Consider the following 115,516-nt stretch of genomic DNA (forward strand, 5'->3'; position numbering starts at 1 on the left):
CCTTACTCTTTTTCTCAGCTGTTTCCTGAGAGAATAATAAACATGATAAACAGCACACTTTGATTTTATTTGGACCAATATGCCCAAGATAAGAGTTCTGGAAAACTTGAAGTACATGGCACAAGCTGGAGGCCTAAGACAAGCTGCTACCTCCCCAATTCAGCATGAATAAACATGCTATCCCCATTTCATTACCTGAAGGGCACAGAAACCTTAGGTGAAGAGCAACAACTTTGATGATCCTGGCAGAATACTTACTAGGAACAGCCAAGAACAAGGCCATGCCCCATGCTTGGTCTTTAGTCTAAGGGTCTTTAGTCTCTAGTGAGAACCCATTTCTCACCTCACCAGTAAATGTAATCCAGGCCACGTCTTTTCATCTGACCTGCTCATCATTCCATCCTGTTTAGAAAGAGGGAATAAAAGAATAGAATAGGAAATGGTATATAAACCATCTGTTAGAGACTTTTCTCCTGTCAGTAGAGGAACCAAGAACACTTCTTCTCTCTTAAATTTTCAGGTTCAACAACAAAGATGATGGTCAGTTAGGATGATAATCACCCCACCTATGGGAGAAGAGCCATTAGAATATCATGGAAATTCTGTTCCTCCTTTTGTGATACCATCTCTCTGAAACCCATCATTCTTTTATATACCCTCCCAGAACCACAGCTGCATAGCAAACCAAAAATTTACCCACTATTCTATTTCCTATCTCAAATAATGCTTATCTACAATTGTCCAACCTTGTTCAATAAGTGCCATTTGATAGCACAGTCTAGATAGTGCAACATTAGATCACCAATATGTCTCACATTTGAACAAGATAAAAACTCTCAAAGATCAAGTTTCTGCAAAGATAGAGTCCCATACAGAAACCTGCTTCTTTTGTAGAAATTAAATCCAAACATGATCTTCTCCTCAATATCTGATGTTTCTTTATCTTGGCCAGAGGAGCTATCATCCAGATGCTGGGGTGAAGTATGGTCTCCTTCAGCAGCTACAGAGTTAGCTCCATTGCACTTGGATTGTAACTCTTCTAACACTTTTGAAGTTAGAATCATACAACTTCAAGTCTCCCTTGGGTCTTACTTTTCTCAAGTTACAGTCCCACACTCATCCAATGTAGAACCAAGTGCTTATGACAATCCGAGGTGAAAATAATGTGCCCATGTTACTGTTACCACCCCTGTTGCCTGGGGACCAAGGATAGATGGCAAACAGAAGAAAGACCTGAAATCTTATTTTTAACTTTATCTGTATGCCTGTCAATTTGGACTGAATGGTGCAATGTCTATAGTCTGTTAAATAAAATTTAACTGTGAAATTGTCAAGGGATCAAGTGAGCTTCCATATCTATTTTCTAAAAGCCTTGTGGAATCTCAAATATTTGTTAGCTCTGTGCTGATACTATTGGTACTTACCAAACATAGATTCATGGCAGTATTGTTTTCGATCAGCTTTTGAATTTCCCAGGCTTTGGTTATAAATAGAAACAAATTTTTTTCTACCATTTAAAATGTCCTGCCACAGTAGGATGTGACCTGTCATGGAGAAATATACCGTAATTCAGCTCCAAGTGAGGGACAAGGTGTGTTGAGGGGTGTGAGAGAGTAAGATACTGTCCTGCCAATCAATGCTTAAAAGCACGTGTACCACATTTTTTTCTATCTATAGAGTCTTTTACTGGCTGGCCAGAAGGAGAAATTTCCTTTCTCCATGTGGGACTCTGGCTTCAGTATAAGTGAGCTATCTCTTCAGTCTAGAGTCACCAAACTATCTCCTACTTCAGGACAGGCTCTCTTTTCCTCCTAATACCAGCTGCAACTGTGATTACTAAATATGAAGTGGGGTGGTATTTCACAAAATATTTCATGGTGTAGAGTGATGGGAAAAATGGCTTGTGATGTGGTTCACTTAACAACTAAGTTCCCTAGTAGCACTTCTTTTCCCAATGTAAAGCCAAAATGTTACTGTTCTTTGACTAGCCACAAGGCACAGGAATCTGAATTATGCCAGTATTCATAGGGAGATGAGAGAGAGGACGGAGGGAGAGGAGGGTTGAGAGATAGAGAGAGACATAGATAGATAGATAGATAGATAGATAGATAGATAGATAAAGATAGATAGAGATAGAGAAGCACGACATAGCAAATTGCTAAGGAAGGTTCTGGCTCTCTCACAATATCCACAACAGAGATAGAGAAGGCACAGGAATGGCCATGCATGGACATAGAACTTTTTCGCAGACAATGGCCCCACCTGCTATTAAGTAGGACCCAATCCCAGTCATGTCGTCTGACCTATGTCAACTGATGGTCTGTTGGCACCACTTCAATGCCAACAGGAATCTCTAATTTGGGGTGTAGTGAAAAAGGAAATTGTATTCACTGGAGACACATTGGCTGTGAAAACAGCCCATCAGCTCTGCTCTGCTCTGCTCTGCCATAGTCCACTTTGATCTACTCCACTCTAGGACAGTCTTCTTCCCTCTGCTCCGGGGAAACATGTTTATGGCTCTAGCAGGGGAAATTCAGTCTTCAGTGATCCTGGATCCAGAAGGAAGCTAGCTTATACAGACAGAAGTCCCAGCCCTGGTTCCCGATTAATCTATCCACATGCAAATGAAGATGCTAAATCTTCATAGTTTGATTGGTCCAAAAGGCACTGTCCTGATTGGTCAGAGTAAAGTCTCTGTAACTGGTTGGAGCCACACTCTGATTGGATGGGGAAAGCCTCAGGCCTATTGGTTGAAATAGGATTCCAGGAAACTTTTATAAGGGCTGGCTCAGCTCGGAGAAAGTACAGGCAGGCAGTTCAGCTCAGTATAGAAGCTTCTCCATGTTGCCAAGATGGCTGCTAGGCTCTGTTTTTAAAAATTTGAGCCTAATTAACCACCAAGAACCCTTCATAGTAGGTGTCTTTTTTTCCCCCTCAGGATTCACACCTATAATATCAATATTACCACTTTTTTTTTTTGCAAAGAAATAAGATTAGGGCAAAGCAGAAAGGCAGGTACTTTCCTGATACAGGTAGAAAGCTTGAGTTCTGCCTTCTCTTCTAAAATAGAAATTATTCAGGCAAAATGGTTGTGGGGTGAGCCATAGTTTTCCAGTTAATGGAGAATAGAAAAGACACAGGAATGTTAAAAAAGCATGATATGGAAGAACAATGTATTTTTGGAAAAAAAAGAGAAATTCAACTTAAAGTACCCTGTGCAACAAAAGAAATTTAGCATGAGGATAGAGTATCTTATAAAACACAAGAACAATAAAGCAGGTGGGCTTAAGGAACTAAGATGAGGCTAGGGACTCAACTGCTATCTGGAGTCTCTCTCATCTCTGTGTCTCTTCTATGTGTCTGCTTCATCTTTCATAGCAGACCAGCTTTTTCTCTTTCCCAGACCATATGGCATAAAAATGGCTGCTGCCAACAGTTCTGAAGTGTACACTACTCAGCATAAGAAAGCAGCCAGAGACGTCTGAAATCTCTTAGTGTAGATTCCAAATTTCTAAGGAAGGACTGTTTCAAGTGATATATGAAGTGTTTTTATCCCCCCCCAATCCTTTTTCTCTGTTTCCCATGGGTAGAAATCTGGGTGAAATTCAGTTATAATTTCCTTTTGCCTCATTTGAGGTAAAAAAAGAATATATTCCTCCCTAATCTATGAATATGAATATAAATATATATGTATATATTCTGCTACGATCTAGCAGAATTTCTAAACAAAGGCTCTTTAAGCAGAGGATCAGGGGATATACATATTAATTCATTTATTGAAGCCTTACTCTGTGCATGGTACTATTCTAAGCATTAGAGATACATCAGTGAATAAAATAGACAAAATTCCTGTCCTCATGGAGCTTCCACTCAAGCAATTCCTCCTTGGTGTATATATGCAACCTATTCTTCAGGAAATGGCACAGTAGCCTTGACATAACTCACATTATATGGTCATAATCTGGTCATTTTATTAATTTCTGTGAGAAGATTAAATTATTGTGTGATGATAACAGCGTCTCTCTTCGGTGAGGTGGTTTTTTTTTTTTAAATCTTCTTTAACAAGAAAGAAAAACACATTAGCATGGGAAGATGATGAGCGCCATTTTGGACAAAAATTGCTTTCAGGGCATCTGGGTGAGGATGTCTAGTGGTTGCTCTACTGACCTAAATATAGTGAAGGAGATCTACACTAGCAATGTATGTTTGTAAGTCATCCAGGTATAGGTAATAGGGTGTGGGGTGTAGAACAAAAATAGTCTATGAGTAGAACCATGGGATAACAGAAACATTTAAGAGGTAGGCAGAAGAGGAATCCATTAAAGTTTCATAATTTAAAAAGCGAAAGTGGAAGGAATGGAAAGAGGAGAATGAGTCTGGAAGTCAAGTGAGTAAAGAATTTTAAGCATACCAAAGTAACCAACACTATCATATGTGGCAGGCAGTAAGGTCCAATAAGACAGGGGCTTAAAAGTGCCTGTTGCATAGAGGAATTTGTCAGTAATTGGTGCTCTTAACAAAAGACTTTTCAGTGCAGAGGTGCAGGTGAAAATTTTAATACAATGGTTGAAAGGTAACTGAGAAATGAAGAAATAGAAGCAGTGAATGCAGATATCCATTTTTGAGACCTCTGGGTGATAAGGTAAGGCAAGAGGGTAACAGGAAATACTTAAAGAACATGGGAGGATGTTCCAGGACAAAAGGAAAGTGTTTTTTAAGGATGAAAGAGTTTTGAGTACGTCTATAGGCTGAGGAGAATGAGTCAATAGAGAGGGAGAGGTGTAAGGTATTGAAGACAGAAAGAAAAAGTGATAGAGCAAGATCTCTGAGGGGCTGGGTGAGACAAGAATCAGGAGCTCAGATGAAAGATTTAGTTTTGCACAGCTTTTTTTGAGGCTGAAGGGATTAAAGTATAATATGAGAGCAGATGCAGGTTGTAGGTGAGGAAAATGCCGATTAGCTTCAATTTCTAAAGTAAGGTAGGTGATGAAGTAATCAGTTGGGTAGTGAGTTTGAAGAGTAGGTGGTGAAGTCATTAGTCAGAATGGAGAGTAGATAAGATTTGGAATAATGGCTAAGAACTGGAGAGGAACTGACCAAGAAAAAGTGAAAGGATTGCCAAGTGATGCGATGAGAAACTAAATGTGTGGTGACATCAATTTGCATTAAAGGTCAGAATGATTTTCTTCAGAACTGTGGAAACAGGAAACAGTGGGAAAGAACAGCATATGGACGCAAAGGTTCCAAGTGTTTTGGAATTGTAGGAAGTACTCCAATTATCAAGAACCTTTACGTTATAGGTCAGGATGAAATCATCCAAGGAACTTTCTCAGAAACTTTATCCAAAGTCTATCTCCAATCCTATTTCCTCCCCCTCACATACCTTTGTCAACTTTTGTGTTTTATTTATCATGTCTTCTTGCATCCATCAGATTATAAGCTCTGTGGGGTTAGGGTACTGTCTAATATTTGTCCCTGACCCCCAAACAAGTATTAGTACATTGCCTTATTTTAACCATTAAATTTAGTTAGACCTTTTCCACAAGCTTAGGGATGACATTGAGAGCATTTCACAATCTTTCCAATCTACTTCTCTGTACTCAATTTCATTCCGCTCTTATGCTGCTCAGCCCCTAAATACAAATGTAGTATAAGTCAAATGTTTCTCCCTCACTGAATATACAATGAACTTTCACATTTTCTGGACCTTCGAACATACTTTTTCTTTTGCATGGAATATTCTTATCCCATTCTGGAATACTCTCACTCATCTGTCAATACTCAGAGCCATGCCAAAGTGTCCTATGACTTTCTTATTTATTTAAGAAAGACTTTGTCACTATCTACAAGGTGCCATCTACTAGTACTGTGCTTCCACAGGGTTCTGTTTTTTAAGAACTCGTTGAATTGTAAAGGTAAATAAAGGTGAGTAAAGAAGAAAGAGACCATTTTCCTCCCTTTCGTTTCTTAGGGTGTCTTTTGGGAGAATATAGTGGGCCCAAATCCCTTCTTTAAATTTTGGAATGTAGATAAATTTCTCCAGGGTCTAGAAGGGCTCAGTGCCCAGTTTTATAATATTGACCTGTTTCCAAGGTCATGGGCCATATTCTTTTCTGAAATGTAAAGATATATCTACAGAGTTAATGTGGGAGCTCATCTCCAGGTATAACTGTTTCAGGAAGATTCTAGGTGTATTTTGGGGAGAAAAACTTTTATTCTTTTTTTTTTAAATTTAGGCAAAGAACTTTATTAACCTTTGTTTCAAACTTTATCCCCAGGCTTCTTAAGCTTAAGCTGTGAAGAATGATATGAGTAGAAGCAAAAACTGAAGAAAGCTGTCGTGTCCAAGGGCCTTGGGCTTAAAAATATTAGAGATCAAGATTCTATCAGATCCATAAACAAAATTTGAAAAAGCAGCCATAATATAAAATAGCAGCTGCCAATAACTTCTTCAAGTTTATCTTTTTCAGAAGTCTCAAGCTGAGTTGATTCAATTCAGTTTGCTTCTTTCTTGGAAACCCCATCAAAACTGCCCGCAACATCCAGAACTTCATCATCATCCTCTTCTCTGGTAGCAAGTGGTGCTTCTCCATCCACAGATTGTTTGGGCAGAGCTTCAGCCAGTCCCCTTCAACGAGTCAGACTGTCTGCACCAAGCTGGTTTAAGATGCTGGGCAGCATTTCCATCAGCCACTCTGTGTCAGCATGGCAGTAATGGTGAAACTGTTCACTGCCAGAGGTCTGAACTTTAGGGCTGTTAAAGCGGGTGACTCTTCCTTCGTTTGCAACATATTTATGTCTTCAATACCAGAGATAATACTTATCCCTAATTTCTTTAAGAAGAACTGGAGTTTTTTTTTTTATCATGCGCTGCAGCCCTTCTGTGAACCACCTTCTTTTTTCTACAATACGAGCAGCCCCTTCCCCGCCAGTACGCACTCGTGTCTGCACTTTGGCAAGTTTCTGCTGGTTCAGGATAGTTTCTTTCATCTTGTTGGAGAGGAAGCAGGGCTCCGAAGGGGACTATGGTTGGCATTCAGGGGGTCTTGGGTAGACCAGATGACAATAAGCACGCACACACTTGGGGACTCAGGATGGCAGCTAAAGAGGGGTGGTTTATTCTTTTGGAGAAAGTCAATTAACTAAACAAATAGCCACCTCAATTCCCAAGTACACTTTAATTTTGCTTTACTATATAAGTTGCATGGAATTTTATCCTGACTTTGCAGTCTGAGGACTACCTATATGCATGTACTGTGTTGCTCTTACTCCATAATAAATGTTTTATTTCATTCCATATTGATATGGATAGGTCTCTCTTTGCTGATAGGAGTTTTTGCTTTACCAACACGGAGGCAGATAGGCTGATGTGTGCAAAAAAGGTCAGATGTTATATTAAAACCCCACAAAAAATATTGAGGGAGTTTAAGTGCAACAGTGAGTAACAAAATTTAAATATTTATTCCTTTGTTTCACTGTAGACATAATAAATATCCACTGTAGAATGTAATAAGTTCAATCAATGTAGAGTGTAAGTTTTATATAACTAAATACAGATTTTAGAAGACCTAAGAAAATTCTGCTAGAGGTCTGTCCCTGTAGTCCTTGATGATCCTTGAAAAAGGTTGAACACTAAGAAATTTTCTTCCTTTGAACCTGAAAGGCATGTCTGAATCATACGGAAGAAAAGGTATAATGTGTGAGAACTCTATTCAAGCTCACTGCCATGTTCACAGTTGTAATACATATTCCCTATGTTATGATCCTCTCTGTTGATTACAGTTTGTTGATTATTTCCATCTGGTACTTCTATTTAATTAGTCTTAGAGTGATTCATTCTTTTTCACCCTCTCAATTGTTCTTCACTTTTTTCAATATTTTCTGGCTGTCTAGTCTTCATAAAATTTTATTTTAGCCTTATATTTCATTTGAGATCACCACAAATTTTTCATTAGCAATTCTTCTTTGGCCTCTCAGACTTCTTACACATGGTACAGTTACTTTTACACTTCCTAAAATGTTTCAATCTTTTATTAACTAAACATCTAGCAGGGCACATGATGTTTGTAAATATGTTTATGCATTGTGTTAAGTTCAGAATTGTTGTCATATTTTTATCATTACACATTACAGAAACTGTAGGCATAATTTCAAAAAAGATCAAGTAAATAAGCCCCAGAAAATCACACAATTTTTAAATTTATTCATTTATTTATTTTTAGGGAGAGAGGAAGGGAAGGTGAAAGAAATGAAGAGAAACATCCAATGTATGAGAGATACATCGACCAGTGGCCTCTCGCATGCTCCCAACTGGATACCCGACCCACAACCCAGGCATGTGCCCTGATTGGGAACCGGCAACCTTCAGTGGATTGAGTGCAAAACCACAGAATTTTTATAAACCGTCACTACCTACATGTCATTTCTCAGTGTCAATATTTTAAAATTAAAATGTGTGGTTTGGGAAGGATCATTGGATACTTACATGTTCATTTGTTGGAGAGTTTACATTGATCTCCTCCCCAGATGGACCTTGGGGAAATACATCTAAGTACTTTATAGATACAGGTGTATTTCAAAAACTGAAAGGACTGGTCTGTAGCTGGGTGCCCAAGGGGGAGTTGAAAGGAGTGAGGGCTAATTAAACAGAGGCAATATAGTAGAGATTCTCTAAGCTAGGGAGTTTGTACTTTATCCTTTAATATAAGCAATAGATCTATTGAAAAACAGCTATAATTTTTACTGAGTGATTACTTTGTGCCAGAGTAAGTTATGTATGTTAAGTGCACTCTCGTATTTAATCCTAATAACTATTCTATAGGTACTATGATTATTCCCATTTTACGGATGACACAGATTAATAGAGGTTAAGCATCCTAGCTCAAGGAAGCATCCTAGCTCAAGGAAATCGTCCCTTGGTGGGTGGGGCAGACATTCAAAATTGGCTGTAATTCAAAAGCCCAGTCTCTAAACCAGAGGGAGATGAGTTAGGAGATTTATGTTGGACAAAGATCACTCTGGTAGAGTATGAAAACAGATTGTAGCGAGACAACTCTAAAAGGCAGGAAGGCTATTGAGGATGCTGTTGTAGTAGTCAAGAACTGTTAGACCCTATTCAGTGGGTCTGTCCCTTGGCCATAGGACTCATGCAAATGAATAACATGGTCAGAGAAGTTATTTAGAACAGTTTTCTGCAAGTCCTTCTAAATGATGAATTGTAGTGGAGTAGGAGAAACTAAACAATACGTTGAGATTGTTGGGACTGTCACTCTCCACCACTGAGGTGCTGGTCGAGGGGTCAGGAGAAGGTCCCTAAGCCCTACTTTCTCTTCCGATGTACAAAGCATAGTGTAGCTCTCCCCATGTCACCCTTAACTTGAGGATGTTTCATCCAGGGTGTAGGAAGGGGGCTTTTATGCACTTTCATAGGTACAGGACTGAGCTCCCACAGCGGCGCCAGCGGTGGCGGCGGTCGCCAGCGGGGGTGGGGCGCATGCGCGCGGTTGCTAGGCGACGGCAGTCAGGGCGCCGCGGCTCTTTTGGCTCTAAAGGCGCCGGGGCTGTGTGTGTAGGCAGCGGCGCCAGAGGAGGAGGAGCACGAGGATGCAGCTGCGACCGCGGCCCAAGAGGGAGCCGCCGCTGCTCTGTGGCTGTGGGGGGCTGAGGGACGGGAATCAGGCCTGGGGGTCGCGTCGCTGAGGGGGCCGGGGGCGGCAGTCCCGCTGGAGCTCTGGCCTAGTATACCGGGAGGGTCCGTGCCGCTGGGCGAGGGCCTCCCCTCCATTACCTCCCCTCGCCCTTCCACGTCGATGGTGGTGAAGTTGGCGGCGCCAGGGAGCGCAGGGCACCAGATTGCCTCCCTTGCACCCAGCTCCTCTTGGGGCGCTTCACTGGCCCGCGCTCACGGACACCTGCGCCGCCGCCTCCTCTCGCCCGCTGAGACCACCCCTGGCGGCGGGCGGGGGAGGGGCTGCCCCTGCAGGGGCTGAGTCGAGGAGGGCCACGACGGGGACCATAGGAGAGTAGGGGTGAGTAGTGGCACCGCACTTGCCCGGTGCTGGAGCACGTTTCCGACCTCTGGGGCCCTGGGAGGCGACCGAAGCGCTGCTTTTTCCTGCAGAAGCTTCTGACGCCTCTCCTACATCTATCTGTTCGCTGCTCCCCATTCCAATTTGAGATAGTGTTCCTTCTCAAAACCACTGCTCTCTGGTCTCAACCCTGGCGTCCAGCAATACGGGGTCCGTGCTTAAGGCCTGGCTCTGTTTGTTAGATGCCGTAGATGCTGATTATTCTACGTACAATCTTGTACCTAGTTCCTCTCTCAGTGCCGAGCTCGCCCCTTCTCCCTCCTCTTGCTCTCAGGAGGCTCAGTCTCACTACAGGCTTCTCAAGAGTAGATTCTCAGGCTGCTGTTGCTCCATGCCTCAAGGCTTGAACCAGCAGCTGGAGAGGCCCCTTACTTTCAGTTTTCATGCTACTTGTGTGCTCAGAGCTTCTGAAAGCCATGTGCCTGGCTTCTGACTCCTGACATGGGAGTTAGGAAGACTACTTACATTAAATAATAACAATAATAACAAAACAATAATAATAAAACAAACTAGCAAATACTCCACCTGACTTCCAATGTGACATCAGACTTGAAGTAGACAGAGTTGGCTGATTGGTTACAAGGGAAACAGATTTTACCAACTAATTACTCTTCACCCAGAATGACACCTCTTTTTAAATAAATATGATGAAACCTAAAATGTTACCAATAAAAGCGAGGATGTGTTATGATCTAACTGTTCTTCCTGGGGTAGCCTGCAGTTGACAGCAGTTGCTTGCACAAAAACATTGGCACGAGGGACCTGAAGTTATATTATGGACCAGGTGATTAGATGCAGATCTAAAGTTGTAAGGCACTTTTTGAAAATTAGCAACATTATCTTTGAGGAGTGAAGTTATTTCATTAAAATCAAATGCTTGAAAAACTGACAGTTCATAGTTGAGCCCTTTCAAAATTGGACTGAATTTAGATTAATTAGTAATTTGGTTTGCAAGGTTCTTCTGTGCACTGACCATGCAAGATGGGTTCCTTTTATTTGACTTTCTTTGCTTCATACTGATTTTTAAGCCATTTCAGTTTTTTTTTGTAATGAAAGAAGTGGAAAAGAAGTGCAATAATGGAAAACCTAAATTTAGTTTTGGATAAATGCTTTTAAGCTAAAGGTTTTTTAAAAGGATATAGGTGTTATTTGTGGTTAGATAACTTTATCTAGTGAGTAAGTCAAGACTGACAACTCCCTGATTGTTTTGGATAAAATGCTTTGCTCTGGCAGTTTTCATGATGTTTGATGTACTCTTCAGTATGGTTTAAAGCTCAATGTAATTCTGGTATCACATGCAAAATAATTTTGCATGTCAGCAAGTATTGTTTTGTGAACTGGCAAACTTACATGCTTCTAGTTGGATTCCAAAGTTAAAGATTGTTTTGTTTTGTTTTGGAAAAGCTCTTGATGAATTCAAGTCTAAGTTATTTGAAATAATAATGCACTATGTGGTACTTGCTGTTCATCTTCACATACTTTTAGAAGCAGGAAGTAATTTGGATCCAATTTATAATTCTGTTGTAATGACTATGTCTATTAAGGTGCCACATACTTAAGAGCATTTACCTAAATTGTCATAACCACACTAGAAGATAGTTAATTTTGCAAGTGAAATCAAGGCACTTGACCAGTAAACTCTGGGATGAATTAGTTGTTTTTAAAATTGATTTCAACATGCTTTTATTTTCTATCTTCACCAAGTGCCCATTACTATGCTAGGTAGGTACTGTGGCGAATAAAACAGAGCAGGTCCCAGGAGTTAAATTACTTTCCCACTGGAGTAAGAAAATGCATATATGCGACATCATGGTCAACAATTGGAACAAGAGTAGTAAAGACTTAGAGCTAAAATAATTAAAAGATCTTTGAAGGCTGGTGCTTGTTTGAAAAGTCTTTATAGAGAAAGTCAGAGATTTGGTTTAGTTTTTGATATAAATATAGACCTTGCTGGAAGCGGGGAGTTTAACTAAAGCACTTGATTTTCTGATTTTTGTGAGTATTACTATCCTGGACAAACCTAAGGCGGGAGGGGACTGTCAGTGGCAAGGAACTCCTTTGCAGTGGGCATAGTTTTTTTTTTTAATGATAAATTACATATTAAACTAATAAATTCAATGGAAATTACTTTCCAAATGTACCTATTATGGAAGTCAGCTTAAAATAATCATCTTGTTTCCTGAGGCAAGTGAGAATATTTTCTAAGCAGATATAAAGTATTAAGTTCACATATTTTTATAACCTGTTCATTTTTCACTGTTTCCTGAGACAGTTATAATCTAAATGTTTTGTATAAGACTGATCTGTTTAGTACGACTTTAAACTATTAATATACTTTAAAGATTATTTCTTGACAAAGTACATTAGGGAAATGCTATGAGCAACATGAATTTTGGTCCATTAATGTATATAACTTAGTTTAGTACTACTAATTAGTACTACTATTTTTATTATTTTCTAAAAACAAAGGGGGTTAGTATATCAGAGTCCTGTAATTGATGTCTATCAAAATTTTAATAATGTTAGTAATAATGAATGTATTATTAATTGACAACTAACATTAGTGTTGAATCTATAATTACAAACTTCTGGAGAACTTATTTTTCTGCTCTTCTAATAGCTTTTTGCTGTCTTGACAATTAGTTATATGACCAATAAGTCTTCTGGGTTTTAGTCAACCATTGTAAGTTGACGTTTGTGCACAGAAAAAGAACAATAAGAAAATATAATTATTACATCAAAAGAGGGGTGTGTCCCCCAATAGAAATTTGCATGTGGGAATTATAAATACTATATAAGGAAATCTTGATTTAATTATTAGGCTTACTCTGAGGAACAATATGCCCAAATTTGAAAAATTTTGAGTGTTTTACATACCATCTTATACCTCTCGTTTGATATCTTTTGCTGCAAGCAATACTCTTTCTTGATTATAGTTATTACTAATACACTTTAATTAACATTAGCTAATAGTTTCAACAAATATAATTGTTGTTTTGAACATACTGTATGTAAGATATAAGCTGTGATTTAAATAAAGAAGTTATTAGTTAGAGAACAGAATGGTCCACACAGATACAGTCAATGAATATATGATCATTGCTGGACATTAACCAGCTAACTGAAAGCAAAATATATTCCGAAGGCATTGTGGTTAGTCTCCTTTAGTAAGCAACTATTGCCCATTTCTGTTCTTAGCTGCTTATGCCGTTATCAGAAGGGAAGATTTTTGGGAAAAGCACTGGTGAATTCAAATAATGGGCAAACTGCTGAGAAAATTAAAATTACCTTATGTCAACTTCTAAATACTGTGGTTGTTTAAGGCAAGTACAGATCTTAGGTAAATTGATAAATTTCAGTGGTGGCAGCTTGTAAAATAGGGTAAGGGATTGCTAGTTTTCGTTACTATATAACAGATAAGTCTAAGTATTTTTACCATATTACTGATTCTGGAGTGAGAACAGCGTTACACTGAATACCAACGATGTATCTATAAGTTACAATTTTCCTGTATTTTAATTTTTATTGAATTTATTGGTTGACATTGGTTCGCAAAACCATATGGGTTTCAAGTGTACGCTCAGTTATACATCATCTGCACACTGCATCATGTGCCCATTGCTCCAAGCAAAGTCTCTTTCTGTCCCTATCTTCTATGTTTTGCTTACCTTCACCTACCCCTGATCTCCCTTTCCCTCTGGTTAGACTCTCTTGTCTATCTTTGTGATTATATATACATATACTTTGCGGGGGGACATAATACCTTCTCCTTCTTTCATCCAGTCCCCCAATCCCTCTCCCCAACACATTTAAAATGACATAAACTTTAAATAGTAATTTCCTTAAAATAGTAATTTTAAAACTGTTATCATATTCTTAAGTGTCATCTTTATTATGTCAGTGGATTGAAAAATTTCCCAGCTGAGCACATCTCTAAATTTTATTATGGAAGCTTACAGGAAAAATGGCTTTGATCCAACAGTTCTTTTTGGAGCGTGTTTTCCTGGAACATAACTTTTCATTAAGTATAAAATACCCACAGCCAGTTCCATGTAGAAACAAAAGTGGAGAGGAGAAATCCTTAAAGTTTAGTACCTACAAACTAAAGCAAAAACAAAACCTTCATATATAAGGTGTAAACTAATATTCATTAGAACAATCTGACACATAGTTATCATTGTCTTAATATCATCTTAGAGTATTAATTGTTAATTGTCTTTGGACTCTTAGACCCTAGCAGTTTCCCTGTGATTTGATTCCTTCCTATTTTCCTAATGACATATGCATATGGATTTGGTGGTGAGATACTGTTACTGAAATAGAAGCTTTTGGTAGCAATTTTTTAAATGCAATAAATATTAAGTGAAAACTTGTGGTTGAATTTTGACATGATTAATAATGAGAAAAAAATGGTTATTTTCTGACAATCTTCATCGAAACCATTGTACATTAAGTGGTACTATCTATAACCTTTCAGAGCCCTGAATTACGTACCTCCTCATTATTATGTTCACTTTCTGTACCTCGTTTCCACTTTTCCTAAGTACTGTGGATATTGGTTTGTTCTTACTGTCACTTCTGAGCTACTTTTTGTGGCCTGTAAATGAGTTTGACAAAATAGATCTATATTTTTTAAAAGTTGCCCAGGAAATATTTTCTGTCCTAGTCCAACAAGCTGAATCCATATCAAATAAGCTGCATTTGAAACTGGGCGATTCGACTGGAAGTAGCAAGATGAGGAAGACTAACCCAGGTTCTCTAACTCAGGCAATTTTTGAATCATTACATTTTTTTACTTCAAAAATAATTATTTTCTTTATTGTAGGAAATATAATGTCAAAACTTAGGTACTTTTTGAATAAAAGTAAGGATCCTTTCATTCAGAGCAATTCAGAGTTCTTTGTTACTTTCTACCATATAAATTTTAAATATTTATACTCAGTTTTAAAACTTTGGTTGTAATTTTGGTGTGCTTGTGCAAGGAGGCTAGCCATTTTTAACTACACCTCCATGTTGACCTGAAGTCCTCTTAAATTTTAGGGTAAAAAAGGTGTATCTTCTCTATTTTTCCATTCTGCCTTATTGCTACATTTTATGTTTATACAACATCTTTCAACTGAGGAATTCAAAGCATTCTTTTTACCTTCTGTGATATTTCCTATCATCTCCCTGGAAGTATGTTTATCTTTCAAATTGAAAACTAGTTGACATATGAGATGTGACGTAAATAATAAATTTAATTCCACTGGTCATGCATAAGCTGGTCTATTACTTATTAGTTGTTCCTTGCTCTTTGTAGGGCCAGTCATATATTATATACTAATTCATTTCATTGTTCTTGCTGAGTTTTAGTTTAATCTCTCAATGTGCACACAGATGCTTATCTTGTTTCTTGTCCTGTGTACTTTCAAGGCTATCATTAACTGGGTTACTTTTGCTCATCATCAGTAGATTTAATGTATTTGTATTACTGCCAAATTGGTATGCATCCTTGTGATTCCATAGGAGAGAAAAAGTAGGGGTATAAGGAAAATAGGTGTTAGATTTTATATGTTTCTGTTTTTTTTTAAAAATATTTTGTTAATTATGCTATTACAGTTGTCCTGATTTTTTCCCTTTGTCCCCCTCCACCCCCTACTTCCTCAGGCAATCCCCCCAGCCTTGTTCATGTCCATGGGCCATGAGTAGGTTCTTTGGCTACTCCCTTTCCTACACTGTACTTTACATCCCCATGGTTATTTCGTAACTACCTATATTGACTTCTTTTTTTTAAAGATTTTATTTATTTATTTTTAGAGAGAGGGGAAGGGAGGGAGAAAGAGAGGCAGGGAAACATCAATGTGTGGTTGCCACTCAAGCACCTGCCACTGGGGATCCTGCCTGCAACCCAGGCATGTGCCCTGACTGGGGATTGAACCAGTGACCCTTTGGTTTGCAGGCCTGTGCTCAATCCACTGAGTGACACCAGCCACAGCTCCTATATTTACTTCTTAATCCCCTCACCTTTCACCCATTCTTCCACACCTCCCTCCTATCTCTTTATATTTAACCTTTGGCATTTTAATATGTTTTGAGGTGGGCCTCTTGACCCCATCTTGTTTGGGACTCTCTGGGCTCCCTGGACTTGCATGTCTATTTCCTACATCAAATTAGGGAAGTTTTCTTTCATGATTTTCTTCAAGTAGATTTCCAATTTCTTGCTCTTTCTCTTCTCCTTTTGGCACCCCTATGAAGCAAATGTTGAATTGCTTAAAGTTATCCCAGAGGCTGCTTACACTCTCCTCATTTTTTCGGGTTCTCTTTTCTTTTTGTTCTCCTGATTGGTTATATTTTGCTTCCTTATGTTCCAAATCATTGATTCAATTCTTGGTTTCATCCACTCTGTTGTTTCCCTATAAATTCTTCCTGTATTTCAATTAGTGTATCCTTTGTTTCTGAATGGATCTTTTTTATGCTGCTGAGGTCCTCACTGAGTTCCTTGAGCATCCTTATAACCAGTGTTTTGAACTCTGCATCTGATGGATGGTTTATCTCCATTTTGTTTAATTCTTTTTCTGGATTTTTTTAATCTGTTCTTCCAATATGTTTCTTTCTCTCCTTGTTTTGGCAGGCTCCCTGGGTTTGTTTCTATGCATAGGTAGAGCTGTTTTGACTATGTGTCTTGATAGTGTGCCCTAATGTTGTAGGTGTCCTATAGGGCCCAGTGGCACAGCCTCCCGTATTACCCAAGCTAGTACTTGAGGTATGTATGCTCTTTGTGTGGACTGAGTACACCCCCCCTGTAGTTGAGCTTTGGTTGCTGTTGGCAGATCAATGGGAGGGATTTACCCAGGCCAGTCAGCTGTAAGGATTGGCTGTGACCACTGACCATTAACCTCCACCCTCCGTGGAGGATCAGCTGTGCAGGGGCAGAGTGGTGGTGCTCCAATGTGGTCTGTAGTTGTCCACTGGGTGCACTGACACTGGGGTTTTCCGGGTGGTGCAGGGCAAGCTCAGCCCCCACCTGTGTTTTGCCCAGGGCCACCCAGCCTAAGCTATACAGCAATCTGAGGCAGCTGCTACTTGTGCTAGGCTTGGAGATTCTCAGGTGAAGCCAAGCTGTGAATCTAGCCTGGCTGGTGCTAGTGCTGGGCCTGTGACCCCTTAGCAAGATGCATGGGGTCTGGGGGTTCACTGAGGCTGGCTGTTACTTGTTTGAGAGGATGTAGGAAGTTGTGAAACATGAGCCAGGACCATTCACTCATACGGAAAAGCAGCTTTGTTGGGCCAGTTAAGTTGGATGGGACTGAGTCTCTGGGGATCTCCATGGCAAGGAAAATAATTAGTGTTAGCTAGGTTGATGGAGTCTCAGATATGGCACCAGTCTGCTGACTCTGTGGCAGAAAGGTCCAGAAAATGGACAGTGGCCTCTGCTTGCCTTGATGACAGACACCTCAACCCTCTGCATGCCACTGGTGCCCCTCAAGCCACCTCCCCTGCACTGGAACTGAGAGGTAGTGAGTCTGAGTAGGTGAGTCCATGTGTGGGTTCTTGAAGGGGAACTGCTTGGGACTCTAGAAGTTTGTTTTCACCAACTCAATCCCTACTGGTTTTTGCAGTCAGAAGTTGTGGGGACTTACTTTCTGGCACTGGAGCCCTGGGCTGGGGGTCTGGTGTGGGGCTGGGACTCCTTGCTCCCCAGATATCTCTCCTGAATTTTTATCCATGACACATGGATGTGGGACCAGCCTGTTCCATGCCTGTGCCCCTCCTACCAGTCTGAATGGATGTGGTTTCTTTAATTCCATAGTTGTCTGACTTCCATTCAACCCAATTTCTGTCGGTTCTGAGTGATGGTTGTTTTATAATGTAGTCGTAATTTTTGTTGTGGTTGTGCAAAGAGGCAAGCCATGTCTGCCTATGCTGCCTTCTTGTCCAGAAGTGAGGTTTTTCTTAAATTACAATAACTTTGGTAGAATAATTCTAAAATGGTTGAAGTTTTCAATTTTAGAATAGTTTTTTATGAACTGCAGTTTTCATGGCTTCCTTGTACATGTAGTAACTACATCTACGATAACAAAATATTTCCCTTTGGGATCTTGGTTTAATAGATGAAAATGATGTGTGGTTAGTATATCAAAAATTTGTTTTAGCCTGGATGTAGTATTTATGCTAAAAATACCTTCAGTAGGATGTCTAACCCATGCTGTTGATAGATCACACTCTGAAAGGAGCAACCAGGGTCCTGCCAGAGGTTAGGAATATCAGAGCTTCTTTACTGGCTAAAAGCACTGATATTCAATTAAAATAAGTGCTAGGAGGGAAGAAAATAGGAACCATCTAAGGTGTTTAAAATGTCTTCTAAGTGCTTTATTGAGTATATGAGATTAGGATATTAAGTGCATTGGGCTGTTTACAAGAAAAGAGATTTAAACATCAGTTAAGAGTTTAAGCAAAATTGGGGCAATAGTTATGGTGTACTGCTTTCAGATGTTTTAAAAACTGCAGTAGTGCCCTGGCTGGTGTAGCTCAGTGGATTGAGTGCAGGCCTGCGAATCAAAGGATCACGGTTTGATTCCCAGTCAGGGCACATGCCTGGGTTACAGGCCAGTTCCCAGCAGGGGGCACATGAGAGGCAACCATACATTGATATTTCTCTCTCTCTCTCCTTCCCTTCCCTTCCTCTCCAAAGATAAATAAATAAAATCCTAAAAAAAAACTGCAGTAGTAATATTATTTGCATGTAAATTCTGTACACTTACAAATTATTCTTATCAATTCATCAGAGTAAGAAAGTAAAATGTTCGTTAAAAGTTTTATACCTAGTACTCTTAATATGTTGATGATGTTGCAACAACTCTGAAGCTAGTAGAAGTTCAGGATGTCTGTCTGTCTTCTCCAGTTCTGAATTAATAATCATATAATGCATGCATGCATATTGATAGATTTATTCTATTTATATGATGCAGTAAGCTGTGAAAACCAGCATTTCTGGTGTTTTGGAATGAAATTCTTCTAACAAGAAACTGGAATGAATGTCAAAGTAAACCAGGATAGTGTACAACTACACCAAATAATAGTGTTGCTATAAGCTTCTTATTTACCTTTTTGGAGGGGAGAAGAGCTAGTTCTTTGTTTCATGCCTTTTACAGTAAAGATAATTTCCCTCTACTGTGTTAACTCACTGCTCTTTACTTATAGAACTTAGATTTTAAGAGTAAGAGCAGAGATCATTGGATCAACTAGTATAAAATTTTAGCCTTCTGGAATTTTTGAACTAATTAGAACTCTCCATCTCCTACCCCTTTACCATTATGGGTGAGAGGAATAGAAACTATGAATTTTTGTAACACTTTTTTTACAGCTAAACATCCAGTGTAGCTTAGGAATTAGTGAAATCTATCTAATTTTTAGTAGTCTTTTCTAACAGAGGGGGGCAGAAACTTAGGAAAAAAGGTTTAATCACTTGATTTGGGAAGGGAATTTTTGTATTTTTATTTGAAAATGAATGTTTCTAATCTTAGTCTCAGACTTAGTTAACTAAAGGCTATCGAATAAAATATCTTGGTGAATGAATTTTCTACTTAACTAAGGATCAATCCATGTATGTAGTGAAACTGGGGTGAGGGTGCTTTGCATAAGATGTCTAGGCAGGGGTTTCCAACCTGAAGCCCACGGGCCACATGCATCCCAGGATGGCTGTGAATGTGGCCCAACACAAAATCATAAATTTACCTAAAACATGATGAGATTTTTTTTGTGATTATGTGTTGCCGTGTAGTTAATGTGTGGCCCAAGACAACTGTTCTTCCAATGTGACTCAGAGACACCAAAAGGTTGGACACCCCTGGCTGTAAAGAATTAATTTGTGCATAATTTTGTTTGTTGACCACTGACCCATTTGTGTCTTTCTTGATTAAGAATTTTTTATTGCAAATAATAAAGTCTTACTTCGAACTAAATGGAAAAGAAAAGAATTTGTGTTAAGGGTACAAGCAGTTCCTGTGGATCTCAAGGGTGGAAAGTATAGTGTTATAGTAAACTTTTTATTCAAAGCTATAGTGAGAAACTATAACTTCGAACAAAAAGCTGTCAATGGCTAAAGGAGGTTTTCTCCTCCTTTATCTTCCTCTACCCCCAATCCCCAGGGTCAGAGAGTCTCTTGTTTATCTCTGTTCCTTTCAACTTGTGTGCTTTGTTCTTCTCATTCCCTTAGCACATAGCCAAACATGGCTTATCTTAGAGCTCCCAAGTTTACATATTGTAAATTTAGGCAATCAGGAGATAAACTAGCATTTCTGAATCCCAATTCCCAATTCTAATTGACTCAGTTTGGACAGATATCAATTCAGTATCTGAGTATCAATGGCTGGGAAAGCAAGATCATTTGGTATAAAAATGGCTAATAGGCCCCAGCCCTACGTGTGGGGACATACAGTTCCTACAGAAAGGGAGGTGTGGGGCGAACGGGATCTGAAATGGTACCTACCATGGAGTATAATCAGAAATAGATCATATTTGCTTATTTTCATTCATAGAACAAGAATGAACATTAGATATCATATTGTGTAGTCTCCTTGTATAAAGGAGAAATCTGAAGCCTAGAGATGATTAAAAAAATTATCTAAGGTCATATGGAAAGCTATAACTGCAATCCTGACTTCTGGCCAAGATGGAGGTGTAGGTAGACACAATGTGTCTCTTTGTACAACCAAAAGAAGGACAACAACAATTTACAAACAAACAATGAGAACTGACAGAAAATCGAACTGTATGGAAGTCCAACAACCAAGGAATTAAAGAAGAAACACTTACCCATACGGGTAAGAGGAGCAGAGACAGGCAGCCGGGCAGAGAGGACTGGTGGCAAAGTGACGGCTGGAGGACCCAATAAGGTGGCAGATTGTGGAGCAGAGCACACAAGGCTCCAGCTGGCCATCAAGACTGCAGCAGTGGCTGGTGGAGTGGCCAGTCCCACATTTGCACACAAATAAACTGGGAAGAACTGGGGATCTGGACAGACTGTGCAATCCCGGGCCCCAATGCAGAGAAATAAACTCTCAAACCACAGATTAAAAACAACTGTGGGGGTTGAGGCAGCAGGAGAAACTCCCAGCTTCACAGAGAGTTTGTTGGAGAGACCCACAGGGTCCTAGAATGTACACAAACCCACCCACCTGGGAATCAGCACCAAAAGGGCCCAGTTTGTTTGTGGGAAGTGGGGGAAGTGACTGAAAGCTGGCAGAGAGTGGAGCAAGTACCATTGTTCCCTCTTGGACCCCTCCCCCACATACAGTATCACAACAAAGCCACGTGGGTTACCCTGCCCTGGTGAACACCTAAGGCTCTGCCCCTCACTACGTAACAGGTGCATCAAGACAAGAAAAATGGCCCAGATGGAAGAAAAGATCAAAGCTCCAGAAAAAATACAACTAACTGATGAAGTGATATCCAACCTATCAGATGCACAGTTCAAAACACTGGTAATCAGGATGCCTGCAGAATTGGTTGAATTTGGTCACAAATTAGGTGAAAAAAATGAAGGTTACGCTAAGTGAAGTAAAGGAAAATGTACAGGGAACCAATAGTGATGGGAAGGAAACTGGTACTCAAATCAATGGTGTGGACCGGAAAGAAGAAAGAAACATCCAACCAGAAAAGAATGAAGGAACAAGAATTCAAAAAAAATGAAGAGAGGCTTAGGAACCTACAGGACATCGTTAAATGTTCCACCTGTTGAATTATAGGGGTACCAGAAGGAGAAGAGGAAGAGCAACAAATGGAAAAGTTATTTGAACAAATAATAAAGGAGATCTTCCCCAATCTGGCAAAGAAAATAGAATTCTAGGAAGTCTAGGAAGCTCAGAGAGTCCTAAAGAAGTTTGACCCAAGGAGGAATACACCAAGGCACATCATCATTACATTAGCCAAGATTAAAATGAAGGAGAGAATCGTAGAAGCAGCAAGAGATAAGGGGACAGTTACCTTCAAAGGAGTTCCTATCAGACTGTCAGCTGATTTCTCAAAAGAGACCTTACAGGCAAGAAGGGACTGGAAAGAATTATTCGAAGTCATGAAATCCAAAAACCTACATCCAAGATTGCTCTATCGAGCAAAGCTTTCATTTAGAATGGAAGGGCAGGCAAAATGTTTCTCAGATAAGGTCAAGTTCAAGGAGTTCATCATCACTCAGCCCTTATTATATGAAATGTTAAAGGGACTTATTTAAGAAAAAGAAGATAAGTAATATGAATGGTAAAATGACAGCAAACTCACAATCATTAACAACCACACCTAAAACAAAAACAAAAACAAACTAAGCAAACAACTAGAACAGGAACAGAACCACAGAAATGGAGATCACATGGAAGATTAGCAAAAGGGGAGTAGGAGGGGAGAGAGGGGGAAAAGGTAAAGAGAATAAGTAGTGTAGATGGTAGGTAGAAAATGGAAAGGGGAGGGTAAGAATAGTATAGGAAATGTAGAAGCCAAAGAACTTATATGTACAACCCATGGACATGAACTAAAGAGGGGGTTATGGGTGGGAGTGGGTGTGCAGGGCAGAGGGGAGTGAAGGGGGGAAAATGGGACAACTGTAATAGCATAATCAATAAAATATATTTTTAAAAAAGAAAACCTATAACTGCAATCCTAACCTTGTGGTTTCTAGTTTTTCCTAAATGCTGGCAGCCAAGTAACCAAAGTATCTATTAAAATGTTAACACACTTTTTAAAAAGATTTTTAAATTCATTTTTAGAGAGAGAGGAAGTGAGGGAGAGAAGCATCAATGTGTGGTTGCCTCTTGTGCACCCCCTACTGGGTACCTGGCCCACAACCCAGGCATGTGCCCTGACTGGGAATTGAACTGATGTCCCTTTGGTTTGCAGGCTGGCACTCAGTCCACTGAGACACACCAGCCAGGTCTGTTAACACACTTTAAAAGAGATCTTTAAAATATAAATTAATTTTTAAGGAATATTTTTGTCTAAGCAAAGTAAATATAGAAGAAAAGCAAAATTGCTCTCCCATATTAATACAATGAAGCAGAAAACATCTGAAGTTCATGTTTTCAAAAGTAACTTTAAAAAAGAAATATGAAAACAGGGTGATTTTGAAGAGCAGACAAATAATTGCACTATATGATTTAATGTTGTTACACTTACAAAAGCAATCCTATAAATATGACATTTTGGCTACTGAGAAACCTAGATTATAAATTAAATCTGTTTTCTACCTTTTAAAAAAAGATTTTATTTCTTTTTAGACAGAGAGGAAGGGAAGGAAAAAGAAAGGGAAAGAAACATCAGTGTGTGGCTTCCTCCCAAGCACCCTGCACTGGGGAACCTGGCCTGCAACTCAGGCACATGCCCTGACTGGGAACCAAACCAGAGACCCTTTGGTTTGCTGGCTGGTGCTCAATCCACTGAGCCACACCAGCCAGGGCTGTTTGCTACCTTTTGTTCTATGCTTTCATTTACCAATAACATTTATTCATTGAGTGCTGTGCACCCAGCCCTGCTTTAGGCACTGGGTATACAGTGGTGAACAGAACACAGTTCCTGTACTCATGGAGTTTGCATCAGAGGATTATTCAGGCTGGGAATAAGTAAATAATGTATGGTATATAGATATAGATATACATAGATATAGATATAGATATAGATGTAGATATAGATATAGATAGATAAAGGATATGAGACTGATAAACCAAGGCGAGAGGATAAAGAATAACGAGTAGTGCTATTTTCTATTACAGTGGTCAAGGAAGGTGTCTCTGATGAGAGAACACTGAGCAGAGACCCGAATGAAGCACAAGAGCAGGATATATAAATATCTAGAAAAAGAGCATTTCAGGTTGAGAGAAGAGAATAAATATACAAAGGCCCCGAGGTGTGAACCTGCTTGGTGTGTTCAAAAACAGCAAGGAAAAAGGGGGAGGGATTTTGAGGAACAAGTATGAAAGACACAGAGTTGAGGACTGGGGGTGGGGGGGGAATGGGAGGGAGGGGGGAGACCGGGCGGGGGGGGGAAGGGAAAAAAAATGTACTTGAAAAGTAACTAAATAAAAAAAAAAAAAACAGCAAGGAGGCCAGTGTAACTATAGACTGTAGAGAGGGAGAAAGACAGAAAGTGTCAAGAATGTATTCAGAGGCCAAATCATTTAGGCCTTCTAGGACAAAACAGGAGTTTGGGGTTTTAATCTATGTGATGAAAAGACACTGGGAGGTTGGGAGGAACTTGACTTGATTTACATGTAAAGAGAATATGCTGGTTGGTGTGTGGAGAATAACTTCAAGAGGAAAAGAGAAGAAGCAGGGAGACCAATTAGGAGGATTTTACAGTACTCTAGGTGAGAGAAAATGGATGGATTAGAGTCATAGTAGTGGCAGGAGTGAAAAGTAGATTCTGAATAGATAGATAGATGGATAGGTAGATGGATAGATCTGAAGTATATTCATATACATAAATATATATATACCTTATTCATATATATAAACTTTTTTATTCATAGGAAGTTGTCATATATACATAGGGAGATCACATGTACCTTTCATCTGGTCTTCCCCAATATTATGGTGCATTAATGAAGTACGATATCAAAATCTGGAAAATTGATATGGGTCTTATTCAGATTTCCCCACTTATGTAAGCACTTGTGTGTGTAGCTTCATGTAATCACCACATCAAGGTACTTAACTATCAATCACTAAGGCTGTCTCATTCTAACCCTTTATTGTGCTATACTTACCTTCTTTGTCTCCTTCCTGAGCCCTTGAACTCTAATCTTTTCTCTATCTTTATAATATGTAATTTCATGAATGTTGTATAGCAGACCTCTTTATCCCTAGTCATTTTTTTGCTCTGAAGTGTACTTTATGTGACAGTGGTTTTTTAAAAAATTATTTTTCAATGGTAAATCTTTTTTCCCCATACATTTCTTTACTGGTACTTTCAATCTACACATTGTTATGTTTGAAGTAAATTTTTCTTAGACAGCGTGTACTACACTATGTTTTTAAAAAATTTTAAGAGAGCGGTAAGATTTATTAGAGTGAAAAGAGGTGGTACACCCTCAGAAAGGCAGAGAGTGGACCTGCTATAGTAGTGGCTGCGTGGACTCAGGAAAGGAAGTTAACATAGGCAAAAGGGAGAGTCCCCTGCTGCTGTTCGCTGCTCCCATTTTAAGTCTTGTGGGGACCCTAAGTGTTTGGGAGAAAAGAAGGCAAAAAAGAACATGCCAGAGAAATCAGGTGTGTGCTCCAAGGAGAGTGTGCCTAGACCTTGTTCTTTTAATCCACTCTGTCAAAGTCTGTATTTTAATTGGTGCATTTAGACTATTTATATATTAAAACGATTATTAATAGGTCAGGACTACATCTTCCATTTTTTAACTGTGGTAAAAAAAAAAACCGTATAACATAAGATCTAACCCCTTAAATTTTTAAGTGTTCTGTTCAGTAAAGCATTGTACAGTAAATCTCTAGAACTTTTTCAACTTGCATGACTGAAACTCTATACTCATTGAACAGCAACTCCCCATTTCCCCTTGCCCCAGCCCTTGGTAACCACCATTATGCTTTATGCTTCTATGAGTTTGACTATTTTTTACATTTTTATTCATTATAATTTTTTTAAACAGAGGGGAAGGGAGAGAGAATGGGAGGGAGACAAACATTGACCCGAGAGAGAAACATCAATCAGTTGCCTCTTGTACATTGCCACAACCTAGACATGTGCCATGACCAGGAATCAAAACAGCGACTGTATGCTTTGCAGGATGACGCTCCAACCAACTGACCCACACCAGTCAAGGCAATTTTGACTACTTTAGATACCTCATTTAAGTGGAATCATACAGTATCTGTTGTTCTGTAGCTCATTTCACTTAGCACAATGTCCTCAAAGTTTATTCACATTGCAGCATGTAACAGGATTTTCTTCTTTTTTTTAAGGCTGAATACTATTCTGTTGTATGTATTTGCCACATTTTCTTTACCTACTCATCTTTCAGTGTACATTTAAGTTGTTCCCACCTCTTAGCTACTTTAAATAATGCTGCAATATATACATGAGTGCAAATATCTCTTAGAGATTTATTTTCAGTACTTTTGGATAAACACCTGGAAGTGGTATTGATGGTACGTTTTTAAAAATGGTAATTTAAATTTTTTTGAGGAACCTCCATTCTGTTTTTCATAGCGGCTGCACCGTTTTACATTCACCAAACATGGCACAAGGTTTGTATTCTCACCAACACTCTTATTTTCTGTTTGTTTTTTTCTTTTTGTAATGGCCATCCTAACAGATATGAGGTAATATCTTTTTGTGGTTTTGATTTACATTTCCCTGATAATTAGCGTTGTTGAACATCTTTTCATATACTTGTTGGCCATTTGTATGTCTTATTTGGAAAACTGTTTATTCAAGTCATTTCCTTGTTGTTTTTTTAATCCAAACCTGAGGAAATGCTTATTGATTTCAGAGAGAGGGGAAGGGAGAGATGGAGACAGAGGGAGAGAAATATCGATTAGTTGCCTCTCATATGCACCCTACTAGGGGTTGAACCCACAACCTAGGCATGTGTCCTCACTGGGAATTGAACCCTCAACCTTTTGGTTTACAGGACAACACTCCTACCAACTGAGCCACAACATCCAGCGACATTTTCTTTTTTTAATTGGGTTATTATTATTACAGTATTATTATTTTTAAGTATTGAGTTGTAGGGATTCCTTAAATATTTTGGAAATCAATCCCTTGTCAGAAACATGGTTTGTAAATAGTGTCTCCCATTTCATATGATGCCTTTTTAGTCTGTTGATGATCTATTTTGCTATGTAGATGCTTTTTAGATTGATAGACTCCTATTTGTCTATTTTTGTTTTTGTTGCCTAGACTTTTGGTGTCATGTCCAAGTAATCATTGCTAAGACTAATGTTATGAAGCTTTCCTTCCATGTTTTCTCCTAGGAGTTTTATGATTTCAGGTCTTAACATTTAAGATGTTAATCAGATTTGAGGGGAATTGTGTATATCGTGTTAAGGTTGAATTTTATTTTCTTGTTAGTGTATATGCAGTTTTCCAACCCCATTTTTTCTTCAGAGGGGAAGAGAAGGAGAGAGGGAGAGAAATATCAACATATGGTTGCCTCTCTTGTGTCCCCTGCTGGGAACTGGCCTGCAACCCAGGCATGTGCCCTGATTGGGAATCGAACTGCAACCCTCTGGTTCACAGGTCCATGCTCAATCCACTGAGCTACACCAGCCAGGGCCAGCTCCATTTATTGAAGAGTTTGTCCTTTTCCCATGGTGTATTCTTGGCACCCTATCAAAGATCAGTTAACTGTATATTGCATGGGTTTATTTCTGGGCTCTGTATTCTCTTCCATAGGTCTATATTTTGGTCTTTATGCTAGTACCATGCTGTTTTTTTAAAGAAGATTTTATTTATTTATGTTTAGAGAGAGGAGAAGGAGGGAGAGAAGCATCAATGAGAGAGAGGGAAATATCATTTGGTTGCTTCTTGCATGTGCCCCTACCAGGACCAAACATGCAACCCAGGTATATGCCTTGACTGGGAATTAAGCCAGTGACCTTTTGTTTTGCAGTACAACATCCAACCAACTGAGCCACACACTGGTCAGAACTAGTACCATGCTGCTTTAATTACTGTAGTTTTCTAATTTGTTTTGAAAACAGGTAGTGTGAGGACTCCAGTGTTGTTCTTTTCGCTTAACATGTAGGTTCCTTTGTGGTTCCATTCGGATGTTAGGATTTTTAAAATTTTGTGTAAAAAAATGCCACTGGGATTTTGATAGGGATTGCACTGAAACTATAGATTGCTTTGGGTAGTACAGACATTTTAACAATATGAAGTTTCCCAATATATGAACACGGGATGTCTTTCCAATTATTTGTGTCATTTTAAATTTCTTCCAAAAATGTTTTGTAGTTTTCAGTGTGCAAGTCTTTAGCCTCTTTAAGTTTATTCCTAATTGTTTAAATTTTGATGCTATTGTAATTGTGATTGTGCTCTTAACTTTCTATCAAATTATTCATCCTTAGTGTATGGGAATACAACTGATTTTTATATGTTTATTCTTTATCCGGAACTGTACTGAATTTATTTATTCTAAAAGGCATCTAAAAGGTATTTGTGTGTGTTTGTGATCTGTAGTATTTTCTGTGTATAAGATCATGCCATTTGTGAACATATAATTTTACTTCTTTTGTTCTGATTTGATGCCTTTTAAATTTTCTTTATTAGCCTAATTGCTCTAGCTAGCAACAATCTTCAGTAGTATGTTGAACAGAAGTGGTGAGTGTGGGCATCTTTGCCTTCATCATCTTAGAGTAAAAAGCTTTCAGTTTGGTTATGATCTATAACCCTTTTGATGTGTTGTCAGTTTGCTAAATTTTGTTGAGAATTTTTATGTTTATATTACCAGGGACATTGGTCTATATGTTGTATTCTTGTAGAGTTCTAATATGTCCTTGGTAACAGGGTAAGGCTGGCCTTGCAAAATAAATTTGTAAGTCCTGGCTGGTGTGGCTCAGTGGATTGAGTGCCAGTCTGTGAACCAAAGGGTCACCAGTTCAATTCTCAGTCAGGCAAATACCTGGGTTGCAGGCCTGGTCCCCTGTGGGAGGTGCATGAGAGGCAACCACACATTCATGTTTTTCTCCCTCTTTTCTCCCTCCCTTCCCCTCTGTCTAAAAATAAATAAATAAAAATCTTTTTAAAAAATAAAAAAAATTGCAAGTGTTCCCTTCTCTTCAATTTTTTGGAATTGTTTGAAAATGTTTGTTATTAATTCTTCTCTAAATTTTTAGTAGAATTCACCAGTGCAGCATCTTTCCCTGTGCTTTTTTGTATAGAAAGATTTAAAAAAATTTTACTTAAATATAGTTGGTATATTGTCTTATATTGGTTATATTAGTTTTAGGTGTACAATAGGTGTACAATATATTGACATTTTTATACCTTACAGTGTGCTCACCCCACTAATTCTGGTAGTCACTTGTCACCGCATAAACTTATCTCAATCTCTCCTTGTTATTGGTTTGTTAACACTTTCTGTTTCTTCCTGAATCCGTCTTGGTAGGCTGTACACTCCCAGGAATTTTTCCATTTCTTCTAAGATTATCCAATTTGTTGGCATATATTGTACATAGTAGTCTCTTACATGCTTACTTATTTTTGTGTAATTAGTTATAATGTCTTCTCTTTGATTTCTGATTTTACTTATTTGTGTCTTCCCTCTTTTTTTTTAAGTTAGCCTTGCTAGTTTGTCAATTTTATCTTTTTGAAAAGCCAGCTCTTAGTTTTGTTGATTTATTTCTATTGTTTTTTTGGTTTCTATTTGACTTATTTCTGCTGTGATCTTTCTTAGTTCCTTCTTCTTTGGGCTTAGTTTCTTCTTTTCCTAGTTTCTTGAGGTGTAAAGTTAGGTTGTGGTTTCTTGAGGTATAAAGTTTCTTGAGGTGTAAAGTTAGGTTGTGTATTTCAGATATTTCTATTTTCTTAATGTAGGCATTTCTCACTAAAAATGTACCTTTCAAAACATTTGCAGCATCACATGGGTTTGGTGAGTTGTGTTTTCATTTAAATTTTTAACGATTTTTTTAAATTTAAATTTTTTATTTTAGAGAGAGAGGGGAAGGGAAGGAGAAAGAGGGGAAAAACATTGATGTGAGAGAGAAACATCGACTGGTTGCTTTCTGTACATGCTCCAACTGGAGACCTAACCCACAACCCAGACACGTGCCCTGCCTGATCATCGAACCAGTGACGTTTTGGTTTGCAAGACAGTGCCCAGTCAACTGAGCCAAAACTGCCAGGGCTCATTTTAATATGTTCTGAGATCTTTTTTGACTATTTACTTATTTTTTGACCCATTGATTGTTCAGATGTGTGTTTAATTTACACATATTTGTATATTCCCCAGCTTCTCTCTTGTTGGTTTCTAGTTTTACACTACTGTGGTCAGAAAAGATACTTGGTTTGCTGAATCTTCTTAAATTTTCTGAAACTTGTTTTGTGTCCTATCATATGGGTATTATAGATAATGCCCTGTGTGCTCTTAAGAAAAACATATATTCTACTCCTGTTGGATGCAGTATTCTATAAATGTCTATCAGGGCCATTTAGTCTAATGTATAGTTCAAGTTTATTGTTTCCTTATTGATTTTATGTTTGGATGATCTATTCATTGCTCACAGTGGGCTCTTGAAGACCCCTACTGTTATTGCATTCTTTTATCCTTTTCCCTTTATGTCTGGTAGTATTTGCTTAATGTATTTAGGTGCTCCAATGTTGTGTGTCTATCTATTTACAATTGTTACATATTATTGATGAATTGCCGCATTTTATCATTCTATAATGACTTTTTTGTCCCTTGTTACTGTTTTTACCTTAAAGTCTATTTTTTCAGATGTAAGTATAGCTGCCCCTACTTTCTTTTGGTTTACATTTGCTGGAATATCTTTTTCAACCCCTTCACTTTAAGGCTTTGTGTGTCATTGAAGCTAAAAATCTCTTCTTGTCAGCATATAGTTAAAAAAAATTTTATCCAGCCACTGTATGTCTTTTCATTGATTAATTCAATCTATTTACATTTTGATTTATTGGTATGTGAGAACTTACTAATTTCATTTGTTAATTGTTTTCTGGTTGTTGTATATTTCCACTGATTCTTTTTCTCTCTGTTTCTACCTTTGTAAATTGGATATTTTCTGTAGTAGTGTGCTTTGTTTTCCTATGTTTATATTCAGTGCATCTACTCTAGGTTTTTGCTTTTTAGTTACCATAAGGTTTATAGAAGCCATCTCATAGGTAAAACAACCCACTTTAAGCTGATAGCAACTTAACTTTATCAGGTACAAAAGCCTTTTACTCCCACCTTTTTCTATTTTTGATGTTCTTATTTACCTCTTATTATATTGTATATTTATCAACCCATAATAGTAGCTATAATTGTTTTTAGCATTTAATTATTCATAGTTTTGATCTTTTTCTTAAATAAGTTCCTTTAACATTTCATATAATAATGGTTTGGTGATGATAAACTCCTTTAGTTTTTTTATTGTCTGGGATGCTCTTTATCTGCCCTTCAGTTATAAATGATACCTTTGCTGGGTAGAGCAATCTTGGTTGTAGGTCCCTGCTTTTCATGACTTTGAATATTTCTTGACAGTTCCTTTTGCCTGGATAGTTTCTTTTGAGAAATCAGCTGAAAGTCCTATGGGAATGCCCCTGTAGGTAACTAGCTGTTTTTCTGTTGCTGCTTTTAAGATTCTTTCTTTATCTTTAACCTTCAGCATTTTAATTATGATGTATCTTGGAGTGGGCCTCTTTGCATCCATCTTGTTTGGGACTCTTCTGTGCTTCCTGGACTTACATGTCTATTTCCCTCACCCAATTAAGGAGGTTTTCTTTTATGATTTTTTTCAAATACATTTTCCAATTTCTTGCTCTTTCTCTTCTCCTTCTGGCACCCCTATAATGTGAATGTTGGAACACTTGAAGTTGTCCCAGAGGCTCCTTAAAATATCCTCATTAAAATTTTCTTTTCTTCTTCTTGTTCTGATTGGTTTTTTGCTTCCTTATGTTCCAAATCATTGATTCAATTCTTTGCTTCATCTACTCTACTGTTGTTTCCCTGTAAATTGTTTTGTATTTCAGTTAGTGCACTGTTTATTTCTGACTGGACCTTTTTTATGCTGCTGAGGTCCTCACTAAGTTCCTTGAGCATCCTTATAACCAGTGTTTTGAGCTCTGTATCTAATAGATTGTCTATCTTCATTTTGTTTAATTTTTTTCTCGAGTTTTGATCAGTTCTTTCATTTGGGCCATGTTTCTTTGTCTCCTCATCTTAGCAGCCTCCCTGTGTTTGTTTCTATGTATTAGGTAAAGCTGCTTTGACTCCCTGTCTTGGTAGTGTCGTCTAATGTGGTAGGTGTGTCTTGTAGGGTCCAGTGGCATAGTCACTCCTTTCACTCAAGCTGGGTACTTGAGGTGTACCCTTCATGTGGGCTGAGTACACCTTCCTCAACAATAATCAAGTTGAGCCTTGACTATTGTTGGCAGATCAATGGGAGGAATTTACCCAGGCCAGTCAGTTGTAAGGACTGGCTGTGACCACTGACCACCAGCCTCCCCCCTCTGTGGAGGATCAGCTGTGCAGGGGCATGGTGGTGGTACTCACGTGGTCTATAGTTGTCTACTAGGTGCTCAGGCTCTGGGATTTCGCAGGTAGTGCAGGCCAAGGTGAGCCCTCACCTGTGTTTTGCCCAGAGCCACCCTGCCTGAGCCATAAAGCAATCTGAGATGGCTGCTGCTAGTGCTGGGCCTGTGGCCCCTTAGCAAGAGATATGGAGTCTGGGGGTTCACTGAGACTGGTTGTTATTTGTTTTAGAGGATGTAGGACATTGTGAAGCATGAGCCAGGACCATTCATTTATATGGAAAAGCAGCTTTATTGGGCCAGTTAAGTTGGGTGGGACTGAGTTTCTGGGGATCTCCCTGGTAGGGCAAACAGTGTTAGCCAGGTTGATGGAGTCTCAGATATGGCACCAGCCTGTCAGATCTGTGGCCCTGTGGCTCTGTGGCCCTGTGGCTCTGTGGGGGGAGGGTTCATAAAAAGGGCAATGGACCAACTGGAAGGTTTTCCCCCAGCTCTACCCTTGATGCCAGACACTTCAGTCTCTGCCCGTATGCCACTGGTGCTTTTCAAGCTGCTACACTGGTGCTAGAGCTCAGAGGGAGTGAATCTGACTAAGTCTGTGTGTGTTCTTTAAGAGGAACTACTTGAGACTCTAGAAGAGTCCAACTTAATCCCTTTCTTCCACCTACTCAATCCCTACTGGTTTTTGCAGTTAGAAACTGTGGGCACTCACCTTCCTGGCACTGGAACCCTGGGCTGGGTGGTCTGGTGTGGGATTGAAACTCCTCATTCCCAAGATATCCCTCCTGAATTTTTACCCACCACAAGTGTATGTGGGACCAGCCTGTTCCACATCTTTGCCCCTCCTACCAGTCTGGATGGATGTGTTTTCTTCAATTCTATAGTTGTCAGACTTCCATTCAGTTTGATTTATGATGGTTCTTAGTGACAGTTGTTCTATAGTTTAGTTGTAATTTTGATGTGGTTGTGTGAGGAGGTGAATGGTGTAATGCTCTTTTTGATTTGACCTTTGTACTATAGTTGATGATAAACACACTATCCTATTACACATTTATAATTTTATAGTTTTGACCTCTACTAGTGTATGTTATACTTTTGTAAGTCTACATGCCACTAGTTAGTATTTTTCATTTTAGCTTGAACAGCTTCTTTCAGCATTTGTTCCAAGGTAGTGTAGTAGTGATAAACTCTTTGAACTTTGTTTGTCTATGAAAGTATTACACTTCACATCTGAAAGATAACTTTTCAAGTACAGTTTTTTTTGTCTATTTCTCCCATCTCAGCCTCCCCCGCCCCTTGCTCCCCACCTTTCTCCCATTTCCACCCACCTTAGTTCTCGTCCCTGTGTCCTTCCTATTTGTTCCTCCAAATCCCTCCCCCTTTTTCCCCTTAACTTCCCTTCCCTCTCCCCTCTGGTCACTGTCCCCTTGTTCTAAAGATAACTTTTCTGAATAATTGTTGGCTGGCCAATTTTCATCTTTCAACACTTTGAATATGACGTTCTATTCTCATCTGTCCTGAAGATTTCTGTTGGAAATCCACCAATACCTTAATGGGGATTCCTTTTTATGTTACCATCTTTTTTTTTAACTTTTTAGAATCATTTCTTTAACTTTTATTTTCCAGGTTTATTATAATGTGTTAGAGGGGTTTTTTTTTTTTTTTTTTGCATTGAGATAATAGAGAGAGAACTGGTCCAGGCTTATGAAGTTCTCAGTTATTACTTTATTTATTTATTTATTTATTTATTTATTTATTTTTGAATTGAATATTTTATTTATTTATTTATTTTTATTGATTATGCTGTTACAGTTGTTCTATTCCCCCTTTCATTCCCCTCCACCCTACTCCCATCCCCACTATTACCCCCCCTTTAGTTTATGACCATGTGTCTCAAGTCCTTTAGATTCTATATTTCCCATACTATTCTTGCCCTCCCCCTATCTATTTTCTACCTACTGTCTATGCTACTTATTTTCTGTACCTTCTCCCCCCTTCTCCTCCTCCCACTCCCCTGTTGCTAACCCTCCTTGAGATCTTCATTTCTATGTTTCCACTACTGATCTAGCTGTCCTTTTAGTTTGCTTTGGTTTTAGGTGTGGATGTTAATAACTGTGAGTTTGTTGTCCTTTCACTGTTCATGTTTCTTTAACTTCTTTTTCTTAGGTAAGTCCCTTTAACATTTCATATAATAAGGGCTTGGTGATGATGTACTCTTTGAATTTGATCTTATCTGAGAAGCACCTTATCTGTCCTTCCATTCTAAATGAAAGTTTTGCTGGATAGAGCAATCTTGGTTGTAGGTCTTTGGATTTCATGACTTGGAATACCTCTTTCCAGCCCCTTCTTGCCTGTAAGGTCTCTTTTGAGAAATCCGCTGACAGTCTGATGGGGACTCCTTTGTAGGTGACTGTCCCCTTAGCTCTTGCTGCTTCTAGGATTCTCTCCTTCATTTTAATTTTGGCTAATGTAATGATGATGTGCCTTGGTGTGTTTCTTCTTGGGTCCAACTTCTTTGGGACTCTCTGAGCTTCCTGGATTTCCTGGAAGTCTATTTCCTTTGCCAGATTGGGGAAATTCTCCTTTATTATTTGTTCAAATAAGTTTTCCACTGGTGGCTGTGCCTTTCCCCCTTCTGGTACCCCTATAATTCGGATGTTGGAGCGTTTAAAGATGTCCTGGAGGTTCCTAAGACTCTCCTCATTTCTTTGAATTCTTGCTTCTTGACTCTTTTCTGTTTGGCCATTATTTGCTTTCTTCTGGTCCACTCCATTGATTTGAGTCCCAGTTTCCTTTTCATTGCTATTGGTGTCCTGTGCAATTCCATTCATTTCAATTAGTTTCGCCTTCATATATTTGTCTAATTTGTGGCTATAATCAACCAGTTCTGTGAGGATCCTGATCACCAGTGTTTTAAACTGTGCGTCTGAGAGTTTTGGTATTTCTTCATTGCTTAGATCTATGGGCTCTGAGGCTTTGAGATATTCTTGTGACATTTTTGGTCTGTTCGTGCCCTGTAAGTGTGAGGAGCGGCGCCTTGGACTCCCAGGTCGCTGGGTTGTGATGCTGTATGTGGGGGCATGGTCAGAGCGGGGAAATGGCGGCGCCCTCCACTGCCGCTTGCCACGGGGACCCGCCAGGCCCTGGTCCAACCGCCTACTCCCTCGCCTGTCCGCCCGTGCACAAATGGGCAACCACAGTCAACACGCAGCCCCGCTGTCTCCCCCGTGGTCCCTCGCCTGGTCGCTTGCTCCGTCGCTCACTAGGTCCAACCCTGCGCCTGGATTCTGCGCCTGAGTCCGTCTGACCAAGTTTTCCTGTGCAATCCCGCTTCACCAGCCGCTGGTTTTGCCCCTTACTGGTCAGGTTGAAGAATTCGTTGTTAACGGACTTCCGAAAAGTTCAATTTTCCATGTTCTGGCTGTGTTTTCTGTTGCTAATATTTAGTTGTCTCTAAACTTGGTTGTGTGAGAAGGCACGGCACATCCACCTATGCCTCCATCTTGGCGGAAGTCCTCAGTTATAACTTTAATTAAATTTTCATCTCCCTTCTCTCCCTCTCAGGATTCCTGATTTTTATTAATATTTGTCTTTTTATTTGACTCCTATATGTTATGTAGGCTTTCCTTGCTCCTTTTCACTCTTTTTTCTTTGTTTACCTTTAACTGGGTTATTTCAAAATTTAAGACAGAACATTGTAGACATCACTTATTCATAGGGTCCCCAGGAGTCAGAGATGTTTCAATGGTGAATAGCATAGATTATACAGTCTATCTTCCGTTTGCTCTACTTTACTGCAGATGACCTCTGTTATGTTTTTAATTTCATTCATTGTATTCTCCAGCTCCAGAATTTGTGGGATTTTTTTGGTATGATTTCTGTCTCTTTTTGTAAACATTTCATCAAATATTTGTTTCAAGATTTCATTGAATTGTTGTTCTGAATTTTCTTGTAGCTTATTGAGTTTCTTCAAAACAGAAATTTTAACTTCTTTATCAGTGAGATCACAAAATTCTCTGCCTTTGGGCTCAGTTATTAGGGAATTATTATTTTCTTTTTAAGGTGGTATATTTTGTTGATTTTTTATATTCCTTGTTATTTTGTGTTGTTGCTTTTGCATTTGAGTTAGCATCTCCTTAAATCTTTGCTAGTTATTTTCAGATGGAGTATTCTGTTTGATGGTGTTATTATCTGGGGTTTTCTCTGCCTTTGTATTAGTACATCTGCTGCACTGTTCTTGCTGTCTCTTGTGGCAGAATTCTTAAGCTTTTATGCCTTGTCTGGTTCTTACAACTTACCATGTTGGCTACTGGAATCCTCTCTTTGTTTTTTAGAAGGTGATGCTATAGCTCAGGTTTGTGCTTTCTACCTTGCTCACAAACTGAGGTCTCTCTGTCTACTGGAGGTCCTTATCTTGCACTGAACACAGAGGTCAAAACAGGGGACCAGTCTCAGAGTGGAAAGAGGTGTGGGTTTATTACTTAATGTGTTGGGATTGCCTGTGGACCTAGCAGTGAGAACCCTGAATGTGGTGCTCACAAAGGTTCATGGATGGACTTCCTACTAAGTGCAATTCTTTTATTACCCTTTGAAATTCTTTCTTTTACCCTGACTGTTATGGCTCAGTTGGTTGGCCATTGTTCTGCAGGGCAAAAGGCCACTGGTTCAATTCCCAGTCAGGGCATGTGCCTGGGTTGTGCGCCAGGTTCCCCATTGGGGCACATGTGAGAGGCAACTAATCAGTGTTTCTGTCTCACATCCATGTTTCTCTCCCTCTCTTTCTCCCTCCCTTCCCCTCTCTCTAAAATAAATAAATAAAATCTTTTAAAAAGAGAAATTCTTTCAATCTCAGAAGTCTATTTATTTTTATTTTTTATTAAATTTATTGCAGGGTGATATTGATAATAAAATTATATGTGTTTCAAGTGTACAGTTCTATTCTTACTTGCCTCTTTCCAGATAACTTGCCTCCCTCCAGTCATGGAGGTCTCACCTTAATATTCTTGGTGCTCCTGAAGAAAAACAGGTTTTATCAGATGCATGCTGTATCATTAGGTTAACTAGACTCTCACTCATCACTCTCTTTCTCCCCAGAGGGAGAAGTGACTCTCATCCAGTAGATCAGCCCTGTCTAGTATATCACTGGGGGGTGGGTGTTGCTGGGAAAATTTCTCTTACTGCTGCCTCTGCTGCAACCAAACTTGTATTTTTTCCAATACCATTGGAATCTCCCTAAGGAAAGATGAATTTCTACAAATTCTGTCTCATGTGTGGGAATCTGCCAAGGTCAGCATTCTCCAGGTTTTTTCCTGATTGGTCTGAGCAGGTTTGCTGGCTCTACAGTTTCCAAAGCCTGTACTGAGGTCTCTCTGCCTATTATTGTCAGATGCACTGGTGGATAAGAGTTCTCTTGGGTCCCTTGGTATAGGTGCTAGGTTTTACAATGATTATTTTTGTTTATGGATGGGTGTCTAATTCATTGTTCAAAAAGGAAGAATGTCTTATGCTACTGTGATCCCTTTTCGTTGACATGTTGGTTTTTCAAGAATGTATAGTTTCATGTCTACATATTTGACAATATTCCAACTTTCCTTTTGCTATTCATGTCTAATTTCAATCCCATTGAGATCAGAGTAGATAGTTATGCTTTGAGTCTTCTTAATTCTTACATTTCTTAAGACTTGTTTTGTGATGTAAAGTGATTTATCCCAGGGAATGTTCTATCTGCACTTATGAAGAATAAATACTATACTGTCATTGGGTTTTACACACACACACACACACACACACACACACACACACACACATTGTGAGTATGCGAAAACAAAGTTTATTCTTGTATTATTATTAATTATTATGTCATTTTCCATGTGAACAACTGTAAACCTACTTTTGCCCCACCCTGTGTGTGTGTGTGCATCTGTCAGGTCCATGGTGTTCTAAGTGGTTAATATGGTGCAAGTTCTCTGTTTGCTTACTGATATTCTATAATCTGTACGGATGTTCCATCCATGACTGAATTTGAGGTATTGAAATCTCCTACTATTGTAGTGCTGCTCTTTATTTCTCACTTTAGTGCTGTCAGTGTTTGACTCATATATTTGGAGTCTCTGATGTTGATGGCATATATGTTTATAATTGTTATACATTCCTGTTGAATTAACTTTTACCAGTATAAATGTCTTTCTTTGTTTCTGTGACAGTTTTCAACTTAAAGGCTATTTTGTTTAATGTAAATATGGCCACCTATTCTTTTCATTACCATTTCCATAGAATATTTTATTCTGTCCTTTCACTTTTGGACTATATGTGCCCTTAAATCTAAAATAAGTTCTTTGTAGACAGAATATAGTGAGGTTTTTAACAATTCATTCAACCACTCTGTGTATTTTCATTAGAGACTAAAATCTATTTACATTTCAAGTCATTATTGACAGGGAAGGACTTAAAACTGACATTTTGTTGTTTTCTATCTGTTTGGTAGTTTTTGTCCCTCTTACCTCTTTTGATGTTTTCCTTTATGTTTCCTTCATATTTTTTATATTTTTAAATATATTTTATTGATTATGCTACTACAGTTGTCCCATTTTACCCCCTTTATTCCCCTCTGCCCTGCACACCTCCTCCCACCCACATTCCCCTGCTTTAGTTCATGTCCATGGGTCATACATATAAGTTCTTTGGCTTCTACATTTCCTATACTATTCTTAACCTTCCCTGTCTATTTTCTACCTACCATTTATGCTACATATTCTCTGTACCTTTTCTACCTCTCTTCCCCTCCCACTCCCCCACTGATAACCCTCCATATGATCTCCATTTCTCTGATTCTGTTCCTGTTCTAGTTGTTTGCTTAGTTTTTTTTTTTTTTAGGTTTGGTTGCCAATAGCTGTGAGTTGGTTGTCATTTTACTGTTCATATTTTTTATTTTCATTTTCTTAGATAAGTTCCTTTAACATTTCATATAATAAGGGCTTGGTGATGATGAACTCCTTGAACTTGACCTTATCTGGGAAGCACTTTATCTGCCCTTCCATTCCTTCATATTTTTTTTGTAGTAACATGCTTTCATTTTTTTCTCATGTTCTCTTGTGTATCTTTTATAGGTATTTTTTGTGATTGCCATGAAGATTATATAAAACATCTTACAGTTATAACAATGTCTTTTAAGCAATAACAAATTAATTTTAATTGCATATAAAAAAGGAGAAATGGAAAAGAAGAAAATAAAATAAATAGAAAAAAAGAAGCAAAAATTTAAAAAATGTTTAAAAGAGAAAAATGGAATTCTCCTTCGCAGAGGTTGGTGCCTTCTGCAATCTCCCTTTGGATATACTGTTTTTGAAGTTTGTTGGATCTTGCTCTGTGGTTGTCTGACACTGGCCACTTGGCGTGTTGGTTCTGGGCCCCTAGGATGGGACTCCAGCTCTGGCCAATGTCAGAAGCGCTGTTGTGCCTTGCCCTCAGCAACCTGTTGAAGCTACAAGGGAGCCACAGTTTGTGTCTGGCCCTGCTGTACCTGGCTACACCTGAGAAGAACCAAGCTGCTCTTCAAGGCACCGAACCCAGGGGTGCGCCAGCAAAGACCCAGGGCATCCCAGATTCTGCCCCTGTCTGCTTCCGTGGGCCTGCCGGCTGCCTGGTAGGGCTAGTCACTGAGAAAGCGTCTGGCAGAATCCAGAGAATGGAACTTGTGGGTCTCCAGTGAGGGGGAGGTACCCTTCAGGCTTCAGGGAAGGTGGTAGGTATGGTTGCCCCAAAGTCACTGAGTCTGTCCTGGATTTTGCCCTGACTTTGTGGGGCAGAGCCTATAGTATTCAGGTGGGTGGGGCCTCTGGAGCCCAGATATTGGGTCTGTGGTCAGGAGGGTGTTTCTATCCAGTCTTCTGTGAGTAGAGTATTATGAGGTGACAAAAATTCCTAAGTATGGGGTGCAAGGAATTCTGAAGGGTGGAGTAATGGGTAATTGCCTTCCTCCAGGCTGACACTGCTCATAGGGGATTGATTGGCCCAGAAAAGATGTCAACTACCAGTATTTGAGATTGACTCAGCACCGGGATCCTGGCAACTGTTCCCCCACATGTCTCCCCAGAGTCACAAGCCCCAGATTCTCCTCAGGACGATGCAGTCCTCACTGCCCTCCCTCTGTTGGAGCCCAGGGAGAGTGGCTGCTAATGCAACTTCGTGCATTGCCCCTTTAAGAGGGTGCCTGTGCCTCCAGTGGACTCCACCTCTCCTTGGTGAACAGGAACCCCCTTGCTTTTCACCACTTGATGTTACTATCTCTGTAAGCATCTCTTCCCAGTTAATATCCAAACTTTGTAAAGAACACATATAATTCAACACCAAAAAACCAAACAATCCAATTTAAAAATGGGCAGAGGACCTGAATAGACACTTCTCCAAAGAGGACATACAGATGGCCCATGGTCATATGAAAAGATGCTCAATGCCACTAGTCATCAGAGAGATGCAAATTAAAATCACATAGAGACATCACCGCACACCTGTCAGAATGACCATCGTAAACAAATCAAGAAATAACAAGTGGTGGTGAGGCTGTGGAGAAAAGGGAACCTTAGTGCACCATTGGTGGGATTATAGACTGGTGCAGCCACTATGGACAACAGTATGGATGTTTCTCAAAAAACTAAAAATGGAACTGCTTTATGACCCAGCAATTCCACTGCTGGGTATATATTCAAAAAACACTAAAACACAAATTGGAAAGAATATGTTCATTGCAATGTTATTTACAATAGCCAAGCCATGGAAGCAACCCAAGTGTCCAACAATAGACAAGTGGATTAAAAAGCTGTGGTACATTTATGTAATGGAATACTACTTGGCCATAAAAGATAATGAAATCTTACCATTTATGACAGCATGGATGGACCTAGAGGGTATTATGCTAAATGAAATAAGCCAGTCAGAGAAAGATAAATACCACATGATTTCACTTATTTGTGGAATCTAAATAACAAAATAAATGAACAAACAAAATTGAAACAGACTCATAGATACAGAGGACAGACTGATGGTTGCCAGAGGTGAGGCAGGTTTGGGGAACTGGGTGAAAAAAGTGAAGGGGTAAAGAAGTACACATTGGTAGTTACAAAACAATCATGGGGATATAAAGTACAGCATAGGAAATATAGTCACTAATATTGTAGTATATATATGGTGGCAGGTGGGTACTGGAAATATTGGGGGGACCACTTTGTAAAGTATATGACTAGTTAACCACTATACTGCACACCTGAAAGTAATGTAATATAATATTGACTGTAAACTAATTGAAAAATAAATTTAAAAAGATTTTATGTATTTATTTTTAGAGTGAGGGGAAGGGAGGGAGATAGGGAGAGAAACATCAATTTGTTGCCTCTCACTTGCTCTGAACCAGGAACTTGGCTGCAACCCAGGCATGTGCCCTGATTGGGAATTGAACTGGCAGCCTCTCGATTTGCAGGCTGGTGCTCAGTCTACTGAGCCAAACCAGCCAGGGAGAAAAATTTTTTAAAATTTTAAAAAGACATTGTCAAGGGATTGGAAAGACAAGCCATAGCTGGGGGGAAATATTTACAAATCGCATATCTGATAAAGAACTTGAATATGAAGTATATAAAGAATTATCAAAACCTCCCACCACTCTGGCAACCATCAGTCTGTTTTCTATATCTATGAATCTGTTTCTGTTTTGTTTTTTCATTTATATTTGTCTTTAGATTCCACATATAAGTGTCAGAGAAAGACAAATACCATATGAACATATCTGTTTTTAGACATTAACCAAAAGCTGTTTTATTAACGTAGAGTTTTTGTTTTTGTTTTATGACATTTGGTTTGCTTTTATTATTATTATCATTTGATTGCATTATCTATAAGTTAAGGTTCTAATGCATAGTTGCTATTATCTATAAGTAGTAGTGTTAGATTCATAGTTCACTAGTTTGTAAAATCTCTGAACCAAAGTATGATTTATTTTTTCCCTGAAATAAATAAAAATATAAGCTCACTAATATGGAAAAACACCTAATTTTTTTAAATAAGGCAAAATATTTGAATAGACACTTCAACCACAAAAGAGATAGCAATTGCAAATAAGCACAGGAAAAATATTAAATATAAGTAACCATTAGAGAAATGTGTATGAAAAGCACCATGAGTTACTATTGCATATCTATTAGAATGGTAAATTTTTTTTAAAAACCTGACCATCCAAAAGGTTAGCAAGGATGTAGAAAAACTAGAACTCATACATCCACTGCTGGTGAGAATGTAAATTGATGCAACTACTTTGTAAAACCATTTAGCAGCTCATTAAAAAGTTAAGTGTATAATTACATATGAACCGATCTTTCCACTCATAGTTATTTAACCAAGGGAAGTGAAAGCATATGTTCATACACAGATTTGTACACAATATTTCTAGCAGTTTTAGTTTTAAAACTGGGAATAATCCAAAGGTTCACCAACAGGTGAATGAATAAACAAATGGTGGGTATATATGTACAGTGGAGTATTACTGAGCAGTGGTCTAGCAGGTGGAATTAAAAATGTACTAGGGGCCAGAAGACCAGTATTCCAGTTCTGCCTCCACCAGTGTAGATTTTTATGACATGGGATAAATTGCGTAACATTTCAGGGCCTCTGTTTCCTCATTTAGGTAACAAGGAAGTTATCTTTACCTTGTTTATTTCATATGTTGGTTCTAAAACTCAAACGGGGTAAATATCTGGACTTGTTTGGTAAACCATCATTTGCATGACATTTTTTTGTTGGCCTTTAAATTTCTTTTTCTGGTGGAAGCTATGAAAATAAATTTTCTGAGATTTGAGTTTTTCTTTTAATGTTTTCTCATATTAAAGAAGGCTGTAGCCTGAGAGCTCCTTTAAGTCCTAGGTAATAATTGATACACTTTGACATTCTTAGAAAGTTGATTTGTGTGTAATAAGAGGTAGCAAGAATATTGTCATGACTGTCCCCTTCTTAGCACATCAACAAATATTTATGCCCTGTCCTTGCATTCTATTGCTTGGCTTCTGAATTATAATAAGAGATTCGGGCACTAATATATCCAGTCCATCTGTTACCCTGACATGGCCAACTCACATAGTCTTCATATTGGAGCATATCTTTATTGTGAGAAAACTTCCACATGTAAACTAGGATCAGCAATTGTACAGATTTCTCCTTTCTGTTTGGTTTAGTGACCTTCTTGGAGTCCATATTTTTGGGGCTATAAGACGCATCCCTCCTTCCACCAAATTTGGGAGGAATAATGATCGTTAATGCTGTTGTTGAGTTCTGTTTACATTTATATTGGTGAAATATTATGTTATTTATGTTATTAAATATTTTACCACATTTTTTGCTTCAAATTTTTTCCCTATTTTCCCCCCTCTAAAACCTTGGTGTGTCATATGGTCCAAAAATCTGGTACTATTTGTGTGAGAACATAAAACAAAATTGTGTGAAGGTATTTCCACCACAGAAAATATACAAAACTAAGTTAGTCATCTAGTGCAAGCATTAGACTACTTTAATAGTCTTGATTTGAATCTGTTTGGCTCTAACCCGTGTTAATGTGTTACAACACATTAACTGTCATAGTAATATATTTCTTGGTGTGTGTGTGTATATATATATATACACACACACATATATGCATATATATGTATGCAAGAGAAAGGGTATTTTTCTCATTGGTCAAAATGGTTTCTGATTTACCAATTATACAAATGGGAATGATTCTTTTTTTAAAGTGGTAGAAATAGGAAACAAGTTTATGGATTCGGTTTCTTCTAATAGACTTGTTTCTTCTAGTGATGGTCATCTGTCCTGCTGGTAGACCTTTAACTTGCTCATGAAATTTCAGAAATTTCTTGGGATCCTGTTGTGTATGTATTTGTTCTTTGCCATTGCAAGGTCATGTTTATTTTAATTTTGTCTCTCTCTTTCCTCTCTCCTCTCTCCTCTCTCTCTGCCAGCCAGAGCATTGTGAAGATTAGATGTCTGGAAAGCTACTGAAGAATGAGACACTTTCTTAACCTTCTTCACTACCTTCTGTATTCTAGCAAGATTTCACTCTGAGAGAGACATATAGTTAACAGTCACTGATTGTGCTTCTTCTTACCCCTTTACAAGGAAGTAGCCTAAATAGCCAAGTTGCAAGGGTACTACTGCTTCTTTTAAGGACCATGTGTTTCATAGGTGGCACTTGGAAAGAGAGATAATGACCACCTGTCTCCTTCATCCTGGGTACATGAGAGAGTGTGTAGGTGAGTAGTAACTCCTCCAAGCCGTATATTCCACATTTGTACCATTGTTTGAATAACTTTATCTGGTACTTCAAAACATTGCTTCCTGTCCTGCTTGCCTATAAGATGACAGTCAACTCAACAAAATAGCTGCTACTGAGTAATAAAGATAAGAACAACTTGGAAGGTCAGGAATATGTTCCCCCCCCCAGGATATTATAAGCTTTTTAACATATATTTGTGGAACATCCACTATATATATGTGAAGCTTAGCACAGGGGAGTTAGGGATGAGTAAGACTCATCTCATCCTCAAGTAGCAACTTTAGTTTAGCCCTGGCTGATGTAGCTCAGTGGATTAAGCAGCAGCCTGCAAATCAAAGAGTTGCCAGTTCAATTCCCAGTGTAGGGCACACGCCTGGGTTGCAGGCCAGGTCCCCAGTTGGGGATGCAGGAGAGTTAACCACACATTGATTGATGTTTCTCTTCTTGTCTTCCTCCCTTTCCATCTCTAAAAATAAATAAATAAATAAAATCTTTAAAAAAGGAACTTAGGTTAGCAGAATCTCAAGCTATTGAGAACATTCTTCTTAGTCTCTTAGTCTCCTTCTGGACTTCAGAGACACATTGTAAACTTTTTCTTGGCTGCCCACAAATGTTGTATTATTGCATCTATAAATCATTAAAACAGTAGAATCAAGAGATGTGTATAAACAAGGTTAACCCTTTCATGGTGATACCTGTGGACACGAGGAGCTACAATTAACAAAATATTTGCCGGTATCGCCAGGTCAGAGGGCATTGCCTCATGGGAATATATTTCCCTACAGATGCCAGCTTCAGCAGTGATCCTAATATTCTGATAATATATACATGGGATATCAACTCTAGAATAGCATCTCACTCTTGAACTTATTTTGTATCTAATAGAAGATCATAGACATATTTACATAAAGCTACATGCCATTTTCTTGAAATTTATATGTGTCTAAATGAACTGTGAAATGTATTCTCTGATGATTTCAGGTTACATACAATTGCCAGTTTTTCCTACATTGACTTTTCATTGATTTTGTTCACCTGTCCAGCGTCAGTGACTCAATGTCCTAGTCATACAGTAACTAAATTTTTTAAGGCATTCTTAATTTCAAACGTTCTCTTCTACTATCCTTCCAAACCATCAGTGTTCAGAAGTTCTATTTTTTTTCATATCCAAGGTACCTCTTCTGGATTGTATCTGGCTCTAAGAAGCAGCACAAAAATGTCATTTGCTAGATCTTACCAGATAATTTGGAGTTTAGAAAATGTAGTCATCACATTAGTAAAAGTAATGTTCAGGGAATGGGGAAATGCCCAAAGCTAGGGAGTGGGGATAATGATAAGGGTCTTTGCAAAACTTTGTTAAGCAGCATACTTTGCTTCTGGACCATGATTTAATGTTTTGACTTGTAGGTGAGAGACATGTTTTGAATCACTTCAGAGTAGAAAATGGTCATCAGTTATTAGTTAATGGTTTAGCATTTTAAGTGTTCCTAAAAGATCATTCATTCACTTATTCTGGAGTGATATAGAAGAGAAAGGGTAAAATGTTCAAAGCTAGTATTACCTGTTTTTCTTGTTTCTGTCAACTTTGTAAACTGTATGTGACTTTTTAGTTAATTGGACCATGAGGAAACTGAAGGACAGAAAAGTCTCTCAAGGTGAAATTTAATACATTTCAGGTCACTAGGAAATTAATGTTTATTTGGAATTGTGTTCTTTTAAGATTATGATCTTATTTTTTTCCAAAGAAGATCAACAAGAAGAAATAGTTATAACTAATCTGTAAATTTTATATAGGATTCATCTGGAAACATTCTGGTACTTAATGAAAAGTCTAGATAAAGTAGTTCTTACATTAACTGTTCATCTGTGTTTTTCCTTTTTGAAAAAATGTGTGTGCTTGCATGCATACACACATAATTCAACCACTGTTCCTTTAGACTGAGTCTTTTCCACTATTCCAATGTAAGTCCTGTTAGGCCTGCGGAAGATTCTGAATGTCAGTATATATAGGAGACTAAAACAGTGCTACACCTCAGATTAGCACAATTATTGAAAGGAATTATCAACTGTTGAGATCCAAATCCCTTGCTGCCCTGACTGTAGTACTGAACTGTAAGTGAGTAATATGTGTTTTAGAGGAAGGGTTGCCTTGGCTCATTCAACTCTATTGGAATTTCCCTTTCCCAACGCTTAGGATTCTTGGACATTCTGCCTCAACAACAAAGAATAAAAGTCATGATGTGATGGATAAGCTGCACAAGTAAGAAATACAGATGTGGACTGCAGGCCTTCAAAAAATAATCGAGCTTGTTGAAGATCAGAGCCAGAAGTTGGAAAGTTGGAAATGTTGGAGATGTTAAGAGGTGAGTTCTTTGGTGGTTATTTTTATTAAGGAGTGTGAGTATCTGTATGTGTGTTTGCATGTGTGTATGTGAGAGAGAGAGTAGATTCATTGAGAAGATTATCATAATCTGTATAATATAAAAAGCTAGGCTACTTTTTTCTTGCTAGGCTACTTTTATAAGAAAGTTAAGCTTTCAGAAAAGTTGAGCTATCAAAGCAACTGTGAAAATCTGAAGTACACAGCTAATAAGATTATTTTCTTCGGTTAAAAAATGTGTAGGCTTTCTAGCTGTGGTACATTTATACAATGGAATACCATTCAGCTGTAAAAAAGAAGGAAACCTTTCCCTTTTTGACAGCATGGATAAACATGGAGATATTATGCTAAGTGAAATAAGCCAGTCAGAGAAAGACAAATACCATGTGACCTCACTTACATGTGGAATCTAACAAAATAAACTGATGGGTGAAATAGAAACACACTCACAGATAGAAAACAGACTGATTGCTGTCAGAGGGGAGGGGGTTTGCAGGGATGGGTGAAAAAGGTGAAGGAATTAAGAAAAAAACTCTCATAGACACAGACAACAGCATGGTGATGATCAGAGGGAAAGGGGGGGTGAGGGGAGGTAGGAGAGGGTAAAGGGGGATAAATGGTGATGGAAGGAGACCTGATCTGGGTGGTGAACACACAATACAATATACAGATGGTGTACTATAGAATTGTACATTTGAAACCTATATAATTTTTATTAACCAATGTCAACCCAATAAATTTAATAAAAATTTTAAAAAGTATATATAGGCTTTTGTAACAGGAAACCAGCCTAGAAGGGAGTGAGAGAAAAGGAACTGATACCTTTGAGCTTTCCTAATCATGTTCCAAATGCTTCACATTTGTTATTGTCTTTAATCCTCATAACAATTCTGTGAGATACGCACTATCATCGTTTCTAGTTTACACAGAGAAAGCAGTCTTGAATGAGTTACTTCACTTGCCTAAGGTCATCTAACTATTAACTTCAGGGTTGTGTTTAGTTCCAGGTCTCTCATACATCTAATGCTATACTTAGAAAGGACTAAATGTCTAAGAGAAAACTATGACTATATCATTTTATGGTTTCCTTATGGAGAATTGTACCTGTACTTCATTTTAGTTTTCCTAGGGATGTTTTTCATATAGTATATTCAGAAAATCTTCAGCAACCCCAATATATGCAACCAAAGAAAAATCGGCACTACAGAGAGAAGAAACTGTTCTCTAGCGGTGAAATAGCTGTGGTTCTGACTTTTTTCCTTTTTCTTTTTCATTTTTCCATATATTATGTAAATGAAAACCAAGTTTTCCAGAGCATTTATACCCTTTGTAAGTGTAGAAATGAAGACTTCTGTTTTTGCTATATGTTTAATTAATGCAGCTAAAGCAGCAATGTAAAGTTCTTTTTGATTCATTCTAGACCCTTGTCACATACTTTTGGACTCTTGATCAGCCTAAGGAATTTACACCTCTTTTATGTTTAGAATTTAGAATCATTTAGGTAGTTTCAAAGTTGGAAATATTCATCTATTTTTATTAAGTTACAGCCTTAGAATTTATTCTGCGTGGCATTTTTATTAACTTTTGATTATAGCTTTACTAATATTTTTCAGAATTCATTAAATATGTCAAAATGATATGCAACTGTGGTATAGTGGCAAGATCCCTTTTTTTGAACTAGAGAATCTGAACTGAAATGTTAGCTGTGCCTCTTATTTAATACATAAATTTTGATACCTAATCTGTCTAATTCTCAGGTTTTTAAATCTGTAATATGGGGATAATAATCCCTGCCTCATATAGTTGCTGTGAGAATAACTTCAGGTAATAAATATGGACGTACTTTGTAGACAATAAAATTCCATCGCAATGTAAGGGGAAAGGGAATCAAATGAACACCAAGGTCTGAGTATTTCTGATGAGTCACTTTTCCTGACTCTGCTACCTATTGCCCCAGGAGCCATGCAGTAGTTCACAGGATACTGGCAGGAAGGTAAAAGTGCGTGGCAGAGCTGCCTCCTACATTATTCTCTCCATGTGAAGTGTTCTTTCCTCAAGGAGAAGCCTGCTTAACAAGGCATATCAACATTTTTGGTTCAGGGCAATCAAGGGGAAGTTGGGGAAAGACAGTAGTTTCATAACAAAACCCAAAAGAACCATTGAGATGAGACATTATGGTAAGAGCAGGAAAGGCACTGAACAGGAATGAAGGAGACCAAAGCAACGATCCCGATTTCCAAACTAGTTGCATAATCTAAGGCAAGTCCCTCTTCCCTCTCAGCCTCAGGGTTTTCTTCCATACAGTTATGTGGGATAGACTAGATTATCTTCAAGGTCTATTTCAGCATTGATCATCTGTGATCCTATTTTTAATTACAATAAAAATATTCAAATTGTGTATAGATTTTAGGGTGACATTTTGCACCCAAAAGGAAAAAGAAAAAAATTACAAAAAATGTGTTCTCATTGTGTTGTCATAAACATTCACTTACATGAATAGCTTTACTGGGGTATAATTAACATAATTCTTTACTTTTTCAAAGTATTTTAAGATCTAGCATCTCATTTCAGTCTCAAAAATAACAGCATTTCATCATTTATCTTACATAATAAATTAAGAAACTGAGGTTGAAAGGTTTCCACAGGCACATAGTTAGTACATGATAGAGTAAAAAATCCAATTCTGGTCTGTCTGTCTCTAAGCTCAGTCTTTTTCCACTACACCAGGCTGCCTAGGTGATATTATCCAGGCTTAGAATAAGTGGAATTCATCTACAGAATCAATTTAAAAGAAAATTTACTGTTTTTCCATATGTTAAATGTGAAGAATTAGGACAGCCCAGACTGGTGTGGCTCAGTGGGTTGAGTGCCGGCCTGTGATCCAAAAGGTTACCAGTTTGATTCCTGGTCAGGGCACATGCCTGGGTTGTGGGCTGGGTCCCTGGGAGACAGCAGATCCATGTATCTCTCTTATATCGATGTTTCTCTCCCTCCCTTATTCCCTCTGTCGAAAAAAGAAATAAAGCCTTGAAAATAATAAAAGTGTTACAAAATGTGACATGAAGAACAAGAATAGGACAGTGTTATATGAGTGGATTGTGTGCATCCATTGCTTTTAGCCAAGAAGCTGCAGAGTGTAGGGGGCAGGGTTCACTCGCTTGCTTCAGAAAAGCTGCAGCACAGTCTTGACTGGAAGTGGTCATGGCTGCAGCACTGCAGCGAGAGAGAGTGCCTTGTCTGTGCATGTGCTCTAGCTTGAGGCTGGCAGGAGAATGGCATGAGAGCACATGCCCTCTAGTTGAGGGGGTTCCACAACCAGCTGCACTCACAGATTTTAGGTAGGGAGCAGGAGAATGCCACAACCAATTCACACTCAGTGCCCCATCAGGAAGTAGGGCAGTGTTACAGCAGCCCACATCTCTGGCTTTAGCAAAGCAGTGGGATAATGCCGTGACTGCTAGCACCTGCTTGCATTAGCATGTTAGGTAGAAACTATAATAACGGTGTCTCCATGGAGCATTTGGGGTTTTCTTTTTCAATTTTTATTTTTGATTTTAGAGAGAGGAGAAGGGAGGGAGAAAGAGGGAGGGAAACATCAATGTGAGAGAGAAACCTTGATTGACTGCCTTACATACATGCCTCTAGTGGGGACTGAACCTGCAACCCAGGCATGCGCCCTGGAATCAAACCAGTGACCTTTTGGTCAAATCAAAACAGCTGAGCCACACCTGCTGGGGGCTCCAGGGAGCATTTCAACTGTCTCCCATCCCTCCAGCTAATGATTTTTAGTCTAATAATTGAATCTCTTTCCCATATAGTTTGGGCACTTTTCAAACTGCTGGCTCTCCAGGCAAGTGAGACCACACCCAAGCCTTTTAAGAGAGGAGTCTCAGTTTTTTAAAAAATATTTTATTTATTTACTTTTAGAGAGAGGGGACGGGAAGGAGAAAGAGTGGGAGAGAAACATCAATGTGTGGTTGCCTCTCATGTGCCCCCTACTGGGGACCTGGCTTGAAACCCAGGCATGTGCCCTGACTGGGAATTGAACCAGTGGCCCTTTGCTTCACAGGCCCATGCTCAATCCACTGAGCTATTCCAGCCAGGGCTCAGTTTTTTGTTTTTTTTATAGCACATGGTGTCCTTTAAACGTCATCCCCATTGATTTTCTAAGGCAGATGTTTTGGAGGCTTGTTTCTCTAGTGCAACTCACAGGGCTCAGGATTCCAGATGTGAGGTACCAACCCCTCACTCCTTCAGGAGAAGCCCCTGTCTGGTGAGATCCCTCTCTATTGTGTGTTGATGTGCTTGGGGGTGGGATTTTTCTAACAAGATGGTGTCTCTGCCTCTCTTACTCCTCTCAGAGTAATCTCTTTATCTTTTATTGTGTAGAGCAGTTTATCTAGTTTGCAGATCATTTTCAAAGGGAAATTATATATAGCTGTACATTTGGTGTGTGCATGGGAAAAGGTGAATTCAAAATCTCCCTTCCCTGCCACTTTAGGCTCCACTCTCTCCCAAACAGCTTATTTTATTTTTAATACTCCCAGTGTTACAGAAAACAACTTAGCCCCTTTCCGGTGTATGGAGTGGAAGTTTATTTTCATGTGGGACCCATACGAGTCAATCTCCAAATTCTGGGCCCCAATCAGTGGGGAACAATTGTCTATATAGGGTAAGGGGCGGTCTGCTACTCAGACCATGGCTTCTGACTCGAAAGTGAGAAAGCGGAACTGCTGATAAGAGTTAATAGGAATTTCTTTGTTCTTACTCCTCAGTTACTTAGTTACTTGTCCTCCCTGATCCTGTTGACTCAGCTACGAGCCCCCTCCTGGGCAGGCTATTAGCCATTACATTCATCCTGTTGATTCAGCGGCTAGCTCCCCTCCTGGGCAGGCCACTACAACCAGTAATTGAGGGTGTCCCAAAGTGGAGCATCTATATTCAGACTGATTGGAAGCCAGACCTTCAGGCATTTGCTTTTAACAAATGCAAGTACATATAGTCCTGTGGGGCTGAAAGTGTAAGCCCCACTGGCCACCAGAGCCATGCAATCTGGAGGTATCCCCTGGGCAGCAGTCACAAAAATCAGGGCTCCAGATGGGTATATAAGCTCCTTTCAATGAACCATAGTAATGCAGAAGGTGAGTGCAAAGGCGCCATCCCCCGGCCTACTTCCTTGAGAGCACCACTGTAGCCTCTAGATGTGTACCAGTCCTGAAGCCTGCCCCTGAGGCTGGTGCTGTGAGGTGCACCAGAGATAGTGCTCCAAGATGGCATCTGCCCTCCAAGGTTTCAGGAAAGGTTTGAAAGGTAAGCCCTTATATATGTGTATATAATTATAAACTTGCCCCTTAGCCTGCAGCTATGGTATAAGTTTAATAGGCCTCTTTCACAGGCAGACTGATCTCCTGGATGTATTGCCTCTTGTGTCCTGGGAGTGGTAGCTGTTTAAGAACTTTTTCCATTGCTTACAGTCCTGTGGGACCCACAATTATCAGTGCTGCTAGCTGCCAGAGCCAGGTGATATAGTGGTGTCTCCTTAAAGCAGCCACAAAAATCAGAGTACCAAAGTTATAAGCCCTCTTTTCTGAAGGAGACCAGCAAGTTAAAGTGAGGCAGAGGGAGAACACAAAGATTGCATCTACTGGCCTCTGTTCCCTGAGAGCACCTCCGTAGGACCCTGTAAGTGTGCCACACCAGGAGCCTGCCCCTCAGGCTAAAGATTCTGACAAGCAAGTCTGTTTCACAGAAAGGCTGGGAGTGTGTTTCAGTCTGTTGTGTGTGTAGTGTCTTGGGGGTGGTAGCCCACCAAGAACTGTCTCTCTTCATTGTTACTTCCCAAGGGACCCAGCAATGACAGCCTCCCTGGCCTTCAGAGCCAGCTGACCAAGGGGTGTCCCTTGGGTGGCAGCCACAAAACCTTGGTCAGCAGATGTGTAGAAGCTTGCAGCTGAGAGATTCTGGTGCTTTGCAACACAGCAGAGGGGGTGAGAAGATGGTACCCACTGGCTGGAGCAAGGCAGAGGGAGAGTGCAAAGTTAGCAACTTCTTTGAAAAGTCAAGAAAAATAATAAAAAGAAATGAAAAAAGGGATATTGCCTGGTGGCTTTAATAAGGTAGAGGGAGAGCAGTAGGATGGTGTCCACTAATCTCCGTCCCCAGAGAGCATCCCAGCAGGCCGGTGCTCCTCAGACCAATGCTTTAAAATTAGCAAGTGAACCTCTTTCACATAAAGTCTGGGCACTTTTCAAAGGGTAGTTCATGCACTGGACCCTCGGGTAGGTGAGACTGCATGTGAGTCCTTTAAGACCTGTTTCTCAGTTTGTCACAGCCCTGCGGGTCTTGTGGGCATGAGCCTCATTGGTTTTTACACTTAAGTGTCTTGGGGGTTCACCTTTCAGGTGCTAGTCTTAAAAGTCGGAGAGCCTTATGTGGGTATGAACCCTTCACTCAGAAGACACTCTGACTTTCGAATTCCCTCTTGATTGTGGGTTGCCATGCCAGGGGTTGATTTTATGGAGAGATTGTGTCTCAGCCCTTCTTCCCCACTTTAGTGTGTATTTTTGTCATTTGCTCAACGAGAAGGGGTTGCCCCACTAATTTTGATAGTTTTTCAGAGGAAGTTGTTTCATACATCACTGTAGACTCAGCATGTCCGTGGGAGGGGGTGAGATCAGGATATTCTATGTCTCCATCTTGAAATGCAACTTTCAGCTGTAGTCCTTGCTTTTTCCCCTGACTTCCAAGTGAAGTGAAACAGGTAGGAGCGCCTTGCATCAGTCTTTTATGCAGCTCTCAGACAGGTCAGAACCTACTAACACGATAACTTGCAAATGAGGTTTTGCCCACTCCCTCTGCCACTAGAAACCAGGGTCACGCATGGGGAGTAGGGACTGCCATCTTCAATATCCCAGCTGAACTGGGAGGGCATGGAGCAAAAGTCAATAAAAGCACTATAACACATTATTATAATTTTATTTTTATTTTTTAAAATATATTTTATTGATTATGCCATTACAGTTGTTCTATTCCCCCCTTCATTCCCCTCTACCCTGCACACCCCTCCCCCATTTCCCCCCTTTAGTTTATGACCACGTGTCTCAAGTTCTTTAGATTCTATATTTCCCCTACTATTCTTGCCCTCTTCCCTATCTATTTTCTACCTACCGTCTATGCTACTTATTTTCTGTACCACATTCTTATCATTTTAAATTGGCTTTCCCTTGATTCCACATTTGCTTGGTTGCTACCAACATTTTACTGTATTCCAGAATTCTGACAAAGTTGGCCCTAACACTTTCTATTTGTTCTTTTATTTGTCTATGGAAGGATAGGAATTTGGAGCTGCCTGCTCCAGCATTTAACTGATGTGACTCCATACATAAACCGCATAATAAAGTTAATTTCTAAGTTACTGACATGAAAGCAGTAGTTGGATTCCCCGGCCAGTCATCAGTTGCATTCCTCTCCTACCACCACTAAAACCCGTCAGTCCACCTGAATTGATTCCCTCACTCGGAAAAATAATCGTATCTGGTATCTTTCTGTACTCTCCATTCCTGGTACAGGGCCTGTAAAAAGCAAGTGCTCCATAATGCATCTTGAATACATGAATAGTACTATGAACATCTAACCAATGATGACACTGAAACATGTGCAGTGCCAGGAACACACAATCGTATTAGCAATCAAAATTTATAATGCACATGTTTACACTTTCCAGGGCAGTTTCATGTTTATTATTTCATTAGTGTTTCATAACCATTCTGTGAGGTAAGAATGACAGGGGTTATTAGCCTATAATAACCCCTATAAATAAAATAAACTGAATGATGTTCCAAGTCATCCAGCTGTGGTAGGGATTTTACCTAGGTCTGCTGTACACAACACTTCTGCTCCTTTAATTTTTCCCATTTTCTTTCTTTTGAGATGCAGTGTGGAATAAAATAATATTCCTTCTCAGTTGCCCGTCCTGAATGAAGCAAGCATTCTGTTGTTCTGGAGGCTTTGAAAAATGCCAGCAACCAACAATTGCAAGAAAGAGACAGGGAGTATAAGAGTTTCTACTCCTAAGCATCCCATTCACTTAGCCCTCTTGGAATAACTGAATGTGTGTGTACATGTGAATGGTGAGGCCCAAAATCTTGGAGGGATAAATGAGCTTTATCTTCATTCCAGAGAACCAACCAGTGTCAGTGTTTGAGGAACTTATCATAGGAGCAGGGTGAGACTGAGAATGATGTGGAGATCAGCTCAAGCACTAGGGAAGTACAGGAATGGGAGAGGAAAGACAGCTACGTGGACCACAGGTCTTTCCTCTCTCTTTATCTCTGCCTTTTCTATCTCCATGAGCCCTTCTGTGTTGCAGCTGAAGAATCAGAGTGCAGGGCAGGAAGGATCGGTGTAGAGGCAGGGGCGGTTCCATGCAACAATGAAACCTACAGAGTGAAGGAGGAAAGGAAGTGTATTCTAAGTTATGGCACACAGAGACATTTACGGGAGTTCTTGTAGTTTCTGTAAGTGAAAGAAACTGCTAATGCTAATAAAGTTTGGATGCCTGTCTTACAGGAAGCTCTACAAAGGAATGTGGCCTGCAGTGACCCAGGAAAACTGTCTACGTATCCAGCCTCTCAGCCTGAGAATTTTTATTCCCTGTAAAGAAAGGAAAATGTCTAGAAAAATGGAGTCAGATAGACCTAAGTTAAAATCTAGCTTCACTGCCAGTTAACTACCTTGTAATACCAATACTTTAATTCAATTTTCTGAATCTTAGTTTGGTCATCCTTTAAGAAATTATGATAATAGGCCCTGGCTGGTGTAGCTCAGTGGATTGAGTGCAGGCCTGCGAACCACATGATTGCGGTTCGATTCCCAGTCAGGGCACATGCCTGGGTTGTAGGCCAGTTCCCAGCAGGGGACGCACGAGCGGCAACCATACATTAATGTTTCTCTCCCTCTTCCCTTCCCTTCCCTTCCCTTCCCTTCCCTTCCCTCCCCTTCCCTCCCCTCCCCTCCCCTCCCCTCCCCTCCCCTCCCCTCCCCTCCCCTCCCCTCCCCTCCCCTCCCCTCCCCTCCCCTCCCCTCCCCTGTAAATAAATAAAAAAAGAAATTACGATTATATATGTTTCAGATTATTACTGTATTACATGAAAAAACTTGCTTTTTAAATATTAGATGCTATCACCATCTTTGGATTGCCTAAACTCTAGTTAGATAATCTTCATTTATCCTTCATCATTTGTAATTGATAGAATGGTTTTCAGAAGTGAACTTAAATATTAGTGTTTAAAAGTTGAGCCTCAATGGAAATATTTCTAAAACAGAAAAAATATATATTGTACAAATCTATACCTGCTTAAATAGTAAGCTAAAGAGAAGTAAACCTCTTCTTGATTACCAGAGGTCATTACTGACACTAACTTTAGTTGAGTTCTGATAACTCACTACCATCAGACCAGCTCCAGAGGTCATTATTAATGAACATGCATTATCTCACATCATTATCATATAAGACACAATGACTAGGAGACTGGTAGTCATGGGAAACTGGCAGACGTGAGACATATAAGGTCCTTAACATGTATACTCAATAGCCCCAGCAGTATATATCCATTTATTTCTTTTTTATTTTTAATTAAATTTATTGGGCTGACATTGGTTAATAAGATGATATAGGTTTCAAGTATACATTTCTATTACCCATCAGTTGTATATTGCAGTGTGTGCCCAACACCCAGAGTCAAATCTCCTTCTGTCTCCATATATTTGATCCCTTTACTGTTTACTATCTCTCACCTCCTTACCTTCTGGTAATCACGATACTGTTGTCTGTGTCTACGAATTTTTGTTTGTTTGTCTCATTTGTTCATTTGCTGCTTTCCGTTTTATATCCCTCATATGAGTGAAATCATATGGTTCTTAACTTTTTCTGCCTGACTTAATTTCACTTCATATAATACTGTCAGGATCCATCCATATTGTTACAAATGGCAGTATTTCATCTTTTCTTATACCTGAGTAGTATTCCATTGTATTCATGCCACATCTTCTTTATCTAATCATTTATGGAAGGACACTTTGATTGTCTCCATGTCTTGGCTACCATGAATAATGTTGCAATGAACACAGGGGTGCATATATTTTTGTAAACAAACAATTTCAAATTTTTCAGGTAGATACCCAGAAGAAGGGTTACTGGGTCATATGGTAGCTCTTAATTTTTTGAGGAACCTCCATTCTGTTTTCCATAGGGGCTGTACCAGTCAACATTCCCATCAGCAGTGAATGAGGAGGGTTCCTTTTTCTCTCCAACCTCTCCAACACTCGTTATTACTTGTCTTCTTAATCATAGCCGTTCTAACAGCTGTGAGGTAGTAGCTCATTGTAGTTTTGATTTTTTTCCTTGATAGCTAGTGACATTGAGCATTTTTTCATCTATCTGTTGGCCATTTGTAAGCCTTAATTTGTTGTCTCATTTTTTATTGAATTTCTCAGGATGGCATTGGTTAATAAAGCCATATAGCTTTAAAGTGTACAACTCAATAAAACATATGTATACTGTATTATATGCTCATTGCCCAAAGCAAAGTCGCTTTCCATTCCCATTTATCCCTGCTTTGTACACATCCACCTCCCCTACTTCTTTTCCCTGAGAGCTGTCCATCTGTTCTATGTATCTATGTATCTGTTTCTATTTTATTTGTTAAATTATTTTGTTCATTAGACTCCACATATAAGTGGGATCATATGGTATTTTTTCTTTCTCTGACTGGCTTATTTCACTTTGCATAATAATTTCTAGTTCCATCCATGCTGCCACAAAAGATAAGACTTTCCTTTTATGGCTGAGTACTATTCCATTGAATAAATGTACTACTGCATTTTTATCCTCTCTCTACTGATGCGCACTTAGGCTGTTTTCAGCACTTGGCTATTGTAAATAATGCTGCAATGTATATAGGGGTGCATATATTATTTTGAATTAGTGTTTTGGGAATCTTAGGATATATTCCCAGAGGTGGAATCCCTAATCCCTAGATCATACGGCGGTTCAATTTTTAGTTTTTTGAGGAAACTCCATACTGTTTTCCACAGTGGCTGCACCAGTCTGCATTCCCACCAGCAGTGCACTAGGGTTCCCTTTTCTCCACATCCTCGCCAGCACTTGTTTGCTGATTTATTGATGGTAGCCAATCTGACAAGCCTGAGTATTTTCTTTCCCTGCATTCTCAGCCTACCAGATGTTGCCTCTTGCTGCTGTTGGTATTCCTGCCTCTGACTACTCTTTTTGTCATTGTCAGCTGCTAATCTACACTTGAAAACCATATAACTAAACATGTTAAAATGATGTTTATGCAGTGGATCTTCTATTGTGGTTCTTGGACCAGTATCTCTGAGAAATATGTTAGAAATACAAAATTGAGCTGCTGGTAGCCACAGGTAGGCGTGGGTGGTAGTGACAAGAGTATGTAGGGTTTCTGGCAGCTTGTGGCTCTGGGTGTGTTACTTGCCATGCAGCAGTGGTGCCCCGGGGTGGCTCTTGCATGAGTGAAAGGCAGGAGTGTATAGCAGGCCATTGTGTGGGAGGCTTGTGGGTCCCACAGCAGCTGGAAGGATGGGGGCAGGTGGGCACCGTACTTGCCTGTGAGCAGCAGTACCATGTGGAGTGGCAGCAGCACCTCCACCAGCCTGATGATAGGCATGTTTGTGGTATATGTGGTACACACCTGCTAGGTCATGTATAGCACTGTATACACACACCCCATGCACCAGTGACAGTAATTGCATCCAGCCCTACCTGGCACAGAGGCCCAAGCTGCAGTGTGTATGCCGCCACATGGCCCAACCTTGGTTCTGAGAACAATGTGGATCTTATGTTGAATGTGAAAGATTTTGATGTGCAGTCCAAATTTGAAAGGACAGTTAATGTTTCTATACCAAAGAAAACAATAAGTAATGAGATGCTGTATGAGTATGTCTTCCTCCATCATGTTGGCATTCTGACATGGCACAATGGCAGGCAGGGGCACCTGGTGTGTCCTCTGACCACCTATGTGGTTCTGACACTGGAAGAGGTCAATCTGCTTACTAGGGAATCTGCTGAGCAGAAGATTGAAGCTGAGAAGAAGCCGATGATTGCCTTAGACGAGCCCAGTTTCTCACTGAAGACCAACACTGACACTGAGCGTGACAGTGAATGCTTCGTCTTTGACAGGTCCCTGCCTGCTAATGTGCAGCCATACATGAAGGTGATCCAAGTTGGGAAAACCATGCACTACCCCTCCATCCTGTTCACCAACGAGATCAGCAACCAGGTGAAGGACCTCATGGTCATCAAGCATTCCACCACTGAGCCACCCCTCACTGGGTTTTAACAGCAAGATCTCACTGGAAAGGCTCTACTTCTGGATCCACATGCAGGACACCATGCACTCCCTGCAGCAGTTTGGGTTTTCAGAGAAAGATGCTGATGAAGTGAAAGGAAGTATTGTCGGTACCAACTTGTATTTCACTTTCTGTTTGATTTCCTGCCATTTAAAAACATCAGTTTCTGGAAGAAAAAGAAGAGCATGATTGGGATGTTCACCAAAGCAGTGCTCTGGCACCGCATCAGCACTGTTGTCATCTTTCTGGTCCTGCCGGATGAGCAGACAAGCCTTCTGGGGCTGGTCCTGGCAGGTGTCACAGCTGTCATCAAGCTGTGGAAGTGAAAAGGGCTCTGAAAATGATGGCTGTTTGGAGATGTCTCAGGCCCAAGTTTCAGTTTGGCACCTACAGTGAATCTGAGAGGAAAACCAAGGAGTTCAACACTCAGGCCATGAAGTACCTGCCCTACTTGCCTTACCATCTGTGCATCAGGGCACCATCTACTTACTGCTCAACATCAAGTGTAAGAGTTGGTATTGCTGGGTAATCAATAGCTTCATCAATGGGGTGTATGCCTTTGGCTTTCTTTTCATGCTGCTCCAACTCTTTGTGAACTACAAAGATGAAGCCAAGGGTGCATCTGCCCTGGAAGACCTTCAGATACAAGACCTTCAACACCTTCCTCAATGATGTCTTTGCCTTCATCATCACCATACCTACCTCCCATCTCCTTGCCTGTTTTAGGGATGATGTGGTATTTCTTGTTTACATGAACCAGTGATGGTGGTTCATGTAAACCTACCCTGTGGACAGAAGCAGATTGGACAAATCTGGGAGTCCTATAAGGAGAGGCCCCAGCAGAAGTCCCACATACATTCAGACCTTGCCTGGGCCACCCACAGACCACTACACAGCACCTCTTGGATGGTCAGCTGACTGAGTATTTTTCATGAGTTCCTGGATATTACACCTCCTATATTGCCAAAAACCCTGAGCGTTTCTCATATGTCTCCTGAGTCCCTTCCTATAGTGTTTGAGAGGAGCTGGCTTCACTTATGGTATCCCAAGACCGAAGACATCTATCTCGGTCACTAAGATGTTGGGCTCTTGTGGTCACCCTTGGCCATTGGTGGCTCTTGCCACAGGAGTGTCTAATGTGAGCAGTGGCTGTGCCATCACCACAGTGTCCCCCCACCTGGCAGACTCTGGAGGCGGGAGGTGTGGGTTTCTATGCCCAGTTGTCTGGAAGTGCTCCTTATGTGAATTTCAAATGCTTCTCAATTCATGCTGTATAGGACTCTGGGATCAAAGGGCTTTTTTTTTCTTTTTATTTAAAACTGGTCTATTTTTAAAGCTTAATGTATATATGTTTCTATTTTAAAATTAACTTCTCTGGTTGCAAAAAAAAGAAATGCAAAATCTCAGGCCCTACTTCAGGCTTACTGAATCAGAGAACTCTGGGGTAAATCCCAGCAATCTGTGTTTCAGCAGGCCCTGCAAATAACTCTGATGTATGCTCGAGTTTGCGATGTACTGCTACACTTGGTGATGCGTACCCCTGGATCCCACTCTGAGAGATGTGATTTAGTAGGTCTGGTATAGAGCCCAGTACCCTTAATTTTTTTAGTAGCCTTATTGTTTAAATCAGTTCCCCAGATTCTAATGAAAGTAGTCACAAGAGACACTTGAAGAAACGTTTCCCAAGCCTAGACCAATGCTTATCACACTTAACTGGTATTTGGTTAAAATGCATATTCAAATTTAATAGGTCTGACACTCAGCATTTAAACGAGCTCCCAGATGATACCTATGCTACTGGTGAGTGGGCCGTCCTTTGAGTAGTAAGGAACTTGCAAGGGTGTCCAACCTGTTGGTGTCTCTGGGCTACAGTGGAAGAAGTGTTGTCTTGGGCCACACATTAAATACATTGTGACATGTAATCACAAAAGTAAATATCATAATGTTTTAAGTACATTTATGATTTTGTGTTGGACCACGTTCATAGCCATCCTGAGGTGCATGTGGCCCATGGGCCGAAGGTTGGACACCCCTGCTGGGAGAATCTTACGTAGATTCATAGAAGATATGTCTATGAAGATAATGTAGAACCTTTATGTGTTTTTATTTTACTTTGTTTTTGAGTGTTTTAACCCAGAATTTTCTCAATAAGTAAAAGCAGTATCAGTCTTCCTTGGTTTTGGTAAAACGTGCAATTTTCTCCAAAATCAAATAGTTTCAAGGGTGTTTATTCATACTTTAAAAAATCATGTTTTTACTTTTCCACTAGTAAATTTGACATACAATATTACGTGATGTAAAAAAGTGAAAGGATTAAGAAGTACAAATTAGTTGTTACAAAATAGTCATGGGGATGTAAAGTATAGCATAGGCAATATAGTCAATAATATCCTAGCATGTATGTATGGTGTCAGATGGGTATGAGATTTATCAGGGTGATTGCTTACTAAGTTATATACTGTCTGATCACTCAAGTGTACCCCTGAAACTAATATTTATAGTTTTTTACATTGAAAAAAAGTTATTTTAATCACAATATGAGTTATTTGACTTTAAGCACAAGATGGAAGAACTCTTCCTAGGAGTAAAGTTAAATGAGCTTTAATTTCTAAACCAAGTGTCATCCTTTCAGGCTTCTCAGGAGCCTTTTACCGTCTCCTGGGTTTCAAGTATACCTGTAGTAGGGAAGGAGTAACAAAGCTTCCCTATCATAAGGGCCAAAATTCTGTAACAGATTTCATCCTTTCTGGGGCAAAAACAGTTGCTGCCTTGTCTTTAGTCTAAAATCAAGTGTCAGCATTTATCTCCTCCATGAAGGGTATTGATGAGCCACAGGTGAAATGATTTGTTCCTTCTAAATGAATATCCTGAATGTTTCACCCTTTCAAGAGAGGATGGGGCTCCAAGGCAGGCCTTGGTGCTGATGCCTGGCTTTGGCAACCTCTGGACCTCTCCTTACAGAAGGGCAATACCTCGGTAGGGAGCCAGTCATGAAGACTCCTCACACTTCACCCTGTGGGTGGCTTTACACATCTCTATTACATAGAGAGCTTGTGTTGGTTTGTCCCCACAGGCAGGAAGAACAAATCAATGGTGAATAATGTCAATCTAGAAGACTTTTTATTTCTCTTATTTCAAGTTGGATACATTATTCTAGAACTTGAATTCTAAAATGAACCCAGTACCCCCAAAGTACTTCAGTGTGGCAACTGGGCCTTCAAACTGGGGTCTTTTGCTATTGTTACAGAATAGGCTTAAAATTACTTTAGTTTATTTTGTGGAAGACACAACCTTAGGGTTATTTTAGGTAAGCTACAGTGTCATGCACTTACTACTGCTCTCTCCCTTTTCACCACTTTTATTTCTTTTCATGCTGTTAGATTAGCATAATGAAGCTGGTATCAGACAGACCTGAGGTTCAGATTTAAGAATCTTCTCTTTACTAGGTGTATGGTGTTGGGCAACCTCTCTAAGCTTTCGTTTACTCAACTGTAAAATTAAGATAACACCTATATTGCAGGGTTATTATGAACATGGAAGGTAATACAGGTAAAGCATCTAGCAATGATGTCTGTCACATAGAGAATGCTCAACAGTTAGAAGCTGTTGGTATTAATGATAACACTATTACCTGCCCTTTTCGTGTCTCGAAGTTGTTAAGGGAATAAACCCTGATATGTGTAAGCTCTTTGCAAATTGTAAATTACTATATTCAGGATAGTACTATACCTTATTATTACATAAGTATTATTTTCTATTAATCTATAATACACACTGTCCATTCCAGATGGGTCTGCTTACTGTACTATCTAATGCTTTTTTATGCTATCTTTATGCTGTTTCCCCATTTGATTCATGTTTTCTGCCCATCTCTGTGAGTCTCAAATGTGTTCAGGTGGCAGAGCGCCGAGGTCATGATTCTCTTTGTGGACTATCACAAAGTAACTGTATTAAACATAAATAGGTATGATTGTGCTAAATGTATTAATCTCATTGTATATTTTAATTTGGAGAAGCTATAGCAAGTATCAAAGAATGAAAGAAATGTGTAGAAGGGGAAATGTCAAATTGAGAAAATGTTATCTTAATTGCTTCAAAAATTGAGAAGAGATTACTATTATTTCATTTAAATAATGGGGCACCCTGGCCCATTGTATTGTATCTTAGTGCTCAGAGAGGATTTTGACATACACTGGACTATTCATCCAAATGGTATCCATACCTTAAGGCCAAACTCTAGTCTTACCTTCTTTAGGAAGACTTCCTTAATCATTGTAATCCTCTCATTGTTCTGTCTTTTCTGAACTTTTTCTTACATAGATAGCATCAATACCATGGAACAGACTGAATTGTTCTCTGAGAGCTTCATGGTTACTACCATATTTTGCTGTGTATAAGGTACACCCACATTTTTCTGCACATTATACATGGGATTATCAAACCCATGGCCTGTAGTCATTATACCCACATATAATGCACAGCCTTATTTTTTCCCTCAAAAATTTGGGCAAAAAAATGCTCATTATACATGGCAAAACATAGTAATTTCCTTACTGTAACTGTAAAAGGAAAGGAAAACAAAGAACATCTACTGAGTGTTCACTGTGTTCTAGTCAATGTGCTGGCTCATATACATGGTCTCATGTTTTTCTCATAAGAGCACTTTGATGTAAATAAGTCATATTATTCCCATTTACAGACGGGGAGCCTAAAGCTACAGGTCACACAACTAGCAAGTGGCAGAGTAAAACTTTGAACCAAGGTCTATATATGGGTCAGAATACATCAGCTCTGGAGTTAGGGAAATGGAAGAATCCATGTATATGTGATTGTGTGGATTATTTTTCACCAAAGCATTTGTAGTTGTTTTTTTTAATTTACAAATTAGGTATTACCATTGCATAGCAAAGTGTGATAAGAGTGAGAAATGTATTTAACTGATTAGGTTCAAGGTGCTTTCTTCCTTCATGGTGTATTTATACAGTTTTTTTGTTGTCTGACATTTCAGAGAAAATATGCTGGTTCTCAAGATGTTTTTACTGACTATGGTTTATCTTAATGTTCTGGTTCTCCAGGAAGAATAAGGGCTTGGAGACCATGAGGTAGCTCCAGTAGGGATCATCAAGAAGCCCAGAGTATTATTTCTGAAATGACACCATCTCTCACTGCTGCAACTACCTGACTGACTCTACTTTTGTGTAACAAAGAAGACATAAAAAAGTCTGGACTATCAATCAGGGGGAAGATGGAAAGAAATAAGAGGCAAACTTCAGGTCAGAAGTCACAGGGTCTGAGGTGAGAATATGGTGTTAAGTTTCCTAGTTTATTTTATGTCTCTGAATTAATGTTGACATCATTATTAGAATGTGTGATTCTTTGCCTCAAGGTTAAGGGTTTGTGTTCCAACTGGGGAAGCTCATTTGAAGCCTGGTATGATGGAAAGAACAGGAGGTTTGAGTCAGATACCCATGTAAGTCATTTTACCTCTATATTGGATATTCGAATTGAATTTCTCATCTATAATGTGAAAATATTAGTGTACGACTCAGACCATATTCTAGGGTCTTATGAATATTACATAAGATAATATAGATAAAAATAACCATGTAAGTTATTTTTCCTCTGTATTGTCGATTTGAATTATAGTTTCCTCACCTGTGAAGTGAAAATAATAGTATACTTCCCATGCTCCCTTCCAGGGTTGCTGTGAAGATTACATGAGATAATATAGATTAAAATGTTTTATAAACACTGAAGCATCCACAGTCTGTTCATTGCTGTTTGACAGGCATTATATTCAACTACAAAGGCCATAAGCCTGAGCATCTAGACACCTGGGTTCTAATATACCTCTGCCCCTCACTAGATAACTTTGAGATGTAAGCCTGCTTTCAAGTTTTCTGCAATTATTTTGGCATTTTTTTATCATTAAAAGGAGGACAGCTCTTAACCTTCACACACAAAATGAAATCAATTGTAGGTCCAAATTATTAGCTGTAAGAGTTACCTTCTGTTGCATGAAAAATATAATTTTCATTATAAGGCAAGTGCATTGGATATAATTTGTTGTTGAGGTGTAAAAGAATAGATGGTGCAGGAATTCTGTTGAACACTTCAGCATGGGCTCAAGATATCTAAGAAATCAGCCACTTTATTAAATGTAAGCAGGATTGAATGTACAGGGGATCAGCTTCTGAGATAACAGCACGAGGAACTCTGCTGACTTTTCCAGTGAAACTGGTGAAAACTTTTCAAAAACAACCATTTAAAGCCTCTGGAAATGGTCCTAAGAGCAGGCATAAAGTCAAGAAACATGTATTCAAAAGAATCTATGAAAATGCATTAAGAAAAGTGAGTCTGTGGTATTGGAATCAAGCTGCTCTCTTACTTTTCCATTCCTGATACTGAGCAAAGGCCCACTGCCCCATGCACATAGGAGCTAATACCATGTCACCAGCTTTTGAGAAAAGAAAAGGCTTTTATTGCTAAGTCGACTGACAAAAAGATGGCCCTGGCTGGTGTGGCTCAGTGGATTGAGTGCCGGCCTATGAACCAAATGGCTGCCCATTTGATTCCCAGTCAGGGCACATGCCTAGGTTGTGGGCCAGCTCCCCAGTGGGGGGCACACAAGAGGCAACCACACAGTAATGTTTCCCTCTCTCTCTCCCTTCCCCTCTGTCCAAAATAAATAAATAAAATCTTTCTTAAAAAAAAGGAGACAAGAGTCAAATCTGTCTCCCCAGTCCAGAGTTTAGAGCAAGTTTTAAGGTCTTTGGTGGAACAGTCTGGTATGCAGAAATGTTGGCAGGGCACTTTTGATTGGAGATATTTGAAACATGGTTATTTATGTCAAGATATGGTGGAGGGACTTCAGTATCCAAGCTTCCTGTACAACTGACCCTTTGTATCTGAGAAGGTTCCAGTGTTCAAGTTCTGATAACGGACTGGTCCTTTCGTTCCGTGGGGAGAGGGGTAAAACTTTGTTTCCAGTTGCAACTGGAGGTCAAAATTCTCTCCTCCGTGCATGTTTCACCTTCATGATTTGCAGTTTGGGAGTGTTATCTCTGAAAAGCAACTCAATATCTTGTTAGAAACAAAATAGGACCAGTTTGAGCTTGTTCTGTGTTGACACTCCCAGCTTAGTGAGGCAGAAACTACTCAAAACTGTAACAGCCAAGAACTCAGGGATCCCTTTCCTTCATTTCCCAGCCAGAGGGCTTTCTTCCTTGGAAGAGCAGGATCTCAGTGTTTCTCATACTGCCCTAGCTACCTGTTGTTGATCCTAAGTTGTAGGCAAGTGCAATAGATGGGGGGGGGGGCAGCTCCTGAAGAGGTGGAGACCAAGCCCCACTAAGGGAACCGGAGCTTCACTTTGGACACGGTGCACTGAGAATACTCAGGCTCCTATAGTCCTTCCCCCAGCTCACGAGGCAGTGGTTCCACTCCAGAAGAGGCAAGCCAAGAGGACGTCAAACTGCTTCTCCTGCCCCACAAGAACTGAGCTACTAGAGTGATGTCATTCAGAGAAGCATTTCCCATTGCCCCTACCACTAGCTCGAGCCTTGGCACAGAGATTTTGCCAGAAAATATATGGTTCCTAAAGTTTCCCTAAATTTGCTACAAAGTGAGAAGTTTAAACCTCAGGGTGCTCTCAAGAAGAGTGGAGGTTAGGAAAGAGAATTGGGAGGATATTTGTAGATCTAATGAAAATATAGCTGAGACTGTAGGTCAGGACCTTACTGAAGGGAACTAGGGGTTAGACAGCTTACATGAGGCCTGTTATAGTGAGAACAAATATCAAGCACTGACCTCAGAAACCCTTTAATCAAAGGAGATAAACTGAGGAGGAGTCTTATAACCAAGGATTTGCAGAAAAAGCCGAGTCAGCACTGCACCTGCATAGCGCTTATATGCTATGATTGGGGTTGAGCCTCAGAGTCAGCCAGCCTGAGGGTTGATCCCATGCATGAACAGGCCAACAGCAATCAAGACTCAGTTACAACAGGAGGGCCCGCACAACCTACACAAGGGACATTCCTAGAGCATCCAGCTCAGGAGATCCAGGAGATTGCACCACTGGGTCCCAAAGGACACCTACAAATAAAGGCACCCCACAAAGACTGGGAGTCCTAGCAGATCTATCTAATACAGAGAAAAAATACAAAGAGACAGACAAAATGAGGAGACAAAGAAATGTGGCCCAAATGAAAGAACAGGAGAAATCTCCAGAAAAAAAGCTAAATGAAATGAAAGCAAGCAATCTATCAGATATGGAGTTCAAAGTAATGGTTATAAGGATGCTCATGGAACTTAGTGAGAACTGTAACAGCATAAAAAAAGAACATAGAAACCATGAAAAACAACCAGTCACAAAGGAAGAATACCATATCTGACATCAAGAATAAACTGAGAGGAAAAAAAAAGAATAAACTGGGAAGAATAAAAAGTAGGTTAGATGAAGCACAGGATCAAATCAGCAACATGGAAGCTTAGGTAGAAAAAAATGCTCAATCAGAGCAGCAAAAAGCAAAAGGAATTAAAGGGAATGAGGGTAATTTAAGAGAACTTTGGGACAACATGAAGTGTAACATCTGCATCATAGGGGTACCAGAAGGAAAAGAGAGAGCAAGGGATGAAGAACATACAGTCATATACCTCAGTACTTGTCAGATTCAGAACTTATCAGACTCTGTACTCGTTGCATTTTGAAGAGAGAAAAAAAGTTTCAGCACTCAGTGCTTGCTTGGGACTTGTTGCACTCGCTAGAACTTGTGTGATTCACAACTCCGCCCTGCAAAAGAAAATGCTCCATCATTTGGTACTTGTCAGTTTTGGCACTCATCACGAGTTCCAAAATGAATTGACTGCTGTATTTGAAGAAATAATGACAGAAAACTTCCCTAACATGGTGAAGGGAAAAAGATATGCAAGTCCAGGAAGCACAGAGAATCCCAAATAAGATGAACCCAAAGAGGCCCACACCAAGATACATCATAATTAAATGCCAAAGGTTAAAGACAAAGAGAGAATCTTAAAAGCAGCAAGAGAAAAGCAGTTAGTTATGTAGAAGGGAACAGAACAGAGAGCCCAGAAATCAACCCACACCTATATGGTCAATTAATATTTGACTAAAGAGGCTAGAGCATACAATAAAGACAGTCTATTCAAAAAATTGTGTTGGGAAAATTGGACAGGTACATACAAAAAAATGAAACTAGACCACCATCTTATACTGTACACCAGAATAAATTCAAAATGGATAACAGACCTAAATGTAAGTTGAGAAAGCATAAAAATCCTACAAGAAAATATAGGCAGTAAAATTTCAGATATCCTCTCATAGGAAAAATTTCGCTGATATGTCTCCTAGGGCAAGGGAGATAAAGGAAAATATAAACATATGGGATTACATCAAACTAAAAAGCTTTTGCACAACAAAAGAAACGATCAACAAAATAAAAAAGGGACCCACTGAATGGGAAAACATATTCACCAATGATACATCTTGGTAAGGAGTTAATTTCCAAAATATATAAAGAACTTTTGTAACTCAACACCAAGAAAGCAAATAACCCAATGAAAAAATGGGGAAAGGATCTGAATAGATACTTCTCCAAAGAGGACATACAGGTAGCCAATAGACATTTGAAAAAATGCTAAATGTCACTAATCATTAGAGAAATGCAAATTAAAAGCAGAAAGAGATACCACCTCACGCCTGCCAGAATGGCCATCATCAACAAATCAATAAACAACAAGTGCTGGTAAGGTTGTGGAGAAAAGACAACCCTAGTGCACTGTGGGTGGGAGTGCAGACTGGTGTAGCCACTGTGGAAAAGAGTATGGAGTTTTCTCAAAAAATCAGAAATGGAACTGCCTTTTGATCCAGTGAGTCCACTTATGGGAATATATTCTAAGAATGCTGAGACACTAATTTGAGAGAATTTATGCACCTCTATATTCATAGCAGTGTTGTTTATAATAGCCAAGATCTGGAAACAGCCCAAGTGCCCATCAGTAGATGAGTGGATAAGAAAGCTGTGGTACATTTATGCAATAGGATACTATGCAGCCATAAAAAGAAGGAAATCTTACCTTTTGCAACAGTGTGGATAGACCTGGAGACTATTATGCTAAGTGAGATAAGCTAGTCAGAGCAAGACATACCATATGATCTCATATGTGGAATCTAATCAACAAAATATTTTAACAAACAAAATAGAAACAGAAGCATAGATACATAGAACAGACTGACAGCTGTTAGAGGGGAGAGGGGTTAGGCTGGGATAAAAAAGGTGAAGGGATTAAGCAAAAAATATGTATATATGACACATAGACATGGACAGCAATATGGTGATAGCCACAGGGTAAGGAGGTAGGGGAGGTGGAAGTGGGCAAAGGGGTAAATGGGAATGGAAAGAGACTTTGCTTCAGGGGATAGGTGCACATGCCATGTGCAGATGATGTTTCATTGAGTTGTACATTTAAACCTGTAAGGTTTTGTTAACCAATGCCATCCCAATAAATTCACTGAAAAAAAAAGAAAAATAAATAGATTTTTATGAAAAAAAGCCTATGTTACTGGCAAAAGGTTATGCATATAGATAAATGTAATAGAATTGAGTGTCCAAAAATAAGTCCATACATTTGTGGCCAACTGATCTGTGGCAGGGTTGCCAAGACCATTTATTGAAGAAAATTAGTCTTCAAAAAATGGTACAGGCACAACTGGATAATTATGTACAACAAAATTAAATTGGGTCCTTGCCTCATACCATAGACAAAAATGAACTCAAAATGGATTAAAAACATAAAGGTAAGAGTAAAACATTTAAAAATCCTTAGAAGAAAACATAAGGATAAACCTTCATGATGTAGGAGTTTTGACAATGACACAAATGCACAAGAAACAAAAGACAATAAATAGATTTAACTGCATCAAAGTAAAAAAGTTTTGTGCTTCAGAATAATCTATCAATAAAATGAAAAGATAACCAATGCATAGAATGGGAGAAAATATTTGAAAATCATATATATGACAATGAACTTTTATTTAAAATAATATATAAAGAACTCCTACAAATAAGTAATAAATACAACCCAATGTAAAAATGGACCATGGATCTGAATAGATATTTCTCTAAAGAAGACATACAAATGGCCAAAAGCACATGAAAAAATGTTCAGCATCATTAGTCATCAGGGAAATGCACCTCAAAACCACAATGAGATATTTATACATACAATGATTGGCTAAACTAAGAAAAGTCAGATAATAAACAAGTGTTGGCGAAGATGTGGAGGAATCAGAAGAACCCTCATACACTGATGGTGTGCAACCACTTTTTAAGACAGTGTGGTTGTTTCTAGTGTGATGAAACATAGAACTGCCTCATAACTCTGCAATTCTGCTCATACATTTATACCCAAGAGAAATGGAAACATGTTCACACTGGCACTTAGAGGTGAATATTTACAGAAGCATTATTTTAAATAGCCAGTACATGGTAACCACCCATGTACATCAGTAGATTAATGGATGCAGACCATGCAATGAAATATTATTTAACCATGAAAAGAATGAAGTATTGATACATGCTACACCATGGATGAATCTTGAAAATACTGTGGTAAGTAAAAGAAGCCAGTTACAAATGACCACATACAATGATTCCATTTGTTTCAAAATCCAGAAGAGGAGACAGAAAGTAAATTAGTGATTGCTTAGGGTCAGGGGTAGGGATGTGAGGATAGGTGTGTGAATGCTAAAGGTTTTGGAGTACTGCTTTTTTTTTATTTTTAGTTTGGTTTAAAGTCACATAACATAAAATTTACCATCTTAACCATTTTTTAGTTTGAACAGACTATCTCCTCATTCTGCGATAGCAAGCCACATGCATTGGAAATATTGATTTATTTTTTTATGAAACATAAAGTTTATAATTTTACCCTATTTTAGATAGACAGTACAATATGGTTACCTACAAACACATTGTGCAACAGCTCTCTAGATTTTTATCTTGCAAAACTGAAGCTCTATATCCATTAAACAGTAATATCCCTATCTTCCTTCCCCCAGTGCCTGGCAACTACCATTCTACTTTTTGATTCTAAGAGTCTGTTTCCTTCAGATATCTCATAGAAGTGGAATCAGACAGTATTTTTGTGTGTGTGGCTGGCTTATTTCACTTAGCATCATGTCCTTAAGGTTTATCCATGTTGTAGAAAATGTCAGAACTTTCTTCCTTTTGTAAAAAATTATTTTATTGTTATTCAATTACAGTTGTCTGTATTTTCCTCCACCATTCTCCCCCACTCCAGCCAAAAGAATTTTCTTCCTTTGTAAGGCTGAATATTCATTGTGGTATATATACCACAATTATTTTCTTTATTCATCCGTTGATGGACACTTGGGTTGCTTCCATCTCTTGGCTATTGTATGCTGAAATGAACATGGGTGTACAAAAATATGTTTGAGACCCTGCTTTCAGTTCTTTGGGGTATATCCCCAAAAGTGGAATTGATGGATCATATAGTAATTCTATTTTTTATTTTTTTAGGAGACTTCATACTGTTTTCCATGGTGGCTGCACCATTTTACAGTCCAAGAAACAGTGCACAAGGGTTCCAATTTCTCCACATCCTTGCCAATACTTATATTCTGGTTGCTTTTTATAGTAGCCATCCTAAGAGTGTGAGGTGATATCTCATTGTGCATTTAATTTGCATTTCCTTGATTGGTGCTGTTGAGAATATTTTCATGTGCTTATTAGTACTTTGTATGTCTTTAATGGAAAAATGTCTATTCACAACTTTTGTCCATTTTTTAACTGTGTTGTTTTTATGACATTTCTATAATTCTTTACATATTCTGGCTATTAAACCCTTTTCAAATATATGTTTTGCAAGTATTTTCTCTGATTGTCTACATTGCCTTTTCACTCTGTTGATTGTATCCTCTGATGCTCTGAAGTTTTTAAGTTTAATGTAGTTTATCTATTTTTTACTTTTGTTGTCTGTGCTTTTGGTGTCATATCTAAGAAATCACTGCCAAGACCAATGTCATGAAGCTTTCCCCTGTGTTTTCTTCTAAGAATTTTATAGTGTTTGCTCTTACATTTATGTCCATTTGAGCTAATTTTTGTGTATGTCATAAACTAAGTATACAAATGTGTTCTGTTCTGTGTGAATATCCCGTTTGCCCAATACCATTTCATGGAAGAACTGCCTTGTCCCCATTGAATGGTCTTGGCACCCTTGTGGAAAATAATTTGACCATATATATGATGCTTAATTTACAGACTTTTTATTGTATCCCATTGTTCTGTCTGTCTCTATGTCAGTACCATACTGTTTTCATTGCTGGACCTTTGTAATAGGTTTTGAAATATGGAAGTGTGAGACCTCCAGCTTTTTTTTTTTGTCAAGATTGCTTTGGCTATTTGCAGTACCTTGAAGTTCTATATGAATTTTAAGGTGTATTTTTCTATCTCTGCAAAAATTGCCATTGGGACTTTAATAGGGCTTGAAATAAATCTGTAGGTCATTTTGAGTAGTATTGACATCTTCACAATATTAAGTCTTTCAATCCATACACACGTGGGGTTTCCTTTTGAAGTGATGAAATGCTCTAAAACTGACTGGTGAAGGTTGCTGATGTGTCTGTAAATATACCAAAACCTATATAATTGAATGCTTTAAATGGATTAATTGTATAGTATGTCACTTATATCTCAATAAAGCTTTTTGTAAAAAAAAAAACAACAATTGAATATACGGTGTCCATACTAACATCTGCAACTACTGCTTTTAGGTCAAGACATGGTGACAGCCCTGGCACATGTGGCTCAGTGGTTGGGCTTTGTCCATGAAGCAAAAGGTCACTGGTTTGATTCTGGTCAGGGCACACGCCTGGGTTGCAGGGTCAGTCCACAGTCAGGGCGCATATGGGAGGCAACCGATCAGTGATTCTCTTGCACACTGATGTTTCTCTCCCCCTCTTTCTCCCTCCCTTACCTTCTCTCTAAAAACATAAATAAATAAAATCTTTTAAAAAAGACATGGTACCAGCTTGGTGTACTGTAGATGATCTGCAAATATTCCATTTGCTACCTAACTTTCATAATAAAGATGGTTTTATTATTATAGTTAGTATCATTTATCCACACAAAATATATTTTTATAGTACATTTTTTGCAAGTATTGTTTCTGCCTAACATCAGGGAACTAAAATGTAAAATATTTGTGAGATTTTTAAAAAGAACCTTTTTAAAAAAAAAGGATTCCTTGGCTGAGAAGTAGCAGAGCTAAGACTTGAACATAGGTGTCTGACTAACAGTGTCTGTGTTCTTTCCACTATACCATGCTGTGTAGAATGGGTCATTAATTTTATAAACTGTTTGAGGTCAGGGACTATTTGTATATCACTGTATCTCAATTAATGCCTGGTCTATAGCAAGTACTTCATATATATTTATTGGACTTGTAAACTGATCTGTAATTTACAAAGTACATTGCATTTATTGTCTTATTTAATCTTTATTATGACCAGAAAGTATTGTCCCTACATCTGTTCAATTTTCACAGATGTTAAAATTGAAGCTCAGAATGATGTCACCAACCAGGCGACATAGGTAATACCTGACTTCACGCTCCCTCACAAGAACAGCTAATATCTATTCAAGAATAAGACTCCACTGAGAGAATCCTAGACCATGGGGGTGAGGCTGAAGCACCCACCTGTACCTCTGAGACCGAGACATACTCCATTAGAAGGGTAAGAAGCACCTACATTTTCACTGCATTGCTCCTCCCCCAGGGCAGTGCAACACCACACAGAGCTTCTGGTTCCCCCAGTGGAAAAGAGAACCTGGGGGTGGGGTGGTGGGAGCAAGCCATTTCCCCCAGCCTTTATGGGTTGCTTTGTGGGAGCCTCCACTCTGATCTTACACTACAGGGATTGCAGGGGGATCTACAGAACCCAGCCACTGGGAATCTGACTGTGACAGCTTGTAGCAGTTCCACCAGCAGCTTTGCTCATCTATAGAACTAAAACAGTGGACATACTCTGACCACAGAACTTGGTGGGGTGCAGATACACCTGATTTTCCATCACTAGAGACTGGTTTGGTCATGCCCAGGCAAGGTGCTGAGTCATAGCACCACTTGCTGTAGAGAATGCTTTTCAGTCCATTTGACCAGAAATGCTGGTGACAACTAGAAGCTGTTTGGCCTAGTGGCATTTAAGCTGAGATGTGTGGGCAAAACTGATTACCCAAAGCAAAGCCATCACCGGGCATGAAGGCTTCCTTGCTATATACAGACAGGGGGATTAATTCACATTCAAGGCTGAGGGTTGGTCCTAGCCCCTCCCAACTGGAAAGCATATTTGGGAAATCCAGAGTAGCCTGGAGTACCCCGCCTCCCCTTCCAGGCAAGGGGGCTGAGACATAGCCCCAGCTGCTGTGAAGAGAGTCTTCCGACCCCATCTGGTAAGTGCCGGAGAGAACTCCTATGCAGCCCAGAGGCACTTGAGCCAAGAGAAAGGCAGATAGAGCTGATAGTTCACAGAGCAAAACCAATGGGCCTGTTGAGCCAAGACCCAGGGAACTTGGTGTGCAGGTCGGCTTCAATTAAAACAACAAAGAGCTTTACCAGTTTTTGGAACCGCCTGTCCTGCTGTGACCAGACAGGCAATCTAATTAATGGTCCTTGCTTATTGCTAAATACAGTCGTCAGCCTGTCCAACCAGGGGACCTAATTAGAACACAGTAAGCTGTGTAGCCCACTCAACAGTCATATGAACAGTATCGCTTGAACAGAGAGCACAGTCAATTGTTTCCCCAAACAAGAGCAACACCAGTGATCTCATCTGACCAGGGAATTCAGTGAACACTCGGGCCTGATTCAGGCTCCAAAATAACAAGCTGTCACAGTCTCTGGGCTCTGGCTTGCTGTCCTGCCAGGGCAGGGAAGTTAATTAGTAGCCCCATTTATTACTGAATATAATGTCCAGTTTTGATTATCTGGTAAGCCTGAGCGGAGGTGATTGCATCTTATCTCTATCTTATATTTGATACAGTGTATTTTAAGCTGATAACAGGTTAACTTCAACCACATACAGAAACTGTGCACATTTCAGTCTCCTCTACCCACATTTTATGTTAGTGATGTCACATTTTACATCTTTTTACTTTGCACATCCTTTAACAAATTATTATAACTATAGTTAATTTTAACACTATTTGACTTTTAACTTTTATACTAGAAATAAAAAGTGATTTATGTACCACCATTATAGTATTAGAATATTCTGAATTTGACTACATATTTAATTTCACAAGTAAGTTTTATCCTTTTATATGTTTTCATTTGTTACTTAGTGGTCTTTCATTCCAACTTGAAGAACTCACTATGTATTTCTTGTAAGGCAGGTCTTCCTGTGATAAACTCCCTCAGCTTTTATCTGGGAGTGTCTTCATCTCTCCTTTATTTCTGAAGGCCAGTGATGGAGCTGTTTCCAAGTTTGTAGCTGGACCATGGTTAGTGAGTCAGCCACTTGGATTGGACCTGCCTTCTCCAAATGGTCCCCACTGGTCTTGGGCTCCACCAGATTTTCACAGTCTCCTATCTGGATCCCACAGCTCCCACAGAGCACTTTTGTTCATGAATAACTGTCAAATTATTGTTGCTAAGGGGAGATACAAGCAGAGCACCTTGTATTTTATCATACTGTGGACCCCACCTGGCCTATGCCTTTTGTTTCTTTTCATGTCTCATCTTTTTTGTTGAAAATGGGACATTTTAAATAATGCAATGTGGCAACTCTGGAAATCAGATTCCCTCCTCTCCCCAGGATTTATTGTAGTTATTTAATGACTTCTTTTTTAAAGTTTTTACTTATTAATTTTTAGAGAGATGGGAAGGGGGTAGAAAGAGGGATATGTGTTAGAGATACTAGAACACCTACTGGTTGCCTCTCACACTCCACCAACTGGGTACCTGGCCTGCAACCCAGGCGTGTGCTCTGATGGGGAATCAAATCAGCAACCTTTTGGTTTGCAGGCTGGCGCTCAATCCACTGAGCCACATCATCCAGGGCGAGTTATTTAATGACTTCTGCAGTATTCCCACAAAGTCTGTATTCACTGTGATGTGTGATCACTGAGTCATCTGTTTGGAATAGCTAAGTTATCAGCTAATGGCTCAACAAAGAATTTCTATGCTACAAACCAATGAATGTCCAACCTTTGGCCAAGGGACTTTGTGTGCACACTGAGACACACTTTCAACAATGTAGAAGGCATTTGGTAACTTTGCCTTAGCTTTAACTTTATGATGCATAGATCCTTAAAGTCAGCAAGGTGAAAGATTAGGGCCTTTTTAGGTCTTTACTGAGCACGTACACAACCCTGCACACGTACACATCCCTGCACACGTACATGTCCTTCTAGATACCCGGGGATATTTTGGCTTTTCAGTGTTCCCTGTGGACATCTACTTGCAAGCTTTTCCTTATACATTTTTGGTCAGCTTCTTGTTTTCTGCAAGTGTTGTTATGACCTAAGATAGCTGTTATGTTAAGCAGCTGCCTTGTTTTTGATAAACATCCTTGCTTGGAGGGATCCGTTTATCATGCTCGAGCTCTAAGTCATGTCAAATGAAGACAAGCTCTGTGATTCAAGTTTTCCAAGAAAGTGTCAGACAGGTCAGATAGTGATATTTCTATGGGGATGGGACTTTGGAGAAACTCCACATTCATTCCTTTTCCTCTGTTGGCTTCTAAGTTGCTGGTTCTCATGGCTACTGTGATTGTAAGGCTGTTGGCATTCAGGGCCACTGTGGCAATGGGAGGGGAGATGGGAAAGGGGGGAATTGAAATGTACAGCATTTTCTGTTCAAACCATGGTTCAGCCAGTAAAACTTGTTGGTTTTCTGTGTGTGTTTTGGTTTTGGTTTTGGTTTTAGAATTCAACACCCCTTCGATAATTGCAAGTCTTTGCTTAAATTCCAGAATTCTGGGAAAGTTGATTTTAACAATTTTTGTTACTGTTCACATTACTTTTATGAACAAGCAGATTTTTAGAGGTCTTTACAATTTGTGTTGATATAACTCATAGCTAGCATTGATTTAGATTCATGTAAATGTCAAAGGATTTCATGGCATAAAGGTGACTACATAAACTTTGAGACATTTAGAGAACTACTGCTATACACAGTTTTGATTATTTTTAAATTCTACTGTGAAAAAAGTACTCCCCCCCAAAAAAGCTAGTGTTAATGTTGACTAAAACACAAAGTCAGTTATAGTCAGGTTTTTATAAAAATTGTGTCAGATAATAAGTGACTCACAAAAAATCGTTTGAGTCCGACTTACCATTTAAGTGAAGTCAGGGCTATCTATACTAACAGATATAAAGTCAAATGATTTTTATTATTTTGATCACCTAAAATTGACTGCAGGCTTCTATGACTATGTCAGAACTTACAATAGTACAGAGGATACACTTAATAAAATATTTATTAAAAACCAACCACATACATAGCTGTATGCCAAATGTTGGGATTGGGTAAAGCAGAGATACCAACATGAATGTGGCTGCTTCTTGCCTTTAGTGGAGGAAGACAGAGCATACTTGTAACAAATGAGGGAGGAAATGAAGTGAGAGAAGTACAGGAAAGGGAATCCGGAGCGTGGGGAGCGTTACTCACTATTCTTGACCACACCATGGCCTTTCACATGTCCTTGCCCTTTTATATGCTAATCCATCTGGTCAGCATGCCTTCTACAGTGTCCTTACCTTTTCCCTACCCTCAAAGCCAGCTCAAATTTTATTTTCCTCACCTCAGATAACAGAATTACTTATTCCCTCCTTGATGTTCCCTTAGCACTTATGAACAACTTTATGAGAGTGTAGTATATTGTTCTGTAGCTATTTTTTTACATGTTTACTTCACCTAACAGAATGTGAGCTCCTTATAGGGACTTACCATATTTGTTTTTGAACCCTTGGTACCTGGAGCAGTGCTGGGCATGTAGTATGCAGAGAAGGAATGAGAAATTAGAACTTATCCAAAATGGCACAATGATTTTATAATGTCGAACGGTGGCTTTTCGATATCCTCCTAGTGGCAAAGTCTTGATAAGTGATTAATGCAGGCCTAAGAGAAATACTACTTTGACATGTTTCAACAGTACAGTTGGTGGTGAAGCAACCTACCAAGTCTGGGGTATGAAAATAGGTTAGATGGGCAACTGGTAGAGAACTTTACAGCTTTATCTACAGTTTCCACATGTTTTATATTTAAGGTTTACAAACCCCTATGAAATAGGTGCCATCATTGTTCTCAATTTACAGGTGAAAAAACTATGGCACAGAGAGGTATTATAATTTGCCCCAAATCCCATAATTAGTCACACTAGAGTTGGTGCTAACATTTAACTATTGATTCTCATTCTACTGCATTAGTAGCTGCTTGTTATTAAGCAGTTCATACCTCTCTCTGCGGTAACCAATAACAATATGTAACATTTATATGGATTTACAGTTGATAACATACTTTCATCATATGGCTTCTTGTCCCTCATACCAGTTGTCTTAGCAGACAGGTCAGAATATCTTTATTTTCCAGATAAGAAAGCAGACTCATAGGTGAGGTGTGGGTGTGAAGTCACACAGCTTTTGTAAGTGGTAGAAGGAAGATTTGAGCCTCACATCTCCTGACTCCAGCTCCAAATGCAGAAACCTTTTCCCTATCATTTGGCTTTCTTATTCTTGTTTGGAATCTTTAAGGATCCCCAGCACGCTAGGCTCATGGGGCAGCCAGGAGAGCGCCTCTGGCACAAAATGGTCGACACATTCAGTGTAACACATATTGCATTATTAAACATTCCTTATTTCGAAAGTCTCTGAAATATTTTTATAACTGTTTCTTATGAACTTCACTGGCCACAGAAGTGCAGTGCTGCTGAGATAAAACAGGGCTGTTGAAACAACACATCGCTGTTTGAAGTGAAAACAATGTATTGGTTTAAATAAGGAGAGTTAAGGCTTGGGAGAGTCTAATAACATCTGTTCCACTCCCCCTTTCCCTTCTACTTCCATTTGCCTTTCAATACATTTCAGATTTTTTCTCGAAGATCTTTGGGGAGAACCAGATTCAAGATAATGACATCACGGCTGCAGTACGGCAGCCGCCCCTCAGAACTGTCCTGATCATTGAGTCCTTTCTCATTTTAGTCTATTCATTTGCATATGAAGGAAAAAACAGGATATACTCTATTCTACTCATTTTTCTAAGCATTTGAATTGGAGATAATAAATAAAACACCCAGCTCAGTGTTATTAACTGAAAGGGATGTTCAAGATATGTGTATTCCTGTTAAGGTCATAACGCAGGCAGTATTTTTTCAATTGGCTGGAAGTACAGAATAGCATAGCCACGTTTCCCTACAGCCTTTGATCAAAAGAGCCTTAGGGGTGGGAGTGTGTGGCAGGGAAAGAGAATAGAGAGGAAGGAGAGGTAAGGGGAGAAGTAACAGAGGAGAGGAGAGAGCAAAGAAGAGATAAGGAACTTCACAAATGAGTCATGGCAGTAGGCGTGTTCTCCGGAGAAGCTTCTTTAATAGCAGCTCCTCAGCCTTCACTCCTGACCAGAGATCACACATTCACTGCACAGTTACTCTAACAGTGACCATGTCCTGTAGTTTCTGATGCAGCTTTCCCACCTGAATTTCAACTGATTTTTCTCCAGACCTTCTTTATACAAGCAAGAAGGAACTAGTAAGTATGTAACCTACAGCTTTCTTGTACTTCTGGAAGGTTGAGCACTACAGATGCTTTATGTGTAGGAGATAAAGTCCAGCATAAATTAATGTTACATTTAACAATGTGGTTTTAATTAGTTTGGACAGCAGAGTGTGTTTAATGTAAGGCGTTTTAGATGGGCTATGAACATAAGTCCTGCCTAATGGGTTGGTGAAGGTAGCAGGAAAATGAGCCCTAGCTTAAAACCTAGGAATAATGGGTCTTGAAATCAAACTGTTGCGTGTCTATTGTGTTTGAAATCCTAGAATGACGAATGGATAATGAAAATCAATAAACTATTACTTTCCTATCAGCGTTTTGTCTAAAGTTTTGACATTTGATGTGGGGGCAGAGGACACGAATTGAGGCCATATAATCATGTGCAAAGTTTTGAAATGAAGTCTTAGATTTTAAATAAGGTCAGTTGTGTTTAGTTCTAGTGGTGGTGATTTTTGCTGTGACATACATCATACTGAGAATGCATTGAAGATGAAGAGCCTTAAAAGAAAGGAAGAAAAGCCACTTCTGTTTTAGAGAGTAGTGTAAAAACAGGCTAACAAGTGTGTTCTCACTGTTTGAGGGAAATCCCGTTTTTATAAACTAGAGAAAATATTCTATTTTTTATACTTATTTCCTTGCTAAGTGCTACCTATGTATAAACCATTTAAGAGTGCAGGAATAGCCCTGGCACAGAAGCCCTGCTGTGGCTCAGTGGACCGAGCATACTGGCCTGTGAACTGAAAGGTCTTGGGTTTGATTCTTGATCAGGGCACATGCCTGGGTTTCCGGTACCCAGTGGGGGGGGTGCTATAACAGGCAACCAATCGATGTATCTCTCTCACACTGATGTTTCTCACTTTCTGCCTCCCTTCTCTTCTCTCTAAAAGTAAATAAATAAAATCTTTTTAAAAATCAAAATTAAAAAAAAAGAAAAGTGCGTGAACGAGTGTGTGTGCTTGGAGGCTGAGGAAGTAGTGAAGGAAGTCTTTATCTCCTTTATGATATAATTGCTGTATGTAATTGATTTAATCTAAATGAAAATGGAAACACTTTTAAGATTTTGGATTTTGAATGATCTCTATTAGTGTTCATGTGAACCCTTTACATTTTCAGAATCAGTAAAGGTTTCCAACCCCTTAACCTCCCAAGCATTAAGAAAGCTTACACTTTATGTTTCTCCTTGGGATTTGTATAATTTCTTTAGCTGATGTGCTTGACACAAGCAATTAAAGGTGGGCTATATAAGTCATAACAACCCAAATGGGGGTTATGTAGGTAATGACGTGGCCCTGTTGATTGAAAGTGTGTATGTGAAAGCACTGAGGTAACGCTAATATGCAATGCAAATGGAAATGATTGTTCATATGTTTTATTATTCCTAAGGTTTCATAATAACTTATTTTTGTCATTTTTAAAGTAAGATATGATGGCTTAATACAATACAGATTTGGATGTCCTCTCTTTTAAAGCTAATTCTGTTTTTAAAATTATACAGTTCGAAGAGTGAGAAACCAAGAAAAGAGCTCAGTAGTCTTATGATGACTGAACTGTAGTCACTTCTCAATTACCTGGGCCCCACTAAAAATCCCACTTAGTAGATAATTTTTATGTGCATATTTTTTTTGAGGATGCCTACTGTGAAAAAAATTGCAAGAAGGGAAAGGGAAAGGCAGTTGTCTAACTAGGGATTCCTAACTCTTTCTCAGAACATGCCTTCACAGAGCACAACTTGAGAGTTAACAACTCCACAAATAATAAAGTGACTTAACCATATGTAGATAATTTAGAATTTACTATTCTGTTCTTGATGTAGCATCTGCTGGATAGCTCTGTCCTACGTGGCAATTGGGCTTTTTTGAACATTTCCAATGGCTCAGTCCACATGGCCAGATATTTCTGTCTCCATACAGAGTGTTTTGGGCATATCTGGGTTTTAAAAAATGAAGTAAAGTTTGTAGTAGCACCTGAATACTTGACCTTGGAAAATTCTTCTGTGAAAATGCAAAATGAGCGAGTTGTATTTCATAAAAGCATGGTGGGGGAGAGGTGGAGGAGGAAAGTACACGGAGCGCACTGGAAGACTTTGTTTCTTCTGTTTTTCCTTTTTTCTTTAAAGGTTGTATTTATTTTATCTTCAGACAGAGGGGAAGGGAGGGAGAAAGAGAGAGAAAAACATCAGTGTGTGGTTGCTTCTCATGCGCCCTCTGCTGGGGACCTGCCCTGCAACCCAAGTGCGTGCCCTGACTGGGAATCCAACAGACGACTCTTTGCTTTGCAGGATGGTGTTCTGTCCACTGAGCCACACCAACCTGGCCTTTTTGTTTTTATTTCGTGGAAGTTTCTTGAGGTCACTATTACCAGCTTTTGCCTACATGGGTTTCACTGCTTTTTTATATTCAAATACAAGTCTGCAATCATTTGCTTAATCATATTCTTAAGCAAATTATAGGCAAGTACTGCACTTATAACACGTGGCTTTCTGGTGACAGAGCTCTTAGCTTCTTAAATTACATCCCAGTCCTATAATTTCATCTGACTAATGTGATTTTCCATAGTATGCCAGTATTTTGTGCATTCATTTGTGATTTTTTTAATCAATAACAATGAAAGATAAAAACTCTTTTCAACACGTGTCATAAGTACGTGCTAGAACATTATCTTTGAAAGTTTTCTTCCCACTCACTTCCTTTTTGGGCAAAATTAACTATTTTCTCTTAGCCATCCTCAATGCTTTTACTTATTATTGCTCTCACCAGTAATATTAGACATGAGGTATTGACTGAGGCACAATACCATATTAATCTTCATACATCTATAATTTAAAAAACTCTTCCCTGCCCAGAAAATTGTTACTGTTTCCTTTAAGGCTCAACTCCAAAACTTTTTAAAATGAAAGTATAGTTGACATATAATATTATATTAATTTCAAGTGTACAAAATAGTGATTAGACATTTATATACCTTAGTGCGCAATGATCACATTAAGTGTGGTAACCATCTGTCACCCTACAGAGTTATCACAGTATTATTGACTATATTCCTTTTTACCTTCTTTTGTAATTTATTTTTTTATTGATTATGGTGTTACAGTTGTTCCATTTCCCCCCTTCATTCCCCTCCACCTACACCCCCATCCCCACCATTACCCCCCTTTAGTTTATGACCATGTGTCTCAAGTTCTTTAGATTCTATATTTCCCATACTATTCTTGCCCCCCATCTATTTTCTATCTACCATTTATGCTACTTATTTTCTGTACCTTCTCCCCCCTTCTCCTCCTCCCACTCCCCTGTTGCTAACCCTCCTTGAGATCTTCATTTCTATGTTTCCACTCCTGATCTAGCTGTCCTTTTAGTTTGCTTTTGTTTTAGGTGTGGTTGTTAATAACTGTGAGTTTGTTGTCCTTTCACTGTTCATGTTTTTTTTTAACTTCTTTTTCTTAGGTAAGTCCCTTTAACATTTCCTATAATAAGGGCTTGGTGATGATGAACTCCTTGAATTTGATCTTATCTGAGAAGCACTTTATCTGTCCTTCCATTCTAAATGAAAGTTTTGCTGGATAGAGCAATCTTGGTTGTAGGTCTTTGGATTTCATGACTTGGAATACCTCTTTCCAGCCCCTTCTTGCCTGTAAGGTCTCTTTTGAGAAATCCACTGACAGTCTGATGGGGACTCCTTTGTAGGTGACTGTCCCCTTATCTCTTGCTGCTTCTAGGATTTTCTCCTTCATTTGAATCTTGGCTAATATAATTATGATGTGCCTTGGTGTGTTCCTGCTTGGGTCCAACTTCTTTGGCACTCTCTGAGCTTCCTGGATTTCCTGGAAGTCTATTTCCTTTGCCAGATTGGGGAAATTCTCCTTTATTATTTGTTCAAATAAGTTTTCCACTGGTGGCTGTTCCTTTCCCCCTTCTGGTACCCCTATCATTCGGATGTTGGAGCGTTTAAAGATGTCCTGGAGGTTCCTAAGACTCTCCTCATTTTTTTGAATTCTTGCTTCTTCACTCTTTTCTGTTTGGCCATTATTTGCTTTCTTCCGGTCCACTCCATTGATTTGAGTCCCAGTTTCCTTTTCATTGCTATTGGTGTCCTGTGCAATTCCATTCATTTCAAGTAGTTTCGCCTTCATATGATCCTCTAATTTGTGGCTATAATCAACCAGTTCTGTGAGGATCCTGATCACCAGTGTTTTAAACTGTGCGTCTGAGAGTTTTGCTATTTCTTCATTGCTTAGATTTATAGGCTCTGGGGCTTTGAGATCTTCTTGAGCCATTTTTGGTCTGTTTGCGCCCGTTAAGTATGAGGAGCGGAGCCTTGGACTCCCAGGTCGCTGGGTTGTGACGCTGTATGTGGAGGCGGGGTCAGAGCAGGGAAATGGCGGCCCCCTCTGCGGTTTTTTTTTTTTTTTTTTGCAGCTGGGTAAAGAGTGGAGCCTTAGGTTGTTCACCGGGGCAGGGCCACTTAGGTCGCTGGATTATGACGCTGGATTATGACACTGGATTATGACGCTGTATGTGGAGGCGGGGTTAGAGCGGGGAAATGGCGGCACCCTCTGCCTCCGCTTGCCGCTGGGGCTGTTGGCTCTGATCCAATTGCCCACTCCTTTGCTTGTCTATCCACACGCGAATGCGCGACCACAGTCAACCCGCAGCCCTGCTTCCTCACTGTTTCCCCGCGATTGCTTGCTGAGTTGCCCACCAGGTCCAACCCTGCGCCTGGATTCCACGCTCCTGAGTCCGTCTGACCGAGTTTTCCTGTGCAACCTCGCTCTGCCAGCTGCTGGTTTCGCCCCTCTTACCGGTTAGGCTGAAGAATTTGTTGTTATCAGACTTCCGAAAAGTTCAATTTTCTGTGTTCTGGCTGTGTTTTCTGTTGCTAATATTTAGCTGTCTCTAAACTTGGTTGTGTGAGGAAGCACGGCGTCTCCACCTATATCCCTTTTTACCTTTTTTATCCATCCACCCATCTCCCTCTCCTCTGGCAATCATCAGTTTGTTCTCAGTTTCTTTCTTTTTTTTAAGGTTTTATTTATTTATTTTTAGAGGAAGGCAAGGGAGGGAGAAAGAGAGGGAGAGAAACATCAGTGTGTAATTGCCTCTTGCAGGCCCCCAGCTGGGGACCTGGCCGGCAACCCAGGCACGTGCTCTGAGGAGAACTGAACTGGCAAATTTCCATTTTGCAGACCAGAACTCAATCCACTGAGCCACACTGGCCAGGGCTTGTTCTTAGTTTCCATGACAATGTTTTTGTTTTGTTTGTTATTTGTTTTGTGGGGTTTTTTAGATTTTACGTACAAGTGAAATGCGCTTTTTGTCTTTCTCTGTCCCTTAATCACTTGTCACAGTTTTTAATTGTGGTTATATAATTGTTTTAATATTGTCTATCTTCACTCTCTACCACCATCACTAAAAGCACCTTGAAATTAGGGACCATGTCTGTTTTTATGTCCTCAGCCCCTGATATGTTTCTTGGTACTTAATTAATAAGTCAAAAAATGACTTTTTTTTTTTTTTTTACAGCCGAGTAGTATTCTATTATGTCGGTGGACCACAGGTTTTTGATCCACTCATTTACTGAAGGGCACTTGGGATGTTTCCAAATCTTGCTTATTGTAACTCACACTGCTATGAATATAGGGGTGCATATATTCTTTTGAATTACTGTCTCAGGTTTCTTCAGATATAATCCCAGCAGTGGAATTGCCAGGTCAGAAGGCAGCTCCATTTTTAGTTTTCTGAGGAAATTCCGTACTGTTTTCCACAGTGGCTGTACCAGTCTGCATTCCCACCAACAGTGCATTAAGGTTCCCTTTCCTCCACAACCTCACCAGCACTTGTTGTTTGTTGATTTATTGATTATGACCATTCTGACAGGTGTGAGGTGATATTTCATTGGGGTTGTAATTTTCATTACCATGACAGCATGGGTGGACCTGGACAGCATTATGTTAAGTGAAATAAGCCAGTGAAAAAAAGACAAGTGCCATATGATTTCACACATATGTCGAATCTAATGAGTAAAATGAAATAACAAGCAAAATAGAGACAGACTCATAAAGAGCAGGCTGACAGCTGTTGAGGGGTGCTGAGTGGGGGGTGAGGAATTGAGCAAAAAACAAAAAAAGAGAAAAAACTCTTGGACATGGGCTACATGTGGTGACTGCCAGGGAAGGAGGGCTGGGGAGGTGGAGGAGGGTATGGGGGGATAAATGGAGATGGACAGAGACTTGATTTAGGGTGGCAAACACACAGTACAGTGTACAGATGATGTGTTGTGGAATTGTGCACCTGAAACCTGTATAATTTTGTTAACCAGTGTCATCCCAGTAAATTCAGTACAAAGTGGAGAAATGACTTCAAGTATTATATCATTCTTGAATTCCTTCCTAATCCCTACAATCACCACTCCCATCTACAACCTCACTGACAGAACTGAACATTTCCTCTTCTGTATATCAATGGAAATTTTCAAGTAACTTGAAGGACCAGCCAGGCATTAGGTTTGCCTATGGTTCTGACATAATAATTAATAATTCTCCTTTCATTCTCAGAAGTGTCCCATATTGGACTGTAATTGAAACAGTCACCCTATATAGAATTGCGTTTCAGCACTGTATAGGGCCCCATCTAGTCATTTTGTTCTTTTAGTTTGTGAGTTGTTTGAAGACAAGGATCAGTTCTGGTTTCTTTTTCTAGATCCAGGGCCTATCACAGTGTCTGGCACTCATTGGCTGTTCTTTTGAGGAAAAAAAAGACATTCCTGCTATTGTTGCCTCAAGAGGTTTGTGTTGCTAAATGATACAAAACAATCACAAAAAGTACATGATACTGCACACCTACATAGGTTCTAAGACAGATGAAAAACAATGTTTACAAATTGTATTGCTTAAGGCTTTGAATGGTAAATCCATATTTATGTCTGCTAAGTCATTTATTTCTCTTCTACTTTTGGTTATTGAATAAGAAAATTTCACAATAACACTAGTCATTTCAGTGAGGATTTTCTTTGTCGTGGGGTTTTCCCTGAGTGTAAATTTGCTATTGTATGTCTGTCTCTGTGAACATGGTAAAGGTGCTCACCCCAGTATCAATTTGGAGAGAAACATTCTGTGCTCCACTAAGAGCAGCCAAACATGTCTTTTACATTTGCCAAGAAAATATATATGCAGTCTTATAAACAGTTGTTTTTAAGCGTCTTTTTGAATTTTGAATAAACATGGGTACAGGAATCTCAATGCCCTAGACATTATTTAGAAGAGAATAAAATGTAAGTCAGATACTAAATGTGGAACTTACAGAGGGAACAGCCTTTACAGTTTGAATAACAAAGTTGAATGGAGAAGTAAAAGTGACATCGGTATCTATGTGATAGCTAATTAATTAAGGGAAATATTGAAGTTATAAGTGGTAGTATAATCACTGGAGGAGTTATTATATGCTCTCTGAATGTCAGTTCTGTCAATTCTGTGAGCATATAATGTTTCCAAATATGACTCTTTTAAATAAGCATGCAGTTGTGCATATTCTTCTTAGATAGAGCTATTGGTAGCTTTTCTCCTTGTTTGTAAAAGTAGGATTGAAGTGTAACTCGAAAACTCTAGTACACTGATTACATAGATAGTCTGGTTTTAGATTAGTGAGCACAGCTACTATCTGAAGAGCTTGTCAGTATTCACATGTCGACATCCTTCCCTCATGATCAGTCTCTTCTTTCTTTTTTTTTGAAAAGATTTTTTAAAATTTATGTTAGACAAAGGGTAAGGGAGGGAGAAAGAGAGGGAGAGAAACATCAGTGTGTGGTTGACTCTTGAGCGCCCCCTACTGGGGATCTGGCTAACAATTCAGGCATGTGCCAGGGCACATCCACTGAGCTCAAACGTTCCAACATCTGAATTATAGGGGTACCAAAAGGGGAAGAGGAACAGCCACGAGTGGAAAACTTATTTGAACAAATAATAAAGGAGAATTTCCCCAATCTGGCAAAGGAAATAGACTTCCAGGAAATCCAGGAAGCTCAGAGAGTCCCAAAGAAGTTGAACCCAAGAAGGAACACATCAAGGCACATCATAATTACATTAGCCAAGATTAAAATGAAGGAGAGAATTCTAGAAGCAGCAAGAGATAAGGGGACAGTCAAATCCACTCAAATCCACTGAGCCACACCAGCCAGGGCTCTTCTTCTTTTTTTAATTTTTTTGTAGTTTATTTTTATTTTTATTATTTTTTAAAATATATTTTATTGATTATGCTATTACAGTTCTATTCCCCCCTTCATTTCCCTCCACCCTGCACACCCCCCCACCATTCCCCTCCTTTAGTGTATGACAACGTGTCTCAAGTTCTTTAGATTCTATATTTCCCCTACTATTCTTACCCTCCCCATATCTATTTTCTACCTACCATCTATGCTACTTATTTTCTGTACCTTCTCTCCCCTTCTCCTCCTCCCACTCCCCTGTTGCTAACCCTCCATGTGATCTTCATTTCTATGGTTCTGTTCCTGATCTAGCTATCCTCTTAGTTTGCTTTTGTTTTAGGTGTGGTTGTTAATAACTGTGAGTTTGCTGCCCTTTCACTGTTCATACTTTTTATCTTCTTTTTCTTAGGTAAGTCCCTTTAACATTTCATAGAATAAGGGCTTGGTGATGATGAACTCCTTGAATTTGATCTTATCTGAGAAGCACTTTATCTTTCCTTCTATTCTAAATGAAAGCTTTGCTGGATAGATCCTATTCTATCTTGGTTGTAGGTCTTTGGATTTCATGACTTGGAATACTTCTTTCCAGCCCCTTCTTGCCTGTAAGGTCTCTGTTGAGAAATCCGCTGACAGTCTGATGGGAACTCCTTTGTAGGTGACTGTCCCCTTATCTCTTGCTGCTTCTAGAATTCTCTCCTTCATTTTAATCTTGGCTAATGTAATTATGATGTACCTTGGTGTGTTCCTGCTTGGGTCCAACTTCTTTGGGACTCTCTGAGCTTCCTGGATTTCCTGGAAGTCTATTTCCTTTGTCAGATTGGGGAAATTCTCCTTTATTATTTGTTGAAATAAGTTTTCCACTGGTGGCTGTCCCTCTTCCCCTTCTGGTACCCCTATAATTTGGATGTTGGAACTTTTAAAGATGTCCTGAGGCTTCCTAAGCCTCTCCTCATTTTTTTTGAATTCTTGTTTCTTCATATTTTCCTGTTTGGTCCTTTTTTTCCTTTTTCTGGTCCACTCCTGTGATTTGAGTCCCAGTTTCCTTTCCATCACTATTGGTTTCCTGTGCATTTCCATTCATTTCAATTAGTTTAGCCTTCATATGTTCCTCTAATTTGTGACTAAAATCAACCAGTTCTGTGAGGATCCTGGTCACCAATGTTTTGAATCGTGCATCTGAAAGTTTGGCTATTTCTTCCTCACTTAGATTTATCCGCTCTGGGGCTCTGAGTTGTTCTTGAGTCGTGTTTTGATCTGTTCATGCCTGTTACGTGTGAGGAGCGAAGCCTTAGGTGTTCCAGGGCTCTTCTTTTTTAAACCAAGCCTCTACTGGTGTCTCTTGCACCCTTTACATATCAAGAACTTACTATGTTCTGTTCACTTAACTAAGCACTTTTCTTACTCATTGTATGTAATCATTACGCTGTGAGGTAACTATCAATATCCTCATTTTACATAGGAGGGAGTGAGGCCCAAATTGAAGGAAACATTTTGGTGAAATTAGAACTAAACTGGCCAGGACAAATGAAGTTAGGTCAGAAAAGTTTAGAAATAAAATTTCCCCTGATTCTTTTCTGTAGCTTTGATTTTATAAATGTCCTGGTTTCTCATGCAAGTTGAGTTAATTTTAAATTTTATTTTTTCTCCAATGTAATAAAATTAGCAACTACAATAAATATAAGCAGCTGCAGACACAATTCATGAGTGTGTACAAACCTCTTTCTCTATCTGGAGCACACCTCTCTATTTGTTACCCTTCTGGCTTGCTGCAGTCACTTCAAAGCAAATTTAATGGTTTTAAACTTCCCGAGCAGATGAGTTCCCTGATATTTTGCAGAAAGTAGTGCTGGAGAGGCTGTAGTCTTCAGGAGTAGAGCTCAGCTCTAGCAGGAAGGATCTGGTGTGGGATCTGGATGACTTACATGGCATAAAGGAAGAGAGAGAGTCCTTTCAAGGACATTTATATTTTTGGACCCTGTTGAAATGCCATGTTTCTCTTTCTCAAAGTTGTGCTAAGCAGTCAACTTTAGCTGTGATTTGTGTGTGTGTGTGTGGGGGGGGATTATAGCATTGTTGTCACCACTAAAAGACTTGTATCTAGAATTATTAGAGAATTTAAAACTTTCTATGTTTTTTTCTGTATTTTTAATGTAAGATGAGGTCAACCATTTTAAGCAAAAAAAATGTCAAACAAATAGTTTCTTAGGAAGAAACTGCTATATTCTAAAATGCTTTCCCAGAATTTTGCTAAATATGACTGTGGTATGTGTGTTCATTTGTAGGGACTAGTAACATCTGACTATACCAAATCAAACAGATAAAGTCTTGCACCATCACTCTCACCACATTTTACCACAAAGAAATGCCACCGTATGTGGATTCCAAGCAGACTTAAAAAGACAAAAGCAGTAACCAGATCTCAGACCCACTGAACGGGATGACGGCCACAGCTACAGTGGAGACAACAAAAATGAAGAAGAGTGCTTCCAAGGAAGAAAAGCAGCAGCCTAAGCAAGACAGCACGGAGCAGGGCAATGCTGATTCTGAAGACTGGATGAGTTCCGAGAGTGACCCTGAACAGATGAGCCTTAAGAGCGGCAACAACAATGACAGTAGCTGCAAACCTGGGGCTGTTCAGTTGAAGAAAAAGGAGATTCCTTCCAAGCCACACCGCCAGCTCTGTAGATCACCCTGCCTGGATCGTCCAAGCTTCTCCCAGAGCAGCATTCTGCAGGATGGGAAGCTTGACTTGGAAAAGGAATACCAAGCCAAGATGGACTTTGCTCTGAAGCTGGGCTATGCAGAGGAACAGATTCAGTCAGTGCTGAACAAGCTGGGCCCAGAATCACTTATTAATGATGTATTGGCAGAGCTTGTCAGACTTGGGACCAGAGGTGATTCAGAAGGGCAGGTCAACCTGAGTCTGTTCGTGCCCCGGGGTTCCAGCTCCAGAGAGATTGCAAGCCCTGAACTGTCTCTTGATGATGAAATAGACAGCAGTGACAATTTGAGGCCAGTTGTCATCGATGGAAGTAATGTGGCAATGAGGTAAGACTGGTATATTTTCTCTCTCTTTCTTTAAAACTGCCACAAGCTCATAGAAATTGTCTTCCTTTACCAAAAACTAGGGTATGTCCTTCGTCTAGGATATGCTGTCTAGCTTGTGCTCCTCTAGGTGCACAGAGGCTGAAGTGATGTTACCCTAGCCTTTTCTCTCTATTTGGAAATTGTTGCTGATTTATCTTCAGGGGTTCTGAAAGCAGCTTAGATATCAGTGATAACTTCAGAGAAGTCATAACCATTCAGCCTTTGTTTTTCTTGAAGTTCTCCCTCCCACCTATACTTGGCTAGACCAATCATCCTGAAAATGTTGCTTTTATTTATTTATTTTTAGAGAGGAGAAAGAAGGGAGAAAGAGAGGAAGGAAAACATCAATGTGTGGTTGCCCTTCACATACCCCTTACCTGGGACCTGGCCTGCAACCCAGGCATGTGTCCTGAATGGGAATCAAACTGCCGACCTTTTACTTCACAGCCCGGTGTTCAGACCACTGAGCCACACCAGCCAGGGCAAAATATTGCTTTCATAATGTCACTTTGGGGCATACTTGGGAACTCACAGTAACTCCCCATTGCCTTTGTACTAAATTTGGATCCCTTTGCCTGGCTTTGCGATCTGATCTTTTCTTCCTCCTATTTGATTGTATCTCTCAGACTAACTGCATTTACATCATTCTTTAACAGTCTCCATGTAAATTATGCTGATTTCTATGCCCACTACTTGGGTTCATGTCATTTTCCAACCTAGGAGTGACCTCCTTATCTTCATACTGTTCATAATGTACCACCTCTACAGACAACATTCTCACTTTTCTGATCTCAGTGATTGCCTCTGAGCTGCAGTACTTATGGTAGGCTGAATAATATCTCCCTAAAGATATCTACATCCTAATCCCTGGAATCTGTGAATATGTTATCTTGCACAGTAAAAGGGACTTTGCAGATATGATTAAGGATTTTCAAGTGAGGAAACTTATCCTGAATCACCAAGATGGGCTCAGTGTAACCACAGGGCTCCTTATAAGAAGAAGGGAGGCAGCAGGATCAGAATGAACAGTAGGAAATATTCAATATGGTGATGGAAAGCAGAGGTTAGGGTGATGTAAGAAAGGAGCCAGAAACCAAGAAATATGGGCAGCCTCCAGAAGCTGAAAAAGCATTAGAAGTCTGCAGAAACAACACAGCCTTGCAAACACTTTGATTTGAGACTTCTGATCTCCTGAAGTAGAATAAATTGGTCTGATTTTAAGTCATTAAATGTGTAGCTTTGCATTATATCAGTGATAGGAAAGTAATACAGAACCAAGAGTGCCTTCATACTTTATTCCATACTCTCATATAATTTTTATTTCATATCAGAGAGCCTTAGAAATCCCTTCTATTTATCAACTGAGTTGTCATCCAGCTTTGGCTTCAACATTCCCAGTGATCAGGAGCCAGCTTTCTGTTGAGTGCACTACTGCTTAATGGGCTCACTGGAATTCTTAGACCATACACAATCAGAACAAAGTAAAAAGCCTAGAATAGCAACTTTTTTCATTTGACAATCCCATTGTTTTTCTTAAAGATTTTATTTATTTTTAGAGAGGGGAAGGGAGGGAGAAAGAAGGGAGAGAAACATCCGTGTGTGGTTGCTTCTCATGTGCCCCCTATTGGGGACCTGGCCTGCATTCCAGACATGTGCCCTGACTGGGAATCGAACCCACAACCCTTTGGTTCACTGGCCAGCACTCAACCCGCTGAGCCACACCAGCCAGGGCTTGACTATCCCATTGTTTTTGAGAGTAGGGACCTTCTTTTGCATCCGTTGTTTTCCCCACAGCACATAGCGCAATGTTGAATGCACCCACAGAGATATGAGGGAGCAGGAATAAGGGCAAGTCGTATGAACCACATCATTGCTGTATTCAGCACTTGCTTAGCAGACTGCCTGCAGATATACTTTAATATATAGTTCTCTTTCATCCTCACAGCAACTTTACAGATGACAAAACTAGAGCTCAGCAAAGTTAAGTGACTTCTTTCACTTGACTTGCTATAGCTAGTAAGTAGCAAAGCAGGCATTTAAACTTAGGTCTCTGGCTTCAAATGAATGAAATTCAACTAACATTTTAAAGTTTATATTCTGTGCCAGGTTCTTTAGCATAGGTAATATAATCCTCACTAAAAGCCCTATATGAATGGACTAATTCAGTTCATTTTTGCAGGTGAAGAGACTAAGGTTCAGAGAGGTTGAGTAACTTCCTAATGTTCCACAAGTAACAAATAACAAAGCTTTCATCAAAACCTGAATCTGATGCCAATGCCCCTTCAGCCATCTCACACAACACTGTGTGGCTATTAGTGTTATTGAGAATACTTTGGCCCTGGCCAGTTGGTTCAGGTGGTCAGAACATCATCACCATACACCAAGGTCTGGGCTTGATCTCTGTTCAGGGCATATGCAGGAATCAACCAGTGAATGCATACATAAATGGAACAAGAAATCAGTGGCTCTTTCTCTCTCAAATCAATAAAATATAAAAAAATACTTGGCATTCTTCCTAGGAGAAGATAATACATTTACAGATTTCCTTTTTCAAATCTTTTAAATCATGACAGCATCGAAAACAGTATTAAATTAGCAAGACAACCAACTGTATGGGAAAACATATTTGCCAATGATACCTCAGACAAAGGTTTAATCTCCAAAATATACAAAGAACTTACACGACTCCACTCTAAGAAGACACCCAACCCAATTAAAAAAATGGGAAAAGGACTTGAACAAACACTTCTCCAAGGAGGACATACAGAACCTTCAGAGACACATGAAGAGATGCTCAATATCGTTAGCTATCAGAGAGATGCAAATTAAAACCACAATGAGATACCACTTTACACCAGTCAGGATGGCTATCATAAACAAAGCAACCAACAACAAATGTTGGAGAGGTTGTGGGGAAAAGGGGTCCTTAGTTCACTGTTGGTGGAATTGCAGACTGGTGCAACCATTATGGAAAACAGTATGGAATTTTCTCAGGAAAATAAAAATCGACCTGCCTTTTGACCCAGCAATTCCACTGCTGGGATTATATCCCAAGAATCCTAAAACATCAGTATCAAAGAACCTATGCACCACAATGTTCATAGCAGCACAATTTACAATAGCCAAGAGTTGGAAGCAACCTAGGTGCCCATCAGTAAATGAATGGATCCAAAAATTGTGGTACATATACACAATGGAATTCTAGGCTGCAGAGAGAAAGAAGGAGCTACTACCTTTTGCAACAACATGGATGGAACTGGAAAGCATTATGCTGAGTGAAATAGGCCAGGCACTGAAAGACAAATACCATATGATCTCACCTTTAACAGGAAGCTAAACAACAAAACAAACAAGCAAGCAGAAAAAAAACCCCAAAGATACTGAAAGAGAGAACAAGGGGATAGTGAACAGAGGGGAGAAGGAAGGGAAGTTAAGGGGAAAAAGGGGGAGGGATTTGGAGGAACAAATAGGAAGGACACAGGGACGAGAACTAAGGGGGGTGGAAATGGGAGGGAGGTGGGGAGCAAGGGGTGGGGGAGGCTGGGATGGGAAAAATAGACAAAAAACTGTACTTGAAAAATAACTAAATAAAATTAATTTTTAAAAAATAAAAATAAATAAATATCACAGCACATATTAAAAAAAATCATGACAGCATCAAGGCAAGGTGGGTAGAGCAGGCTAGACATTGTCCCTGTTTTAATGAAGGGAGACTAGAAGCATAGTGACAAGGAATTTAAATGAGCTGTGTATAAAATAGTAATGATGCAGTGAGCCAGTGGAAAGCAGAGGGAGATTTCTTTGTTCAAAGGGCCAAAGGTAACTCTGCTCTCCTCCTAATAGGCATAAACTGGAGTGATTCTTGAGAGGAAGTAGTGTGGGATCCGACACACTCAATCTCTTATCAGATCAGACAGCTCAGAACACCTAGACTGGATGTAGGGTTTTGTGCTTTAGAGGTAGGGATGAGAAGAACCCAGAACTTCTTTGAGGATTTTGAGATACTGATATACAATCTTCCTTGTCTCTGGAATTCTATTCAAGGACTGATAGTTAGGAAGTATGCTACGTATTTCTTTTGCTTTGAAAGGAATAATGGAGAATTAATTACCAAGGTAATTAGTTTTAACATATCTAGTCTACACCAGGAGCAAACTGTCATATTGATAGGAAGATTAACTGTTGTCTTTTGTAGGAGTTGCTTTACTAAATTAAAGACATCTTACACAATTTAAAGAAAGCAAAAAAAAAAACACCACTGAACCTTATTTTTAGGAGCATATTAAAAGAGTGTGTGGTGGATCACATCATTTTGCTTTAATTGCCAGCTTTGTTCCTGTTAACATCTCTTCCCTTATTTGACTAGGTAAGCCACTGATGAGTCCATTATTCTGCAGTCACATTTTACATGGTCAAAGTTCAGTGCCACAGTCAGCTTATGAATTTGTTAGTGCCATTACTCTAAATTCGGTTTGTTTTTCCCATTAGTTAGCTATAAATTTATCGTGATGGGCACTTTTCACACAAACTACGTAATAACTTCTGTTCATCCTCAGCATGTTGGGTGATGAGCCTGCATTGACCTTATAATTCTTTTTTTTTTTTACATTGAAAAGTAATTTTATTTATTTATTTTTTCTTTTCATTTCTTTATTTTTTAAATTTTATTGATTATGCCATTACATTTGTTCTGTTTCCCCCCTCCATTCCCCTTCACCCTGCATACCCCTCCCCCACTATTCCTCCCCTTTAGTTCATGAACACGTGTCTCCAGTTCTTTAGATTCCCATACTATTCTTACACTCCCCCCAATCTATTTTCTATCTACTGTCTATGCTCTTATTTTCTGTACCTTATCCCCCCTTCTCCTTCTCCCACTCCCCTGTTGCTAACCCTCCATGTGACCTTCATTTCTATGGTTCACTCCTGATCTAGCTGTCCTTTTAGTTTGCTTTTGTTTTAGGTGTGGTTGTTAATAACTGTGAGTTTGTTGTCCTTTCATTGTTCATCTTTTTTATCTTCTTTTTCTTAGATAAGTCCCTTTAACATTTCACATAATAAGGGCTTGGTGATGATGAACTCCTTGAATTTGATCTTATCTGAGAAGCACTTTATCTGTCCTTCCATTCTAAGTGAAAGCTTTGCTAGATAGAGCAGTCTTGGTTGTAGGTCTTTGGATTTCATGACTTGGAATACTTCTTTCCAGCCCCTTCTTGCCTGTAAGGTCTCTTTTGAGAAATCTGCTGACAGTCTGATGGGAACTCCTTTGTAGGTGACTGTCCCGTTATCTCTTTTTTTTTTTTAAATTTTAATTTTATTTAGTCATTTTTCAAGTACAGTTTTTTGTCTATTTTTCCCATCCCAGCCTCCCCCGCCCCTTGCTCCCCACCTCCCTCCCATTTCCATCCCCCCCTTAGTTCTCGTCCCTGTGACCTTCCTATTTGTTCCTCCAAATCCCTCCCCCTTTTTCCCCTTAACTTCCCTTCCTTCTCCCCTCTGGTCACTATCCCCTTGTTCTCTATTTCAGTGTCTTTGTTTTTTGGGTTTTTTTTTTCTGCTTGCTTGTTTGTCTTACTGCTTCTAGGATTCTCTCCTTCATTTTAATCTTGGCTAATATAATGATGATGTGCCTTGGTGTGTTCCTTCTTGGGTCCAACTTCTTTGGGACTCTTTGAGCTTCCTGGATTTCCTGGAAGTCTATTTCGTGTGCCAGAATGGGGAAGTTCTCCTTTATTATTTGTTCAAATAAAGTTTCCACTCGTAACTGTTCTTCTTCCCCTTCTGGTACCCCTATAATTTGGATGTTGGAGCGTTTAAAGATGTCCTGAAGGTTCCTAAGCCTCTCCTCATTTTTTTGAATTCTCGTTTCATATTTTTCTGTTTGGTCATTTTTTCCTTCCTTCTGGTCTGCTCCCTTGATTTGAGTCCCAGTTTCCTTTCCATTACTATTGGTTTCCTGTGCATTACCATTCATTTCAATTAGTTTAGCCTTCATATGTTCCTCTAATTTGTGACTCAAATCAACCAGTTCTGTGAGCATCCTGATCACCAGTGTTTTGAACTGTGCATCTGAAAGTTTGGCTATTTCTTCATTGCTTAGATTTATTGGCTCTGGGGCTCTGAGTTGTTCTTGAGTCATGTTTTGGTCTGTTTGCGCTCATTACATATGAGGAGAGGTGCCTTAGATGTTCACCAGGGCGGGGCCACCCAGGTTGCTGGTTTGTGACGCTGTATGTGGGGGTGGGGTCAGAGAGGGAGCAATGGTGGTCCTCTCTGCTCCCCTGGTCTGCCTCACCACTCACCCCTGCCTGCTTATCTGAGCGCAAATGTGTGAGCCCACCACCCTGCACAATCTGTCTCAATGCTGCCTCTTCACTGGTTTATCTGTGTGCAAATGCGTGACCGACTGCAAACAGCCAGCCACGCCTTTTCCCTGGGTCTGGGATCCGCGCCCTCGGCTGCCTGTGCACCACCCAGGTTGGGGGGATCTTTTTTGCCCAACCCGCTCTGCTGCTGGCTTCACCCCTCTCACCAGTTTAGCTGAGTGGTCCGTTGTTTTCGGACTCTGTATTCGATTTTCTGTGTGGTTTGGTTGCGTTTATTGTTGTTAAAACTTTATTGTTTTTAGATTTGGTTGTGCGAGGATGCAAAGTATTCCCACCTACGCCTCCATGTTGGCGGAAGTCTGACATTATAATTCTTTGTCATTGGCAGCATGTGTTTAATAGTTGCAGCAGCGACGTACCTGTGATTCACATACTAATGTATGCTAAGACACTAAAGGACATGTTCATTCTGTGACCTTTCTCCTTTGGGACAAAAAATCCATTGCAGGGAAATGAAGGCTTCCAAATGCAAATGCTGCCATATTGTTTGTTAAGTCTGGGAGAAGCCCAAATATTTGAACCCTAGTTTTCAAAGAGTTCAGAGTGAGAAGCCAGTGACCCATCTGCTAGGCAGAATTTGGTTTGAAACCTGGATTATGATATGTATCTAAGCCAGTTATTGGGACAGAGGGAGCTGTAGTGTCACCAAGATACTCTGTGACTTGTGGGTCCTATAGGATCTTCACTGCTTTTTAGATGGGCTTTATAGGTCCTAGGTTTTTAAAATTGCGACAAGCCTTTTTCTGAGTTTTCACTAAAATAAGTCATCCTGGCAAGCATGAGTTTATTTTTCACTTTTAAGATCTATTCCTTCCTTAAACATTTACTGAGCACTACACTTTGCATATTGAGTCCTTATGTAGGACTTCATTACCACCTCAATAAATGTTCAAAGTGAATTCTTTTTTTTCTTTGAAGATAATTTTTATAAAGACTGTATTTATTTATTTTTTTAGAGAGGAGGAGGGAAAGAGAAATAGGAAGAGAAGCATCAATGTGTGGTTGCCTCTTGTGCACCCTATATCGGGGACCTGGCCTGCAACCCAGGCATGTGTCCTGACTGGGAATGGAACCAGCGACCCTTTGGTTCGCAGGCTGGTGCTCAATCCACTGAGCTATGCCAGCCAGGGAAGAAAGTGAATTCTAATGCTTCTCAGGCACTTGATGTACTTCATGGAATGCTCCCATAGCATGGTTTTAATATGTTATCAATGGAATGCTATAGGTATTTTACATTTTCCTTAACATGATTATTCCTGGTATGCTAAAAAATTGATATCAGAATACAGATGTGTCAAAATACTGAGAAGTGCTTGTCTCTGGGTGGTTGTAAAACAGATTCTGCAGGGCTTTTTAAAAAATATTTTATGTATTTTCCACATCTTCTACCATAAGTATATATTACTTTTATAATGATGAAAGCTAATTTTAAAGTAGCTTGGTAGTATAATTTGGTAGTATAAAATATAAAGTTGATGCATCCAACAGCAAATGTTACTCTTACATTTATTCCTAGTTTTAGACTGTTTTTGAAACAACACACTTTATAGTACCATAGAGTCCAGTGACATGAAATCCCTTTCTCCAGATTTCTTCTCTAATAGAAATTCTGATGATTTCCATAGTTCAGGTTATTCTTATAATTACCAATATTATAGCTGTGGGAAAAAAAGCACAGCTGGACATCTTCCCCAAAAAGCCAGCTTCATGCTGGGTTAATCCCATATGAGCCCTTTAAGGACTGTGGACCTGTCCAATTTACCCAGGTTCACCTTTTCAGAAGCAGTCAGTGGTAGCTCTGTCTCTAAGGCTACCTTGTAGTCTGTTGGCAGTTAAATATATTTTCATTTCTTTTTTCTTAAGTGCTTCAACTTTTAGTAGAGTGGTATAATTGCTTTATGGTATGCACTGGAGACCTTTTAACATGCTGAACATGTTTGTAAATGTTAACAAGGGCATTTAATAAATTTTTGTCATGTACCTCAAGAGTGATAAGACTGTGGGAAGTCTTGCAATACATGTATTAATGGAGCCCCTGAGATTACATATGAACTTACCCAAAGGGAACAATATAAGTGGAGCTAATTTCTCTTGTAGTTGAGTGATTATCAGTGAGAAAGTGAGGAATATAAAGAGAGAGCCTCCTTCACATTGTCTTTCCTTCCAATCAGTCTTGTTTGACAGGTAATATCCAGTGATTGCAATGGAATTGCTACATGTAAGCCAATTTGTTTTACCATCCAAGCTGTTAAAATTTACCATGACTTAGTGTGATTTATGTAATATATCAGAGCACCAGATTTGATGCGAAGTGATCAGATTTTTAAAAAGATTTTATTAATTTATTTTTAGAGGGGAAGGGAAGGAGAGAAATATCAATGTATGGTTGCCTCTCGTGTGTCCCCTGCTGGGAACTGGCCTGTGACCCAGGCATGTGCCCTGACTGGGAATCAAACCCTGATCATCTGGTTCGCAGACCCATGCTCAATCCACTGAGCTACACCAGCCAGGGCAAGTGATCAGATTTTCACAGTCAGACTAGCACAGCATTTGTGAGCTTTTTGAATGATAACAATAAATATATCTTTTCCCAGTTCATCTGTTAATCTTCCTTATTCCAATTTCCAATGAAATGAATTCAGTTTTTACAGTGTTTATTCTACAAATAATTGTGATAGAATGTCTTCTCTTTGTACACCATGTCTAAATATAAAAGGAATACTTAATTTTTTGAAGGAATTTTGGAATTAAAGAAAGAAAATAAATCACTTATAGGAAGTGAGGAATAACACAGAATAACAATTTTTATTAATATTTTGATGTGTCTCTTTTCTAGTATATTATGGGTTTATACATAGACTGTTTTCCTACAAAATCGAGATAAATTATATGTACTAGTATGTACCCTTTCTTTTCTCTTTCAGCATTGTAAACATTTTTGACATCTTAAAATTTTCAATAATGTGATTTTAGTTGGTGTACTATATTTAATTAAATGTGATAACTATTTTCAGTCAGTTTTTATGTGTGTGTCTTCTTTGTTGTCATTATTCTTTTTTAAACTTAATATATGTACTTAAGACTCATCTGTAACTAATCCTCTGTATAAAGTTTATTTAAACCTCTGGTGACATCTCTTCTTTCTTATCTGTTGAAAATATCCGAGTCTCTGAAAAGAAAGTGATAGTAGAAACAGAAAGAACAAATGGAAGTAGTGTTAGGAAATAACCTATCACTATAAATTGGGAGTTGTGTTCAATCATCTGTGACCCTGAATGAAGGTATAATAATAACAGCAATGTTTGTAATGATTGAGTAAAAAAGAATTTCATTTGCTCTTTTAAAAAGTTATTTACATTTTTGGCATTATAAAGAAAGAAAATGTCTGTTACTGTCTTGCTACTAAGAAAAAGCCTGTTTAGAGTATTTCTTTGCTACCTCTTATCAGTCCTCTCCTCTCCCTCTCTGTCTTTTGAAAGCCATGGGAATAAAGAAGAGTTCTCCTGCAGAGGAATACAGCTTGCCGTGGACTGGTTTCTCGATAAAGGCCATAAAGATATTACCGTATTTGTGCCTGCATGGAGAAAGGAGCAATCTCGACCTGATACACCCATTACAGGTATGATTTTACATAAGACTTTTTTGTTTCTCACCCAGAAGCAGAGCTAGCAAGATAGTTTGGGGAGAGGTTGATGGTCCCAATTTAGATAATTATTTTTCTAAGTTTCTTAAGTATGCTTAAAGTGTGTTTTATTAAGTGTATTTTAAGCATATTTTTCCATTTAAAACCATCATTCTGTTGTGGCATACAACAGTTCAATAGAAACAACTTCAATTCAGCAAAGAGGAAAGCACATGGTTGCAAAAAGGGTGCTTTTCTGTTTTACCACAGACTTCAGACTAAAGGGGAATGAATCTGGTGATGAACATGACTGTTTTCAAAAACACTGAAGAAACTGTGGTAGAAAATGAATCTCATTCTGTACCAGAAAAGTGACTGTGGGTTTTGCAAATTAGGGAATAGAATAGAGAGAAAAGTTCCATGTTAGTCAGAGCCAATTTATGCACGAGACATAGGAGTCCCAGGAGGAGAAATTGAATATAATAACAATGAATGTATAATAACGTCTCTGACTAGATTATTTGTCTCTATACTAATGCAGTTTTAAAGTATAATTTTCAATATTTCTTTGTGGAAGAAGGGGCCTGTGAAGGCAAAAGTGCCTAAGGGTCTACAAAAATCATATGCAGCCCTAACAGCAGTAGGATCGCTGTATCCACTAACAGCAATATGTGAAGCTAGCTCTTTTTTTAAAGATTGTATTTATTTAGTTTTAGAGAGAGTGGAAGGGAGGGAGAAAAAGAGGGAAACATCAATGTGTGGGTACTTCTAGAGCGCCCCTGCGACCCAGACATGGGCCCTGACTGGGAATCGAACTGGTGACCCTTTGGTTCTCAGGCCAGCACGCAATCCACTGAGCCACACCAGCCAGGTTTGAAGCTAGTTGTTTTCAACATTTGAGAACATATAGACCCCAGTCCTCCGAGTATCAACCATTGCCCTGATGTGGCAAATGAGAAAGTCCAGTGCATGGCTGTTGGAGCTGTGTCATGGAGCAGCAGTCTGAGAGTGGATCCTGGCCCCACTTGAGCACAGCCTTTGTCTCCTCAGCAATTAAGAGGTGAAAAGGAAAGAGGGTTGGGACTGACGTGGTCCAGCTTGATGCTTTCCCTTAGCTGTGGCCTTCCTCTAGGCCAGGGGTGTCAAACTCATTTTTGCCGGGGGCCACATCAGACTTGCAGTTGCCTTCAAAGGACTGAGTATAACTTTGGGACTGTATAAGTGTAAGTACTCCTTAACAGTTAAGCAACAGCTTGGTGGCAGCCAGGTAGAAACAAGGTGCTGGGCTAGATAAAACAAGGTGGAGGGTTGGACTTGGCCCACAGCCCTTGTGTTTGCCACTTGTGTGCTAGGCAGAAGGAAAAAACAAAAACAAAAACAAGGCCCTAGGAGTGATGCTTTACTGTCCTTGTGACAGCCATACCTTCAGCATATTGTGCTATTTTCTTCAGCAACCAAAAGCTGGTGCTTCAGGCAAAGAGGAAAATAAGCATGAAGAATTCTAGAATATCAGTGTTATTTCTTATGCTTCATGGTAGGTTTAAAACTTAGTTGCCAGACAAATACCATATGATCTCACCTTTAATAGGAAGCTAAACAACAAAACAAACAAGCAAGCAGAATAAAAACAAAGACACTGAAACAGGGGACAAGGGGACAGTGACCAGAGGGAAGAGGGAAGGGAATTTAAGGGGGAAAAGTGGGGAGGGATTTGGAGGAACAAATAGGAAGGACACAGGGACGAGAACTAAGGGGGTTGGAAATGGGAGGGAGGTGGGAGCACAGGGCGGGGGTGGGGATGGGATGGGAGAAATAGACCAAAAACTGTACTTGAAAAATAACTAAATAAAATTATTTAAATAAAAAAAAAACTTAGTTGTCATTGAATCCAGCTCCCTCATGTTATCAAAAAGAAAACTGAAGTCACCTTTCCCTATGGGAAAATAATGCATTCATCTAGTAACAACTTATGTATTCATAACATGGGGATAGTGTTAATTTCCAAAGATAAATTGTACTCTGGAGCATATAATCCATATTTTGACAGATCAAGATATCCTACGAAAACTGGAGAAGGAAAAGATTCTTGTCTTCACGCCATCCCGAAGGGTCCAAGGCAGGAGAGTTGTCTGCTACGATGACCGGTTCATAGTCAAGCTGGCTTTTGATTCCGACGGCATCATTGTATCCAATGATAACTATCGAGACCTTCAAGTTGAAAAACCAGAATGGAAGAAGTTTATAGAAGAGCGATTGCTGATGTATTCTTTTGTGAATGACAAGTACGTTTCTTTCCAGTAGACTCTGAATAGCCTAAATCCAAGTTACCCCTAGGAAGAGATTTTATGTCATGGCAATAAACATTTGCTGAACGCTTACTGGGTACCATGCATCAAGCTGGCTGCCATGGGGATAAAATGCTGGATCAGAAACAAGAGTTTCCCTTTGGAAGAGACAACCATGATGTGTTGTGATCATTGCTATGGTTACAATTTTTTAAACTGCTTTGTCTGTGTGAAACGATAGGAATAGGCTTCATGGAGGAGATGACATCTGGGATGAAGTTGACAGATAGAGGAAAGGGGGCAGCTGGGCATTACAGGCAAAGGGAACATTGTGAATGAAGCTATAAAGGTGTGAAAGTGAGTTGCATGTTGGGAAGCCAGTGAGCATGCCAGTATGGCTGGAACATATAGTCCATGAAAGAATTATGCACAGGAAAAAATCATCCTTTTTTTTGTGATCGAGTGGTAATACAGAGAAGAATTGCTGTCTTAGCGAAAAATAGACTTGAGGTAGGAAGGGCAATGATAAAGCTGTGAAAATAGTATAGGCGAGAGGTAATGAAACACCATTGTGTGGCCGCCTCTCACACGGCCCCTACTGGGAACCTGGCCCACAACCCAGGCATGTGCCCTGACTGGGAATTGAAGCAGCTACCCTTTGGTTCACAGGCTGGCACTCAATCCACTGAGCCACACAAGCCAGGGAAAGGTCTGAACTTCTGATAAGGGGAAGTGGGAACAGAAGGGAAGACGTTTACCTCTTGCTTGCTTGCTTTCAGATTTATGCCTCCAGATGATCCTTTAGGACGCCATGGACCAAGCCTTGAAAATTTCTTAAGAAAGAGACCTGTTGTTCCTGAGCACAAGAAGCAGCCATGTCCCTATGGTGAGTACCTATGTACAAAATGGAGTTCTGTACTAAGGGAAACATAAGGGCTCTGAATGCTTTTCTCTTCAAGGTTTCCGTTTCTAGTGGAGAATTCTGCCTTTTCCACCCTCTGTGAGTTAAAGCCTGTGTCTTCATGTAGTTGCATTTAGGCATTTAAGGGAACATCCTAGAAGCTGCATGAGAAAAAGGTAACTAGAATTGAAGAGAAGATTACTTGTCACTTGTTAAAATGACGCATGCGCTCCAGCTGCATGTGTCCCTGCCCCCAGCAAAGTGCAGAACCCCGCAGGGCCTACAGAAGCAGAAAGCGCAACACCAAACTGGGTTTGGCCCCAAGAAACACATGTCTGTCAGGCACATGATTGCACCCCCTGTCAACTAACAAATACCCTTTTCTTTGGATCTGTACTTTCCAGTTTGCTTCTAAAGCTTCTTTTCATTTACGTTTTTAAAAATGCAATTTTGTAGAGTACTTCATGGTCTTACCCAAGTCCCTCTGTTACAAAGTTTGTGAGCCCAACAGTGCAATGTAGGCCGCCTGGTCTGAGGCAAGTTTGAATGTTTGCTCTTTTGGGGTCATTTGTTTCTGGGATGTCTTAGTTTTTGTTCTCACTGAACATTTATTGAAATCATAGAGTATTTTCATGTTCATTGTCTTCATTTCATCTTCACAAAGGCCCTATAATATATATAGGCATAATTGCAAGCCTCGTTTAAAGAAGAGGAAAATGAGGCTCAACAAGTAAAGTCACTTTCCAAAATCACATGGCTAGTGAGTGACAGCTGAAATTGACACCTGGTCTGCCTGGCCTCCAAGCCTGTGCTCTTTGCATGGCACTGTGCTGCCCACTGCTGCTCTCCGCCACCTCAGCGTGCAGGTCCCGGCCAGGCAAAGTTGTGAATTACAGGCAAATGAAGGCTCTTCAACTGCTTAGCTCCTAGCTTTCACACTATAGTTTCCTCCCCGGCTTCCTTCTTCTCTCTCCCCTCACAGTGTGTGATGGCTTCCTTGGTGTTGTGTGACTCCCATCTTTATAGAAAGTTCCTTTTTGGCTTTAACCACAAACAGTAAAACTCTAACATGAGTGACCAGATTGTTACGACAGTTTCTAGCAAACCGAGTTGCACCGCTATGAGAGAGGTCTCACCCCAAGGCATTATTGTTTCAGGTAAAAAATGCACGTACGGCCACAAGTGCAAATACTACCATCCAGAGCGGGCCAACCAGCCCCAGCGTTCAGTGGCTGACGAGCTCCGCATCAGTGCCAAACTGTCCACAGTGAAAACCATGAGCGAAGGTACCCTGGCCAAGTGTGGCGCAGGACTGTCAAATGCCAAAGGTGAGATAACCTCAGAAGTCAAGCGTGTGGCCCCGAAGCGCCAGTCAGATCCCAGTATCCGGTCTGTGGCTGTGGAGCCTGAGGAATGGGTGTCCATTTCCCGTAAGCCTGAGGCCAGCTCTGTCCCCTCACTTGTGACTGCCCTCAGTGTCCCCACGATTCCACCTCCCAAAAGCCATGCAGTGGGTGCACTCAACACCCGTTCAGCCAGCAGCCCAGTGCCAGGATCCTCTCATTTCCCCCACCAGAAATCCTCATTGGAGCACATGGCCAGCATGCAGTACCCTCCCATCCTGGTTACCAACAGCCATGGGACCCCTATTAGCTATGCTGAGCAATACCCAAAGTTTGAGTCCTTGGGGGACCACGGCTATTATTCAATGTTAGGCGACTTCTCCAAAATGAACATCAACAGCATGCATAACCGAGAGTACTACATGGCTGAGGCAGACCGGGGGGTGTATGCCAGGAATCCCAGCCTCTGTCCTGACAGCCATATGAGCCATACCAGGAACGACAGCTATTCCTCTTACAACAACCTGTACTTGGCTGTAGCTGATGCCCATCCTGAAGGCAGTCTCAAGCTGCATCGCTCAGCATCTCAAAACCGTCTTCAGCCTTTTCCTCATGGTTACCATGAAGCCTTAACGCGAGTACAGAGCTATGGCCCAGAAGATTCTAAGCAAGCCTCCCACAAGCAGCCAGTTCCCCACTTAGTGCTGCACGCCCAGCACCCAGCAGCTGGAGCACGCTCCAGCTGTCCTGGAGACTACCCCATGCCTCCCAATATCCATCCTGGAGCAACGCCTCAGTCAGGACGTGCTCTGGTGATGACTCGGATGGACAGCATTTCTGACTCCCGCCTCTATGAGAGCAACCCCATGAGGCAAAGACGACCTCCTCTGTGCCGGGAACAACACGCCAGCTGGGATCCGCTGCCTTGTACAGCCGATTCCTATGGCTACCATTCCTATCCTCTGAGCAACAGCCTCATGCAACCATGCTATGAGCCAGTCATGGTACGCAGCGTGCCTGAAAAGATGGAGCAGCTTTGGAGGAATCCTTGGGTTGGAATGTGCAGTGATTCCAGGGAGCATATGATCCCAGAACACCAGTATCAGACCTACAAGAACCTCTGCAATATTTTTCCTTCCAACATCGTTCTCTCAGTGATGGAGAAGAATCCCCACACAGCAGATGCACAGCAGCTGGCAGCCTTGATTGTTTCTAAGCTTAGGGCTGCACGTTGATGTGACATAAGACCTGTTTCTTTATACGAATATGAATATTAATGCAAATAGTGCACTAATACTACCATAACAGTAACTAATAATTGTGTGTTGTGCTTTACAAGTTACAGAATGTTTGTGTCTTTGAAGCACATAACAACCCTGTGAGGTAAGTTGTACTAATACCTTGTTTTCAAGACAAGGAAACTGAAGCTCAGTGAGATTAAGCAATTTGCCAAGGTCGTGCTGCTAGCAAATCAGGACCAAGTCAGGACTCAACCCAAGTCCTGTGACTCTAAGGCTCATGCCCTTCTGCACTGCACCAGGCAGATCATGAAGGACAAAACCCTGGCGGGGAGCTAAATGCAAGGAACCCCAAGGGATTCCATTCTAAACCTTGTCATAATTACATGTTTTCTATTACAAAGTGTTGATCATATATCTAATTTAGAGAACCTTGGGATCAGGTAATATGTAGAATTAATCTTTTAGAATTTTTAATGGGAATATTTAAAGGTATTTCAAAGCAAATGCATATTTTATTGCATGGATATCTAACCATTTACTATCTTTATTAACCAAGCTATAGGGTCACAGTGAAGCTTCTAGAGTTATATTTCTAACCTATTGCTAGGAATTAGACTGCATGTATGAGTGTATTTAGTTTGAGATGTATTTAGTTTGAGATGTGCGTGTACCTCTATATAACTTTTTACACAGTGATGATAAGATAGGCTCTACACAGACCTTAGTCTACAGCTAAATAGATCACAAATCTGACTTGATGATTTTATGCCACATTTCCTAGTTTCAACTAGTTTTGAAAGTGAAATCACATACCAGTATTTGAGCATTGCTTTCTTAAATAACCAGAGCAAACTAGCTCTATTTCCTTTGCACTTTTCTACTTGTTGACATTTATTGACAGTTCTTAGCTTTTAAGTCTCTTCACCTCAACCAATTAGGGATCAGATTGCAGCCTTTTTTCTGCAGAGTCGCTGATGGATAACTAGCTCAACTCCCAAGCATTGTAGATGTGTGCTACACAGGCACGGAAGAGTTTGACCAGCACCAAGGAATTCACTACCAGAGAGATGGCCAAACTCACGCGGCATTCCACGGTGAACACCAAAGCTGCACTCAAGGTGGGCCTCATGGATGAACTTTGGACTTCTGATCTATGCAGTATTCAACATCACAGGATGAAATGTCATGGAGGACAGTGCACAGCCATGCAATCCTCTCTCTTTCCTGCTGGCCAGTCTCTGGGCAATGAAGTCAATTAGCAGTGGAGCAAAATTTCTTTAGGAAACAAAACCAGGGGATTTTCTAGATAGGGAAAGGTAGCTCCCACAAGGAGATGCTACATCTTTTCTAATAGCTGGCTTAGTTATGCACTTCAAATACACACTCCAAGAGCGGGAACTTGCCCTTAGATAATTCTTAAATGCATTACTAAAGAAGGCAGGACTTGGGGTTGAATGGCATCATTTGCACAACTAGTAACTTGCTCAGGGTGGGAAGCTTTGTAATTAAACGCCTCTAGAAAAGGCATTTTTTGTTTTTTTTTTAAAGCTGCACTAAATGAACCCCCTTTTTGAATCCATTGTATAGTTCAGCATTTTGAACCATGACCAGCTCACTATGTACTGAGCTGGCACTTGCTAATTTCTATGATCGTTTTTTTCATGAAAGTTGAGAAGGCCCGGCCTTGGCCTTTTGTTTCTTCATGAGAAGGTGTGACACTGCCTATAAATGTTTCTTACTCTGAAACACTCCGAATGTGAGGCTGTAGTCAGGGTTGTTTCTGGTAGTTTGATAATGGCTTGCATGCTGCTTTCTGTCTCTGTCCTGATCAAAACTGCACCTCACCCAATGTCTCTCTTCCGTCCACCACAGCTTCACGTTCATGTCCTACCCTCTGGTCTTCCCCTGCCCCGGCATTTTTACTGAGGTGTAAAAGTACTGTCATATAGGTCCATAGACAGTAGCAGTTCCCACTCAAGTGCTTGCTATTCCACACACACACCATTTCATTGTTTCAACTTCTTGGATCTTCTAAGTCTGTCCTATTGTGTAAATCAGGGTATTTGACAATCTTAGGGAACTTTGCTGACTCTGTGCCACTTAGTTCCCCTTTCTCCCAAAATCATCAACAGCATCAGAACCTCCGCTACCTGCACAATTTACCAGGAAGCACAAGATTAATCTTGTCAGCTGCAGTTCATCTTGAACACGTTCATGTTTAGTGCTCACGAAATCGTATGCTCCTCCCAATGCAGGACATCTTTTTTAAGGCTGAATATGTAGTTCTTATTTCCTAAAGAACAATCGTCATTCCCTTTTCATAAAATGTGTATGAACCAAAGCTGCTGGGAGCAATGCCTCAAATAACCAGAAATGACCTTTTGTTGATACAAATTGTATCTCCTTTTTTTTCCTGACTGTATAGTAACAAATGTACAAAACTCATCTTAAACCAGGTTTGGTACTGACTTTCCCCATCATGTCTGTGGCACTGTGTGCTACAGGGAGGTAGCCCAGGGGTCATGAGAGAGCTTTAATTTCCAAAGGGCAGTAGTAGTTCATAGACAAAGACAGTTTTTCAAGGCCTCTTTATTACGATGTGCACAGTTATTGTGTATACAGTTTCAAGCATTATATTGCAATAAGTTCCCTTACCCTATTCAATTGAATATGCCCTTGCAAAAGGGATTTTGTATAAAAAGTGTCAGTGTTAGTGAATCATCTGCAAGAATCTATAAATGGAGCCGTACACTTATGAATGCATAAATCCAGCTTGGTTTTTAGTGAAGTTTTTAGAGACACATTTTCCTTATATTGAGGTCTGCACAGCTCTCGACTTTTCCATTTTTTCTGTAATTATAAAACAGCAAATACAAAGAAGCATGGGGACCCCCTCGCTTCCTTGATAATGAAATCAAGCTTCCTTCCTGGGACTAAGGGGTGTCCTTCCGGATACTTACCTCAGAGCACTCAGCAGCAGACTGCACAGTGTTTCGTGCAGTTTTCAAGCGGCAGTTCATTTTGTAAGAGGTGCTTTGCGATTTTTAATTCTTTCACTGAATTTCTGAACTCCTGGGAAGTCTCTGCTGGTTCAGACCTTTGTAGATTTTGTGATTCTGTTGTTGTTGTTTTATTTCGACCTGAAGACATGTGACTCTGCAGTGGCGTGTTCAACCCAGTGAGCCTTTTCAAAGGCATATAGCCATTGCACTTTCTTACGGTGCAAGGTATGGAAGGGAGAATGACAGAGATGCCTTATGAAAATGGTCTCTGAAACTTTTCTTGAAAGTAATTCATTCTCTCTCTCTCTCTCCCCCCCCCTTCCCCATCCCCACTCCCCTCTCTGCTAGTTTCCAGGAGAATACTTTTAAATTCCATTTTTTCTATTGTAGAATAAGTGATCTTTATACAATATTCAGACATGGATATCCATTAACCTCTAGCTCTGGGTTTTCTTCTAACATGAATTCGTTCTGAGAGGCATGAGTTACCATTCTATCTATGCTGTACAAATGCCCATTTTGAGGGCCCAAGATTTTCATAGACTTCGTTTTACTCTGGGAACCAGGTCTGGAACTGCACAGGGAAAGTAGTGTCAAGCTGTCCAAACAGTCCTGCTCAGGTCGCCCCCTAACCTGTCTCTGCCTCCCCCTCATTTGCTTCTCCTCAGGCCTGACACTGAGGAGCACAGTCTTCAAATACAGTCACGATACAGTTAGTTCTCATGGGAAACCAAACCAGTGTATTTTGGGAAAACTTGCTGGTCTAAAGTAGTCGATGCCTTTGAAAAGACTCAGAATATTCAATCTCTCTCATATTGTAGCTAGCTATATACATAGGCAGATTGACTATTTTTAATCCTGGTTTGTGAATCAAGGAGCTATAGTAGTTTGCTTTATCTACTTGTGGGATTAAACAATACTGTTTAATGGTTGTAAACTCTTATAAAACCTCTTTGGGTTTTTTGTTTGACCCAAACATAATGTAAGTCTCAATGACAAAATATACGAAGCCAACCAGAGGTGAGTGAAAACATATTCCGTCCCCAATTTTGTCTGCTCCTTTAGTGCACGTGTAATGCTTTGCAATATGTTCTTCCTAGCATGAATGTGCTCTGACTACTTCATGAGGTTTTAATTTGCTTCACCTATAATAGTGATGGAAATGCTGTATCATTTACAACAATGAACTGTATCACACTTATCTACTGAATAAACTATTTGTCTATTAACTACAAATGGCTCTGCTTCTCTAAGAGTAACATCTCCAAACACCATAGCACATACACACCAGTTTGCTCCTGAAAAAAAGTGCATTTCTGTACTTGGGACTTGCATCTTGACACAAGCTATAAGAGGGGGACCTCCCGAAATGAGTTCACCTGAATTTTATCATGGTAGGCATATGCACTCCAGTCTTTGTACACTGACATGGCTCTAAATGCTGGTCCACTGGTGTTTCCCATGGGGTTGCTCAGGGCCAGGTGTCCACTGGCCAGAACCAGGCGGAGAGCTCAGATCTCAGGTTTATTCCCGTAAACCTATACTTTATCCCCTGGATAGCTTCAGACTCACAGAGGCGTCATCAGTTGGGCCTTAGCCAGAATATCTGAGCTAGAAGTGGCTTGACACCCTGCACTTCACAGAGAAGTCACTCAGGGAGTACTCAGCTGCATCAACTCCATCATCAGCTCCATCAGGTTATAGGTGTGGGAACTGAGAATCCAAAGCTGAACAGGGAGTTAGCAGCAAGGCCAGGAAGGAAACCCTGGCCTCATTGCTCCAGGCGGGTGAGCCCTTTATGACAGTGCTGTCTGCTTTTCCCTCGGGCCTGTCTGGAGGCTCCTACTTGCCCCACCCTGCCATTCCAGGCCAGTCTCATTGTAAGGGCAGAGGTGGTCACAGTGGCTGTGGGGGAGCCCAGCCTAGGCACCCTTTGGGGGCTGTTCATGAATCTGAGAATCTCTCTTTAAGATTTTATTTGTTTGTTTGTTTGTTTGTTTTTAGAGAAGGGAGGGAGAAAGAAAGAGGGAGAGAAACACCGGTGTGCAGGAGAACCAGTGATCTGTTCCCTCTCAAACACCACACCCACAAGCCAGGCATGTGCCCTGACTGGGCATTGAACCAGTGACCTTTTGGTTCGCAGGCTGGCACTCAACCCACTGAGGCACACTAGCTGGGGCTCTTTTTTTTCTTTCATCATCTGTCTTCAGACTAAGAGTGCTCCTGTCTCTTCATCTTCTTCCTCTGTCTTTCCACTTGCTGCCTTCCCACACTTTTCTCGGGCAAAACTTCTGTCAGGTTCCTACTCAGTACAAAATAGGGTCTTGGCCTACACTGGCCTAGCGAGAGACTGAAGAGGAGGAAACAGTTCCTGTCTCCTGGAACTGGCACTGTAGTGAAGGAATGAAGTACACTTAGAGAATGAATTAATAAATTAAGACTTTCCTTGATAGGGAGGGAAGTATAAGGGGGATAAATGGTAATGAAAAGATACAATATAATTATTAAATAAAAAAATAAAAATAAAACTCTAGGTATGAGCTAAAAAAAAAAATCACCTCTCCGAACTATAGAATTCTACACCTGAAACTTTATAATGTTATTAACCACTGTTACCCTAATACACAGGTGGCAAACATAAGGAAGGCCTGAGGATTGAATCTGGCCCTCCACCTTGTTTTATCTGCCCAGAACCCTGTTTCTACCCTGCGGCAGCACCAAGCTGTCGCTTCACTGTTCAGGAGTAGTTACATTTATCCAGCCCTAACATTACATTCGGCCCTTTGAAGGCAACTGCGAGGCTGAGGTGGCCTCTGGTGAAAATGAGTTTGACACCCCTGCCCTGATATATTTAATTCATTTACAAAGGAGGGCAGGGGCAGCATGAGGGTAGGGGAAGTGATAAAAAGAGAATTCCAAGGAGGGACAATTCAACTTTCAACACCTCTCCCTAATTGTGGGTGGAAACTCAACTCATCCAACCATATCCTCTCTAGCTTACATTACCTCTCTGTCCTCGGAACCTATATTTCCTTCACATGAGCCATATTCTAATCATCCTGGACCCTTTGCAGGTACCCCAATGTGCCCTGCTCTTTCTTATCCCCTCCAGACTTTTACCTTCCTTCTAGTCCTTGTTGTGACAAGTATTCACTCTGAAGACACATTGCTAAGGTCACCTGCTCGATTAAGCCGTCCCACCTCCTGGTCCAGACATTGTTAGTCGCCTCCCACCTAGTGGGCGTTGCAGGCGTCTTGAACAGTACCTCTGTTTAAGTGCTTGTCATACTGTTATAATTACGTTGACACAGCAGACTTCCCCACAAAGCTGGAGTTCCTTTGGGGCAGGAATCATGAAGGGGTGACTCTCAATTATTGTTGAATAATAGTATCATCTGTGCTCCCTGCCTTTGACTCCCAACCCTGTTCCCAATTAAATGCGTGCAGCTGACTTTTTCTAATCAGTCTCTGATCTCCAGTCAGAAGGAAAAGATCCAAGGGCATTGGACTGGGGCTGCTTCCTACCCAGTCCTCCTCCGAACCCCTCCCTCATCCCAACCACCACCTGAAGGAGCCCCCCAGGAACTTGGCCCCACAAAACCCATGTTTCAGGATGCTTCCGGCCATCAGTGACCTTTGCCTCTTACCGTCCCTGGACCTGGAGTACAAATGAGCTCAGAGATCATGCTCCTTATTTTTCAGTTTCTGTGGACCGGGGAAAGCCCTCTGTCCAAGGTTTGTGGACACCTGAATCCTGAGAACAAGGCCAACTCCAGCAGGAATTCACATTACTTATATGCGCAAAGCATGATATGCTTTACAGAGCACTTCCCCATGTTATCATGTTTGATGCTTCTAAGCCTATGAAGCAAATATCCTCCTTCTACAAAGGAAGAAACAGCCATGATTTGCCCAAGGTTGCTCTTGTTCAGGGCAGGAGCTTTCTGGGAGTGGGTCTCTGGTTAGCTTTCTCCTCTATGCCAGTGCATCTCAAATGTGACTGATGGATGTCACTTGAAGGGCTTGTTAAACAATTTGCTGCCCACTCTTAACCTGATTCAAGTCAGGAGTGAGGTCCAACATTTGCAATTCTACCAAATGCCCAGGTGGTGCTGCTTTTGTGAGAAATGTGGATCCACATGAAGCTATTAACTTGTTCTGTGTCCTTAGGCTAATCCCTTCCCTTTTGATAGGCCTGAGTGTTTCAATGCCTGAAATGAGGCAGCTAGGTTTAAACTAGGATTTCCAAACTTAAAAAAATATTTTATTTATTTTTAGAGGGGAAGGGAAGGAGAAAGAGTTAGAGAAACATCCATGTGTGGTTGCCTCTCACATGGCTCCCACTGGGGACCTGACCTGTAACCCATAACCCTGTAGCCCTGATTGGGAATTGAACTGGTGACCCTTTGGTTCCCAGGCCAGCACTCAATCCACGGAGCCACTCCAGCCAGGGTGGATTTCCAAACTTTTTAGCAGAAAAACCAACTTAGCAAGAAATTGAAAAATCCTATGTAGGATTCAACAGAGAAAATGCAGGCTGCTCTGGAAAAGTGGCAGAAGGAAACTGAGAAGAGCTTGCAGCACCCATCTTGCATTGGAGCAGGTGCCAAGCTATCTCCCAGAGTACTTCCGCAAACCTCTTGACTAGATGTGGTGCAGATTTTCTTTGAGGACTCCTTTCGCTCTGACATTTCAGGACACAATAACACAGCATTTGTCATTCCAGCAGGACAGGGAAGAGTTGGACAAACAATGACTTTAATCTGTGTAGGAGACTGCTGGGATCCTGGCCCCCTTTCACAAGTGGACCCGATCTGTGGGTTCCATCTCTAGAAAAATGATTATAGATGCATACTTACAAAGATGTTCAGGATATCCATTAAAAGGTATCAGGGACTCCCCAGAGGTCCTAACTCAAGTTAAAACCCTTGACCGTGAGCTCTGGCAATACCATTTCTACTAAATTCTTTCTTGGTGTTTTCACAGCATAGGCCAGAGGTGGCAAACATAAGGCCCATGGGCCGAATCTGGCCCTCCACCTTGTTTCTCCCTGGCGGCAGCGCCAAGCTCTCATGTACCAGTTAAGGAGTAGTTATACAGCCCTAAAGTTACGTTTGGCCCTTTGAAGGCAACCACGAGGTTCATGTGGCCCCTGGTGAAAATGAGTTTGACACCCCTGGCAAAAGCCCTTTCTGTCATTCCTTGGCTCAGCCATTTCTTGGGCCAGCTTCCTGGCTGCAATGTTGCCTGGTTCTGTCCTTTGCTCCACTCCTCAGGGTCCAAACTTGGCCCCACAGAGATGCCCACTGTCTTGCCCAGCTG

General features: G+C 39.9%; 1 protein-coding gene and 2 pseudogenes across 7 annotated transcripts; 2 read left to right on the forward strand and 1 right to left on the reverse strand.

Annotated features, from left to right (window-relative positions):
• Positions 1–6,495: 6,495 nt before the first annotated feature.
• LOC119041765 (transcription factor BTF3-like) lies at positions 6,496–6,990 on the reverse strand (annotated as a pseudogene).
• A 2,739-nt stretch (positions 6,991–9,729) lies between these two features.
• Positions 9,730–111,404, forward strand: ZC3H12B (zinc finger CCCH-type containing 12B). 7 transcript variants are annotated; one of them, XM_037135169.2, is made up of 10 exons: positions 9,730–10,028; positions 44,247–44,537; positions 46,755–46,923; positions 64,400–64,619; positions 73,911–74,100; positions 90,610–91,375; positions 101,280–101,419; positions 103,470–103,704; positions 104,487–104,593; positions 105,766–111,404. In XM_037135169.2, the coding sequence occupies exons 6-10, from the start codon at positions 90,765–90,767 to the stop codon at positions 107,184–107,186; spliced, it is 2,514 nt and encodes an 837-aa protein (XP_036991064.2). In that variant the 5' UTR covers positions 9,730–10,028; positions 44,247–44,537; positions 46,755–46,923; positions 64,400–64,619; positions 73,911–74,100; positions 90,610–90,764; the 3' UTR covers positions 107,187–111,404. The 7 variants fall into 7 exon arrangements, with proteins under 7 accessions (XP_036991064.2, XP_053522492.1, XP_036991063.2 ...); XM_053666517.1 differs by having other exon boundaries at positions 44,470–44,537; XM_037135168.2 differs by lacking the exon at positions 9,730–10,028 and adding an exon at positions 39,401–39,555.
• LOC119041766 (lipid scramblase CLPTM1L-like) lies at positions 58,599–60,242 on the forward strand (annotated as a pseudogene).
• Positions 111,405–115,516: the final 4,112 nt, after the last annotated feature.

Source organism: Artibeus jamaicensis, unplaced genomic scaffold, assembly GCF_021234435.1.
Source record: "Artibeus jamaicensis isolate MK-2021 breed Jamaican fruit bat unplaced genomic scaffold, CSHL_Jam_final contig_457, whole genome shotgun sequence".
NCBI classification, from domain to species: Eukaryota; Metazoa; Chordata; class Mammalia; order Chiroptera; family Phyllostomidae; genus Artibeus; species Artibeus jamaicensis.

What these genes read in the sequence shown, in the direction of transcription:
- ZC3H12B (XM_037135169.2), top strand. Translation starts at nt 90,765, where the DNA reads ATGACGGCCACAGCTACAGTGGAGACAACAAAAATGAAGAAGAGTGCT. An exon ending in TATTCTTTTGTGAATGACAA is followed by an intron (nt 103,705 to 104,486) that starts GTACGTTTCTTT and finishes GCTTGCTTTCAG; the next exon opens with ATTTATGCCTCCAGATGATC. An exon ending in GAAGCAGCCATGTCCCTATG is followed by an intron (nt 104,594 to 105,765) that starts GTGAGTACCTAT and finishes TTATTGTTTCAG; the next exon opens with GTAAAAAATGCACGTACGGC.